Raw genomic sequence first — 144,179 nt, 5'->3', positions numbered from 1 at the left:
CCATATGGTTTTCATTTTGTTATTAGATTTATCAAATTCCTCCTTTATATACATACTTTTGGGTTTTTTATCACCTTCCTTAATACCTTTACAGTACACTTTATATTGCTTCATGATTTCAGAGTTGTTTGACAGTCCGTTTGATGCATAAAATTCCCTTCTTGCTTTATATGAAATTTTTATACCCTGAGTAATCGATGGATTAAATGTGCTGTTATACTGTTTTACTCTAACACTTCTCTTTGGAAACACTTCCTCAAAAAGACTTATAGCTTGATTAATAAATACATTAAATTTTAAGTTAACATCCACTGCATTATATACTTTTGAACAATCTTCTAGCTGTAGCTTCTGCCTGTAAGGGATTATTTATTAACATAGTTTTCCAGACAGGTTTCATTGTTAAATTACCATTGAACTGAGGGATAGTAAGAATTACAGCATCATGGTCCGAAAGCCCATTTAGAATTTGATTGAGAGTGATGCTGCTGTGTCTGACTTATCAATAAAAACATTATCAATTAAAGTAGGTCTGCTAGAATGGTCAGTTACTCTAGTGAATTCTTAGGTGCACTTAGTTTGTAGATTTAGCACAGCCGTTGACGTGATTGTTATGGAAGGATGTGAAATTTGAGTGGACATAAGAATGTCAGAAAGCGTTTGACAGACTGAAAGAAGTGTTAACATCAAGTCTGCTTCTTGTGTTTCCAGATATTGAAAAGGAGTTGATACTAGCATGTGATGCATCGAATCAAGAATTAGGGTGTGTTCTTATTCAGGAAATTAATGGGAAAGAACACCCTGTAGCCTATGTGTCTAGGCAGTTGAATGCAGCAGAGAAGAATTACTCAACAACAGAGAGCAAGATGCTTAGCATAATCTATAGAATCACATATTTTAAATGTTTTTTATATGGGAGACGATTTTGGATAGTGACAGATCATGCTGCATTGAAGTGCTTGTTGAGGTTGAAGGATCCATCCACTAGACTCGCTAGATGGGCTGTGAGGTGTAGTGAATTCGACTACTAGGTGGTGCACAAGCATGGTAATGTGAATGCACTAAGTATGAAGGTGGCAAAAGTAGAAGTCATAGGTTACGACCTAGCGGTATGGCAAGAATTACAGGACGCAAACAACGATTGTAAATTGTATGGGACACAGCTGCAATTTAATATGTACGAATTTAATATGTACGACGGTCTTCTGTGCAGGAAAACGAAGTTAGGACCAAGGGCAGAAGTGCCAGCAAAGCTGAGGGATGAGGTTTTAAAGGAAGCACATGATCACATGTTATTTTCTTGGAGGGTGTAGAGTGACGAATAGGAGAGTGGCAGAGAGGTATTGGTGCAGAGGTAGGAAAGTAGATGTGGATCAGTATCTCAAGAATTGTATACCATGTGTGCAGAGAGCAGATTTTAGTCAGAAACAGATACAGCTACAATGATTGCTGGAAGCAACATGTCCATTCCCTATGTTGGGGATCGATGTCTTAGGACCTTTCGGGTGAACATCATCGGGGAACAGATTTGTTCTGACAATAATACACCATTTTTCAAGGTATGTGGAGATGGTGGCTGTGCCAAATCAACAGGCAGCAATGGTTGCGCAAGCATTAGTAAATAACTGGATTTTGAAGTTTGGTGTACCGGAGACAATAATTACTGACCAAGGGACCAACTTCATGTCAGATTTAATGAAAGAACTGTGTAAATTGTTGAACGTAAAGAAGTTGAGGGCGAGCGTGTTTTATCCACAGGCAAACGGATGGACAGAATGGGTCCACAGAACAATCAGGAAGATGTTGAGTTTTGATGTGGATTCTCATCACTGTCAGTGGGACGAGTATTTGAAGCATATTGTATGTGCATACAATGCAAAAATCCACACAAATGCCGGTTTGTCTGCATATGAGGTAGTGTACAGGCAAAAAATTCTGTCACTGTTTGATTTAGTGAAGCTACAGAAAGGAAGGACCGTTGAATCTGTACATCAATTCACGAGAACAATTTGGGATATTTGGAAACGTGTACAAAATATGAAGGCTCTGGAAAGGCAGGAAGACACAGGGAAGCGGAAAGGAAGTTTACTGCAGTATAGAGTGGGGCAATGGGTAATGCTGTCCAGCCCCTATACACGAAAAGGGAAAATGAAGAAGTTCCTCACGAGGCATCAAGGGCCATACCAAGTTGTTGAAACCACGTCCCCCGGTAATGTCAAGCTTCAGCTGCCAACTAGAACAACGATAGTACTCATTGGGCGGTTACGGCCATTTAAGAGTTGCCCGGATAAGATTCCAGGCGTGTTACAGGAAGGAAAGAGGAAGAAAGAGAGAGAGAAGAGAGGTGCTAAGCACAGAGAAAACCAGGAAGATAGAGTACAGCACGATGTACCGTATGCTTTGTGATCCAGGAAGTAGTGGAGTATTTGCAGGTTTTTGTTTTTTGTTATGTATCATTGAGTTTGTATAGATTAATTAGGCATTGTATTTTCATATGTTGTATGTGTTTTTGTGTATTGAGAGCCTGCTATGGACAGCAGTTGTTTGGAAGAAGGAGGAAGGGTGGTAGTGATCCCTGTCCTCAAAATGGCTCTGAGCACTATGGGACTCAACATCTTAGGACATAAGTCCCGTAGAACTTAGAACTACTTAAACCTAACTAACCTAAGGACATCACACACACCCATGCCCGAGGCAGGATTCGAACCTGCGACCGTAGCAGTCCCGCGGTTCCGGACTGCAGCGCCAGAACCGCACGGCCACCGCGGCCGGCATCCTGTCCTCAGGTCACTAAAAGGGGGAGTGTTGGCGGTGATTCATCTCTTCATCATTGGGGTGGATGCCTTACGGGTGCAGCACCTGGATGGGTGTGTGCTATACTCAAGGCAGGAAGATGTGGTGGTATCAAATCACCAGTGGGCATTAAGGTTGGTAAGGAACGTATGGGAAATGTGGAATGAAGTAAGGAGGCTTGAGGAAGTGTTCGAAGAGCTTAGGCAATGTGCAGAGGGCAAGGGAATGCTGAAGAAAGTTTCAGGGGAGCATAAGAAACTGCATGAGGCTTATGAGATGCTACAGAAGCAGGTAGGATGGATGGAGGAATCGGTGCCATGGGTAAGACAGAAACAAGGACGGCTGAATGCAGGGGGGAAAATTTTGAAGACAGTTTTTGGAACCACAGACTAAAATAATATAAAAGAACTGAACAACACAGTGGAAGTAGTGAGGCAACTGGCAGAGGAGAGTAGAGCAATGGAAGCTTGGCAAGCAACTCAGACAGGGACATTGGAAGGGGAAGTCCTGAATAACACGTGGTTGCTCCACGCATTAGCAGGGCAGGTAATGGAACATGCTAAGGCGTCGGAAGACGTAATAAATCGTAACCTGGGAACCTTACAGGGGCGTTAGGAAGTCTTAGATAGCAAGGTGGTGTTAATGAGACTTCTGCAAGGAGTAGCTGACAGTGTGTGGGATGTACAGGGAGTAATAACGAATATGCAGAAAGCGCTGTATCACGCATTGCAGGACCAGGTAAGTACCGGTTTGTTATCGCGGACCAATATTTATGCGGGTTGTGCAAGACGCAAGAGGAACTACCGTCAGGGTTATATTTAATAATGGAGCCCAGCGAGCAGAATTTGCCGTTTTTCTACCATGTTGCAACAGTAAGGGTAACAACCGACTGCGCACAAGTGTATATTTTGGTCCAATTCCCGGTTATGGGGAAGAACGCGAGGTTTCAGTGTTACACGGTCCACCCGTATCCAGTGGAGTAGGGAGCGCTGAGCAAGTTTGTGGAAATGAAAACTAAGGAGGTGTTGCTGATTTCAGCAGCTAGCAACCAGTACGCCGAGATGACGTGGGAGGAATTACAAAGCTGCCATAGAGGGAAGGTAACGGCATATCCTGCCAGAAAGGTAAGCACCAATCCGGACACGTGCACGGTGCAATTATTTTTAGCTAGGGGGAAAGGAATAGATTGTCCATGGGACATTGTGAAGCCAAAATTGAACTTGCAATGGGTTGGGATGCACTGAATCGTCTCCACCTACGAGAATTTGGTAGTAGTAGCAAATTGTTTTGAGCAGGGAGTATTTGCAGAAGCGAAACGTGTATGGCTCGAGGTGAGCGGAATTTTAATCGATGGAACTGCATGTAACATAATAGGACCAACCTTCCAACTGCCAGCGTCAATTTCAGGAGTCACGCAATTGAATGTTGCACAATCACAGCTGTACTGGCCAGAAACAAGAGTTTTTGGCAAGGCAGAATCTGACCTTGTTAAATCAAACTCTTGAGATCTGTAAACCAGTTCATTTTAGAGCAACAGGGGCGTATTTCAGCTGAACAACTTGTGAAACATGTCGCTCAGTATAGGGAAAGGCAATGGCAAGTAACAATCATTTTGAGCACCTCTGCGCCAAGTGTCTTTTTAGCCTTAACTTTGTTGCGTGTTGTTCTCATTCTGATCAGGCAGAGAGCCAATTCCAAGAGGAAACCAAGGGTAGTCCAAGTCCGAGTGGATTGGATACTGAGGGCGTGAGATGAGTAGGTAAGGAGTTGATCGCGCAGTGGTCGTCCAGTAAGGGATTTTTACGTTTTATTTCATGTCATGTGTTTTAAGGGGCACTAGACCACATTTAAGTTTTTTAATTAGTAAGGAAATATGTCATAGGTGCCGACCAAAACAAGTTAAGAGTTAGTCAATGGTCGACCCGGGGACGGGTCTTTCTGAAGTGGGGAATAATGTAGTGGCACTACCGTTTGGAATAGGAAAAGTCAGTTGTGGAGCAATATTTCTGAGTGCACAAGTTACAGCCAGGTGCAGGCCAGTGGACAGTAAGTTACTTGACCTATGGCAGCGCCATCTCGCAGGCCAACCATAGCGCCATCTGGTTTCCCCCTTCAAGCTAGACAAGTTTCGTTCTTTATAGTTTTTTCGTTTGACGCTTATTTCGTGAGATATTTGGCCCAGTCACGAACAATGAACCACCCTGTATATACAGTATTATCAACAGGCTGTATGCATGCTGGAAAGTAATCCCATTTGACCCAAATGTCCAGTCTTTGAGGTCTTTGTCCGTGGTTGGCAATTTAAGAGATGGCAGGCCTAATTCTTACAGCTCATGCATGTATGTGAATTATCTGAATCTGCGCTCAACTTCATTTTGGCCTTAAGCTCTTCTTTACCTAATGTGCTTTGCTAGTAGCACGTGAGATGAGTTTCCAAAACTGTTGAGAATTATATTATGTTCATTATGAGTTAAACTTGACTGTCCAGTTTGGCTGTTTTGTTAGTCAAATGTAGTGTAGCTAAAGGTAACTGCTTTTCAGTGTGTATCGATTGCTTGTAGAAACTTGTCAATGTACTTTAACACTGACTTTCCCAACTCCTGGTGCACACACACACACACACACACACACACACACACACACACACACACACGCGCGCGCACACACACACACAACTTATGCCACAGCACCTAACAAGCTGCTTTGCAACTCTACATGTCTTGTACTTGGTGTGGATGGCATCCTCACATCTCTCAGGCTTTCTGCAAACTGATATTAAATTGACACATCTGTGTCTACATCTACATCTACATTTACACTCCGCAAGCCACCCAACGGTGTGTCGCGGAGGGCACTTTACGTGCCACTGTCATTACCTCCCTTTCCTGTTCCAGTCGCGTATGGTTCGCGGGAAGAACGACTGTCTGAAAGCCTCCGTGCGCGCTCTAATCTCTCTAATTTTACATTCGTGATCTCCTCGGGAGGTATAAGTAGGGGGAAGCAATATATTCGATACCTCATCCAGAAACGCACCCTCTCGAAACCTGGCGAGCAAGCTACACTGCGACGCAGAGCGCCTCTCTTGCAGAGTCTGCCACTTGAGTTTGCTAAACATCTCCGTAACGCTATCACGGTTACCAAATAACCCTGTGACGAAACGCGCCACTCTTCTTTGGATCTTCTCTATCTCCTCCGTCAACCCGATCTGGTACGGATCCCACACTGATGAGCAATACTCAAGTATAGGTCGTACGAGTGTTTTGTAAGCCACCTCCTTTGTTGATGGACTACATTTTCTAAGGACTCTCCCAATGAATCTCAACCTGGTACTCGCTTTACCAACAATTAATTTTATATGATCGTTCGACTTCAAATCGTTCCGCACGCATACTCCCAGATATTTTACAGAAGTAACTGCTACCAGTGTTTGTTCCGCTATCATATAATCATACAATAAAGGATCCTTCTTTCTATGTATTCGCAATATATTACATTTGTCTATGTTAAGGATCAGTTGCCACTCCCTGCACCAAGTGCCTATCCTCTGCAGATCTTCCTGCATTTCACTACAATTTTCTAATGCTGCAACTTCTCTGTATAGTACAGCATCATCCGCGAAAAGCCGCATGGGACTTCCGACACTATCTACTAGGTCATTTATATATATTGTGAAAAGCAATGGTCCCATAACACTCCCCTGTGGCACGCCAGAGGTTACTTTAACGTCTTTAGACGTCTCTCCATTGATAACAACATGCTGTGTTCTGTTTGCTAAAAACTCTTCAATCCAGCCACACAGCTGGTCTGATATTCCGCAGGCTCTTACTTTGTTTATCGGGCGACAGTGCGAAACTGTATCGAACGCCTTCCGGAAGTCAAGAAAAATAGCATCTACCTGGGAGCCTGTATCTAATATTTTCTGGATCTCATGAACAAATAAAGCGAGTTGGGTCTCACACGATCGCTGTTTCCGGAATCCATGTTGATTCCTACATAGTAGATTCTGGGTTTCCAAAAACGATATGATACTCGAGCAAAAAACATGTTCTAAAATTCTACAACAGATCGACGTCAGAGATATAGGTCTATAGTTTTGCGCATCTGCTCGACGACCCTTCTTGAAGACTGGGACTACCTGTGCTCTTTTCCAATCATTTGGAACCTTCCGTTCCTCTAGAGACTTGCGGTACACGGCTGTTAGAAGGGGGGCAAGTTCTTTCGCGTACTCTGTGTAGAATCGAATTGGTATCCCGTCAGGTCCAGTGGACTTTCCTCTGTTGAGTGATTACAGTTGCTTTTCTATTCCTTGGACGCTTATTTCGATGTCAGCCACTTTTTCGTTTGTGCGAGGATTTAGAGAAGGAACTGCAGTGCGGACTTCCTCTGTGAAAAAGCTTTGGAAAAAGGTGTTTAGTATTTCAGCTTTACGCGTGTCATCCTCTGTTTCAATGCCATCATCATCCCGGAGTGTCTGGATATGCTGTTTCGAGCCACTTACTGATTTAACGTAAGACCAGAACTTCCTAGGATTTTCTGTCAAGTCGGTACATAGAATTTTACTTTCGAATTCACTGAACGCTTCACGCATAGCCCTCCTTACGCTAACTTTGACATCGTTTAGCTTCTGTTTGTCTGAGAGGTTTTGGCTGCGTTTAAACTTAGAGTGAAACTCTCTTTGCTTTTGCAGTAGTTTCCTAACTTTGCTGTTGTACCACGGTGGGTTTTTCCCGTCCCTCACAGTTTTACACGGCACGTACCTGTCTAAAACGCATTTTACGATTGCCTTGAACTTTTTCCATAAACACTCAACATTGTCAGTGTCAGAACAGAAATTTTCGTTTTGATCTGTTAGGTAGTCTGAAATCTGCCTTCTATTACTCTTGCTAAACAGATAAACCTTCCTCCCTTTTTTTATATTCCTACTAACTTCCATATTCAGGGATGCTGCAACGGCCTTATGATCACTGATTCCCTGTTCTGTACATACAGAGTCGAAAAGTTCGGGTCTGTTTGTTATCAGTAGGTCCAAGATGTTATCTCCACGAGTCGGTTCTCTGTTTAATTGCTCGAGGTAATTTTCGGATAGTGCACTCAGTATAATGTCACTCGATGCTCTGTCCCTGCCACCCGTCCTAAACATCTGAGTGTCCCAGTCTATATCTGGTAAGTTGAAATCTCCACCTAAGACTATAACATGCTGAGAAAATTTATGTGAAATGTATTCCAAATTTTCTCTCAGTTGTTCTGCCACTAATGCTGCTGAGTCGGGAGGTCGGTAAAAGGAGCCAATTATTAACCTAGCTCGGTTGTTGAGTGTAACCTCCACCGATAATAATTCACAGGAACTATCCACTTCTATTTCACTACAGGATAAACTACTACTAACAGCGACGAACACTCCACCACCGGTTGCATGCAATCTATCCTTTCTAAACACCGTCTGTACCTTTGTAAAAATTTCGGCAGAATTTATCTCTAGCTTCAACCAGCTTTCTGTACCTATAACGATTTCGGCTTCGGTGCTTTCTATCAGCGCTTGAAGTTCCGGTACTTTACCAACGCTGCTTCGACAGTTTACAATTACAATACCGATTGCTGCTAGGTCCCCGCATGTCCTGACTTTGCCCTTCACCCGTGTGTGTGTGGAAAGAGCATGATTTGGCTTTTTGGAAGGGCTGTAGGGGCATTACTTCCTTCTGATTTATTGGCAGTTTGGCAGTTTTGTCAGTAAAATGTAGTGTAGCTAAAGGTATCTGCTTTTATGAACACAAATTCAAAATTTGCAGCATAAAAAGGTAGAAGGGAGAGATTATAAGCTATATATTAAAATTACTTGTCACTAAAATGACCTTCATTTTTCTACTGGTTCATTAATAATCAATTACACTTCATTATTAATAAAAAATGGAAGTTTCTTGTTTCTCTTACCAAAAATTGTTAACAAAATATATTTTTCTTCTTTAACCACTTGTATCAACAAATGGCTTCTCTGAAAAATTTTTTTCATGTTTTTGTAGAGTTGATAGGTCTGGGGTGGTGACAAGTTGAAATCCCATTTGGGATGGCAAACTACCTCCTATTTCACTGGTGAAGAACCAGACATGGAATGGATACTGAGTAGAAGCAAGTACTACTCGTATCTCAAATACCAGGTGTTTCAGAAATAAGTAAAGAATTTTTGTGGGATGATAGGCTGGATATAGGCAATCATTTTAAGTATAAGAACATAGGGTGCTGATGTATATTTATGATGGTAATTGACATCAAAAAGTCACCAATCCACCTGGTTGTCCAATAACCGGTGGTACATTTCCGTAAGTTTGGATGTCTGGTGTCATTTGTTTTCATTGGTACCCAAGCCCTAACAGCAATACTCCGCACTAGTTCCCTTTGTCCTGTAGTGGCGACTTCTGACACCAATGTGACAGCAACACCAAATGTAGCGGGAGGGTAGAAGGCACCGTACTAAGACTCATCCGAGCTTTCCAAGTGATTTATTGTTTCCAAATACAGTGCCATGTTAACCTCAGTCTGTGTCACCGGGTCCCACAAAGCCGAGGACACCACTTCGCTGACTGCGAAACAGTTTGGCGTGGAATGGCTGCCTCGGCGACCCGTGCAACGCCCTGCTGTGTGTCGGCCTTGTATGGCCGCGACGTCAGGATGTACCGACAGTCGACTCAGTGGTCTTCACCCCTGCTGCCTCAGCACCGCTGGCCAGGAGCCGCAGGTGGCACGCTCCACACTTCTTCACCGTCACGGTTCAGATCGCGGGCGACAAAAAGCGCCTGCGATCCGACGTCCGAATCTGAAGCCCTCACCCTGGATGTCTCCAGTGCATGTTGGGAGCCAAGACGACTGCCTGCAGTAGCGAGCCATGGAGTGGCCCATCGCTGGCTCACTATGAACCGTGTGCCGGCCTCAGAGGGCCAAACAAGCGACCCGCTGTGGACTGGAACGGTGGCGCCCCAGCTGCTGCTACTGGTGTGACACGGCCTGCCGTCCAGGAGATCAACAGCAGGCCTTGTCAGAAAACCAGCACCTACTTATATGCGGCTGTGCGCCTCTGTTTTGCTAACATGCTGCTCCAAGTCACGGACTCACAACATCTAGGTTGTGCCAGTGGGCCCCTTCTGCCTGTCACTTGCACCATGCAAACCGTTGCGTTTACTCTTTTCAGTGGTTCGACGGCCCTGTGGCCTCCATCGCATCCCATGGCTGAACACTTCCTGTTTCCTTAAATAACGTAACTATCTGGCGAACCGTCTGGACACTTGGATGATGTCGTCCATCATTCCGAGTAGCATATATAGCACACACCTGCTGGGCATTTTGATCACAATAGCCATACATCAACACGATATCGACCTTTTCCGCAATTGGTAAACAGTCCATTTTAACACGGGTAATGTATCACGAAGCAAATAACGTCTGCACTGGCTGAATGTTACGTGATACCACGTACTTATATGTTTGTGACTGTTACAGCACCATCTATCACAAAGCGAAAAAAGTGGTCACACTAAAACATTCATATTTCTTTGCGTACTACACGAATATGTAATAAAAAATGGGGGTTTCTATTTTTAAAAAACGCAATTGACATCCGTTTGACCTATGGCAGCACCAACTAGCGGGCCAACCATAGCGCCATCTGGTTTCCCCCTTCAAGCTAGACAAGTTTCGTTCTTTATAGTTTTTTCGTTTGACGCTTATTTCGTGAGATATTTGGCCCAGTCACGATCAATGGACCACCCTGTATATATAATTGACAGCCTGTATGCATGCTGGAAAGTAATCCCATTTGATCCTAATGTCCAGTCTTTGAGATCTTTGTCCGTGGTTGCAATTTAAGAGATGGCAGGCCTAATTCTTACAGCTCATGCATGTATGTGAATTATCTGAATCTGTGCTCAACTTCATTTTGGCCTTAAGCTCTTCTTTGCCTTATGTGCTTCGCTAGTAGCACATGAGAGGAGTTTCTAAAACTGTTGAGAATTATATTATGTTCATTATGAGTTAAGCTTGACTGTCCAGTTTGGCAGTTTCGTCAAATGGTTCAAATGGCTCTGAGCACTATGGGACTTAACTTCTATGGTGCAGTTTCGTCAGTCAAATATAGTGTAGCTAAAGGTATCTGCTTTTATGAACACAAATTCAAAATTTGCAGCATAAAAAGGTAGAAGGAACATATATGTATATAAAACGGCAAAGTGATCTGATATACATTCCATGATTTTGCAGTGTGTATCGATTGCTTGTAGAAACTTGTCAACGTACTTTAACACTGACTTTCCCAACTCTTGGTGCACACACACACACACACACACACACACACACACACACACACACACACACACACACAAACACAACTTATGCCACAGCACCTAACAAGCTTTGCACCTCTATATGTCTTTTACTTGGTGTGGATGGCATCCTGACACTTCTCAGGCTTTCTGCAAACTGATATTGAATTGACACGTCTGTGTCTCGTGTGTGTGTGTGTGTGTGTGTGTGTGTGTGTGGAAAGAGCATGATTTGGCTTTTTGGAAGAGCTGTAGGGGCATTACTTCCTTCTGATTTATTGAGTATCCAGGTTACTGGAGACTAAGGCAATTGTGTCATGGTTGTGTAGAAATCTAAATGAATGTGAATCTGGAATGGATTATCAGATTCTCCAGGAGAGATAATAAAGTTGCTATCAAAACTGTAAAAATGTTCTGGTTTGGACGCAAGATGTAGATTACAAATATGCACACAATACTTGCCATTTTCAGTTTCTCATTACTTTGCAAACATCGGCATGTTCATAGTTACTGAGTTCAAAGAATTGGTTGTTGGTAGCTCTTGGTGAATTTTGTGGATGAACATACCCACACATTGTAAAGTGCCAGAAACAGAGTTGCTTACCACATTGGGTGAACTTCATGAATGCCTGTAAGAGGCAATATTTCAAGCCACATTACTTTTCAGAGTTAAAAGTGTATTCAAGTGGTGTTTCAAACTTCGATGGTCTGTAATCATCAGTTCCAGTTAAAGATCAGAAGTGCTGAGCAAAGTCTGATAAGACTGAGTTACAGAAATAATGGTGTAGAATACTCATCAACAACGAAATTAAAATTCTTGATGATGGGATAAACTGATAGCTGTTAAGAATAGAATCTACCGTAGCGCCACCTTGAACTGTCGAGAAAATATGTCACATGGTGGAAGGTAAACTGTGCATTCAGAAAGGAATGACCTTGATAGTATACATCATGTTTTGAAGTCGGATAGTACCAATATGAGTTTTACCATGATATATCCCGAGGTAACATACCAGAAAAAGATACTCCTTCATGGCAGATGGGAAGTAGATGTCTTGAAGTAACTGGCCCAGGTTTTGTTCCATGATTTGGCCAGGATATGAGGCAACTTGAACTAGATTTTGTGATTTCAGCGCGTGTCGCCTCATTCACACTGTAAATTGACCTGTTGGTTCCTGGTAAATTACCAGCAACTTTGGGAACACCCATCCATTTACTTATATAACAGGTTGTATGGTATAAGAATGAGCTATTGCACAGTGTAACACTTTACACTTGATATTGGTCAATTCACTTTGTAACTGGATTTGATCTTGAGCACAAAATCACAAGTTAGTGGGAATTATAACTTTTGGTTGATATTTTTACGCTGTAGTTTATTGTGCATTTAAAATTAGTTGCGACTTTTGATAGTTCCGCATAGGGTGAGTAGGGGAAAGTGTAGTTGCCAGCGCTTCAGTGGCTGGCAATAAAGCCACGCCTGCCTTCCGTTGAGAACGTTAGCGGCTGCCATGCAAACATTCTGTGGCAGTAAAGAAACAACAATAATGAACAGAACAGTTAAATCAATGATCTTTTATACCTACTCACAGTTATGGCGTAAATGGAGCGACCCCAAGGGAAGAATCGTCACTGTCCTCTTCTTCGGAACTGGTACTGGCGCCGACTGCATTACCAGCTCTTCAATCTGTTCTTCCAGCAGTTCTTCATCGAATCCACGTCTCCTCAGCTACCTTCTTCGTGTGGCTGACAACTCGAAACCAATCATGAGGGGTAACACTTGCAATGGATTCTTTTGTCAACGTTTCAACCTCGCTGAGCGTAAATTTCTTACTGTTTTTTGCCACACTACCTTTCACCTGCGCCCATATGTTCTCAATAGGATTTAAATGTGCGTGATACGGAGGAAGCCTGATTACTTTATGCCCTTTATTGGTCGCCAGTTCGTCGACCTGATAGCTTGGAGTTTTTGGCTTGTAAAGTGCTACAAGTTCCATTAACTCTGCCTTTTTCATGCCAGGTTCAACTTTATCCGATGAAACATGTCCTTGCACACAGAGCAAAATATCCGCTTTCCTCCACTGCATTGTCGGAGCTTTATCTATCACAACGGAGTGGTATGGCGCATTGTCCATTACTACTGCAGTATTTGGAGGAATATTCTGCAGCAGAACATCAGAAAACCACTCCATGAAAACTTCGGCATTCATTTCCTCGTGATAGTCGCCTTGCTTCCTGAAATGGAGCAGCAATAAACAGTTTGGACTGAAACCACGAGCAAAGCATGGAGGACGATTATCCTGTCACCCTTTCCTATCGGTGCTTTCGTCGTTCCTTGTGCTGTGCAATCCGTCCACCCCTTTGTCAACCTGTGACACTCATTAACCCACGTCTCGTCCATCCACACAATGACTTCGAATGGAACATTCCTCACTGCACGCAGACATCTACCTCTCCACGCCACTATGTCGCTTCTCTCCACGATAAATGTCTGAGATGAAAACTTTTCGTGTCGGAAACCAAGCTCGTGTAAACAGTTTCGAAGTGACGACCTACTCCCATTGAACAGCCCTGCTTCTTTGAGGCTGGAAAGAAGTTTATTTAAGATAGGATATTCTTTGTTCTGAGCGCCCATCTTTGTTAACAGTCTGTCATAACATCGTTTCTTGCCTGGAGTTTCTAATAAAGAATGATCTGGTGTTGCATCTTCACTCACGTCTTCCTTTCTTTCCTTCTCCTTGCCAATTCTCAGCGCCGTTGATCGATGAATGTTAAGTGCAGCAGCTGTTCTGTCCACCACTCTTGCAACATCTAAATTTGGATCACCGTTATTACACTCGAATTCAAAATAACTGTGCACAGAGCACACAAATTCACGACCTTGGTCACGGATCGGAATTCTCTTTCCACAGCTCTCTATCTTCGCAGCCGGTGAACGTATCCTTGGATGACCTCTCTTACTGCGAATCTCGCGTTCAGTCATGTTGTACCGTTATTAACAACGCAACGCCAACACAAAAACACTCGTTCACAACGCCTGAGCACTGCAGAACACTTCAAGCACAAAAAATAACACTTTACAAAGAGAGCTAACGAACACAGAAGCAACTGAAGCGCAACACCACGTGGTACTCTTTACCCTCGGCATGGCAACAGGGGCACTTTACCAATCAAACTCCTGACAGCTAGGTAGGGACAGCCGGCTCGCCATTGGTGTTACCTGGGCAACGGCATCATGTCCCCCCTGGCGAGCCAAACATCAAAAGTCGCAACTAATTTTAAACACACTACAATGAACAACACTTGTGATTGGAATAACAGCCTTATACATCCCCATCCATGATATCTATTGATACTTTGGTTGATATATTGTTATTGATACTTTGATAGGTTCAAAATGGTTCAAATGGCTCTGAGCACTATGGGGCTTAACTTCTGAGGTCAACAGTCCTCTAGAACTTAGAACTACTTAAACCTAACTAACCTAAGAACATCACACACATCCATGCCCGAGGCAGGATTCGAACCAACGACCGTGGTGCTTTGATAGATCTATTGATATATAGCTAGACCCTCCATTTACCAGATCATAGGCATTTGCATGCATGTCCAAGTGTAGTATTGGGCTGAGTGCTTTAGCTGACCCTCTCACTTCCGCCTCAGAAAACCGGGCCAGTATAGCACTTAAGGTCGATTTAGGAAACCACTTGGTAATTGACGTGCTCCTCATTATCACGCCATTTTCCCCCTATAGATAATGAAGACTTGTCTTTTCAGTGCCAGAGAGTACACATTGGGGGCACCGCGGCGCACCGCACTGCATTTAATGGCGGGATACCACGCATCATTGACTACTTTGGGGAGCTCCGTTTCCACAGCAGGAGGCCACGCCCTTAGAAATCCGACACTTTGCGGTACCCTCCTGCTGTATTCTCGATCCTTGTGAACAAGACTCGCTCTTCAAAGGCGTCTGCAATCACTGAGTATTGTAACTGCAGTATGGTGTCACTGACCTGTTGTCCTTCAGTAAAAGGACAGGAGAGGGAACTGACGCTTGACACAGGGTCATCTCTATTACTAATAATGCTACTACTACAACTACAGGGTGACGACGTCCATCCTGGCGATGATGAAGTCGGCGATGTGTGCAGGGGTATGTGCAAAGGTACACATACCTTCCGTTGGCGGCGACGATTCTGACGAGGCTGAGAGGGAGAAGAGGCAGCACTACGACATCAGGCCAGTGGGAGCAGCCTGGCCGTGGCGACGGTTCCTGATGCTGCTGCTGTAGACCTGACCCAGTAGCCTGACGGATGGTAGTTCCTTGCTTGACACAAAGACGTGGTACTGGGGTGGCTATGGCAGTGGCCCGGCGTTGGGGGGGGGGGGGGGAGGTGGAGGGGGGGCGGACGGCGGCAGCTACCCGCGCGGCGACTAGCGGCGCCCTTGCTGGCGTCCTTCTCAAAGTTATTTCGCTGCTCCCTGTTACCCGAGTCACTCCGTATTGTGTTAATTGTCCCCCTGACGCACCTGCTGTAGAATAAAAAAAAAGTTAAGTACAGCGTTCTAGAGACATTACTTGCTGCTGCTGCTGCTGCAAAGAAAGAAGGAACACTGATTATTTGTTTATGGAATGAGTAATTACCTTTCACGCTCCGGGTGCATGGCGTGAACATTTCATTGACACTGCCAGGTATCTCTACTACCCCTTCAGGAAGCTCATCCTCTAATAGGGTGAGGTCATGCTGCCTTTGCAGCCCTTCATCTATGGCCCATTCAGGAAGAAGAAAAACCTTCTATACTACGGACACAAACAAACAAACAAAGAAAATTAGAATTATTTTCTTTTCACTTGCAGGACAGCTCTGCTGTATTGTAGTATTGTTGTTATACCAAGACGAAACAATTTTTTTTAAATTTTTTTTTTATGATTGCGTGGAGTCTGTTTCTTCGAAAGAAGAGACACAAGCGAATCATGCAGCTGTGAAACACTGTGTGTAAATGGAAGGGGAATCACTGCTATTAGTTGCAATGGGACATTAAGCAAAATCAGTGGCTGGGCGATAGATCTTTCATCATTGCGGATGCGCAAAAGCCATCCGACCTGTGGGAATCTCTGAGTAGCGAATGGGAGTATAATGGACAGTGACTATGGGTAGGTGACGCTCGTTGGGAATGTGGATTAGCTGTGAGGCGTACTGACATAGTCTGTGCAGTTGCGATAATGCTGTGTCCCGGATAGTACAGTCATTACCGCATTTGCTTAGCAAGCAAGAAATCCTCGGTTCAAATCCCAGCCCGCTACACATTTTCGCTCGTTGCCACTGATTCTGCCTAATTATACTGTTGCAGCTGATGGCAGTAATCCCTCTTCCATTTAGATAATTTTTTTGAATTACGTATCTACTACTACATAGATATGTCTTTTTTTCTATTCTGTTGGAGCTGTGTATTCGCCGGTGGAGGCTATTCCACAGTGTGTGGCTGCTGTATTTTTTCAGCCTCCAGCATTGCCTCCAGCTCGAGCTTAATTTTCACCATGTGAGCTATAACAAGTACAAGTATGAAATAAGAAATAAACCAACGATACAAAAAAAATTACACAATTACTTCTACGAGATTATTTTTTTAATAGTCACGTGGCAGCTCTAGTTTCACGCTTTCCACAGGAGACTGGGCCTCGACAGGGAGAGTTTTCTGTGGCCAAGCCTCCTGCTCCTCCTGGAATTTCGCTGTAAAACAAGAAAAAGAAACGAGAATTTTTTAAGATACTAATTTTTCCCCAATTTCAACAACATAACCACATATTTACAAAACCAAGTTAATTACTTACGTGGCAGTTCATATTCTTCTACTTCTACAAGTCTATGTCATTTGTGGCTAACGTTGTGGAGAAGGCGAACCCGTCCTTCAGTGTATAAAGCAATGGACAATATTGTTATTGAGACCAAGAACTTTGTAAGTGCATAAGTTATCCTGCATGGTCCACCATTCCACCACATTGGAGTGCTTGATGGCAACGTTGATGCTGGGCAAGACACTTCATCTTAAACAACAAACGGATTCACGCACAACTAAAAGAACGACCACACTGGCAAACTGACGCTGGCAGAATGAGACTGGGAGTAGAGGGGAGAGGGTTTATATAGACACACTAATTTGACAGGAACCAATGAGGAGGGGCGGTTGATGGGAAGTCGTGAACAGCATTTTCAGGAGCCAATAGGAGTGTAGCAATCCATCCCCACCTACCGATGAATGCTGTTATGAGCAAACAGGACAAGTTGGTGCTGTCTGCCTCGTGGATTTGGCGGGAGAACCCCGCTTTTGGTCGGCTCTTCACTCTGTGGCGAGTTGTGGCCACTGACAGATGCACCGTCCCTTTGCGGGTTCCGAGTTACGACTGTGTCTCATGTAGCAAACTACTGTGATAGTCGAATAAACAATATTTATTGCGTGATGTAGGATCGTCTTCAGAGTTTCGATGTAGTGTATTTGCGCTCATTTACTTTAGTTTCAATTTACAAACAATATTCCCGCCCGATTTTTATTTGGAGTGTATTTTGTCGTAATATATTTCCATTCCACATGCGCGTGGGAAGACAGTGCAGAGTTTCGTGTGCGAGTATATTTGAAACAAATTTTTTAAAACAATATTTGCAAATGTATTCAGGCGTTAAACGCTTTACGTAATTTGTTTATACACGCAATTATTCCAGGGTAAGGGAGAACGACTGAGAGGTTTCAAAACTGTACCATAATCTTTTTTTAGAATCGGTGTTCAAGCGTGGCAGTACACACCACAAAATTGAAGCAAACATTTGAATGTGTATTTACAGACATATTCAATACGATTTACTACCTCCTGAAGCAGCTCGTGCTCAAAGACAAGGTTATTTCTTACCAAAGCGCGCGAAGTGTGTCAGGGATGGTTTCACAAGTGTGCCACGATCCCTTTTTCAGAGTCTGTGTTCAAGTGTAGTGGTACATATCACAGAATTGAAGCAAAATACTGTGCAACGATCTTTTGAAAGTGTATTTAGAGACATATTCAGTTGGATTTAGTAATTCCTGAAGCAGCTTGTGCTCAAAGATAAGGGTATCTCCCACAAAAGCGCACGAAGTGTCTCAGGGACACTTTCGTAAATGTGCCGCGATCTTTTTAGAGTCTATATTCAAGTGTGGCGATGCTGGTATTCCTCAGAATAAAACGTGTAATTACATCACAAATTGTTTACATATTTTAGCGTCATCTGCAAAGCTCTCTCTCTCTCCCTTTGTGCAGTGGTACACTTAGTTCCCGTGACATCTTCAAGTTATATATGTGACAGCATTCCGTGCATTGCTTGAACACTAGATGTAAAAACTCCCGAAGCAGTTCGTGTTCAACGACAAGGGGTATGCATGCGCTGGGGATGGGTACGAGCCTGCGGGTATTTTCAGTGCGACAGGAAGTATGTCACGACACCTGCAGCTACCGCATGGCGGTATCGTGAATCCATTGCACTGCCTCTCTTCCAGTGGGGCATGGAGACTCTGGGGTGAACGCCTTGCCACTTGTGCTTTGGAATACTGACTGGACTTTTATCGAATGACCTACAGTTACTTCACACGCATTTATCAGCATGAGTTGCGATGTGTAACTTAGCCCCATCCTGCTGCATCTTCGTTATTTGATGAAGCGTATTCATCTTTACCAAATATCATTGCTTTCCAAACATCGTTCAGATGGCTATCGACATAATCCTCACCTGCATGATTACAGCTGATATATCCCTTAGCTCCTCAACGGACATCTCATCCATTGAACACAGTAAAAAATTACTTCTGTCCTCCCAGTCCAGCAGCTAGACACAGACTAAGACCTTTTCCCCGCCATTTTTTCCACAGACCTACACCTTGGATTACTTCACAGGACAGAGGAGAGGGAGGACCAACAGCGCCTCTGGTGGTGGCGTTGTGAACTAGGTCAGTTGGACTCCTGACTTCATGGTGAACACACCGGATGGTGCTACTGTCTATGACAACTGAAATTGTTTAAATAAACAATGCACACACAATAAAGACTTACATCCATCCTATCCAGCAACACAGTACAGATTTAGTACTTTTCCCGCAATTTCCAGATGGGGGATGGGAGAGGAGGTTGGGGAGGGGAGGAGGAGGTGGGAAGGGAAGGGGTGGGGTTAGGTTAGTCGAGGTACCCAAATTGACCAATTTCCTCGCCAAAATTTGAACTTCCTGCGATGACGTCACTGCAACACTGCCACATCTATGGCCACCATCGTGGATCCGCCATCTTGAATAAATTTAGCATCAGTGCAGAGTGGGGCCATGCCCACTTTGCACTACTACTCAGAGCCCCCAAGCCTATTATGATTTCCACTCATCTCTATTATTTCTTTCTTTTTATTTCCACTACCTCCTGTGCATTTTGCTCCCACTGCCTCTATCTGCATCCATATCTGCATCTTTCTCTTTCACTGCTACTGTCGTATTTTAAAAATGTTATTGGAAATATTTTACTGAATTTGTAGTCTTACTTGCCTTATATACTTATGGGTATTCATTTTAAGTACTTTTCAGAATTAACATTAAGACATTTTTTAGCCCATACCTTGTCACTGGAGTACCACTCTGGGCATATTTGTATAGGCATGATGTGCCCATTACAAAGAGGCAGCACGTCATAAAGTTTTATTGGTGAAAAAATGTTGACTAAAAACATAGTTTGGTGATCTCAGAAACTTTGCAGAGATCCTGCAATCCTTGCCCTGTGTTCACTACCTCAGTTAAAGTTACATTTACGCCTCAGATCACCATTCAGGTGCTTATTTTACGTGCATCCATCTTTGAGCCTCTGGATCTCGGTAACGGATAATGGTATCGGAAAAAGTTTCGAGGTCCTCCGAGAACATCATTTCAAGAACATGTGGTAAACATTTCAGCGATTTGCCATGAATATAAATTATAGAAGTGGCCATCCTCACAAATGGTATTTTTGGTGCTCAAAAATCATGGTTTTTCATGTGTATCTTGATAAATGATACAGATCTTCGAAAACGGAAAAATGAAGTTTCTACGGGAATGTCTGACGAATATACAGTTAAAATTTGAGCTCTTTGCAATGACTGTTTATTTAGATAAATGCGGCCCACAGCGCAAAAACGGCTAAAAACAGGTTTTTGTAGTTTCCTGCTTAACTACAGTAACTTTGAACATCTGGATCTCAGTAACGGATAATGATATCGGGGAAAGTTTCGAAGTTCCCAGAGAATACCATCTTATGAACGTATGGTAAAAATTTAGACAATCTGCCATGAATAAAAATTGTAGAAGTGGCCATTCACACACTAGGACTTCTGGTTTTTGGGGTTATCTTACGAACTACCCACGAGCATAGTCACTCCATGTCTACCCTAGACCACACGTAATGCAAAAGATCCAATCGATTTGCTCAATTAGCGCGGGTTGGAGGAAGTGTGTAAATTTTGATCCTATAGTGTAGGATAGGTGTACAAATGGTAGCTTGTACAAGAGCATCTGTAACTGTTGATTTGCTATATCTGTCAGCAATAGCACCAGAGATATGACCCCTCGAAAAATTTCTCGGACGCAGTTTCTGTGTTTTGTCGTGCACGGATCGATAGTTATCATTAATTTTCTAGGTTATCTTTGGTTTGTGGAAATCAGTGCAGTTACGTGTACTACTTTCTTAAACTGCTATGCACTGTTCTCCAATGGTCTACAGAGAGCAGCTTATAAATGCTAATTTTGTCTCTGTATGTGATGATTGTGTATTCAGAAAACACTCAAATTCTGAGAAGTAATTTTGCAACTTCGTTTGCACAATTCTAAGTAAAAATGCGGTGAAGAAATAAAATACCGCAAGTTTTGTCACTGAAAATGTAATTGAAACAAAACTGTTTGGGAATTTTCTTTGCAACTGCTTGAAAGCATTTTTCCAACTGCTTGACCATAGCCTGAAATGAGACAGTAAGATTATAGCAATTCCATAATAAATAAATTGTTTCTTTTTGTAATCTCTGATCAGAGATCCTACGAATTCTTCCAAGTTTCGGCTGACAGCAACAACAAAATTTGCTAGTGACAATTTCTTGCATACCAGGGACTCTGGCAAAATGTCATGCAAATGTTCGCATTTCAGGTACTGTAAACAGATACTTATGGGTGTTCTTTCTTTGACTGTTCCTTTAACAACAGCTAGTAACACTGTATACCGCTCGCTAGAAATTTTCTTTGTTAGACTTGTTTTTCAGTGTATTAAAAAACTGTTCCCTCTGAAATGCATAACAGTCACTTGCTAAATTTAAGTGCAGTGATAAACGTACACGGTATGTTGCATGGTTTATTAATGTCTTCGTGTCTTTTCTCAGGTGACTGAAGTTACTTGTTGTGTTATGAAGGATTTTGTCGGTACTATAACAATCCAAAGAGATCCACTGTTTAAATTTCTCACTCGCATTGATGTCTCAGGGACGATGGAAATCAATTTCTCAGTGGTATGGATATCGTTATGGGGAACTGTAAGACATCTTCTGTAGTTTTGTGGCTCTAGACCGAAAGTATTATTATTCCCTATATACTAGGCGGTGAAGTTTAGTTTCTGTTGTTTACTTGTTCAGTTGTCGTAACTGTGATTCTCGCTTTGATGTGGAACGAGTGCAACAGAAACAGAAGTAACATCAGATGCGTCATATGGAGCCAATAGAGGGACCAGAAATGTTTCCCATAATATTTATCAGATACGACCAGCAGTATTTTAAGACTGTTCGCTGCCGAACCTCTAATCTTTAGGAGAGGATTTCCACTAGACAATGAAAGCGTTTTATTGAGAATTTCAACTTGGTGTGCTCACTGGCAGCAGTCTTTAAACGCGAATGAAAGCAAGGTGATATCCATAAAAAAAAGGAGAAACAAGCTGTTAGTATCTGACCAGGAAGCCACCGAGAGTCGAACTCCCATATGTAAAACAACTTCTAACTTCTGATCACTTCACAAATGAGATAATGTGTTAAAACATTTCACGTTGCCGCGCGGGATTAGCCGAGCGGTCTCAGGTGCTGCAGTCATGGACTGTGCGGCTGGTCCCGGCGGATGTTCGAGTCCTCCCTCGGGCATGGGTGTGTGTGTTTGCCCTTAGGATAATTTAGGATAAGTAGTGTGTAAGTTTAGGGACTGATGATCTTAGCAGTTAAGTCCCATAAGATTTCGCACACATTTTGGACATTTGACGTTAAGCATGTAAGGGATATAAGGTTTAGAAAAGAACTGAAACTATGTATAAAGTTTGTTGGCAGTCGCTAAGTGTTCTCATTCTTAAATACTGGATGAGTATAGTGTGGGTAGTTTGCCATCTGTTTGAAGCAGAATCTAATTTTTCATGCATCTCAGTGTTTATGATGTAATGTCTTCCGATCGAAGTGTCGTACAGTGATATAATTTCGCTGGAATATTCAGTTATACATGTGCGGATGTTGTCGGGAAAACGTGTTGCGAAAAGAGTTAGTAACAAAGAAGTAATAAATTAAAATATTTTAAACTTTCATTCTTTCTTTATTTTATAGGGGGTGTCAGCGAGGAAAAGTTTCGTAATGGCTTTAAATTATGTGTAAAGTTTGGTGGGAGTCACTAAGTGCTCTCATTTTCAAATACTGTATGAATAAAGCCCAGGTATTTGGGCGCCGTCAGCTACAACTGCGGCAAGACATACAAGCAGTTTCTAACTGTAATACTTGCGTTACTATGTTAAGTCTTTAACATAATATTACATCTCTTGAAGAGTAGAATAGGAAAGCAAATTAATTTTTTAATTAGGTCAAAAATTTTATAAAATATTGAAAATCAAAATTTTGTTTGCCCTGAAAATCGTTAATCTGCAACGGGGACTGTGTGCCATGAAACAGGTTACCCGTTTACTAATATAGATTGTAAGACGAATTATTGTTAACTTTAGGTGAAATCTTAAAAAGCGGTGTAAAGTGGAAGGAACATGTGAAATTAATAGTAGGAAACGCTGATGGAAGACAGATTTGTTGGAGGATTCTGCAAATATGCAGTGCAGATGCACCCCGTACGAGAAGCTACTGCGACCTATTCTAGTGTTCTGTTCCAGCAAATACAGTCCTTATCAAGTAGTCATAGCAGCAAACATCGAAGGAATTAAGAGTTGCGCTGCTGTTATTGTAACAGGTCCGTACAACGTATGAAAGTGTACAGTGGTGGCTACGGGCTACGAATATAAAAGAGAATTTTTGGAAGAAACACTGTTGAGTAAACTTAGAGAAGCGGTATTCACTGTAGAATGTGCCATGGTAAGTGAAAATCTAATAGGCACGCCAGTCCTCGCTGACACGATGCCATTGGCCAGATTCCCAGGACGACACAGGAGTGACAAGTTTTTTGCTAACCAGTCGTGGCGAATGTCACTTCTAGGAAAATTATGCTTTTTGGCTCTGGTGCATAAATATATGAGTGTCGTTTAATTTGTTTTTCTTGAAATTTTCGCGGCTCAGTGAGTATTCCATTTCGGGCTTGCAGCCGGATGACTTCGACATCTTGCCACGATATTTCGTCTGATAACCACAGACTGTCTTAAGGCTGAATGGCTGCCAGCCGAAGTATCGTGGCAAGATGTTGACGTCAACCAGCTGCAAGCAAGAAACCTCGTATAATATTGTTTTATTTGATCAATCTGATCGTGTTAATAGCAACAGAGTAGAGAAATAAAACGAGACTATCAAAATAGCGGAATGTAACACACGTTACGATGTTAGGCAGGAGAATTTAGTCTGAGATTACGCAGCTTCCCAGTTATCCTGTTTATACATCGACCCTTTGGAAAGATAAGGAGTCAACTGACACTTGATTCGTTTCGCGTAAATTGATGTCAAAGCTTCACTAGCTCATTATTCACTTGTCTCTCCACTGACTATTGATTTTTAGGCTTCTGTGCCCCTACCGGGAAAAATAGAACCGTTATAAAATCGCTTTGCTGTTCGTTTGCCTGTCTGTCCGACTGCTAAGAACCATTTTTTTCAGGAACAGGCAGATTTATCAAGTTGAAATTTGTGTCAAATACTAAGGTCTACGATCTTTGACGTTGTGAAATATTTATGCCAGGAAGTCAATGCAATAAAAAGATACGACCATGAATGTCACAAATTTTGATACTCTCAAACTCACTCATCAAAATCTGTAGAATACTTCCCATTGACCTAGAATCATGAAATTTGGCAAGAAGCAAGGTTTCACAGTGAAAGTAAAGGAAGAAATCCGAGTATGGTCAATTTGTAATTATACCACACGATAAAAGTATTTCCTTCATCGATTGTTATCCGACTTTCTGTCTGTCCATCGGTTAAGGCCACTTTTGATCAGGAACGGGAAGACGTATCAAATTGGAGTTTATGTTACATATTGAAGTCTATGGTTCCTTGGCGGTGTAAAAACTTTAAGCTTCGAAAAAAATGTAACTAAAAGACAGGGATATTTATGACACATATTTTGATACTCGCAAAGTCTCTTATCAAAACATATATGGTACATCCCGTTGATCTAGAATCCTGAAATTTGGCAAGAAGCAAGGTTAATCAGTACAAGTGAGGTAAAGACATCCGAAAATTGTTAAATTATAACTGTGTTACATAATAATATATTTTTAGCATTAGAACATACACTGCATTCATAATCCGTCAAGAGAATAGCAGAAAAATATTCCTGCATGCAAACATAAAGTGTAAGCTGTAGTCATGTTTCACTAAGCAAATAAAAACATTTTTAAAAATCTTTTATATCTACATGTATAAACTGAGGTCCCCTGCTCGCTGTCCGGGTTAGTCTCAGGGACTACCACAGAGATTGTGATAGGGCTTGGAATTACCGGGACCGATATGTTGCCAGTATCGATATCGATAATAGGCTAAAATCGTCGAGATTCTCGATTCCCGGGACAGATGAACTGTCTATATTAGTAATTAAATTTTTACGATGCCTCAGTGCCCGAGGGCTACTTGCACTTGGCCCATTATAGATTCGTGATAGTTAACGCATGTCACAATGAACTGTCAAGAACATTTTAAAAAACAACGTAATGGAAGTGCAACACAACTGCGTTACTTTTCCCCCTACCTCATTCTTTGTAAAACTGCTGCTTCAAACAACTTCAGAAAACTACAAGAAATTTGTGTCTGGTCACAGTATTCGAGCTCTCATACATTTTCACGTGTCACTTACCTCTATACTTGTTTCTTCAGTCAATTTATAAAGTAAATTTCCTTTTTCTTGTTTATTTTTCTCCAAAAATTAACTATTTACATGGTAGGTATCTCCCTCCGTTTAAATCCTAATGTTTGTTAGGACGATAAGATCTGATTAATGAAAACTTATAATTATAGAAATATTCAAGTTTATTTATTATTACTTACAAGAAAAATAATTCAGTAATAAAAGTATTACGGTCCATCTGTCAAACAGAACCGTGTTTGTCCAACGAATCGAACAAAGTGGTATCAATTGTAACTTTGGAGTTCTTTTAACTTGGCTATTTCTTCACAGTCTGCAGCATCAGTACGTTCTACTTGTAACAGAAGTCAAATAGAACCTTGTCACACTAACAAGTCATTTTCTTCGATTTTGTCAGTTGGAACCTTGTCTTTCTAAAGGGTTAATATGTTGTATGGATATCTACGTCCTCCCGTTCAAGAAAATTACACGTATTCCGTTCATTTTTTGTAACCTAGAATATTTATGATCAATATCCTCTTTCCCATTAACTTTTTGCACTTCGACATCCTTTCTCCTTGCAAAGTGCCAAGAATATTCTTAAATTCCACACTGCAGTCATCCACTTAGGTAATGGAGATGTCAGACTTCGTTCAGCAATCACAGTGATCGAAACGTATCCAGAATGAATTTTCACTCAGCTGTGAAGTATGTGTTGAGTTGAAACTTACTGGCAGATTAAGACTTAGCGCCTGGCAGGGAATATATTTTTTTCGTGGCGGATTTTTTGTCGAGTAAGCTATTTAGGTGCGACTCACGATCCAGCCTCACAACTTTACTGCCTCCAGTATCTCTCTTCCATATTCAAAACTTCACACAAGTTCTCTTGTTATCGATTCAGTCATGATCTGCTATTTCTTTTGCATTCGGCTGTTTGATCTTTCAGATTGTTAATGTTTTTTATTTTATTTCATTGTAACTGAACACGTTTTGTTGCAAGCGTAACATGAATGATTTCTTAATTGGTGCCTACTTTGTCACACAGCTGTCTGAAATTCGCCCATCCGTGACTGTGGTACAGTTCTGTTGCCTGCACCATGTATGCCCGTTAGGGACCATGTGAACAAGAAAAAGAAATTCGGTCGCGTATGGAATCACACAAAGCCTTTCACGGCGGGATTACTGAAGAATGGGATACAAACAGTCGGCTTTGATTAGTGACGTCAGAAGTTACCACAGAAGATGTATTGCACAGATCTAACAACAAAGACGAATGTACAAAGGAACGCAGGACAGAGAAGGCAGATGATAGACATATATATTTCGAAGATAATGTTGAGTACAGGGTGATTATAATTAAAGTTAAACTTTTAAACCGCTGTAGAAATAACACCACTGGTCAGAATGACCTCAAATTGCAACGGAATATTATCGAAGAAGGGGGAAAACGTATCGCAGAGGAAAAATAAATAGTTACAAAAAGTAGCAATAGATGACTCTTTAAGCATCATAATTTAGTAGTGGTCGACTACAAATGACAAATGAAACAGGCATCGATACCCAAGGTGCACGGTTGATGTTAAACAAACTGTACTATTCAGTGTGCATGGGTGTACAGGTGTGATACTGTTAGTTACGTAAGTCCATCCACCATGGCAAGGTCACATCACATCAGATGGGGAAAATCGGTTTTTAACTGTCCCGAGGCCACAAAACGCAAAAAAAAATCACATCGGTATTTAATTGTCCTGATGCCAAAAACCGCATAAAAGGCATCAATCACATCGGTTTTTAATTGTGCTGAGGCCAAAAACCGCATAAAAAGCATCAATCACATCGGTTTTTAATTGTCCTGAGGCCAAAAACAGCATAAAAAGCCTCAATCAAAATCAAATGGGATTATTAATTTCCGTGTGACAAAACATATTCAATATGCTGTCCACCGTTTTCTGCAACAAGTAGAAATCGAGAAACAGCATGTTCCACAACTGATAGAAGTGTCTTCGGGGTCATGTTCAGAATGTGTTGCGCAATGCGTGCCTTCAATGCAGCTAAGTTTGCAGTCGGAACACTGAACACAACATCTTTCAGATAGCCCCACAACCAGAAGTCACACGGATTAAGATCTTCTGATCAGGACGGCCAGGCTGTAGGGAAATGGCTGCTGATAATTCTAGCATTTCCGAAATGGCGCTTCAGCAGCTGCTTAACTGGATTTGCAACGTGCGGAGGTGCGCCATCTTGCATAAAAATGATCCCATCCACACATTCACGCTGTTGGTGAGCTGGAATGACGTGGTTGCGCAAAAGACACTCGTAGCGCTTGCCAGTGACGGTACAGGTAGCAGGACCGGAAGCACCTATCTCTTCGAAAAAATATGGCCCTATGACAAATGATGCAGTAAACCCGTACCACACAGTGACCTTATCAGGATGAAGTGGTACGGGTTGATTTACGTGTGGATTTTCCGTTGCCAATATTCGACAATTCTGTTTATTGACGTATCCTGTCAGATGGAAATGGGCTTCCTGTGTCCACAAAATCTTCCACGGCCAATAACTGTCCATTACCATGCGAGCAAGAACTTCTAAATCAGAGGTCTCTCCTGCTGGCAGGTCAACAGGAAGCAACTCGTGCACATTGGTAATTTTGAATGGATGGCAAAGAAGGATGTTTCATAGGATTTTACTCACCGTGCTCACGGGTATGTCTAATGTTCGGGCAATTCTCCACGCACTACACGTTTCCACACCACCAATCGTCTCCTCCTGCATTGCTGTGGCCATTGCTTCCACTGACGTTGTATTATTTCGTTTTCTCCTTCTACCAGGTTGCACACCAAAAGAACCCGTCTTTTCGGATTTGTTGAATCATTTTCTCCAGACCCGCAGCAGTCATCGGACCATCCCTTTTTTTCAAACCCTCCAGTGTCCGGAAATTCTGCAGAGCGACGTGTGCACACTCATAATTCTTGTAATACAGCTTTGCCAGCAGAGCGCGGTCCTGCATTGAGACAGTCATGCCGAACGTCGCAGACGCGAAAAGAGGAAAAGCCGTGTACCCGCCGTGTTAATACCAACTTCAGTGGGTCGTGCGCATAAGAGGTGTTTTCATTAGCGTATTGTGACATATAAAGCCCCATCAGTTGATCAATTTTCACATTCCGATAATATTCTGTTGCAATTTGACGTCATTCTGACCAGTGACGATATTTCCATAGCGTTTTCAAAGTTTAACTTTAATTGTAATCAACGAGGCTTATTCAGCAAACACTAACAAACACCCGATCACAAATTAAATTTTTAGGAGAACTGTCAGAGCCCTTTGAAATCAAAACAAGTTTGAGACAAGGAGACAGTCTCTCTCCTATCTTGTTCAACTGCGTTTTAGAAAAAATTATCAGGGAATGGCAAAAAGAAATGAGTTAGTTCAACTTTCCAAATGCAATCAGGTTAGGCCGCAAACAGTCTGGGCTTACATTAGAATGCCTCGCGTTTGCAAATGATATGGCGTTTTTTGCAGAGCATCTTCAAATTGCAACTAAATACACTCCTGGAAATGGAAAAAAGAACACATTGACACCGGTGTGTCAGACCCACCATACTTGCTCCGGACACTGCGAGAGGGCTGTACAAGCAATGATCACACGCACGGCACAGCGGACACACCAGGAACCGCGGTGTTGGCCGTCGAATGGCGCTAGCTGCGCAGCATTTGTGCACCGCCGCCGTCAGTGTCAGCCAGTTTGCCGTGGCATACGGAGCTCCATCGCAGTCTTTTACACTGGTAGCATGCCGCGACAGCGTGGACGTGAACCGTATGTGCAGTTGACGGACTTTGAGCGAGGGCGTATAGTGGGCATGCGGGAGGCCGGGTGGACGTACCGCCGAATTGCTCAACACGTGGGGCGTGAGGTCTCCACAGTACATCGATGTTGTCGCCAGTGGTCGGCGGAAGGTGCACGTGCCCGTCGACCTGGGACCGGACCGCAGCGACGCACGGATGCACGCCAAGACCGTAGGATCCTACGCAGTGCCGTAGGGGACCGCACCGCCACTTCCCAGCAAATTAGGGACACTGTTGCTCCTGGGGTATCGGCGAGGACCATTCGCAACCGTCTCCATGAAGCTGGGCTACGGTCCCGCACACCGTTAGGCCGTCTTCCGCTCACGCCCCAACATCGTGCAGCCCGCCTCCAGTGGTGTCGTGACAGGCGTGAATGGAGGGACGAATGGAGACGTGTCGTCTTCAGCGATGAGAGTCGCTTCTGCCTTGGTGCCAATGATGGTCGTATGCGTGTTTGGCGCCGTGCAGGTGAGCGCCATAATCAGGACTGCATACGACCGAGGCACACAGGGCCAACACCCGGCATCATGGTGTGGGGAGCGATCTCCTACACTGGCCGTACACCACTGGTGATCGTCGAGGGGACACTGAATAGTGCACGGTACATCCAAACCGTCATCGAACCCATCGTTCTACCATTCCTAGACCGGCAAGGGAACTTGCTGTTCCAACAGGACAATGCACGTCCGCATGTATCCCGTGCCACCCAACGTGCTCTAGAAGGTGTAAGTCAACTACCCTGGCCAGCAAGATCTCCGGATCTGTCCCCCATTGAGCATGTTTGGGACTGGATGAAGCGTCGTCTCACGCGGTCTGCACGTCCAGCACGAACGCTGGTCCAACTGAGGCGCCAGGTGGAAATGGCATGGCAAGCCGTTCCACAGGACTACATCCAGCATCTCTACGATCGTCTCCATGGGAGAATAGCAGCCTGCATTGCTGCGAAAGGTGGATATACACTGTACTAGTGCCGACATTGTGCATGCTCTGTTGCCTGTGTCTATGTGCCTGTGGTTCTGTCAGTGTCATCATGTGATGTATCTGACCCCAGGAATGTGTCAATAAAGTTTCCCCTTCCTGGGACAATGAATTCACGGTGTTCTTATTTCAATTTCCAGGAGTGTAGATTGAAGTCCTCAAAGAAACAGCAGTGAAAGCAGTATTGCAAATATCTTTTGAGAAGACACAATGTATGAACATAAATGTCACTGATACAGTCTGGACAATGAGGACCAAGTGTGGCGACATCAAAAGAGCTCAGAAGGCCAAGTACGTAGGAGAGATTTTGATTCCAAACAACAATGAAAAGACGGTAATTGAAGAAGGGGCAAGAAAAATGGCAATAGCATTCAGATTGTGTCAGAACACATACAGATCTAAATAACTCTCATACCAGGTCAAATTCCAATACTACAGCACAGTCGTCAAACCTGAATGTTTATATGCATCGGAGACAATAGCCAGGACGGCACTTTCAGACTTGGAAAAGAAATAAAGGAAATTCCTATGAAAGATTCTTGGGTCCAGAAAAATAGCTAATGAATTTACGTTCCGCCTAAGATCAGATCAAGAACTTTATCAACGATTTGAAAATATCACCACCACGATCAAGAAAAGAAGGCTGTCTTTCTATGGAATATTAAAAGAATCGAAGCAGAGAGGGTCGCCAACAAGATTCTTCTCTACCAGGAGAACAGGAAGACACAAGTTCCATGGGTGAAAAAAGTGCACTGGGATCTAGAGAAATCCGTGATCACAGCAGAGGAAATCGTGAACAGGCAGATCTTTAGAAAAAATGTTATGGAGGTGAAGGATTTCTTCGAGGAGGAAATGAGGAAGAACAGAGTATTCTCGGCAGAAGAACGTGTACGAGTGAGCCAACGGATGAAGGAGTACTGGCCAAAGAGGAAGGAAGAGAACTTTAGAAAGTGAGGGAAGTTGTGTAAACGTAGCCCATAGATGGCTGAACGAAAATAAATAAAGAAATAAATATAAACACCCTGTTCATCACTTCTTTGAGTCCTAGTATCCTATTCTTCAATTGATCTACATATATAGTTCAACTGAGGAATGGTGTACTAGTGCAAAATAGAAAAAAAAATGGGACAGAAGTAAAGTTACTGTGAGATACCTCAGTTGACATACGGTATATGAGTTGTATCCCGAAATTCAGCCGATCTGTATAGGTTAACTGCAGAGCGGGATACAAATTTAACGTATGTCTACATCTACGCCGGACCCAGAACTAAGCCGCCCCACGGATTAACATCGAGGACTGGTGTGCCGGTCAGCCTGCACGTGGTTTATGGACTGTTTCCCACATCCGATTAGGTGATTACGGGGTTGGTACCCACGTTCCGCCTCAGTTACACGATTCGAGGTGTATCCGGCCACCTTGTACTACTAACATTACTAAATCCAAAAATGAGCATGCAGATCGCATGAAGATGTGGGTAAATGTAGAGACTCGTTTTCTCCACATGCGACTGGAATTCAGTGGAAAAGTCTAATAGCAGTAAAATTCAGGTAACGATGATGGAGGTGGATAGCGGTCATGCACTCTTCTCTCCAAAAGCAGACCACAAAATCTTAGTAACAATGAGATCTGGTGACTGTGGTGGTCAGGGGAGGCTGATACTGAAAAATGCGAGCTGTATGAACAGGGCCCTGCGCTCTAGGAACCCAGCGTCACAATTGCGGGACAAACATTGTGCCACGAGACGGAACTCATCAATCAAAATGGTAACGTAATCCTTGACAGCAATGCGACTCTGTGTAGTAGCCATGGGGCCCGTGGAATACCACGAAGCTGCGCGGGATTAGCCGAGCGGTCTGAGGCGCTGCAGACATGTACTGTGCGGCTGGTCCCGGCGGAGGTTCGAGTCCTCCCTCGGGCATGGGTGTGTGTGTTTGTCCTTAGGATAATTTAGGTTAAGTAGTGTGTAAGCTTAGGGACTGATGACCTTAGCAGTTAAGTCCCATAAGATTTCACACATATTTGAACATTTTTGAATATCACGATACGGTTGCTCATATCATCACCGAATCCCCACCATGTTTCACTCTTGGTACATGAACTCGACCAGAAGTTGGAAACAGTGTGCAACAAGACTCATCCGACGAAATGATTTTCTTTCATTCCTCCATAGTCCAAGTTCAGCACCTCGTTTTTCTGTTACGGGCATTTCCATAATTCATGAGTAGTTTTGAAATTAGAGCTAGTCCTGCAGTTCCCTGTTTATAGTGCTCTCTTCGTGTTGTTTTGTTGCTGACAGGGTTCTAGAGTGCGACATTCAGTTCAACAGTGACTTTTGCAACTGTCGTCCTCTTACGTTTTGTTACAACACTCTTCGATGGCCGTCAGTCACGATCACTCAACACACTCTTTCATCCGCGTTGTGACTTAGGGATTATGCTTTCCTGCTTTACCTGTATGCGCTATAAAGCTTCGATCCGATGCCTCTTGAAACACCAAACACTTCGGCTGCCTTGGTTACAGAAGAACTCACCATACGAATACCAACAATTGGCCCACATTCGAATTCACTTAGCTCCGACATAATGCATTCACAATTACACAGAACACTGTACTGACCACGACTAACTCTTGCAAGGTATAGAGAACTTTCCACAGGTGCCGTTCGTGGTCAAATACAACAGCGCAACCTGCTGGCTTAGCTAGCATCCGCATTTATGTTCGAGCACGCATTTGTAGCGGTGTTTCTACATTTTGCCCAATCCCAGTATCATCATGATACTTCCTGGAAGATTAAAACTGTGTGCCGGACCAAGACTCGAACTCGGGACCTTTGCCTTTTGCGGGCAAGTGCTCTACCAACTGAGCTACCCAAGCACGACGCACGCCCCGTCCTCACAGCTTTAATTCTGCCAGTATCTCGTCTCCTATCTTCCAAACTTTACAGCAGCTCTCCTGCGAACCTTGCAGAACTAACACACATTTTTAATCTGCCAGGAAGTTTCATATCAGCGCACACTCCACTTCAGAGTGAAAAATCTCACTCTGGAAACATCCCCTAGGCTGTTGCTAAGCCATGTCTACGCAATATCCTTTTTTTTTTTTTTTTCAGGAGTGCTAGTTCTGCAAGGTTCGCAGGAGAGCTTGTGTAAAGTTTGGAAGGTAGGAGACGAGATACTGGCAGAAGTAAAGCTGTGAGGACGGGGCGTGAGTCGTGCTTGGGTAGCTCAGTTGGTAGAGCACTTACCCGCAAAAGGCAAAGGTCCCGAGTTCGATTCTCGGTCCGGCACACAGTTTTAATCTGCCAGGAAGTTTCATATCAGCGCACACTCCGCTACAGAGTGAAAATCTCATTCTAGTATCATCATGTCTGCGCTATACTTAGGTAAATGGAAATGTCGTGTGGCTAGGGCCTCCCGTCGGGTAGACCGTTCGCCTGGTGCAGGTCTTTCGATTTGACGCCACTTCGGCGACCTGCGCGTCGATGGGTATGAAATGAGCGGAGAAAATTTCCGACCCAGCCGGGAATCGAACCCGGGCCCTTAGGATTGACAGTCTGCCACGCTGACCACTCAGCTACCGGGGCGGACCTATACTTAGGTGAAATCGTTTTACAGGACTGTGCGGCATATCGTGTCGGTGGATACGACGCCGTACCTTGACCAGAACCCGGGCACCAGTGGACTCCGAAGACCGACGCTGATATATCGCCAGAAAAACTACGCCGAGAACTATATAGAATGCATCCTGAAGGTCCTCGGCGACACTGTGGTTGGGAGTACTATAGTCGTGGGAGGTGACGGTAGGTACCTCTGCGAAGAGGTGGCCCAGAAGGTGATCAGGCAGTGTGCGGCGAATGGAGTGTACAAGGTGATCGCGGCACACAACGCGCTGATGACGACGCCGGCGATCTCTGCGGTGATCCGCAAATACGGCGCGCTGGGCGGCTTCGTACTCACAGCCAGTCACAATCCTGCCGGCCTGCTTGGCGACTTCGGCATCAAGTTCAACGGCTCCAACGGCGGTCCGGCGCCGCTTCCCTTCACGAAAACTGTTCACATCACCTCGCGGCACATCGAGAGCTACAAGACCCTGAGCAACCTGACTGTCGATCTCTCGGACATTGCGACCCACTGGTTCAACGTCGAGGGGCGAGAATTCCTAGTGCAGGTGATCGACTCGGTGGATGACTACGTGCAGCTGGTAAAGGACATATTTGATTTTCCGCATCTGAGCCGGCTGCTAACGGAAGGTCTTGGAGGAGAGCCTTTCCGCCTGCTCGTGGATTGCATGCACGGATCTAGTGGACCGTACGCGCGCAGAATATTCTGCGATGAAATGGGCGCGCCACCTGAGGTAAGTTGTACCTTCCGTAATTTCTTGTAAATTAGTATAACTGACTTTCCTGACGCGAACAACCACTCAGTGATCAGTTAATAGTCGAAACCAAATTAAGAAATCCTGAATCTTTCTTCCGTATGTCGATCTGCTGCCACGACAGATTGTATGAAATGCGTACTCTTGTAATGATAGTCCACCACAGCTGCTTTTTAATCATCTTTTTATTTACTGCTATCGAGTTTGAGCATGGCTCATTTTCAAGCTGCACCTGGATATAATCAAGCTATTAGCAGTACACATACAGTAGCTATATAATTTGTTTACTTACACTGTAAGATCATAAATACTTTTCGATTACAGTGACGGAAAAATATCACAACACCCAAAAATAATTAATGTAGTGGAACGAACTTTCGGGTATACATTTGTCTAGGTTGTTGTTGTTGTTGTTGTGGTCTTCAGTCCTGAGACTGGTTGGATGCAGCTCTCCGTGCTACTCTATCCTGTGCAAGCTTCTTCATCACCCAGTACCTACTGCAACCTACATCCTTCTGAATCTGCTTAGTGTATTCATCTCTTGGTCTCCCTCTACGATTTTTTCCCTCCACACTGCCCTCCAATGCTAAATTTGTGATCCCTTGATGCCTCAAAACATGTCCTACCAACCGATCCCTTCTTCCAGTCAAGTTGTGCCACAAACTTCTCTTCTCCCCAATCCTATTCAATACCTCCTCATTAGTTACGTGATCTACCCACCTTATCTTCAGCATTCTTCTGTAGCACCACATTTCGAAAGCTTCTATTCTCTTCTTGTCCACACTAGTTATCGTCCATGTTTCACTTCCATACATGGCTACACTCCATACAAATACTTTCAGAAACGACTTCCTGACACTTAAATCTATACTCGATGTTAACAAATTTCTCTTCTTGAGAAACGCTTTACTTGCCATTGCCAGACTACTTTTTATATCCTCTCTACTTCGACCATCATCGGTTATTTTACTCCCTAAATAGCAAAACTCCTTTACTACTTTAAGTGTCTCATGTCCTAATCTAATTCCCTCAGCATCACCCGACTTAATTGGACTACATTCCATTATCCTCGTTTTGCTTTTGTTGATGTTCATCTTATATCCTCCTTTCAAGACACTGTCCATTCCGTTCAACTGCTCTTCCAAGTCCTTTGCTGTCTCTGACAGAATTACAATGTCATCGGCGAACCTCAAAGTTTTTACTTCTTCTCCATGAATTTTAATACCTACTCCGAATTTTTCTTTTGTTTCCATTACTGCTTGCTCAATATACAGATTGAATAACATCGGGGAGAGGCTACAACCCTGTCTCACTCCTTTCCCAACCACTGCTTCCCTTTCATGCCCCTCGACTCTTTTAACTGCCATCTGGTTTCTGTACAAATTGTAAATAGGTCTAGGTAAGATATTTAAATGATTTACATTGCAAGGTCACAGGTTAGTGTAAGCGCGAGATAAACAATTGAAAATCTGAAATGCTGGTACATTAATAACCGGTGTAATTACCAGGAAGTTGACTGAAAGCGTGCAAATGTGCGTGCATTGTGTTGTACAGTTATAGGATATCAGTTTGTGGGATGGAGTTCCACACCTGTTTCAATAAGTCAGTCAATACAGGGACGGTTAATGCTGGTTGTGGACGACGATGAAGGTGTCGTCTGATGATGTCTCAAATGAGCTCTATTGGCAACAGATCTTGTGATCCAGCAGGTCAAGGCAACATGGTGACACTCTGTAGAGCATGTTGAGTTACAGCAAAGGTAAGTGAGCGAACGTTATCCTGTTGAAAAATACAATTCTCTTCATGAACGGCAGCATAACATATCGAATAACTAGACTGGCGTACAAATTTGCGGTCGGGGTGTGTGGGATGACCACGAGAGTTCTGCTGTCATACGAAGTTGCACCCCAGATCATAACATCAAGTATATGTCCAGAGCGTCTAGCACGCACACAAGTTGGTCGCAGGCCGTCAATTGGCCTCCTTCTAACCAACACACGGCCATCACTGACACCGAGGCAGAATCAACTTTCACCAGAAAACACAATAGACCTCCACCCTGCGCTCCAATGAGCTCTCGCTTGACACCACTGAAGTCTCAAACAGCGGTGGTTCGAGGTCAATGGAAAGCACGCTGCAGGACGTCTCGCTCGGAGCTGTCCTTGAAGTAACCGATCTGTAACAGTTCGTTGAGTCACTGTGATGCCAACTGCTGCTCACATTGATGCTGCAGATGCAGTACGGTGCGCCAGAACCATACACTGAATACAACAGTCTGACCTCTCGGTAGTGCCACGTGGTCGTCCGGAGCCCAACCTTCTTGCAACCGTACAGTCTCGTGACCATCGCTGTCAGTAAACATGTACAATGGCTACATTCCTGCCAAGTATTCCTGCAGTATCGCAAAAGGAACATCTAGCTTCTCTTAGCGCTGTTACACGAACTCGTTCAAACGCATTGAGGTGTTGATAATGGCGGTTTTGTCGCCTTAAAGGTAATCTTGACTAACATCCACTCACCACGCTCAACCTCAAAGGTAATTAACGCTCATGACCATTACAACATGTTTTTAATGCAAACTTGATTTGCTTCCTCATAGAGACGCTACAAGCGCCACTCTTCTGCGACTGGCGCGAAATTTGACTAGACAGCATATTTCAGGTGTAGAAATACGTCTAGCAACTTTCGCTTATGTCGCACATCTTCTTCTTAGTGCTGCGATTTTTTTTATCAGTGTATTTATGTGTAACAGGTATGGTTTGCTGCGAGTTTGCTCATGGAGGTAAAAATAAGGGGAGATGGCGCTGCAGACTTACGCTGTACGTTGTTTTCAAGCCGGTGCCATCCTGTTAGATTCCCCAAAACTTTAGCAGACTATTGTTTACAAGTAGACTACGACTGCTTTTTGTTCGTAGTTTCTGTCGTGTACACGCGACGGTTGTTTTAAATAGTAAATATTACAATGCTTACGTTAATAATGTAGTGTCAGGACAGCATTTCAAAACTTTTTTTAGTCTTAAATGTGTATTAGATCAACTAATACGACGCATTTGCCATAGTAAATGTAATTTTTTTTCATTATACCGTTCAGATAACTAAGAAGAGAAGTATGTGATCTGAAAAGTATGCCTTCGTAATCCCTTTAAATACTCTTTTACTGTATTTGCTACTGAAGCTCCTCCGAAAGCAATGCTTGTTAGCTTACTAGTACTGATCCTTATTCATTACACTTTCAACTTTCAAATCATACGCACAACATTTTTATATGCATTTACATCCCATTACTTCACGGTAAGATGTCACATATCAGTAACACATAGGTGGAGGGAGAGAACTGCTTAGGGAAGAAGCTGCATTTAGCCAGGTGGACAAAAAGACCAAGGAAATGACTGCACTGTCGAAGAGCTAATCTGACACAATTTAAACTCACTTGTGTTTTTTGACTTTCTTTTCACTAGAACATGGCCTGCAAATAAAAATTTCTACAAATGCATATGTATGTGAAACTCATATCAGAGAATCATAGAATTTTCTGAAATCTTCCAAAAATAAATGCGTAGTATATAATCAAATATCAGTTCTTCAGTATGTTATTCAGCACCAGAAATAATGCCTGTTACCTTGACATAAATATTTTATATCGCAATTTTAAAGGAGCTGAATTAAAAATTAATATTCAATATGTTACGTACCTTCTCTATGTGATACGCAGAAAAAATGAATGGCGCAGCACTTCCCCTAATACGGACTGAGGAAACTGATGTTTGGTCTGTATCCACTTCTCTAAAATGAGGAGAACATAATTTACTTTGTTTTCTCGGTTTCCAATCTTCTCTTCTCACAGAGAGCTTCGCGAGTTGCACTGACAGGAAAGTTGCACAGGTCACACAAGAAAGGAAATCGCAGTAATCCGCAGAATTAAGGACCCATATCACCGACGACGTTTAGCAGTAGGATTTTGAAATACAAATTGTGTTCTAGAATATTGACACACTGATGCAGAAAATATCGTGCTTGTGAAACACAACTAGCTCTTCATTCACACGAAGTAATTAGTGATATCGACAGGGGATCTGAAATTGATGCACATTTATAGATTCACGAAAGGCTTTTGACACCGTTCCTCTCAAGTGACAATTGAGCGCTTATGGAGCATTTTCTCAGTTGTGCGACTGGTTCGTGATTTCCTGTCAGGAATGTGGCACTTCGTAGTAATTGACGTAAAATCATCATGTGACATCTTGAGTTCCCCAAGGAAGTTTTATGTGCTCTTTGTTGTTCCTAATCTATATAAACTATTTAGGATGCAGTCTGAGCGGTCCTCTGATTGTGTGAGGGTGATGCTTTTGTTTACAGTCTAGTAAAGTCATCAGAAGACCAAACCCAATTGCAAAATGGTTTAGACAAGATGTCTCTATGGTGTGAAAAAAGAAAATTGGTTCCAAGCAATAAAAAGTGTGAGGTCATCTTCATGAGAGCTAAAACGAATCCGTTAAATAACGTTTACACCATAGATCACACAAATCTGCAGGTTTTCAATTTTTAGCACCTCAGGGTTATTATTACGAATAACTTCAACTGTAACAGTCACACAGAAAACGTTATGGGAGATGCGATGGGCGGCGCTCCAGAGCCAGGTCTTGAAATTAAATCGTTGATACATCAGTGAAAGCATTTTCGGATTCGCCATCAGAAACAATAGAATAGTCACAGATGGAAGCCACTGAGTCCTCTGTTAGAGAAAAGCTGAGTCAAGTTTCGACCTAAAAGCTTAGGAGGAAAATTTCTGCAAGTAATAACGATGGGGGGCGAGACGATGCAGACAAAGAGTCCACAACGCCTTCCGGTAGTAATCAACGGAAAGTGAGATTGAAGATATAGCAATATCTGACTCAGAAGCGATCTCCTATGCCGAACATCAATTGCGTACGGACAACAGTAAGAGAGGCAAGAAAGTACAGGAACTGCGGATTATGGAGTCAAGTAGAACAAAGCGGGAATATAGGGAAAGAGAGGCGAATCTTAATCTCAGTCCAAAATTACATCAATTACAAAATCAGGAACAACAAATGAGACACTGGAACTGAGAAAAAGTAATATACAGCAACAAAAGACATTTATTTTTCTATTCCGCCTGGATAGGCGGCGCATGGGTCTGCTCCAGTGAACTGCTTCTGTAATATAGGCCGAAAGTGAAGGAAACGAGTAGGAGCAGGAGAGGTGAAGCTCTTCGGTACTGCATATAACTTTAACACTTTTAATAGAGTCAAAAACACAAGCAAATATGAAATGCATACATAACTTTGGCTAGGATGAGCACGTAGATGTGAAGCCATAGTCCATGTCTAATCCTGTGAAGCTAGGATGACTGTTCTGTAAAATCTCAAAACTAACAATTACTCGTTGCTGTCCAAACTTTAACTGAACGCACCTAATACAAAGTCTCAATAGCAAGCTAGCCCACTCGGTAGTAGAAGCGATATTTCCAGGCCGTCTGCTCTTGATGAAATGGGCCGAAATCAAGACGGCACTCTCTGAGCTCCACAGCATTGGCCAGAGGGCGCTGTCGTCGGCGTAGTTCGTCTTCTCTCGTAGTGCCAACTAACGAGAGTGTGCACCTACGTTGTGGCATCGTAACTATCGACGCCACATTTATGACCTATCAAAATTGTAAAATTTTTAATTTAAATATCAACAGAGTTTCATCCGAGTTCAAAGTGACCTGTATCCAACGGTTCTCACACGCGGCTGAAGTCGATATAGCAGTATTGCAGGAAGTAGAAACCAACAATCCAGATGAAATTGCAAGGCACAACGTAATTCCCGACAGTTCTGAAAGTGCAAGAACGGGGATATTAACAAAAGACGGAAATCAATTGCTGGATACCATGAGGCTGTCAAGTGATAGAGGAATATCAGCACAAATACAATATAGACTGTGGTGATAAAAGTCAAGAGATACCACTTAATACTGTCTCGGACCTCCTTTCGCAGGGCTTTGTGCAGCAGCTCGACTTGGGTTGGACTCAACAAGTCGTTGGAAGTTCCCTGCAGAAATAATGAGCCATGCAGACTCAGTAGTCAACCATAAATGCGAAAGTGTTACCGGTGCAGGATTTTGTGCCTGTACTGAGCTGTCAGTTATGTCCCATAAATATTCGACGAGACTCATGTATGGCGATCTGGGTGGCAAAATCGTTCGTTCGAATTGTCCAGAATGTTCTTCAAACCAATCGCGAACAACTGTGGGACGGTGACATGGCACACTGTCATCCGTAAAAATCCCGAAGTTATTTGAGAACATTAAGTCCATGAAGTAGCCGATCATAATCATTTCCAGTCAATGATCGGTTCAATTGGACCAGAGAATCCAGTCCACTCCATGTAAATACTGTTCATACCGTTATGGTGCCACCACCAGCTTGCAGAATCCCTTGTTGACAAGATGGGTCTTTGGCTTCGGGGGGGGGGGGGGGAGGGGGGGGGGGGCATCACACTCGAACCCTACCATCAGCTCTTACGAAATGAAATCGGGACTCATCTGACCAGACCACGATTTTCCAGTCATATAGGTTCCAACTGATATGGTCATGAGCCCAGGAGAGGGGCTGCAGGCGATGTCGTGCTGTTAGCAAAGGCACTCGCGTCGGTCGTCTGTTGCAGTAACCCATTTACTCCAAATACCGCCGAACTGTCCTAACGGATACTTTCGTCGTACGTCTCACATTGATTTCACGCAGTGTTGCTTGTCTGTTAGCAGTGACGACTTTTCGCAAATGACGCTGCTCTCGATCGTCAAGTGAAGGCCGTCGGCCACTGCGTTGTCTGTGGTGAGAGATAATACATGGATTTGGTATTCCCAGCACACTGTTGATCTCGGAATATTGAAGTCTCTAACGATTTCCGAAATGGAACGTCCAGGGCGTCTAGCACCAACTATCATGCCGCGTGCAAAGACTGTTAATTCCGCTCGTGCGGCCATAATCACGTCGGAAACCTTTTCACATGAATCACCTGAATACAAATGACAGCTCCGCCAATGCATTGTCTTCTATAGCTTGTGTACGCGATACTACCGCTGTCTTTATATATGGAGATCACTATATCCCATCACTTTTGTCACCACAGTTTACAATCTTTGTAAACGTGCGTATTCCGTCTGGAAGCAGTTGTGAAGAGGTGACGCCCGAGTTTTGCAAACAGGTACTTACATCTGTTTTATCAGCAACATGAAGCAGAGCAATATTTTGTGGTGGTTTTAACTCTGTTGTTAAGAAAAAAGACCAAAAGCCAAACTGCAACAGATGCGTGGAATTTGACTACATGGTTAGAAATTTAAATATGGTTGACATGTGGGAGGCAACAAAGCAGAATGACCGGATAGCATGTAACGTCAGTACGTCAGAAATCTTCTTCTTTCTTCTTCAGAAATCTGGCTTATAAATTTCTCCGATCATTGTGCTTATATTACCAGAATCAATTTATAGAGGCAAATGGAGAAGAATACTGGAAATTAAATACTACCTGACTGAGACACGCGGAATTAAGAATTATGGCTCTGGAAACATGGAACGTCTGCGTCACTAACACAAGGAAATACCCCAACAGATTAAATTGCTGGATGCAGCATGAGAAACCCAAACTACTGAGATTGCTTAAACAGTGTGGTTACAGCAAAAGTGAGAGGGAAAAAAGTACAAAGAAATTTTGTGTCATGTGTCCCCGTCAATTGTTCCAAAGTATAAGAAGCATAACCGCATATAGGACAAAAGTCAAATTAATCGAGAAATTCAAGGTAGGAAACGAGACAATACAACAGCAGACTCTTATGAAAGGCGGAGTGCTATGCTGCATGCGGCAGTAGACGTAGACGAGAACCTCGAATCTGTTTCCGTGGATCATATCGACATTGTGCTGACAGAAGCAGACAACAGTTCCCTCAGCAAAATTTACTGAACAGGAAATACATGAATCTCTATTGTGAAGCATGAAAGTTACCAGGAATAGACGGCTTGCCAACCGGATTTTACCGCACTTGTTGGGATGTATTGAAAGAAGAGTTAATTAACGTATTCAGTGACGCATGGAATGTCCAACAGCTCCCTACAAGCTTCCACGAGGGGCTCATCGTATTGGTACCCACGAATTACCCGCCAACAAACATCGGCTCCCTTAGGCCGATAACCTTGGTTAACGCCGACTGCAAGGTAATAGCTCGAGTAGTAATCGCAAGATTACGGAACGTAATGAAAAACGTGATAGTAGATAACCAAACGTACGCTGACCATGAACGTAATATAACAGGCATCTTCAATGACTACCGTGACATAATATTCATCAAGGAGCTCTGTAATATCTATCAATTTTTCGAAAGCTTTCAACCGGATCTCCAGAGTTTTCTACTAAAAGCTATAGGAAATTTGGTACCTGCAACAAATCTTCCAACTTGTCAGTCATTTCGCAAGGAACCCATTCCAAAGTCATGATCAGTGGACAACTAACTGGATCATTCGATACAAAACGATCAGTCCTCAGGGTAGCCTGCTTTCGATGGCCCTAAACGCGGTTGCGGTCGAACCTCTCTTAAGTAAACTTAACAACTCGGTCCAACGGTTGATCTTAGCACCATAGAAAATAGCATGCCGATTTGCAGATGATCTGAGAATGTTTGCGTCGGCACAAGACCCGATACCACATGCATAACATTTACTGAACATATATTGTGCAGCGACAGGACCCATGGTCAACTGTATCGTCCAAGATAATGAACTCTGCGAAAGGTTTACTGCTGGAGGAACATGGTGTAAGATCTACAAAGGATGCAGACTACCAACTGGCGCTCAATGTCGCCAGCGTACATCTACATTCCCAGTGAAGTCTCGATATAATTCGAAAGTAAAACTAGGGAACGAGTACATCTTATCAAAAGTGTATTACATAGCGTCCATTTTGCCAGTACCAGGGCCAATACCCAAATTCTTTCTATTAGCAATTTCGTATACCGTGGAAACATTTTCAAGATAATGTAATCCATACTAACATTACTCTTTGAAGAAGATGGGATCGGATAAATATATAATGCAAAGCATAACTAGTACACAGAGACCGCAGAAGATCAAAATTCGGCCCTACCAGTCACGCAAGCATACTTCTTCAAGCTGTTCAAGGACAGAGCTAAGTAGTACCTGTTAGTATTGGCAAAAACATTCAAAGCTTGGCTTCCTCAGGACGGCTACGTAACCCGGGAAGACAAAATGAGCAATGCAATGAAATGGTACCACGATACTAAGAAACGTTCAGGTCCTAACAGAATGGACGCTAAATAACCTCATGTCACTTGTCTTAGCTGTGGAAGAACATTCATAATAAACAGCTTACGTCTGGCTTTAGGACAGAATGGAATAAAGTCGTCATTGAAATAATTTCAGTGCGCACAAAGCTATACTCTATTCATCCTGCGGATTCACGGAACTGTGAAAAATGTAATGAAGCAGATACACTTATACACCGGTTCACATGCCATCACGCACACGGAATCTGGGAATGGAGTCAGGATAAATTTGCATCACTACTGCGTGCTTCACTGCAGTATGTCAGGAATCAAGAATCCCATAAGATACAAAAGGTTGCGTGTGACACTAGACCAAAAGCGATAACTCGGTCAGAAAAACAATATGATAATCTGGCTGTTGGGTCGATTCGTACACTACGTGATAGCACCAGAAACGCCGAATTGAATGAAATTTAAGTTTAAACTGACAACATTACTCCATAACTGCGGAACAAACTAAATTATCGAAACAGTTTTGCAAACTACACAAGAGCATGGTATCCCCACATCTGAGATGTTAAGACCAGTGTATAGATCGCCGAATCGGAGATTTCGCGCATTTCGCTCTATTCATTTTGTCCGCTTTTTACCGTAGATCACGTACGGGATTGTGAGGCCCAGGAATATTCCACTATGTTCTACAACAAATTCCGCATTTTCCAATCGAAGTTGCCCAAGAAATAATATGTTGCATTACTTATTGAACGGCCGTCGTAGTTGCCTTACTGTGCTAAACCTGTAACAGAATAGTATATCTCTTACTGAGCAGATTATGAGAGCATTTCAAATTTTTAAGTTGTTTTCATGATGATAATATAATATTTGAAAATAAAATTGCGTTTGGTCCTCGAAGCCGTTAGACATGCAACCTGTAACTGGGACCGAGTTACCATACCCTCTGCCAGTCGCTTAGCAATATCGACGTTGTGACTCTTCAAGCTTTCCCGGCGGACGTGTTGTAAGTAGTCTTCACAGGTTTGCCGCCGGATCAAGTTGTGCAAATTCCACAGTATTTCATCGGAACAACTGTCCAACATCTTCAGGTGGTTCAACCTTGCTGATGGCTTCGTACGACTGACGGTATCCGCACGTCGGCGCCCCGCGAGAGCTGCTCTGCGTTTTTCGGCAGAGGGAGTTTAAATATGGCAAATCATTGCGCATGCGCGATTTTCGGGGCTGCGCAATCTTCGCGTGCGTGTTCTATAAACGGGGCGTCGACGTGTGGATACCGATCCTCTATGACCTCATTTCTTTCCCCCATCTGCTCCTGTTCCTCGAACATATCCGCATGCTCTACACCTCCCGCGGCCTTGATCCCCCTCAACCCCTGGTTGCTCCTCTCCTCTCCCGTCCCCGCCCCCTGCCACGCCTTCACTGTTGTGTTCCCCCTACCCTCCATCTCTGCACCCTTCATCTCCTTTCCCAAGGTGGCTTCCATCAACTCCCCCTCCCGGATGATGCCCTCTCTCCCTCCATCTATCCCTCCTATCAACTCTGATCCCCACCCCCCTCCTTTCCTCTGTCCTTTCCCTGGGCTCCCTCTTCCCCCCCTTCCATCCTGTTTACTCCCCACCAAACCACTCCCTACCTCCCGTCTCTCTCCCCCCCCCCCATCAAGTCCTTTTGTATTCCCCTCCTCCGCCTTCCCCACTCCCTGTCGCGTCTGCCCAGCACCCCCCACCCCTCTTATGGATCCTCATCCTCCATCAGCTCCTTTCCTGCCTCCCCCTCCCTGCGCTTTTCCTCTCCTTCCCCCCTTTTTTATTTTCCCATCATCTGTCCAGTTTCCTCCCACCTGCTCTCGACTGTGGTATGTCACATTTGCCAACTTTTTAGTGCAGTGTTCCAGTGACTGTTCAGTGTTGTTCGTCTTTCTCGTGTTGTGAATTTTATGTCTTTTGCGAACAGAAACCAGACTGTCGCCGTGTTTTTTAATTGTCTGTCTGTTGGTTTACCTGTCTGCTTCGTATGTATTTTATTAGCATCATCATCCGTCTGTTCTATGTTTTAATTTCCACGATTTTTTTTTCGTCATGTTACTCTTTAAGTCTCCGATTTTATCGCTTGTTTTTTATTATTTATTCTCTTCATCTTTTTAACAAAGTCTGTAGGCTGAAGAGCGGCATACTAAGCTGCTGCCAGCCCGCCCCCTTCGGAGGGAGTCGAAATTCAATAAAGGAAAAAAAAAAGCGGATACCATGTGTCGTATCTAGCCGCCAGCAAGGTTGAACCACCTGAAGATGTCGGACAGTTGCTCCGAGGAAATATTGTGGAATTTGCACAACGTGATCCGGCGGCAAACCCGTGAAGACTATATACGACATCGACGTTATTCAGCGCTAGCGCTCGAGGCTGTCGTTTGTTGCGGGGCCGCTGCAGACGGTGATGAACGCGAAGCCGGTGGAGGACTTCGGTAACCACCCGGCGGACCCGAACATGACGCGCGCCAGCCAGCTGCTGCAGCGCGCGCGGGCCGGCGCCTGCGACCTGGGCGCCGCGCTGGACGGCGACGGCGACCGCTGCCTGCTCGTGGGCCGCGGCGGGCTCTTCGTGCCGCCCGCCGACTCGCTGGCCGTGCTGGCCGCGCACCTCTGCTGCATCCCCTACTTCTACAGCCGCACCACGCCAGGCTTCGCCAGGAGCATGCCCACCGCCGCCGCCGTCGACCGCGTCGCCAAGGAGCTCGGCCTCGAGTGCTACGAGGTGCGTCTCTCATCTGAAATGTCATTTTAACGCTAGTACCGCAGGAAGCGGTCAAATGTTTTGAAATTTCGCCTGTCCCTAACGTCTATATTTTAACACGTTTTTATCAGATCATTCTCTTCTCTGTTTTCTCGGTGCAAATTTTGCAATTGATTTTTACACTAATGGCCATTGAAATTGCAACACCAAGAAGAAATGCAGATGATAAACGGGTATTCACTGGACAAATATATTATACTAGCACTGACATGCGATTACATTTTCACGCAATTTGGGTGCATATGTCCTGAAAAATCAGTACCCAGAACAACCTCCTCTGGCCGTAATAACGGCCTTGATACGCCTGGGCATTTAGTCAAACAGAGCTTGGACGGCTGCCCATGCAGCTTCAACACGATACCGCAGTTCATCAAGAGTAGTTACTGGCGTATTGTGACGAGACAGTTGCTCGGCCGCCATTGACCAGACGTTTTCAATTGGTGAAAGATCTGGAGAATGTGCTGGCCAGGGCAGCAGTCGAACATTTTGTGTATCCAGGAAGGTCCGTACAGGACCTGCAACATGCGGTCGTGCGTTATCCTGCTGAAATGTAGGGTTTCGCAGGGATAGAATGAAGGGTAGAGCCACGGGTCGTAACACATCTGAAATGTAACATCCACTGTTCAAAGTGCCGTCAATGTGAACAAGAGGTGACCGAGACGTGTAACCAATGGCACCCCATACCATCACGCCGGGTGATACGCCAGTATGGCGGTGACGAGTACACACTTCCAATGTGTGTTCACCGCGATGTCGCCAAACACGGATGCGACCATCATGATGCTGTGAACAGAACCTGGATTCATCCGAAAAAAATGACGTTTTGCCATTCGTGCACCCAGGTTAGTCGTCGAGTACACCATCGCAGGAGCTCCTGTCTGTGATGCAGCGTCAAGGGTAACCGCAGCCATGGTCTCCGAGCTGATAGTCGATGCTGCTGCTAACGTCTTCGAACTGTTCGTGCAGATGGTTGTTGTCTTGCAAACGTCCCCATCTGTTGACTCAGGGATCGAGACGTGGCTGCACGATCCGTTACAGCCATGCGGATAAGATGCCTGTCATCTCGACTGATAGTGATACGAGGCCGTTGGGATCCAGCACGGCGTTTCGTATTACGCTCCTGAACCCACCGATTCCATACTCTGCTAACAGTCATTGGATCTCGGCCAACGCGAGCAGCAATGTCGCGACACGATAAACCGCAATCGCGATAGGCCACAATCCGACCTTTATCAAAGTCGGAAACATGATGGTACGCATTTCTCCTCCTTACAGGAGGCATCACAACGTTTCACCAGGCAACACTGGTCAACTGCTGTTTGTGTATGAGAAATCGTTTGGAAACTTTTCTCATGTAAGCCACTGGCGCCAACCTTGTGTGAATCCTCTGAAAAGCTAATCATTTGCATATCACAGCATCTTCTTCCTGTCGGTTACATTTCGCGTCTGTAGCGCGTCATCTTCGTGGTGTAGCAATTTTAATGACCAGTAGTGTAACTAACTTCCCGATGAACTAGAGAACGTAGCTCAGAATGGGATGACAATGCAGTATTACATGAATGCTTGGCGCTTGTACCTTAGGTCATATCCGATAGAACGGACACCACGCATTCATATCACTGAGTCACCTCGATGGGCTCTGAAACCACAACCTTCAGTGCAAATGCACGATCACGTTCGACCTCTTGTGGGAATCTTAAACTATCGAACAAGAGGTACGTGGCTGGGGACTGCGGATATATGGCGCTAGGGGGAATGTGGGCCAGCCGAGGAGGTAGCGAGATGGTGCATATAACTGCGATAAGCACTATGTCCGGCTGGCGCTGTGGTTAGGGCAACTACCTAGTAAGCAGGAGCCCCAGGCTCGAATCCCGAGCTGACCGGTGTGGCCGAGCGGTTCTAGGCGCTTGTCTGGAACCGACCGACCGCTACGGTCGCAGGTTCGATTCCTGCCTCGGGCATGGATGTGTGTGATGTCCTTAGATTAGTTAGGTTTAAGTTGTTCTAAGTTCTAGGGGACTGATGACCTCAGATGTTAAGTCCCATAGTGCTCAGACCCATTTGAAGCAATTTTCGAATTGCGATCCGGCACACAATTTCACTCACTCCAACTGACTGTGCCGAAAGTCCCAACGCAGCTGACGTGCTGAATACCTTCGGTTTCCTTTTCTTTCTCCTCCCCTCCACCTTCAATTTGCATAAAATGCGGTAAACTCAGTTTCTTGTGCCGTGTGTGTACCAATGCCGTTACCTCCTTTTCCTGTTCCAATCACGAATGTTTCGTGGCAATAACGTTTGCTGGTATGCCTCTGCATAATTCTGTATAATATTTGGATTCATCACCTTTTTGAGAGATGACACAGGAGGAAGGAATAGGATTCACCTGCCCCTCTCGCCCACTGCGTGCGAACTATTATGCTGTAAAAATGTAGAAAATTTAACATACTTAAATTTTGTACTGGGATAAGTTATTGATAGAGGTCACGGTTTTCGAGTTATTCAAGATAGATGCATTAAAGGTCACCTTTGTATGTTTTCTTCCATAATTCGAAAACTATGGCCTCTAGCAGAGAAGCATCCTGGTACAAAGTTTAGCTACATTAAATACCCGGTTAATTTTTTTTTTTTTTTTTTTTTTTTGTAGGTCTGATGATACACACATAGCAAGCGAGAGAATATGAAAATCTTGTGCATAGTATTTGAAAGTGTTGCAGGTTGCATAAAACCCAGCCGTAGCAGCATGTGAATCACACTGTATTGGTTGTCTCCGGTGAAGAGAAGCTGAAATAAACCAGAAACTTACCATATGCATCTGTTCTAATCTCGTCAAAATGTTTGAAATCGATTGAAAAATTTCACACACAGAAAACTAAAAAGCAGAACGTAGTTATTTCAATAAAAATTTTTAATAAAATACTTTCTCTAACGGGCTGAAAGGTATAAAATAATTTCTCCTAGTCGCATACTGATCCCCAACCTCATATCAATAATCATGAAAATGTATGCCTGTGAATTTTTAATTGCTATGACAATACTAGTAAAATTTAAAAAAAAATGCATTTCAATAGATAATAGTAAGGAGTGTAGACAGTAGCGATCGTTGAGAACAAATCACACGAGTTCCTCTCATTTACAGTGAAATTAAACTGTTAGGGACTTACGTGGGCCACTCATGCATCAGTTAGTTATCTATTGACTGCGCCCCACGTCTCTCGTGTTAAATTTTCAAGTTTTGTGATAGTAACTAAAACTTCACAAGTGCAAATTTTCAGGTCTGTCTGTGTGGGCTTAGGAATCAGTATGAGGCATTTTATACTCTTTAGTCCGTTTTAAAAACGTCTAACATTAAAAAGGTTATCTTTTAAATAATGATTTTTTCGTAAACCTTGGAAGTTTTATGCCTTTGATTTCTTTCCAAACAAGATTGCGCTGCAGAAAGTATCTAGATGTTGCTATGATCACAGCTTTTTGGTCACTTCTTATATACCTAGAACTGTCCACACCAGTAGCTCAGAGGTGAGCGTCTCTGGCTGCTAAGCGCTAAGTGGAGCACTCTGGTTCGATTTCCGGTACTGCCAGCGATTTTTTCTTTCTAGGACTGGCACATGTGCACTAACCCTCATGATGACAATTGAAGCACTACTCGACCGATTAGTGGCGGCTCCAAGGCCAAGAAAGCCGACACTGTAGGGACAGCGGTGTGCTGACTCCATGATCCTCCATACTGCATCCATTGGCAGAGGAGGTAGGGAGGACGGATTGGCCCATCAGGGATAGGACACGGAGCTTTGGCATTGATTGGACATAATTAGAGTCACAGCAGCAGTCATTTTGACCAATTACGAGGGCTGTTTGGAAAGCAAGTTCTGATTGGTTGTAAAATGCAAACCACAGTGCAAATAAAAAATGTTTTATTTGACACAGTTACAACTTCCAGCTGCTTCTCTACATAGTCACGGCTCCGACTTAGACGTTTGTTGTAGCGCAGTAGCAACTTCCCAATACCCTCGTCATAGAAGGCAGCCGCGTGCTCTTTCTACCACTTCTCTACGTTGGTCTGCAGTTCGTCTTCTGTGGCAGAATGTTGTCTTGATAGCTGTCGGTTCATGTGTGCAGAGATGAACATCAGAGACAGCCAAGTTCGGGCTGCATAGTGGGTAATCAAACACATTCCATCGGAAACGCTGCAGGGGCGTCCGCATTGCCCCTGCAATGTGCGGCTGAAAATTATCGTGCATCTTTATGTGCTCACTGCGTTCTCAGAGCTGAAAAGAGCGACGTAAGAAGATCGACAGGCATACTATAGACACTGCCCAACCACCTCCGTGCCGCGCTTCATCAGTTTTTCACTGTTTCCATTTAGTGACTTATCGGACCTTACCTTGCCAATAGCCCTCTATAGCCACCTATGTTGCCTGAGAGCACAAAAATGCTACGTTGCGTAGCCAGTCAGTACAGTGGATGCTAAAGCTTGTAATGTTTATTGCTTCGCGATATACTTAAAGTGTCAAGTTTTGTGTCAAGTCGTGATACAAACAGGGTGCTTCAGTTGAGCTGTTCATCTCAAATATTTCCGGAATCAGTTAACATATTATAATTATGTTTCACTCAAATAAATTATTAAAAAATCCTCAGTAAACGACGTATACCCTCTCTTCATATCTACATTAATTACAGAAACAGAGGAAAGTGGGGTAATGTGACAAGACTGGAAAAAGTGGTCACTGCATATTTTTGGTCTGAACGGTGCTAGTGTCTGCATAGAATTGGTCAGCCTAATTCTAATATACACTATCAGTGTTGTCAGTGAGTCTGGAAAAGAAGGCTTCTTCCGTTAACTGTTCTGATTTTCAGTCTTCTGATGCTAAGTAAGCCATTAATTTTGTATCTAACGTATAGTTGTAATATTTTCTTTAACAATATCAATCTTTAAACAACGCCTTTTGACTTACAAATGTAGTTAGTTGTTGTTTCTTTCGGGTGATAGTTGCACTTGCGAACCACAAACGCCGACATGGATTTTGACAGGGAGAAGTGAGCAACCTATTAGTCGAGAAAAGTGGCCAACGTATTTACCACAATAAGACTTATTTACTTCCACCTATCACGCTTAATACTACACATTAGATTGACTTCTAAACCATTTCATAGACGAAGCTATCATCCGTCATTCTATCCCTTTGTGACGATTTTGAATTGATAGATTTATTTTATTTAAAGAAGTCTCTGTACTGTTATGTTCGGCCTAAGATTTATTTTATTTAAAACCGTCTCTGTACTGTTATGTACGGCCTAATACAAAAATCCGTTTGAAAACGTTCTGCTCAAGTCGTTAGGCATTGTTTCAAATACTGGAGCATCTAGATGCCTAGAAAATTTATCTGTGAATCAGAACAACAAACATGGGATCCTGTCGCGATGCCTCTGGCCATATCACCCTCTATAAGTAGGGAACCCCCCCCCAATGAACCATAGACCTTGCCCTTGCCGTTGGTGGGGGGGGGGGGGGGCTTGCGTGCCTCGGCAACACAGATAGCCGTACCGTAGGTGCAACCACAACGGAGGGGTATCTGTTGAGAGGCCAGACAAACGTGTGGTTCCTGAAGAGCGGCAGCAGCCTTTTCAGTAGTTGCAGGGGCAACAGTCTGGATGATTGACTGATCTGGCCTTGTAACACTAACCAAAACGGCCTTGCTGTGCTGGTACTGCGAACGGCTGAAAGCAAGGGGCAACTACGGCCGTAATTTTTCCCGAGGGCATGCAGCTTTACTGTATGGATAAATGATGACGGCGTCCTCTTGGGTAAAATATTCCGGGGGTAAAATAGTCCCCCATTCGGATCTCCGGGCGGGGACTACTCAGGAGGACGTCGTTATCAGGACAAAGAAAACTGGCGTTCTACGGATCGGAGCGTGGAATGTCAGATCCCTTAATCGGGCAGGTAGGTTAGAAAATTTAAAAAGGGAAATGGATAGGTTAAAGTTGGATATAGTGGGAATTAGTGAAGTTCCGTGGCAGGAAGAACAAGACTTTTGGTCAGGTGAATACACGGTTACAAATACAAAATCAAATAGGGGTAATGCAGGAGTAGGTTTAATAATGAATAAAACAATAGGAATGCGGGTAAGCTACTACAAACAGCACAGCGAACGCATTGTTGTGGCCAAGATAGGCACGACGCCCACGCCTACCACAGTAGTACAAGTCTATATGCCAACTAGCTCTGTAGATGACGAAGGAATTGAAGAAATGTATGATGAAATAAAAGAAATTATTCAGATAGTGAAAGGAAGACGAAAATTTAATAGTCATGGGTGACTGGAATTCAGTAGTAGGAAAAGGGAAAGAAGGAAACGTAGTAGGTGAATATGGATTGGGGATAAGAAATGAAAGAGGAAGCCACCTGGTGGAATCTTGCACAGAGCACAACTTAATCATAGCTAACACTTGGTTCAAGAATCATAAAATAAGGTTGTATACATGGAAGAAGCCTGGAGATACTGACAGGTTTCAGATAGATTATATAATGGTAGGACAGAGATTTAGGAACCAGGTTTTAAATTGTAAGACATTTCCAGGGGCAGATTTAGACTCTGACCACAATCTATTGGTTATGAACTGTAGATTAAAACTGAAGAAACCGCAAAAAGGTGGGAATTTACGGAGATGGGACCTGGATAAACTGTATAGAGCAGAGGTTGTACAGAGTTTCAGGGAGAGCATATTGGAACTATTGACAAGAATGGGAGAAAGAAATACGGTAGAAGAAGAATGGGTAGCTTTGAGGGATGAAGTAGTGAAGGCAGCGGAGGATCAAGTAGGTAAAAAGACGAGGGCTAGTGAACTCCTTGGGTAACAGAAGAAATATTGAATTTAATTGATGAAAGGAGAAAATATAAAAATGCAGTAAATTAAGCAGGCAAAAAGGAATACAAACGTCTCAAAAATGAGATCGACAGGAAGTGCAAAATGGCTAAGCAGGCATGGCTAGAGGACAAATGTAAGGATGTAAAGGCTTATCTCACTAGGGATAAGATAGATACTGCCTACAGGAAAATTGAAGAGACCTTTGGAGAAAAGAGAACCACTTGCATGAATATCAAGAGCTCAGATGGAAACCCAGTTCTAAGCAAAGAAGGGAAAGCAGAAAGGTGGAAGGAGTATATAGAGGGTCTCTACAAGGGAGATGTACTTGAGGGCAATAGAAATGGAAGAGGATGTAGATGAAGATGAAATGGAGATATGATACTGCGTGAAGAGTTTGATAGAGCACTGAAAGACCTAAGTCGAAACAAGGCCCCGGGAGTAGACAACATTCCATTAGAACTACTGACGGCCTTGGGAGAGCCAGTCCAGACAAAACTCTACCATCTGGTGAGCAAAATGTATGAGACAGGCGAAATACCCTCAGACTTCAAGAAGAAATTAATAATTCCAATCCCAAAGAAAGCAGGCGTTGACAGATGTAAAAATTACCGAACTATCAGTTTAATAAGTCACGGCTGCAAAATACTAACGCGAATTCTTTACAGACGAGTGGAAAAACTGGTAGAAGCTGACCTTGAGGAAGATCAGTTTGGATTCCGTAGAAATATGGGAACATGTGAGGCAATACCGACCCTGCGACTTATTTTAGACGCTAGATTAAGAAAAGGCAAACCTACGTTTCTAGCATTTGTAGACTTAGAGAAAGCTTTTGACAGTGTTAACTGGAATACTCTCTTTCAAATTCTGAAGGTGGCAGGGGTAAAATACAGGGAGCGAAAGGCTATTTACAATTTGTACAGAAACCAGATGGCAGTTATGAGAGTCGAGGGACATGAAAGGGAAGCAGTGGTTGGGAAGGGTGTGAGACAGGGTTGTAGCCTCTCCCCGATGTTGTTCAATCTGTATATTGAGCAAGCAGTAAAGGAAACAAAAGAAAAATTCGGAGTAGGTATTAAAATCCATGGAGAAGAAATAAAAACTTTAAGGTTCACCGATGTCATTGTAATTCTCTCAGAGACAGCAAAGGACTTGGAAGAGCAGCTGAACGGCATGGACATTCTCTTGAAAGGAGGATATAAGATGAACATCAACTAAAGCAAAACGAGGATAATGGAATGTAGTCAAATTACGTCCGGTGATGCTGCGGGAATTAGATTAGGAAATGAGACATTTAAAGTAGTAAAGGAGTTTTGCTATTTGGGGAGTAAAATAACTGATGATGGTAGAAGTAGAGAGGATATAAAATGTAGACTGGCAATGGCAAGGAAAGCGTTTCTGAAGAAGAGAAATTTGTTAACATCGAGTATAGATTTAAGTGTCAGGAAGTTGTTTCTGAAAGTATTTGTATGGAGTGTAGCCATGTATGAAAGTGAAACATGGACGATAACAAGTTTGGACAAGAAGAGAATAAAAGCTTTCGAAATGTGGTGCTATAGAAGAATGTTGAAGATTAGATGGGTAGATCACATAACTAATGAGGAGGTACTGAATAGGGTTGGGTAGAAGAGGAGTTTGTGGCACAACTTGACTAGAAGTTGGTAGCACATGTTTTGAGGCGTCAAGGGATCACCAGTTTAGTATTGGAGGGCAGCGTGGATGGTAAAAATCGTAGAGGGAGACCAAGAGATGAATACACTAAGCAAATTCAGAGGGATGTAGGCTGCAGTAGGTACTGGGAGATGAAGAAGCTTGCACAGGATAGAGTAGCGTGGAGAGCTGCATCAAACCAGTCTCAGGACTGAAGACCACAACAACAACAAGTGGGGAAAAGAAGTCACTATGTAAGCCTTCAGGATAGTGCATACAGGTTTTGTATCATATTTTTATTTTCCACTAGAAAATATTTGGTGTGATATTTTATAATACATAGATACAAAACGTGTTAGTGGAAAGCTTCTACCAATTTCCATGGTTTTATGAAATTTTCCCTTATGGAGTACACCTCATCCAACCCCCCCCTCCCCCCCAGCTGTCTCAACTTCGCTTTTTCAAATGGAACTCTAGTAATTTCTGTTGTTTGTGTCGTGGTTCTAAAACAAACAAAACCCGACTAGTAGTTTCGAAATTATTACAATATTCAGCACTTAGGTGACACTTAAGTTAGAATGAACAGCCAAAATCGCAATAAATTTGTTTATTAGCCGGTTTCAGCTTATGTAAAAGCCATCTTCAGAATTTTTGGCCCCCTGTGACTGGAGCTGGCGGCTCCTCGGTTGTCTCGTGGTACCACGATCGTACACTGAGTCAGTGTATGATCGTGGTATCACGAGACGACCGAGGACTCGCCACCACCGGCCATAGGGAGCCAAAAATTTTGAAGATGGCTTTTACATATGCCAGACCCGGTTAACAAACGAATGTTGTTGCGATTTTGGCTGTTCATAGTAGCTTAAATATAGCATCAGGTCGCTGTTTCTCCATTGACTTTGTTGTCTAAATTTATTAGGTGTCATCTGTTTTGAACATGCAGCCACTTACTGTCTTATTGGGAAGTTCATGCTGTTATATGGGACTGTTACGTCAGGTGCTTGGAGTGTGCCAGCCTGACAAATCTGAGAGTATCTGCTTACGAAAGCAGAATGGTGGAGAAATGTTTAATTTACAATTGATATTTAGCGCACTTGGCTGCGTGTAGTTGGATCGACAAACCAAGGCATTTTCTTGATTACTACTACAGTTTAGAATATTTGTTTTTATCACGCTTCCACTTTCTACTTCCCGTTGACCCTTAACTCGCGTTTATAATCTCAATATTCAATTCAGAGCTATTCATAACTACCACCGGGGTTTCAAAACACACTGCACAAAAACTGCATTAGGTAAGAAAGATACACATCCATATACCATCTCACTAAGCTTATCGATCCATAATACGCGCTGTGATATAATAATACTAAGGGGAAGGTGTTACCACAAGTAGACGAATAAACCGCTCCATATTGCCACATCGAATTGTGCTGAAGTGGCAAAACTGATGAGATACCTCCTAATATCGTATCGGACATCCTTTTTCCCGGCGTAGTGCAGCAACTCGACATGACATGGTCCCAACAATGCGTTGGTGGTCACTGCAGACATATTATGCCATGCTATCTCTATAGCTGTCCACAACTGCTTAGGTATTGCCAATGCAGGAGTTTGTGCACGAACTGACTGTTCGAGTATTCTCCATAACCTTTCAGGGGGATTCATGTCGGGCGTCCTAGGTGGCCAAATCATTCGCTCAAATTGTCCAGAATGTTCTTCAAACCAATAGCGGACAATTGTGGCCCAGTGGCATGGCGCATTGTCATCTATAAAAATTCATCATTGTTGGGATGTGAAAATCCATGAATGGCTGCAAAAGGGTTCCAAGTTGTGGAGCATAACCATTTCCAGTCAATGATCGGTTCAGCTCGACCAGTGGACCCAGTTCACTCCATATAAGCACTTCCCTCACTATTATGGAGCCGCCACCAGCTTGCATAGAGTCTTGTTGACAACTATGGTCTATGACTTAGTGGCGCCAGCGCCGCACTCAAACCCTATCAGCTGTTACGAACTGAAATCGGGACTCATCTCACCAGGCCACGATTTTCCAGTCGTCTAGGGCCAACCAATAAGGTCGCGAGGTCACGTGAGGCACTGCAGGCGATGTCGCGCTGTTTGTAAAGACTTTCGTCAGTCGTCTGCTGCCATAGCCCATTAACGCCAAAGTTCGCCGCACTTTCCAATCGGATACGTTCGTCGTACGTTCCACACTGATTTCTGCGGTTTTTTCACGTAGTGTTGCATGTCTGTTAGCACTGACAACTCTACGCAAACGCCGCTGTTCTCGGTCGTTTAGTGAAAGCCGTCGGCCATTGCGTTGTCTGTGGTGAGAGGTAATGTATCAGTTTTGGTATTCTCAGCACTCTCTCGACACTGTGGGTCTCGGAATATTGAATTCCCCAACGGTTTCCGAAGCAAAATGTCCCATGCGTATAGCTCCAACTAGCATTCCGCGTTCAAAGTCTATGTATTCCCATCGTGCAGCCATAATCACGTCGATACGTTTTCACAAGAATCACCTGAGTTACAATGACAGCTCCGCCGATGCACTGTCGTTTATACCTTGTGTACGCGATACTACCGTCATCTCTATATGTGCATTTCGCTATTCCATGACTGTAATCCCCTTTGTGTATGACAGTGCCCCCCCTTACGGTTGATTGCAGAAAACGTAAGGGGGGGCACTGTCACAAGTGGTAAAATACCAAGGTCACAGGTGTCAGAGGAATGCCTTTTTTAGGATAGGGAAGGGAGAAAGAAAACGAGTTTTAAGAGAGTTTGGCAGACACACTCAGTTTGAGAAAACAGATGAACAGGAGTCAGATTTTAGCATACAGATTCCATTTAAACAATGTTTAGCAGAAAGTAATCAGAAACTGCCAGTTCATCTTCGACAAAGCAGTTATAATCCCATTAGTATGCAGTATCAGTTATCTTTATTACACCAGAACATTCCAGGACTCAGAAATAAAATTGATGAACTACTCATTTGTATTGATGAAATGAATTCATCTAACCAAATTGACATAATCTGCCTCTCTGAACATCAAGTGACCACTGGCATAGATATGTTAGACATTTCAGGATTTAAGCTAGCTTCTTACTTCTGCAGAGTAGATATGGATGGAGGAGGAGTTGCCACATTTATTAAAAACTGCCATAAATTCAAGAACATTGACATTAATAAATTCTGTTTAGACCAGCATCTAGAAGCATGTGGAACAGAAGTAGAGTTGCATAACAGATCCTATATAATAGTAACTATTTACCTAGCACCTGCAGGAAATTATAATCTATTCATAAATCATCTAGAAGCTCTTTTGGGTTATTTAACAGGAAGAAACAAAGAAATTTTGATTGCTGGTGACTTTAATACAGATTTTCTAATGCAATCTTCCAGTAAACATTTACTGCAGTTAGTAATGTTGTCTTTCAATCTAACTCACACTGTAAACTTTCCAACTAGGATTACTAAATCCTCAAGGACAGCCATTGATAACATTTTTATAGACAAATCAAAGGAACAAAATCATATCATAAAACCTGTAATAAATGGACTATCATCATGACATGCAGCTCCTTGTTTTAGATGTAAATTCTGAGCAGATTATCAAGACTGCTAAGTCTGAGTACAGGAGAGTAGTCAGTTAACCAAAAATTGAGTGTTTTAGAAAAATGCTCAACAATATGAACTGGAAAGATGTTTATAGTACCCATGACATGAATGAAAAATATAATACGTTCATGAACAATGTCAGTACCATGTTTGAAAACTGTATTCCTCTAAAAGTTACTCAAATTAAACAGAAGTCTATAATAAAACCATGGATTACACAAGGAATAGAGATTTTCAGTAAGACAAAAAGGAAAATTTATCTGTCGACCAAGAATAGCTCCAATACTGATGATTTAGCTAAATACAAGGAATACTGTAAAATGTTAAAAAAGTAATTCAGACATCTAAACAAATGCACTACGAGAAGAAGATAGCAATGTCAGGGAACAAAATAAAAACAGTATGAGATATAGTGAAAGAGGAGACTGGTAGAACCAGAAAGGAACAGGAGCAAATAGCATTAAGGGTAGATGACACATTAGTAACCGATGGGCATAGTGTGGCAAATCTATTTAACAAGTACTTTATATCTGTTACTGATAGAATGGGATTGTCAGGATCAGTAAATAATGCCCTTGAATATCTGAAACTAGCCTTTACAAATAGCTTCAGCTACATGAATATGTCACTCACTTCACCAAAAGAAATAACTTCCATAATAAAATCTTTGAAAACAAAGCATTCTAGTGGTTACGATGAAATATCAACGAAGTTAATTAAGGCATGTTCTTGTGAGTTTAGTGCAATTCTAAGTTACTTGTGTAACCAGTCAATTATAACTGGGACATTTCCTGACTGGCTAAAATATGCAGATGTTAAGCATCTATTTAAGAAAGGGGATAAAGAGATACCATCAAACTACAGACCGATTTCACTTTTGCCAGCATTCTCAAAAATTTTAGAAAAAGTAATGTACAGGCAGCTTCTCAACCATCTGACCACAAATAACATATTATCAAGAACACAGTTTGGATTTCTGAAGGGTTCTGATATCGAGAAGGCTATTTACATCTACAGTGAAAATGTATTTAATTAATTAAAAAGCAAATTACAAGCAGCAGGTATTTTTTGTGATTTGTCAAGGGCATTTGATTGTGTGAACCACAACATCCTTTTAAATAAATTAGAATTCTATGGTGTCACGGTCAGTGCTGCAAAATGGTTCAAGTCATACCTAGCTAACAGGAAACAAAGGGTATCAGTACAAGGGACTAGTGAATTAAGTCATCAGTCATCATCAGAATGGGAAGAAATTACATGTTGTGTCCCACAAGGATCCATCTTAGGGCCATTGCTTTTTCTTGTGTACATTAATGATCTCTCATCAGTTGCACTGCCAGAAGCAGAGTTCGTTTTGTTTGCAGATGACACAAGTATTGCAACAAATAGTGTGTCGAGTGTAGTTCTAGAAAGATCTGCTAATGATATTTTCATGGATATTAATAAATGGTTTGAAGCTAACTCATTGACATTAAACTTTGTAAAGACTCACTACATGCAATTCAGAACCTGTAAGAGGTTCCCACCCAGCATATGCATAAAGTATGAAGAAGAGCAGATAGAAGAGGTTGACAGTCTTAAATTCCTGGGATTACAACTTGATAATAAATTCAGTTGGACGGGGCACACCACAGAACTGCAGAAACGCCTTAACAAATCTGTATTTGCAATTCGAGTGTTAGCAGACACAGGCAACATAAAAATGAAAAAGCTTGCAAACTTTGCCTACTTTCATTGCATAATGTCATATGATATAATATTTTGGGGTAACCCTTCAAGTCAAACAAAAGTTTTCAGAGTCAAAAAACGTGTAATACGTATTATTTGTGGAGTAAATTCACGGACGTCATGTAGAAACCTCTTCAAAGAACTTGGTATACTAACCACTGCCTCTCAGTATATTTACTCCTTAATGAAATTTGTCCTAAATAATATATCTCTTTTTCCAAGAAACAGCTCAGTTCATACATACAATACCAGGAACAAAAATGATCTGCACAAGGACTTAAAAGCCCTTACTTTAGTTCAAAAAGGGATCCACTACTCAGGAACACTCATCTTCAATAATTTGCCAGCAGACATAAAAAATTTAGTTACAAATAAAGATCAATTTAAAAGGAGCCTGAAAGACTTACTAGTGGCCAACTCCTTCTACTCCATTGACGAATTTTTTAATAGAAACAAATGATATGTTGTATATATTCATACTATTAGTATTTCAGCTAAAAAAAAAGGGTTGACATGTTCCACATCCACGAGGATCTCCTCAGCATGGATCTATGGAACGAAAAACTAATCTAATTTCAGCATTCAATACAGGGTTATTCAGAAGTACCTCAGGGGTTTGAAAAGACACTGCACGAAAACTGCAAGTGAACAGAAACATGACATACATCAGTGGATACAGCTTGTCTCCAAATTTCAATTCATAATACGCGTCGTGGATTAGTTGCACCAAGGGGCAGGTGTGTCAGAACATGTGCCGAATCAACCGCTCCATATTCTGTTATCAAATTAATTTATGCCCACAGATAGGCAACCGAGAAAATAGATTTCCAAAGTAGTCTGCTACTGCTCCTTCCCAGACATTCGTATTAGCCACTTCTACATCTACATAGATACCCTGCAATCCATCTTACGACGCACGGTGGAGTGTACCCCGTACCACTGCTAGTCATTTCCTTTCCTTTTCCACTCACAAAAAGAACGAGAGAAAGACGCCGATCTGTATACCTCCGTATGAGCCCTAATTTGTCGTATCTTATCTTCGTAGTTCTTACACGCAGTGTATGTTGGAGGCAACAGAATAGTTCTGCAGTCAGCTTCAAATGCCAACTGTGCTCCTCGGAAAGAATGTTGCCTTCCCTCCACGTGTTGCCATTTAAGTTCTTGAAGCATCTCCGTAGCTCTTCCGTGCTGTTCGAACCTACCAGTAACGAATCTAGTGGCCACCCCTCTGAATTGCTTTAATCCGACCTGGTACGGATTCCAAACACTGAGCAGTACTCAAAAATAGGTGTCCTTCATGCGGTCTCCTTTATAGATAAAGCATACATTTTTGGAATTCTCCCAATGTACTGATGTCCACCATTCGCCTTTCCCAACACAATCCTCAAAATCTCGTTCGGTTTCATATAGCTTTGCAACGTTAAGCCCAGATATTTAAACGATGTGACTATGTAAAACAAGACACTACCAAATTTATATCCGAACGTTATAGGTTTGTTTCTCCTACTCATCCGCATTAATTTACATTTTTCTACATTTAGCTACCATTCATCACATCAAGTAGAAATTTTGGCCACTCACATATCTGTGAACCTATACCATATGCTCGTACCTTTTTTAACAGCCTGCAATGGGGCACCGTGCCAAACACTATCCGGAAATCTAGAAATACGGAATCTACCTGTTGTCCTTCATCCGCAGTTCGCAGTATATCATGTGAGAAAAGGGCGATCTGAGTTTCCTAAGTGATGCTTTCTAAAACCATGCTGATTCGTGGACATAAGCTTCTCAGTCTCAAGAAAATTTATTATATTCGAACTGAGAACATGTTCAAGAATTCCGTAGGTAACCAATGTTAGCGATATTGGGCTGTAATTTTGCGGTCAGTGCTTTTTCCCATCTAATACGTACACTTTCTTCCGGTCGCTTGGGACTTTGCGCTGGGCGAGAGATTCGCGATAAAGCTATGCAATGGGCTAATGCCGCAGAGCAATCTTGGAAAAACCGAATTGGGGTTCCATCAGGACCTGCTGACTCATTTGTTTTCAACTCCTTCAGTTGTTTCTCTATGACAGGGACTTCAATTAATTGTGTGCACATACTGATGTTTTTCAGTTCGGAAACGGTGCCCATATTCAGCACCTGTAATGTGAGTTGAAATTTGGAGAAATGGTCTATTCATTGATAAGCGTCTATTTTCTGTAAGTCTTGCAGTTTTTGCATAGTAGTCTTCTGAAACCCTGGAACTACGGTACTTGTGAATAACCTATGTAACTTTGTGTCCCTCGAGGTTATCTCTACCTGCTCACAGGCTACCCGCTCTCGACTCTCGGCTGCTATACTCTGTTCATCGTTAAGTTTAATAAGGAGCTAAGCATTGTGCTAAGTATTCCTCCGCGTTTGTTTGTATCTCGTTGGAGTCTCCTTCCTATGTGTTTAGTACAGGTGCGTTCGCTTGTCAGTGGACGTTTGAGATTGAAAATAAAGAAGATGATTAATGTTTGACGTCCTGTTGGCGTTGAAGTCACTAGAGACGGAGCACAAGCTCAGGTTACGGAAGAATTTGGAAGGAAATCGATCGCATTCATTGAAAGGAACTATCCCGGGATTTGCCTTAAGCGTTTCGTGAAAAAACTAAATGAAGATGGCTAGATGCTGATATGGGCCGTCGTCCTTCCGAATGCGAGTGCACTGTGCGTATCACTGCGCCATCAGGCTAAACCTTTCTGCTGCAGCGTCACACATCGCCGTATTGGCTGATGTGTTTAAGGGTGTAATCCAGGTTAAAAAAAAAGAAACAATTTTAAAAAAAACCCCAAATAGTTATTTGCACATTTAGCTTCACTGACGTGAAGAAGTCAACACAAAATCTTCATTGGTTGTAGAGTTATAGTGGAATATGTCCACGTGTGACATCTGAACATTCCACTCCTGCTTTATTCATTCGTTCCTAATCGTTAGTTTTCTGATTGCCGTTTTTACTTTCACATGTATTTCTCATAATTCTGTCTCACAGAATGACACTGCAAATTTCTCATACTTGTTAGGCATTGTTCAGTTCTTCAGCGGTACGCCTTAGAACTGTTAGTTGCTTGAATTGTGTTTTATTACTGCCCATTCAGACTACTTTCTGTAGCTGTTTTAGTGCGATTTTTGAGGTTATTGTTTCTGATTTAGAAAGGGGAAAGCTCAAAGAAAACTTACAAAATGAAAAAGGCTTGCTTTCGTGGATAAAGGCACAGTAATTTTCAGGGGAATACTAATAATCGTAACCACGCAAAGAGTTCTTCGATTAAAATGGCGAAAAATCTGTTTCGGTCCTGTGGAATCAACAGCAAATGGTGCAAATATGATTTGCAATATACACTTAATATTTAAGGAAATAAAAATATGTGTGGATGGATTCGCACAAAAAGCTAATGACATTCCATTCCAAAATTTGGAAAACATTTCCAAAGATAGGCTTTTTTGGAATAAGAATAGTTCAGAGTAGTGAGGCTAGGAGAGAACGAGTCCATTTTGTTAGTGCAGGTTGCCTATATCAGGGGCCGGTATGCACTCAGGGGCAAGCCTATTGTTCTCCTTTGATTGACAGGTACTTAACCTATTGTTCTGCTAAGTGCTTTTCCATGTCACCCCCATTTCCTTTTGATTGACAGGCACAAACCTACTGTCCCTCCTGCCCCCTCTTCCTCCCCCAACCTCCTCCCCCATCGCTGCTACAGGTACACTTTCAGGTCTCAGTTATTGGAATAGGCCCCCTTCTCACTCTTACCAAGTTGATTGACTACTTAATTAAATTGATCAATTAGTTAAATTCTCTGCTAGGAAAGTGCCACACCCCCCTGCCACACTCCCCAGTGGGAAGTTCAAATTCTATCAGGACAATGCAACATCTACTAACCTAAGAAAATGGTGGGAAGATAATTTAGGTCACATTGACTACTAAATTAAATTGATAAATTAATTAACCTCTCTGGTGGGAAAGTGCCATGCCCTCCTGCCACACCCCCCTGGTGGGAAGTTCAAATTCCATCAGGACAATGCAACCTCTACCAACCTAAGAAAATAGTGGGAAAATAGGGCACCTCCTCTAACCTAAGTCATCCGACCACCACCTCTTCCTAGGAATTGGCGGGAAAAAGACTCAGTTGATCGATCGTTTGGAGGGTATTCGATTGTAGTGTATGCAATATTGTTTAAACAATTTAGAAATTGTGAGGAATATTGCTTAATTAAACAATTTAGGGGATTCAAAGCATTGTATGGAAGATATGGAAATTGGTGGGGAGGAAGGATCTCATAACAGGGAATTTAAGGGTATATTGTGTATTTATAAAAAAAATTAGTTTGTGGGGGTTGGATTTCTCTTGCTCATCATTCCCTGCTTTCTGGAAACTCGTTCATCTTGTAAGAAATAATAACATGGAGCAAACATGATGCATAACATTATGTTCAGCACTGTACTCTGGGTGTCTTAACCTAATGTTTGGGCCTTTGTTGGCACTTAACCTATTGTTCTGTTAAGTGGTTTTCCATGTCACCCCCATTTCCTTAAAATATTCTACCGCCATTGATACCAAATTAAGCAATTAGTAATGCCCTCCCATCATTTTCTTGTACACTTTTCGAATTTCACATACTTTTGAACGCCATTTCTGGCGCATTCATCTTTGCCACGCACCCCCTTAAACTTTTGTACTGCGTTTTACATAAAAATTATGAAAATTAACCTAGTGTTCTGCACTTAACTTGCTGTTCTGCTCCATGTCACCCACCCACACCCTCCCTCCCATTAACTACTATACCGCTAACACCACACTGATATAAAAAACATTTTGCAAATAAATTAAATTGGTGTTCTTCACATGTATGGAGTAGTTTTCTTAATTTACAGCATCCCATTGGTCTGTGAAATCTATGGAATATAGCTTAAACAAAAGATTGCTAATAGAAAACACATCCCACGACTTGACGCCCAATGCCACAGCTGCCTACGCTGCAGCCGCCACTGCCGCAAGCCATCACCGGACCCAAGCCAGCCCAAGCCATCGCTCTCACAATGCTGCAGGTGAAAGTTGGGTCTATTTTCGTGTATACAGTTAGAATTCTTCGAGTGTTATACTGACATCACAGAACTCCAAGGCGCGCTCATGCTGGCCCCATACGCAATGATGCATAGCTGTGGTACAGTCCAGCACCGGGAGGGATGTTACAATGCTTCCCAGAATAGCACAGGGTGCATTGTTCCTCGCACAATCTGAGAGATGTGCCTAACTGTGCTTAACTGCCCATTGAGACTGATGCAATGCCGTAAAGCGCGCGCGTGCAGCTACAAATCCTCACAAGCACATCTAACAAGGTTCTCAATCTTATACTGATGTCACATGACTATGTAAAAATAAGAATTGAGTCCACCTAGGGGAAATTATATAGTGTCCCAGAAATAGTTTAACGCTTGCTTTCTTGATGTCTCAGATTATGGACAGAACTTATTGCCCTAACAGAAACTGTTAATGAAAATAGCGTAAAATGACGTCGAATGCAGTCTTCCTCGCAGACCTAATGAGGTACCCTGTCCATCATGTGTTACCCTTCCTGCTTTCAACACACACAAACGCCCCCTCTGCTACGTAGAGGCTCCTATGTCCCAGTACAAAGGATGTGAATGAATCGAGCATTATGATTGGCTCTTATCGAAATGTACCTGCCGAACTACTGATGCTGCCAGTATCAAAGCACCATCCAACTTTTATTTCTTTCTGCAGAGGAGACTCTCAGCGATTATTTTTCACAGATCGCCATACTGCACTGGCAATTAAATCTTGGAGACTACCATACCTATCGTCGAATATGGAAAGACTCCTACCCAATTACACTGCTCTCCCACTGAGGACAGGAGCTTGAATATTAGTGCATAAAACCGATCTCCAACCCAGCAATATATCCCCGTGTACCATGTCGATGTAGTAAAGATACTATTCATATCCTGTGCCAAACAAAATCATCCCTTTTACATCATTCATTCATATATCACGAAGACGGGCAGTACCATATATATATTCCTCTCAGCATTAGATATTTTCCTGCAGCCGATGATCACAAGTCATCCACCCCCAACACGTGACCAGAGCACCCACAGTAGACCGAAGTCACTCTCAGAACTGTTCTACAAATTCAGGATCCTTTCCCCTTGGCACAAACACGTTACTGTTTCTGCTCCAAACCTGCTTTCTTGGTTGCTCGCTTTTCTACAGACATCTTCAGACTTTGGTGTTACAAGGTCACTTGTATTTTTTTGCATGGTTCGTCATAATACTATACCATTTTTGCTGTACTTCTCTTATCAAGCACTAGGCAGCATCCAACCGATCGCTAGCACAACATAATTCCCAAGGTATAGACTGGAAATTAGTCCTCAACAAACCCGAAACTTTAGTTGGGTGGGGTGTGCTGTAAACCACAGACAAACTAGAAACTTGTCATGTCCACGAAGAAATTTACTCGGCAACTCGAAACAAATAGAGGAAATTGATATTTCCACTCTTGGATACCGATGTCGGTGATGTAGTAGATTCCAAATCACCCCCATAATTTACAAGGTCAACTAAAGTGTTTCTCATATCTAGAGAACCGGCAAACATGTATTCCACAAGCTAGGTGCACACGCCCCAATCGGTATTGTCTCAACTAAATAAAGGCGCGAAATTACATGGGCGGTAATAACGATCCAGCACAATTGCACCTCCATGTTCAATTTTCTCAGATTTCCATGCAATCACGAAAGCTAACCAACACATACTAAGTGTTTGTTCGCTACTTGGTCGTCTAGAGGGCAACATGGTTAATTCATCTAAATTCCTACACTCCAACAGGCATCTCCAATCTGACTGCTCCTACCATTAATGGGAAACGTGAATCACCCCCATACACGTCACCGGCGCTGCAGGCCGAGCACGTACAGATAGAATCAATCATTCTAAGAAATCAGTCACATATACATTTTATCCCTGTATTTACAACTAAATGTTACGATCGTGGCCTCAGTTGAATGACATTCAACAATGAGCAAAGTATCGGAAATACACTCTGTTGATGGCTGTGGCTCTGGAAATAGAAATATCAGTACCATTCTTATGACTCGACATACTCTTCCCATACTTTCACAAGTACTCCACGTCAGATGCATACTTCCTTACGATTGGACATGGCCACTTCCTTTACACATGTCAGAACACAAACGCATACATTATAAGCCTGATGCTCAAATGCGAACACATCACACCCCCCCTACTACTAAGTATAATACTTCGTCAATAACTGATCACTGGCGATACGAAATAATACTGAGAGAAAATCAACCATGGGTGGACATGTCTCATAAGTTTTTCTTGCGAGTGCTACCACTGTGTCCTAGAAAGAGAGATGTAATGGGCCAGATGTTAAAAAAACTCGACCCCAACAACTACTGCAAGTTACTGTCACAAGCGGTCATGGCTCTACGGGTGCACACAAGTATCCATGTTAAAAGCTATACAGGCTTTATAAATCGAGGTACGACATTACCTCTGAATGAGCTGGTTTTTCTTACTGGACAAATAATGAGATGGTGATCGCTGGAGTGTATATTATCAGACCAGCATTCCAGTTACACGTAGCCCATGATGCAACCTCGTTATAAAATCGCTGAATTTTGAAAGTGATTCAGCCAAGGGACGCGGTATGTAAGCAGTACTTGCGACTCCCTCACACCGCCCCAGATTGATATTTCTATAGTACTTGTAACGTATTCTGACTCGATACGATATCAGAGGTTCTGCGATATATCCACTGAGCTATAGGCGATGACTGATTGACAAGGAACACAAACAGCAGTAGTAAATGAGGTGCTGATTGAGTTCATAAGAAAATGTGCACAAGTTGTTCAGATCTCTAGTGTTACACTATGTGCTAGAAATAATGTCCAGTATTTGGAATCAAGTCTTTCCATTCAACCCCATACCTGCATCAGATCACATCCTATCATATTTCTGGCACTCTCATATCTCGAATCGAGACACCTTTCTCGAATATGTTTGCTACAGTAAAATTCCAACATGGTTTTAGTCACATATTTCAACTGCGCCCATTTCTACAGATTAGCGCATGTGATCGTTCGAATTTAAGTCGGAACTGAGCAGAAGTCGGAGAAAGACATATCCACCAGCTTCTGCAACCCATGTAGAATCAGAACGACCTGAGTTAGTGCAACAGGACCGTGTTTTAACCATTCGGTGGAAATGCGCACAATGTGGTATGCCTCCGAACTAGATACAGATACTACAGACCGAACCTGATTCGCATCCCTTCAAATCTATCAGCCGAACATGCTATCATCGTTATTCTACACCATCCAAAAGAGAAAAGTTACGAACTATAAAAGCTCCACTAATGTCAACCGATATAGAACTCACCTAGGCACCATTGCTCACGAGATGATGCATAGATGGGATGTGGATCTGGTGCAGAGAGAGAGTTGTCACAATGCTTCCCAGAATAGCATTCCTCCTAGCATTCCTAACGGGTTAGCCAGTCACTCATTGAATTTACCTGTCAAACTGCTACTGCTGTCTATGCGGGACAATCCTATTAAATATACAGCTTTTGATCCATTGCAAAGATCAGTTTAAGGTTCCATCGCCCGTAATGTAGGATGATGACCGTATCCCACAGACTATACTGTAACTCGAAAGAGGCACACCCTTTGACCCTGAGGCATTGTTTGAAACATTGTTTTCTAACATGCTTTGTAAACTGCCATACATTTGTTTTTCTGCCGCGACTTTGAGGTATGTCTCAGGCCCTAAACTGACATTAAGACGCTCTGATCCACGGCCTCTCACACAAAACTAGACATCGTACAGTGTAAATCATTTTGTTACTGCAACTACCATAACACGCGACGCACGGTGGATGATTTTAAATAAAAGACAGTTACAACATAAGGAAAGTAGAAGAGCGCTGCGTTCTGGAGAGTTTCCAAACTGATGTCCGAAAATAATTGATGAACTCTGCATTTTAACTCATCTGTCACAGTGACGGAATAGCTGATGGCTCTGCGTTCCCTTTCGACTGATTCCTCATATTGCATTCATGTACGCGATCACTGTTTCGCTGCTAGCAACCCTCAGAAGGTGTCACCACACCACAAAACTCATTCCCCAACTCAAACAAGCGTTGTCAGTCAATCATTATGTGGTAACCAACAGCGCACCAGTGCACGGATGGGGTGGAAAAGACGCCGCCAATGTACTGTAATAATAAGCAACACAGTTGATAGCGCGAACAATTTTAGCAATTTTACAGTAACTTCAACACTGGCCAACGATGTGACAGCATGTTTCCCCAGTTTCAGTGTCATAGCTAAACCGCCCCTTCTCTACTTTGCGAGTGTCATTGCGAATGTAGATGAATGACTGCTCAGTACATCTATTCAGTGTTAATTCTCGAACACATAAATCGTCAAAGTATACCAGACAGCGCTCTGCATATTTCTAATACCTTGGGCATAGTGCTTAATTTACGATCTATCTCTCTGTGTATGAGAGTCACAGAGCATTCTCGCTGTCTTAGGGTAAAATTAGAGTGAAACACCCTCCTCACACTGTCATTGACCAACCTACCATGCAGCACCGTTACCGAATTAATCTGCAACCGATGAGAAGAAGACTGCTACGCTCCACGTCTCGTGAATGAATGGAGCTTTCTGAGTCCTAACCCATCCAAGTGCACGAGATTTGTCGAGATGCGCCCATGTCGAGGAGCTTAGCACTCCTTATCGATGTATAGTAACAGATTTCAAAGTGTCGTGATGTAATAGCAGACTGTTAAGAAGAACAAGAAACGAGTGATTTTTATGCGCAATGGGGCTCCAGACGGATGGAGTTCGAAGCATTTTTACGCAAATCAACCAAGCTATCAACTCTAAAGTATTGTTCTAGAGTCTAGGATCGGTACTTGGAAGGTACTGGTTAGAGAGAACATAAACACAAGCACTCCTAAGGCTACAACGTTCTGCACTTAAAATGGGCCATAATGTTAGATCGCCTGCGTTACCAACCTATCAGTCATATGGAATGTAGTGCTGTTAATATTCCAATGTGAGTAATATATTTCAAGTACATGACATACATCCTCCTTCCAGGTTTGTCTACGATAAACTATGTTATCGAACTGTAAAACGAAAAAACTACTTCCGTAAAACATTTGCTCTGTATAATACGAGCACAATATAGCTTTCCAGAGACGTATAGTGTCCAACGTTCTCATCCGATCACTGTTCAGAAATTATACGATGCTTGCATCAGGTCTACATAAAAATGATCGTTAGTAGTGGGGGATACCTCCTACAAGGAAACAGATAATCACATAGCAGCAGCATCCGACATGTAAAAATTACAAGTCATTCTGTCACTAACTCTGTAACAGCACATCTGTCAGGCAAATGTGTACACAGGGATTGCAGCGCCTCATAAGCACCTATCGCTAAGTTAGTTATGACGCCGAAGTCTCGATTTTACACCCAATATGCGACAGAGGGGATGGATTACATCGCATAAATCAAAGTTCGTTTGGAGGAATGTGTCAAGTTTCATCACACACGAGATGGAAGTCTTCTGATGACCGACAGGTTTACGGTTAACAGTCGCAGGTAGACAGTGCTCTAAACCACATACAGAACACACGGCTGTATACAGGTAGAATGCAGGCTATACCACGCGACTGTTGCATCCGGGCAGAACAGTGAAAAAATTGACCTGCAGCAACTTCTCCTTCTCTATAATCCATTACTCAACCATTAAATCGTACCTCATTACAGCTCCATCTCAATCGATCACCCCGTACACTCTCTGTTATCCTTTAACGGAGATGCAAGTAAGTTTAGAGATGAATGGGCCTCTGTCATCCTGAAAAGCATCAAATACAGTAGTCAACTCGCGTCTATCACTGGTACCTCAATAGACATATAATATAATGCTGCCTCGACGGAAAAAAATTGACTGCCTCCCTGATTCCCTTCGTTTCGATGTCGACGATTTCTCGGATTCCTCTTGTTGCTGCATACTTGTTCCTATGTACAAACTGTTCGGCGCGAACCAGAAGATACTCAAGTACTTCCGCAGTTCCCCCTCATTTCGGTGTATATTCGGTCAATTTATACCTATTCCCTCGTCATTTTTTCGCAATTCTATCGATTTTATGTCAGATCTATCCACGCGATCATGACATAACCTCTCGTTCCGTGTTTTAAAATTGACTGTAATTGTAGCACAGCTGCCAACACCTAGCCAAAATGCACTGATCGGGAAGCCTGATATAGCACTGTACTCGACTGTATCCAGTCACCCAAACATTTGGAGAGCGATTGCTCTGTTTTCTGTATGTCTGTGTATCTATTCTGATAAAACTTCGTTCAAGTAATGCTGCAGAGATATTATATTTGCTCGCTGTTTAATGCCTTCAATCAATGATTCTGGACGGCAAAAGCGAGAAGAGTCTGTTATTTGTTACAGAATTACAGGGCCTCTACAACCCACACCTATGGATTTTTTGGGAAGTCTTAAGAGTCATCGTTTTACAGAGGTTTTGGTACAGTTCTTAGCCGATTATTGTGAGAATGACAATTTGGCAACAATAATGCAAACTAAGGAAGTCTTTATGTCTGTTGGAGGTCAGTGATACTGTTATCAGATAAGTGAAAATCATGTCGTAAAGACTGAAGAGATTGATTATGAATATCAGCTTGAAGAATCGGATATGCGGATTATGTTTCACGTTAGCGAAGTGCCACCATTTCAAAAAGTTTAGTGAAACCCTGTGATACTGATGTATTAATAATTTTGCTGGCCAATAGGCATAAAGTTTTTCTATCTGAAATCTGGTTGGCAGGTTCATCAACTAAGACTGTATCAACTGCACAGAATTAGCATCGAAGTTGGGATACTCATTATGTCTAAGTCTCCCAGTATTCCACGCACTTACAGGCTGCGATTTCACGGGTGCTTTCTACAATAAGGGGAAAAGTTAGAGAGTTTCAAATTTTCGCAAATTCTAAATCTACAAAAAAACTTTTGCATCGTTAATAAATGACGCTGACGGTTTCATTGACGAAAAATCTGAAGTGGTTCAATAGTCTACTGCTCTTATGTGTGGCATAAAGCAGTGCAAAAGTATTTATGAGGTGAAATTTTGTGTTTTCCAAACGAACTATTCAGCCGAAAAGATAATGAAAAGTTTTTTTGAAAAAACTAAAAACTTCAACGCAAATATGATTCCACCATTCTGGAAAAAAATTATGCGGCTTAATGCTACCGGCCCTTATTGTGTAAAACTTCAGCCTGAATCTTGTGGGTGGTACATGAATGGCTGTTCAAAGCCACCCCTTGGGGACCCAACACCTTTACAAGTTGACGAAATCTTATGAGTTACAGACAGAGATAATAATAATGACATTGCCTCAGAATTTCGCTTCGGTATTTCAACTTTCGGTGCATCGGATTCTGAACTATTAGTATTTGAAGACTTTGTGTTTTAAGTTGTACAATAAATTGCATTGTTTGTGTTGCAACAAATGCGTTAATCGTTTTTTAAAATGTTGATTTATTTCCCTCGCTTATTAACCCTATTTTATAAGTAAAGGAATGTGTAATTTGAGAGGTAAGTGAATATCCCTTACTATTACTACACTTCTATGTCTGCATCTATACTCTGCAAACGACGGTGAGGTGTATGGCAGAGGGTACGTGCCATTGTACCAGTTATTATGGTTTCTTCCCGTTCTGTTCACGTGGCAACGGGAAGAATGTATTTTGAATGCCTCTTTGCGTGCAGTAATATTTCTGGTCTTATTCTCATGATCTCTATGTAAGCAATACGTAGGTGATTATAGTGTATTCCTAGAGTCATCATTCAAAGCCGGTTCTTCAAACTTTGTTAATAGACTTCCTCGTTATAGTTTATATCTATCTTCAAGAGTCTTCCAGTTCAGTTCCTTCAGTATCTCTTGCGACACTCTTCCACGGATTGGACGAACCAGTGACCATTCGTGCTGCCTTCTCTGTATTTGCGCAATTATACAGTGGAAATTATTACATGCTTCAAAACGCGAAATACAGGTTGTAGACTTGCCCTTTGAGAGTGCTTCTACACTCCATATAATCGCATACAATACACAATCATGTCGCATTGCTTTCATGCCAGTCGCTTGGCAGCGCTGCAGCAGAAAACTTTGCGAGTTTCGCGACTTATTATCTTGGAGTCTGGTTGCATGGAGAAATGAGCATGCTCAGTCTCAATTACACGACGACTGTCTCACAAGCAGCCGTTGTTCTGTGTCTTTCTACATCCCACAGGATTGTACAGAGTGGGGCAAATAAAAGTGGCCCGCACGAGAGGATACGATTGGACGTGAATGTATGCATATACCACACATCGTGACGCACACACCACGTGTACGGCCGTCCCGTGATCCACATCGGTTCTGAGCGTAGTCGAATCAAAAAAATGGTTCAAATGGCTCTGAGCACTATGGGACTTAACATCTGAGGTCATCAGTCCCCTAGAACTTAGAACTACTTAAACCTAACTAACCTAAGGACATCACACACATCCATGCCCGAGGCAGGATTCGAACCTGCGACTGTAGTGGTCGCGCGGTTCCAGACTCAAGAGCCTAGAACCGCTAGGCCACTCTGGCCGGCGTAGTGCGGTCAGTTTCAGTGTGAGTGGAGCAGTGCAGAGGGGACGATGGTACTCACAGTGGAGCTGTTCGTTATGCAGAGTTACGTGGAAACTGTGTGGTCAGTTGTTTGCTGAGAAGCTTAATGGTGTCAAAGTGCCAGCAAAGGATGCCATGCAACGCTTAGCCCGAAAATGGTGTCGGACAGGATTTGATTTGAACAAATAAAAAAAAAAACATTCCGAAACGTGCCCGCACTCCAGATAATGTGCCTGTAGTTCACGTGAAAATGCTTCAGAGTCTTACCAAATCAACTCGACGCCTGTCGCAAGAGACCAGCATATCATGTCGATAATGCGGACGAATATTTCAACTGGACCCGCACATGCATTCCTACCGAGAGTCTGTTATTCATGCATTAAAATAGAAGATACTCCTCAGCGCCTCCAGTTTTGTGAGTGGCTGCTCACTGAGATAACAATGAATAACTTGACCCTGGATCTGTTCTTTATGTATGATGAGCCTGGTTCTTCTGGGTAGTTAAGTCAGCTTACAGAATCACAGGTTCTGGGCAGCGGAGAATCCGTATAACTTCCACGAAACACCATTACATGATCAGAAGGTTGGGGTTTGATGCACAGTGCCTGCAAGTCGCATTATTTGTCCCATCTTCTTTCATCAGGTGCTGACTTAGGTGTGTTACGTTGTCAACATTTTGAAAACATTTGTGTCAGCATTAACGGAGGAGGAAAAGACTTACAGTTACTTCCAACAGGATGGAACAAGTGCCCATACAGCCGGCCGAACCTTGGAACATTTACACAATCTTCACGCCCGACAGAGTCGTTAGCAGAGGTCAATCTGTTCGTCACGTCACCCGATCTGTCAGTGTGCGATTACTTTGTGTGGGGAGCCCTCGAGTCTCAGGTGTATCGCAGCAACCCCCATAGTCTTCAAGAACTGCAGCAGGACATTTCGGATGAGACGAGACTGCAACAATCCTAGCAGTCCAACTTCGATTCACCTTAGAGACTTACTGACAAGTGCCCAAAAGTGCCAAGAGGTGAATCGTGCTCACTTTCAGCATCTACTATAGTCAGGTTAGTAGGTTAGTGCTGGATCTCCATTCCTTTGCTCTGTTTTTTTGTTTCTTGGAACCCTGTCCTCCGGGCCACTTTTATTTGCCCCACCCTACACATTCAGTGTTTCTTCGTTGCGTCACGATCTCGTACTAAGTTATTGACTCTTAAAGCCGCGATAACCTTAAGATTGGCCCACTTCTGCTAAGGCAATCCTATACCATCGTCTCTGCAAAAAAATTATGTACACTTTATGTATGATTGCATAAGGAAACCCGATGAGGGTACTTTATTCCTACATGCTTATATCTACACCAGGCAAACTTACATTATTGCCTGGGAAAAGATAGGCAACCTTACTTTGGCGTTTTATTGTCATCTTTTACACTTGATTGCTGCTATCTTTTTTAGAAACTGCATGAGGGCTATCAACTAAAAAAAATTAACTAAACAATTTTTAATTAGAAATAGCTGTGCAGGGATTTGGGGCGGCAACCCTAGCACATTTTCTTTATTCATACAGTATAATGTATGAAGTATAAATTTTATTGGGAAACTCGATGTGGGAATGTCGATCTAAGTCGCGATCTTAGACTAGTAGATTTAGATTGCCTGTGTTGGCAGCCTGATGTCGACTTACTTCCAACGGCTAACTTAAGAGTCCTTGCTCAGGACGTTGTGAGCTAACTATATGTATAGTCTCTGACTCTTGAGAACTTATGTGCAGTCAGCTCAAAAATCTCGTATTGTCCAGAGGACAATGTCCAACGACTGTCTGTCTCCACAAGAATTTGTCACCACGGTATATATGGTACCCTTACACCATACACTTTCTAAGCCCAGCTTCTTCTTCGTCAAAGAGAATGTTTGAGTACCTCACCTATGCAGAAGACCTGTAAGACATCATGAAGGCTTTTGGTTTTGCAGCCATGTGAATTCGCGGAAATGGCAGGACGTTTCCATGACTGTCACTCTAATTACCTTCTGACGAAGAGAGAAGACAGAGGATGATGAGGGTGACAGTCGTCGAAACGTCTCTCTGCTCAGACGAATCCATTCGGCTATTTTTTTATTGCTATTTCATCCCTCTTGCCCCATATGGGCGTGGAGTGGGCTGTCAGAGGCACCATCAACCGCCAATCAGACATAGGCAACAGTAAGTTGAAAGGTGAAATAATTAGAAAAATTTAGACATTTGTAAAAAGATTAATTTAATAAAGGTTTTTTATGTAAAAGAAGCCCCCCATGAACCATGTACCTTGCCGTTGGTGGGCAGGCTTGCATGCCTCTGCGATACAGATGGCCGTACGGTAGGTGCAACTACAACGGAGGGGTATCTGTTGAGAGGCCAGACAAACATGTGGTTCCTGAAAAGGGGCATCAGCCTTTTCAGTTGGTGCAGGGGCAACAGTCTGGGTGATTGACTGAGCTGGCCTTGTAACACTAACCAAAACGGCCTTGCTATGCTGGTACTCCGAACGGCTGAAAGCAAGGGGAAACTACAGCCGTAATTTTTCCCAAGGGCATGCAGCTTTACTGTATGGTTAAATGATGATGGCGTCCTCTTGGGTAAAATATTCAGGGGGTAAAATAGCCCCCATTCGGATCTCCGGGCGGGGACTACTCAAGAGGACGTCGTTATCAGGAGAAAGAAAACTGGCGTTCTACGGATCGAAGCGTGGAACGTCAGATCTCTTAATCGGGCAGGTAGGTTAGAAAATTTAAAAAGGGAAATGGATAGGTTAAAGTTAGATATAGTGGGAATTAGTGAAGTTCGGTGGCAGGAGGAACAAGACTTTTGACCAGGTAAATACAGGGTTATAAATACAAAATCAAATGGGGGTAATGCAGGAGTAGGTTTAATAATGAATAAAAAAATAGGAGTGCGGGTAAGCTACTACAAACAGCATAGTGAATGCATTATTGTGGCCAAGATAGACACGAAGCCCACGCCTACCACAGTAGTACAAGTTTATATGCCAACTAGCTCTGTAAATGACGAAGAAATTGATGAAATGAGATAAAAGAAATTATTCAGGTAGCGAACAGAGACGAAAATTTAATAGTCATGGGTGACTGGAATTCGAGAGTAGGAAAAGGGAGAGAAGGAAACATAGTAGGTGAATATGGATTGGGGGTAAGAAATGAAAGAGGAAGCCGTATGGTAGAATTTTGCACAGAGCATAACTTAATCATAGCTAACACATGGTTCAAGAATCGTAAAAGAAGGTTGTACACATGGAAGAATCCTGGAAATACTAGAAGGTATCAGATAGATTATATAATGGTAAGACAGAGATTTAGGAACCAGGTATTAAACTGTAAGCCATTTCCAGGGGCAGATGAGGACTCTGACCACAATCTATTGGTTATGAACTGCAGATTAAAACTGAAGAAACTGCAAAAAGGCGGTAATTTAAGGAGATCGGACCTGGATTAATTCAAGAACCAAAGATTGTAGCGAGTTTCAGGGAGAGAATAAGGGAACAATTGTCACAAATGGGGGAAAGAAATACAGTAGAAGAAGAAGAATGGGTAGCTCTGAGGGATGAAGTCGTGAAGGCAGCAGAGGATCAAGTAGGTAAAAAGACGAGGGCTAGTAGAAATCTTTGGGTAACAAAAGGAATACTGAATTTAATTGATGAAAGGAGAAAATATAAAAATGCAGTAAATGGAGGAGGCAAAAAGGAATACAAACGTCTCAAAAATGAGATCGACAAGAAGTGCAAAATGGCTAAGCAGGGTTGGCTAGAGGACAAATGTAATGATGTACAGGCTTATCTCACTAGGGGTAAGATAGATACAGCCTACAGGAAAATTAAAGAGACCTTTGGAGAAAAGAGAACCACTTGCATGAATATCAAGAGCTCAGATGGAAACCCAGTTCTAAGCAAAGAAGGGAAAGCAGAAAGGTGGAAGGAGTATGTAGAGGGTCTATACAGGGGCGATGTTCTTGAGGACAGTATTATGGAAATGGAAGAGGAGGTAGATGAAGATGAAATGGGAGATACGATACTGCGTGAAGAGTCTGACAGAGCACTGAAAGACCTGGGTCGAAACAAGGTCCCGGGAGTGGACAACTGACACCTTAGGAGAGCCAGTCCTGACAAAACTCTACCATCTGGTGAGCAAAATGTATGAGACAGGCGAAATACCCTCAGACGTCAAGAAGAAATTAATAATTGCAATCTCAAAGAAAGCAGGCGTTGACAGATTTAAAAATTACCGAACTATCAGTTTAATAAGTCACGGCTGCAAAATACAAACGCGAATTCTTTACAGACGAATGGAAAAACTGGTAGAAGCTGACCTTGGGGAAGATCAGTTTGGATTCCGTAGAAATATGGGAACACGTGAGGCAATACTGACCCTACGACTTATTTTAGAAGCTAGATTCAGAAAAAGCAAACCTACGTTTCTAGCATTTGTAGACTTAGAGAAAGCTTTTGACAATGTTGACTGGAATACTCTCTTTCAAATTCTGAAGGTGGCAGGGGTAAAATACAGGGAGGGAAGGGCTATTTACAATTTGTGCAGAAACCAGATGGCAGGTATAAGAGTCGAGGGGCATGAAAGGGAAGCAGTGGTTGGGAAGGGTGTGAGACAGGGTTGTAGCCTCTCCCCGATGTTATTCAATCTGTATATTGAGCAAGCAGTGAAGGAAACAAAAGAAAAATTCTGAGTATGTATTAAAATCCATGGAGAAGAAATAAAAACTTTAAGGTTCGCCGATTATTATTATTATTCTGGATTTACAATGTGAGTACATTTTTCCAGCACCTATTCTAGATTACAGTAAGTCACTAATTATTGTTCTCCACTCTTCTCTATTTGTCCATAAATCTTCAGGAATGTTGTTCTTCCTCATTACTGAGTGAACTCCCTGTTTCCATGTATCAGGTGGTCGTCCCCTTTTTCTTCTTCCAATTGGTACCCAGTCGATTATGCATTTTGGTAGCCTTTCCTGTTCCATTCGTCTGATGTGTCCATACCATTTAAGTTGTTTGTGCTCGATGAAATCAATAATTGAATTTTTACATTTCATCTTGTCTCTGATTACTTCATTTCTTATTCTTTCTCGTCTTGATATTCTTGCTGAACGTCTCCAGAAATCCATTTCTGTGGCTAATAATTTTGATTTCAGTTGCCATTTTGTTGTCCACACTTCTGAACCATATGTAATAATGCTCCTAACTATTGTTTTAAAAATCCTTATTTTGTTGTCAGTTGTTATGTGTTTGTCCCAGAGAATTCCATTCAATAAAGAGATTGTCGTCTTTCCAGAATTTATTCTTGATCTAATTTCTTTGTCCTGTTTCCCATCATTTGTAATTTTCACACCAAAATATTTATATTCCTCAGTAGCTGTTATTGTTCCCATCCCTTCTTCTAATATTAAGTCTCCATTCACTCCACCAATTACCATGTACTTTGTTTTATTCATGTTTACATTTAGACCTGATTTTTTATATTCTTGAATCAATTTTCTGGTCATATACTCTATGTCCTCATAGTCTTGGGCTATAATCAGTTGGTCATCTGCAAATTGTAACGAGTATATTGTTCTATCATTTATTGGTATTCCCATAGGGTGACATTTTTTCTTCCAATTCTGTAAAGTTACTTCTGTATATATTTTATACAATGTAGGTGAGATGCTACATCCTTGACGGAATCCTTCTGTGACTTGGAATCCATGTGATAGATATTTACCAATTTTTATTTTTGAAATAGAATTTTTATATAAATTTTGAATTGCTTTAATTATTCTTGGATTTATTCCTATTGATATTAAAGCTTTCCATAAACTGGATAAAGGCACACTATCATAGGCTTTTTCTATATCTATGAATACTAAATGTATAGGTTGTGCCCGAACCATTTTTTTTTCAATAATTTGTTGTAGGCAAAAGATATGATCAAGTGTTGATCTTCCAGCTCTAAAACCTGCTTGTTCTTCAGCCTCCTTTTCTTTGTATTCTTGTTCTAACAAATATTTAATAATTCTTCCATATAATCTACTGAAGGTATTGGTCACTGTTATTCCCCTATAATTTTTACACTCATCTTTCGCTCCTTTTTTATGTATCACTGAAATATATCCTACTTTCAAATAATTTGGGACATCTTCCCCATTTAAACATCTTTCGAAAAGGTTTCTTAACAATTCCATTAATTTCTTTGTTCCTAATTTTAATAATTCTGCAGGAATACCTCCAATGCCTGTAGCCCTTCCATTCTTTAAAGATTTTATTGCAGTTTTTACTGTCTCTATTTCCAAACGGATGTAATTCTCTGCTTGTAGATCTATCATTTCATTATATTCAGGGTTTCCCGATGACATTGTAATTCTGTCAGAGGCAGCAAAGGACTTGGAAAAGCAGTCGAAGGGAATGGACAGTGTCTTGAAAGGAGGATATAAGATGAACATCAACAAAAGCAAAACGAGGATAATGGAATGTAGTCAAATCACGTCCGGTGACGCTGCGGGAATTAGATTAGGAAATGAGACATTTAAAGTAGTAAAGGAGTTTTGCTATTTGGGGAGCAAAATAACTGATGATGGTCGAAGTAGAGAGGATATAAAATGTAGACTGGCAATGGCAAGGAAAGTGTTTCTGAAGAAGAGAAATTTGTTAACATCGAGTATAGATTTAAGTGTCAGGAAGTCGATTCTGAAAGTATTTGTATGGAGTGTAGCCATCTATGGAAGTGAAACATGGACGATAAATAATTTGGACAAGAAGAGAATAGAAGCTTTCGAAATGTGGTGCTACAGAAGAATGCTGAAGAGTAAATGGGTAGATGACATAACTAATGAGGAGGTATTGAATAGAATTGGGGAGAAGAGGAGTTTATGGCACAACTCGACAAGAAGAAGGGACCGGTTGGTAGGACATGTTCTGAGGCATCAAGGCATCACAAATTTAGCGTTGGAGGGCAGCGTGTAGGGTAAAAATCATAGAGGGAGACCAAGAGATGAATACACTAAGCAGATTCAGAAGGATGTAGGTTGCAGTAGATACTGGGAGATGAAGAAGCTTGCACAGGATAGAGTAGCATGGAGAGCTGCCTCAAACCAGTCTCAGGACTGAAGAGCACAACAACAACATGTGGAAGAAACGAGTTCCTTCACTTAAAGAAATTAAAATAGGAAGAAGTAAAATGTAAAAATAAAAGCAAAAAACACATGTTTCAAACATGTAGTAGAAATGGTATTCTTAAAAAAAAAAAGGGTAGCACAGCACTTTCAGTAAAGTTGAAGGACCTCCACTGTGAAAAATGTCTGTTTTTGCAGGGAAAAAACGTTAGGTGTTTAGTAGGGTAGTAGAGGGTGGGTATAAGTGCAGAGAGCTGATGAGTAGTATCTATGGAGAGGATGTTGGAGTGGTGTTTGGGAAGACAGGAAGGGTGTAGTAGTTTGGGGTGTGGGTAGGACCATAATATGAAAGAGAAAAGTGGTGGGGAGAGATGGTGATGGACGAGGAAAAGGGATAGGGAAAATGGGGAGGAAAGGAGAAACGGTGGAGCCATGAGGAGGTGGGGTAGGTGTGAAGGAGCTGCAGTTGATGGAATGAATAAATATCAGGTGGTATTTCATTGTCTAGGAGAGGGAGACAGGACCTGCATGAAAACTAGAGAGTTATACAGGGTGTTTCGAAGTCTTTGCATCAAACAACTAGGCGTGATAGGAAACATGGGGAACAACTTTCATGAGAGAGGGTATCATCAATAGTGTCCCAGGGAAGTGTGATAGGACCACTGTTGTTTTCTCTATACATAATTGATTTAGCTGACAGGATGGGCAGCAATCTGCAATTGTTGCAGATTGGTGCCGTGGTGTACGGTGAGGTATCGAAGTCGAGTGACTGTAGGAAGATACAAGAAGACTTAGACAAAATTTCCAATTGATGTGATGAATGGCAGCTAGCCCTAAATGTGGAAAAATGTAAGTTAACGCGGATGAATAGGAAGATCAAACCTGTAATGTTCAGGTACAGTTTTACTAGTGTCCTGCTTGACACAGTCCAGTCCTTTAAATATCTAGGCGTAGCGTTGCAAAGCGATATGACGTCGAACGAGAATGTGAAAACTGTGGTAAGAAAGGCGAATCGTCTACTTCGGTTTATTGGGAGAATTCACTTGTAAAGGAGACCGCATATAGGGCGCTGATGCGACCTATTCTTGAGTGCTGGTCGAGTGCTTGTGATCTGTACCAGGTTGAATTGAAGGAAGACATCTTCAGCTCGAAGTCGGGTTCAATGTAGCTCTCCACGATAGTCTTGAAAGGGTTCTAACAACGCGGAAGTGTTATTGAGATGCTTCGGGAACTCACATGGGAATCCGTGAAGGGAAGGAAACATTCTTTTCGAAAAACCTATTGAGAAAACTTAGAGAGCCGACATTTGAAGCTCACTGCCGAACTATTCTACTGCCGCCAAAATACAAGGAGCGTAAGGACCACGAAGATAAGATACGACAAATTAGGGCTCATACAGAGGCATACAGACAGTCGTTTTTTTTCTCGCTGTAATTGCGAGTGGAACAGGAAAGGCAATGTCAAGTAGTGGTAGAGGGTACCCTCTGCCACACACCGTACGGTGGCTTGCGGAGTATGTATGTAGATGTAGATGTAGATGTAAATGTAGAACTTTTGTTAGAGACAAAATGTTCACTGAGGCTTCTGGCGGCAGTAGTTGTCCTTTTGTATCGGTTATGCCCCTGAGAGGCTGCAGGGGATAGGCACCTGGCTGCGTGCTTATGAAATGCGCGTTGCGTATAATGCAGACATCGGCTCCACGAAAGATGCTGGGCTGAGAGAAATTAAAGTTATTCATTAGATTTTGAAACATCTTTCTTCGCGTAGAGATACTCATTCTTAAAATATTCTTGTTGAAAATCTCTCTATTAGTTTTCTGGAGTAAGTGGTATGCAGCACACCTGCTTAGTAGACCTGACTTACAGGACCGGCGAACAGTAAAGGAGGCCTTGCGTCTCCGGAAAGTGTCAGTGAATGTTTTGTCTCTAACAAACGGTATTCCTCATGGCGTGATCTGTCAGCTCTAGACGTTTGATGGAAAGACTTTGAAATACCCCGTATATTAGTCGAACTCGTGGAGAAAAACAACGAGATAATATCCGTAATAGATGTTCCTCTAATCTTAAGGTTTTACTTGCTGTTGGTGGCATCTGTGGCTCGTCCGTCTAACAGAGAGGTGGTGGACAGGTGCCGACAGGCTGGAAGTACTTCGGGAACCTGATGGACGCGGGCCTGGTGTGCCTGTGCGGCGAGGAGAGCTTCGGCACGGGCTCGGACCACATCCGCGAGAAGGACGCGCTCTGGGCCGTGCTGGCGTGGCTCTCCGTGGTGGCCGACCTGCGCCTGCACGTCCACCAGATACTCGCCGACCACTGGAAGCACTTCGGCCGCCACTACTTCCAGAGGTGCGCTCGCCTGCAAGCGTCGAGGAACCCCTACATACTGCTGTGTTGCTGCCGTATTCAGTCCGAAGACGGTTTCGATGTAGCTCTCCAAGCATGTCTTGAAAGGCGTCAACCAATCCGCCTCTCGTTTTATTTTGTGGTTTTGCTTTATCAAGTTTGAGAAAGTGTCGTTTTCTCTGACTGCGTTTGCTCATATGTTACATGTTCACACTGTTCGTGCCAGGGAGGTAGATCACGCTGGGAAACTAAATTTAATGAAAGTGATAACTAATTGAAACCCTCAGCTGCCGACAATTGTTGTTGATATACCTCGATGGGAACAGCTGAAAACGTGTGCCCCGACCGGGACTCGAACCCGGGATCTCCTGCTTACATGCCAGACGCTCTATCCATCTGAGCCACCGAGGACACAGATGAATAGCGCGACTGCAGGGACTTATCCCTTGCACGCTTCCCGTGAGACCCGCATTCCCAACTGTCCACAATCTACATACGTAATGCACCTAATAGATATTTGCCCATCCACTGATTACTTATGCACACTAACGTGACGATTCCCGTAAGAGTTCAGGCAACCTGTGCCCATTCGCACAGACGAAGGTCAATGGCTGGATAGCCTTTAACTATATATTAAGATAGTAACTGCTCTCGAAAGAACAGATACCACTGATGACCGTGCAGCTTCTCTAGAATAAATGATAATTTGAAGCCCTCTGCTGCCGACAGGTTCGAGTCCCGGCCAGGGCACACTTTTCAGCTGTCCCCATCGAGGTATATCAACAACACCTGTTGGCAGCTGAGAGTTTCAATTAATTATCATTTATTCTAGAGAAGCTGTACGGTCATCAATGGTACCTGTTCTTTCGAGAGCAGTTACTATCTTAATGTGTAAATTTAATGTGTTTATTCTCATCTTAATTACAATTGATAGCACAATATGTACCTATAACCACCAGGCACAAACAATGATTATCACTAATTTGAATGAATGTGGGTGTAATTACAAACGTATGAAACTAGGCAAATTCAGGCGAGAGTTCTTGGTTTAGCTTTGCTGTAGCAACCTGGTAAGCCAGTTAATCTCCGAAGCCAGCTTCGGTGGCGACTGTCTACCACGACACTGTGTCATCAGACTCGGCTGTGCGTCCCTAGATGTGAACCCAATCGATTGGGCCTTCAGAATCGAAGAGTAGGTATGCCGTCTTCAAAATTTCAGCAGCTCAATGCAGTTTAAAATCTTATAAAACCTTTACCAACTCGTAGCGAGGTTTGTACAGCAACTAGTAATATACAACGAAGAAACAATCAGTCTTGGTTGCAAGGTTGTAATTATTATTTATTTATCAATGGTGTGTATGGTTTGATTCGGTCACATTCAGGTAGGCTGATATTACATTGTGTTAGGCAAACAGTATACTAAGCATACAAAACATCCCAGCAAATAATTGCCCTCGTCAATTATTTGGAAACATTGGGCGGTATCCTTGGCGAGACACGCGCTGTAGTCCAACAAATGTCGGATCAGGCCTTCATGGATCTGTCACCACGCCTGATCCTTTATTCGTTGGACTACGGTGCATGTCTCACCAAGGATGAGGGCAGTTATCTGTTCGGACATTTTGTGTGCTCGGTATCTCATGTGCCTGACACCATCTGATACCAGCCAGTCTGAAGATGTCTGAATCAGGCGAAACGCGTCATAGGTAAATAAGTAATAATTACAGCCCTGCAACCAAGACTGTTTGTTTCTTTATGGAAAATTTTACGCTGAAAGAACAAGGTGTTGCTTCTCCCGCCTTCTGATTGCATGAGACACCTGCTCTTACTGGCAAACTCATCTTGTTAATTGGTCAGTGCGCCCTCACCTGTACACGGAGGCGAGGCAATTTACATTTTTGCACAGGGAAATTACTGAGAAACGGAAGAGTCGAGTCGCGAAGCTTGAGTCGCTATTCAGTGGTCACGTGAGTACGACATTTGTTTCTGTACACTTGTAAACAGTGGTTTTTGAGTGGGAGTTCAGCTCTGAGCTAGGATTCATAAGGATTAAACTTCATTGTTGGGAGCAGTGCGGTATTCTCGCAAGTGATCGTTCCAGTATCATCATCGTCATCATCATGAACCTGAACAGTTTCCAGCTCCAGGGTGGGTCTATTCGGAGCATAAGCCTCGCCGTCTAGTCTTGTTTTCCCACCATCTTACTGCATTCACTCTGGTCCAGTCTTCACCTCTTTTTTCAGCACACTCTTCCACACCTCTCAGCTGTCTGTCCTTGGTCTTCCTTTTGTTCGTTTCCTTCGCATCTCCATTTCGTGTATCTTCTTGGGAATCCTCTTGTTTTCCACTTTCCATAATGCCCATATCATCTTAGCCTTGATGTTTCTATCCTTCTCTGCAAGGGTTCCGCTTTCACTATTTTCCTTGCCGTTTCATTCCTCATCCACTCTCTTCTTCTTGTTACTCCTGTCCTACTTCTGAGGAACTTCATCTCACATGCCTGTAATCTGCTTACATCTCTTTTCTTCATTACCCATGTTACAGATGCAATGGTCCATATGCAGCATCGTTTTACGTAAATTCAAATGGAACTGAACTCGGTACTTAATTGCTCACGATTCATTTCAAGTACTGTGTGCTCAATTAACTTTCATGGTTCTACTCGCTGAGTGTCACGAGCCACCTTTTACAGTTCATTTATTATTGGGAAGTGGTGACTTTCGTTTACTCGATGAGTTTGAATCTTTGTGTGCGACCAGTCGGGTGCTCATCTTGCGTTCCCTTAGTTCACAAATCATTGGTGACTAGTAATGATTGGTGCGTTTTTCTCGTTTGCTCGCATGGAACCATAGGATTAGTATTTTAATGTGTGTTCCACGTAAATGTAATTTCAGGAGTACACTACATCTTTAAATAATTGCTCATTGTGCAATTCTGTAGTTCGTTAAACTTCGTCGCAACGTGCATACAGGCATGCCTTTCCTCCTCCTGTAATCCATAACCTCATATACTCTGTGACAGAAAATTACTTGAAGTGTTTAATTAAGAGCAAACCCTGATCGGTCGTTCTGGACTTCACTAATTAAATTTCCGTTGCACATCGTTCTTCTTAGCACAGAGGATATGACTAATAATCAATATTCGTGGAACTTCAGACGATTCGGCACTCAGGGCCAAGTAGATTTTTTGGAACACAACCTACGACCAGCTTAGAGACAGAAGTGATGACACTTTCTGCAGGGTCTGGCCATCATTTTGCAGGACAGTGCTCAAGCACTTACAGTGCAAGCTGTAACTTATTTGTTTGACTGATGGGGCTGCTAAGTGTTATACCACCTAGTGCACTCCCCTGACGTAAGCCCTCGTGAGTTCAACTCTATTTCTAAACTGAAGGAAACACTTCAAGCATTCGCTTCAGAACTGCTACAAATTCGTTGGGCAATAGACCGCGTCGCTCGAACTGTCAACACAACTGGCACTGCTAAGAGTATCCTACGACTTCCACATCGCTGGCAACGGGTTATACACAATACTGGTGGCTACTTTGAAGGCCAGTAAGACTTTGAAACACGTATCTATTTTGTTCGAGCTGTAAATGAATAGCTGCCACTATTAAAGTTCCATCCCTCGTAGATTTAAGTAGTAGGAAGTCTTTCCTGACTTTCCTGAATATATTTCTCTGGAGTGTAACTATGTATGGAAGTGAAACACGGACGATAAACAGTTGGGAAAGAAAGAGAATAGAACCTTTTGAAGTGTGGTGCTACAGAAGAATGCTGAAGATTAGATGGGTAGATCACATATATAATGAGAAGGGACTTAACAGAATTGGGGAGACAAGAAATTTGTGGCGTAGCTTGACTAAAAAAAAGGGATCGGTTGATAGGACACATTCTGAGACAACAGGGGATCACCACTTTAGTACTGGAGGGAAGCATGGATTGTAAAAATCATAGAGGGAGACCAAGAGATGAATATACTAAGCAGATTCAGGAGGATGTATGTTGCAGTAGTTATTTGTTGATGAAGAGTCTTGCACAGAATAGAGTAGCATGGAGAGCTGCATCAAACTAGTCTGCGGAGAGGAAGACCATAACAACAACCACCTCCCCATTACATATCCGATCTACCATAATCTAATCCTTAGTGCACCACTGTAGCACCACATTTCAAAAGCTACTTTTCTCGTCTTGTTGGAATTGTTTATCGACCACGTTTAACTTCCTTATAAGGTTACAGTCCGGACAAACGACTTCAAAGAAGTCTTCCTAACAACTAAATGTGTATTTAACGTCAACAAATTTCTGTCTTTCCGAAACGTTTCTCTTTGTATTGCTTGTCTGCATTAATATCTTCACTTCTTCGGCCATCTCCTGTTATTTTGCGCCCTAACAAAACTCGTCTACTTTTAGTGCCTCATTTCGTAATCTAATCCCTTCAACGTCCCTGATTTAACTCAGCTGCATTCATTTAGTCTTATTTTATTTTTGTAGATCACTTATAACTTCTTTTCAAGACACTGTCCATTCCTCAACAGCTCTTCCACGTCCTTTGCCCTGTCTGATAAAATTACAATGTCCTCATCAAATCACAAAGTTATTATTTCTTCTCCTGAAGATTAAACCCCTTCTTTAATTTCTCCTTGTTTTTCTTAATAGATTGCTCAGTCTAAAGACTGAATACAATTGTGGATAGGCAACATACATGTCTCACTATTTTCGTAACTACTGCTTTACTTTCGTGTCCTTTGACTCGTATGACTGCAGTCTGATTTCTGTACAAGTTGTAGATAACTTTTCGATTAGATTAGATTAGATTCAATTTTCGTTCCTTAGACCTAAAAAATTAGATGATTCTCGTAGTTGTGGAACATGTCATAAGGTATAACATAAAAAACATAAAGCATTTGAAAACAATACTTACCATCCTCATCATTTGTCAGGAGATTGTCAAAATAGACGAATACGTTGCAGTAAGCTGGAAATGCTAATATTTACAGAATTAATACACTGTCAGAATGAAAAACAGTTATGCACTTTTAATAAATTTATCATACACAAAATACCTAATCTTGGCTGTTATGACCAAGTGCTGTCGAAACTGAAATCTAACAGACATTTTTGCTTAAGATATTCGTCTACAGAGTAGAAGGAGTTGCCTATCAAAAAGTCTTTCAAACTATGTTCATACGATGCTTTATCTGAAACCAAGTTTTTAATGGTTCTGGCAATTTATTGAAAATGTGTGTTCCTGAATATTGGACCGTTTTTGGATGTGAATTGTTCTTATTCCTAATACTGATACTATGTATTGAGCTACTGGTTGGAAATAGAGATATATTACTTGCAACAAATTTCATTAAGGAATAAATATACTGAGGAGCAGTGGTTAGAATTTGAAGTTCCTTGAACAGGTTTCTACATGATGTTCTTGAATTTACACCACAAATGATTCTTATTACACACTTTTGCTCTGTTTGATGAGTTACCCCAGAATATGATCCCGTATGATATAATAGAATGAAAGTAAGTTATGGCACAGACAAGACTTGGCCAAAAGTATGCAAGTTTTTTATATTTACATCTCCAGCATCTTACATCATTCTAAGTGCAAATACAGACTTGTTTAGGCGCCTAAGCAATTCTGTGGTATGCTCTTCCCAACTGTGTTTCACCCGTGCTACCCTAAAACTTTCAAAGAGTATTTCAATTAACGCTATCAAAGGCTTCTCTAAATCTACAAATGCTGTAAACGTAGGTTTCCATTTCCTGAGTGTATCTTCTTTTTTTTAACAAGGGGACCGCACCTACTCGTCATCACCGATTTCGTCCAGCATTATGGCATAGACAAGACTTGGCCAGAAACGAAAGTGACGGAAGTTGGAGCTCCAGATGGCCAAGCATTTAAGGAAAGTAGAATTTTTGCGCGGGTCGGGCGAGGCATGGAACATTTATGTTCGCGTAGTTTCCATGCAGGGATTGGCACTGCGTAAAGAATACAGAACGGTAATCCGAGGATAGTGGGGTCGAGTCCCTCTGCGGAAACGTTTTTCAATTTTTATCTTACTTATGCTGCAAATAAACCGAAATAATGTTTAGTATTTTGTATTTATTAATGTTTTCGTGAAAACATGAAAAGAAAAGTCTAAGGAAAAATTTGGAGTTGCAAATAAAACTAAAGGGCGAGATTATAAGCCGTACACGAGAACTTGGTACATAAAATTATATATCTGTATTATTTTACAGTTGTTGTTTTTCATTTGCTGAGGTAATATTCGTCGTATGGATAGTAACTTTCTCGACATATTGCACACTTTATAACTGCTGAATTTTTACAATTACATGGTTGTTTTAAAATTTCTGTAGAAAAACAAATTTGGTGTACGTTCATAAAAGCTTCCCTCTCATTGCGTTGTTCGACAGCAAACCACGCGTCACGCATCATTTCGCCAAATTTTGGCGACGTTAGCTGGAATGCATTTTAATCCAGTCTTCTCGGGACGTGATTTCTTTTTCTTTCTCGATGAGATAAGAGCGGTTTCTAAACTTTTTTGTTCAAATTATTTACCTGAGGATAAAAACATACATCCCAGGGTTGCACTGGAGGAGTGCTTTTGAAGAAAATCACTTTAATACTGCACGATGGCAGTCCATCTTGGTCTTGAAAAAATCTGGTCCTATAATTGTAGATTTGTTCATCTTCCTCGCGAGTAAATTAGGAGGAAGTCGGGATTCATCACATCACTCACAAATTATTTGTGTAAGTCTGTTTTCAGTCCTCCAGACTAGATTTTGACAAGTATTGACGACATTCCTATATTTTGATGCATACTCATCCACCGTTATTTCATCCCTCGGTAAAAAAGAACTAGTGCTCTCTTGTAGTCATACGTAGACTGTTGGCATGAATTTTCCAGGAAGGGTTATAGCATATTGAGCCGCATAAGAGTGAATTTCTGTGTTCACATTTCGGATTATTTGCACTGTAAGTTACGTAAAAGTTACAAATAAAAAAAGTTTCTGGAAGGGGAATCAACCCCACAACGCCCGGATAATCGTTCTGTACTCTTTCCGCAGCGCCTACCGCTGCTTGGAAACTACGCTAACATACAGAGTGACAATTATTGAACTATTTGAAAAAAAAACGTAAGTTAGTTACAAACTACGGTGTGCACACACTTTATTCGGCATGTAAATGTCATTACAGAAATCTCGATTTGCGTTACGATATGTTCGATATGCCTGCCATCATTGACAGACGAATAGCGAAATTCTGCATGACCCGCTGAAGTGTCGGAACACCGATGCTGTGGATGACCTCCTGAATGGCTGTTTTCAGCTCAGCAGTGGTTTTTCGTTATTGTTGTACTCCTTGTCTTTAATATAGCCCCACAAAAAGGAGTCACATGTGTTGAGATCTGGAGAGTATGGCGGCCAATCGAGGCCCATGTCAGTGGCCTCTGGGTAGCCCAGAGCCAGAATGCGGTCCCCAAAGAGCTCTCCTACTTCGATGGGGTCGAGCTCCGTCGTGCATGAACCACATCTTGTCGAAATCAGAATCACTTTGGATAATGGGGATGAAATCATCTACCAAAACCTTCACGTACCGTTCGGTAGTTACTGTACCATCGCGGAATATCGCACCGATTATTCCGTGATTGTACATCGCACACCACACTGTCACCCGTTGAGGGCGAAGAGACTTTTCGATCGCGGAATGCGGATTCTCAGTCCCCCAAGTGCGCCAATTTTGCTTATTGACGAACACATCCAAATGAAAGTGGGCTTCGTCGTTAAACCAAACCGTACTAATTCCCATCATGCACCGCGGCCAACCGTGTAGTTTGAACGTCTTAGCGCAAACCGTTCAGAAGATATGACGATTTTAATTCTTACAGTTCAATAATTGTAACCCTGTTACAGGTCGCACCAGACATAGGCAAAAACTTTTTTTTTGTTTTTCTTTTTTGTTTTCTAAACGCTTGGTCATCTGGTGCTCCCACTTCTGCCATTTTCATTTCTGGCCAAGCCCTGCGTGTAAGTTACCATAAACCTGGACGATATTGGTAATGATGAGTAGACGCGGTGCCATTTAAAGAAAATTATTGCCTCAACTCCTAGTAATAAAATTACATGTTGCACATTGACCAACTATCAGTTTAAGCTACGGTTGTAACACGTTGACACGAATTATTTGCAGAAGAATAGAAAAATTGGTTGAAGTCGAGCTGGTGGAAGGTCAGTTTGGCTTACAGAGAAATGTGGGGTCACGCGAGGCAATACTGACTCTACGATTTGCCGCTGGAGATAGATTGAAAACATGCAAACACATTCATAGTATTTGTCAATTTAAAACTTTTGACAATAAGGAATAAAATACAGGGAGCGAAAATTTATCCCCAATTTTTATAGGAAACAGACGGTAGGCCGAAGAGCGAAGTATGTACATCAAAGCTAGGTGATATTTCAATGAGAGAGATGGGTTGGCTAAGGAAATTAGGTTAGGAAACGAAACAATAAAAATAGTAGATTAACTGACTGTGGGGGAATCAAAGAGAATATAAAATGCAGATTGACAACAACAAGAAAAATGTTTCTGGAAAAGAAGATTATTTTAATATATAATATGAATTTAAATGTTTGAACGTCTTGTCTGAAATGTCCGGAGTGTAGCATTACATATATGTGAAACGTGAACAATAAACATTATCGACAGGAAGAGAACTTTTGAAACATGGTGCTTCAGAAAGATATTATAGGTTATTTGGATAAAGCAGATACCTAACGAAAAGGTACTTATTTGAATCAGGGAGAAAAAAATGGGACAACTTGACTAAAAGAAAGTATTGGCTGAAAGAACACATCCAGGGACATCAAGGAATAGTTAATTTGGTAATCAAGGGAAGTGTATGCAAAGGCTTAACTGTAGCAAGCAGAAGATATACAGATATGAAGAGACTTCCTCAGGTTTGACTTACTTGAACAACTGTACCAAACTATTTTCGGACTGAACACTACAGCAGCAACAACAACTGCATTACATTTTCGCAGAATGTATCCTTCACTCTGCAGTGGAGTTCGCGCAGTTTTGGAACGTCCTGGCACGTTAAAATTGTGCTGCGGACTGGGACGCGAACTCAAAACCTTGTCATTTGGCGGCAATGCGAGGGAGGTACTAGTGGAAGGAAAGCTGCCGGGCTGAGTCGTGAGTCGTGGCGGATAGCTCAGTTGGTAAGAGTATCTGCAACTGAAAGCAAGGTTGCACGTTTGAATTCCAGTATCCATACAGTTTTAATCTGCCAGGAAGTTTGAACATATTTTCAGTTTCCATTTTCTTTCACTTAACTAAATGTAAGTTTTGTTCTCTACGCTACACAGTAATTTGAGACAACGGCTAGAAAAAATCGTAGGACGATATTGTGAAGTGTTTTAAGGGGAAAATGACCGAGCGTCTCCAACTTCTAGAATAAAAATTATACCGAAGATAAACGAAATAATGGTTGAAAATCAATATTTAAAGGGGCACGGAGCCTTAAATGGCCAATGAACTTGAGACAAGTGTTTGTAAATTACACTTCCTGAAATAAGAAAAGTAAAGCTCCCGGAAGAGGAGGATGAGACGAAGAGACATTTTGCGGCTTGGGAGGGAATGTGACGTTTCAGTGATTACAACATCGAGCCAGATTTACAAAGAAATTGTTAATACGAGTTTACTTATGAGTATGACCTTGCACCTCCTCTGGGCTGGATGTTTCGCATAAAATTATTGTATACTCTCTTGATACAACCTGGTCGACGATGTTGTAAAAGGTCCTTGATTTCCTGAACACTGGCTCTGGAATAGATTTGACGTCCGGACTTGTCCCACACATGTTCTATGGGGGACAGACCTGGGGACTTTGCTGACCACAGGTGTATCTCGGTGCCATGCAGACGGTTAACCGAGACACCTGTTATGTGTGGATGAGCATTGCCTTGTTGAAAAATGGCATCACGATACTATCACATGGTAGGTAAGAATTGAGGACCCAGGATGTACGTGACGTACCGTTGTGCCGTACGAGATTCTTCAATCACTACCAACCACGATCTGAAGTCATATCCAATCACTTCCCACATCAAAAAACCAGGAGTTACATGGCCGTGCCTCTCCAATACATGGGAAGGATGAGACTTCTCCTCAGTTCACCACCGTAATCGCTGATGATGGGTGTCAAGGGTATTTCAGAATCGCGATTCACCGGTGAACATAATGCGGCGCCATTCATCGGCAAAAAATGGTTAAAATGACTCTGGTCACTATGTGACTTAAGATCTGAGGTCATCAGTCCCCTAGACTTAGAACTACTTAAACCTAACCAACGTAAGGACATCACACACATCCATGCCCGAGGCAGGATTCGAACCTGCGACCGTAGCAGCAGCGCGGTTCGGGACTGAAGCGCCTAGAACCGCTCGGTCACAACGGCCGGCCATTCATAAGCATTCCACGCTTCTCGGACACGGCACCATTCCAAAATCGGCCTTTTATGTTTTGGTGTTAACGGCAGCCTACGCATGAGACGGTAATTCCCCAGTCCAGCTGCTGCTAGCTTCCGACCATTGGTGCAGGATGTCAGAGAAACTTGCAGGAAATCCATTACTTGTTTCCAGCTGGTAGATGCTTAAGTGGAGGGGTTATGGTGTGCTAGGTCCGCAATAAGGCGGTCATCGATTATGGTGATCAGACGTGTTCGACCAGAATCTTGACGACGAGTATACCTGCCTTCATTTTCCCAGGCAGTCCAAAATCAGACCACTATCACATTTGAATGCCCACAGATCTGGGTATTGCACGGGTCAGTTAGCTGGCTAAATGGAGACTCACAATGTGGCCCCTTCAAAACTCTGTCAGGTGCTGATAACGCCGTCTCACGTCTCCATGGCCACCGCAGTCACCACGCAATATCTGGCTCTGTTCATGCTCAATATATATCCTACCAAGTCTGGTAACAACACTAACTAGGAACAGCGCTATTGTACTCTGGCAGTCGTTCCACCTGGCACAGAGAATTACAGCTCCAATCACTTATACACACGCCGACTCTGGCAGCCGTTCCACTTGGCACAGAGAATTACAGCTCCAATCACTTATATACACGCCGATGGTGTGTACGCGTACTAAGTGACATTGATATCTGATACTGTCTTCTGCATGCTTAATTATTTTGTCAGGCTGTGATACAAACAAGTGGATGCCACTTCGAGATTGTTGAAACTACTTTGATAAATAATACCAATCGTCTTGATGTCTCCACGACGGAGTTAAGAACTATGTAAGCCTGCAGGGTTTCGTGGCCGTTGTCATTGAAGTTAAAATCTTCTGGGTTATTAGGCTGGGTCATGTTTCTTCTAAAATGATCGACGTTTCGACCCCTCTGCTGGGATCTTCCTCAGGATCTTCTGGTGTCCACTACTGATAGAACAGCAGTAGTGAACACCAGAAGATCCTGAGGAAGATCCCAGCAGAGGGGTCGAAACGTCGATCATTTTAGAAGAAACATGACGCGGCATAATAACCCAGAAGATTTTAACTTCAGAGTTACAAACTGTTCGTATTTCGTGACCTGTTGTCGAAAATGGAGCGTTACTCATCATAGGAACTTGCAGGGATGAATTTTATGGTGAGGCGTGATGTACTGGCCGGATGCCGAACGAATATGTAGAGAAACGTTTCCAAATCAGTGTGATTGAAACGAGAAGGAATTCATTGCCGTGGGCACAAACTTATGAGAAACTGAGTCGTTCCAGCGGTAAGGAGCTGGACGAGATTCTCGACTAATAACTGTTCACACACTCGAATTAAAGAAGATGATGTTGAATCGTGTGCGGCAAGATTCAACAAGCGTGCGTCAACATCTCTGTGAAATGCCCACATCGTATAATTTACTATTGGAATAGCAGTTACGCTCTTACCATAAGCAAAGCGTGTAAGGGACGTCGGAAATGTTTTTGAAGCCAGAGTTCACTTCTGTCAATGTATTACGTACCGCATGACTGCAGGGTAGAGATTCGCACAGTTTGTTTTGCTCGTGGATGAAACCTTGTTCAGCCATGGTGTTGTTTTCAACTCTGCATTAGCAATGTGTGGAGCATTGAAAATCCATAGGCCACGCTCAAATCACCAGCAACGTTTCTCTATACACTTAGAAATATAGAAGATAAGTTACCTGGACGCTGTTTACTGCCATCCCGCTTGAAAGGTGAACAACGGCAGAAGACTGTGCTTCTTATTCTCCACAAGAGGCTATGGTTTCATGCCGACGGTGCATCATCCCACTTGAGAATCACTACCCGTGAGTGTCTCAACAACAAGTGTACCCATCGGTAGATTGGAAGGGCTAAATCGTTGTTCAACAGAGTACAGAAATATTTGAGAGAGTGTGTCCGGACTGTTGTTATGCATACACTGACACTGATGGTCTAAACTTTGGACAGTTGCTACGATCTTTAAATGCCGCTATAAACAGTATATTCTTACGTTATTAAAAATCTAGATGTTAGTTTCCAACATTAGTTACTTATAGTATTCCGTTTATGGGTTTCTACAATTTTTGTAGTTTTGACCCTAAGGTTTGGGACACTATGTGTATACCTCCTCCATATGGAAATGTTATCATACAAGGAGTATCCACAAATTATCTTCCGATAACAAATGAAAAGAACACAAAATGTATTGTAACGAAAAGCACAAGCTTTGCAAACGTAAAATGGGATGAAAATTAGACGGGGACCAGTCAGAGCTGTAGCGGAGAAGGTAAAATGTTTCACAACTAGAGTCTTTAGCTAATCATTTGTTTAATTATTTATTTGTATTTTCTGCTGCCAGTCAGTTTTATTTATTTTATGTTTAATCTAACATATTTCAATGCGTTTCAAACATGTTATGCCCATTTTCAGGCATTTGTGCATACGGAAATTTGTTACTTGAAAACAGCCTTAATCTAAATTAATATAGAGCTTCCTGTTAACTGTTCGCTCTTGGATTGGCTGTTGGGGCGGAGAAGGAAGGGGAGGGTTCGCTCTTGGATTGGCTGTTGGGGCGGTGAAGGAAGGGGAGGGAGGGGGGTTAGTGATTGGCCAGAAATTGATGTCCGCTGCTCCCGCCTTCCAAATGCCCCAACAGTTACTCCAAAAGCGAACAGTAAACAGAAAGTTCTACGTTAATTTAGTTTTAAGACAAGTCAGTTTTAACTAACAATTTTCTGTACACATGAACGCCTGAAGACTGGCATAATATGCTGGAAACGCGTTGCAGTGTGTTAACTTAAACATAAAACAAATAAAGGCGTTTGGTGGCAGAAAATAAAAATAAATAATATCTTTAGGCTGTCACAGTTCCTAAACGTAACCAGTATGGCCACAATCAATAGTCATTTGGTAGCTGTCAACGTATGGCGACGAGCTTTATAATTGGAAGATTCCTTAGGAAACGTAGTCCATCAACAAGAGAAGTAGCTTACAAAGCACTCCTTCTGCCAATACTTGAATATAGCTCGTCAGCCTGGGTTCCGTACCAGATGCGATAGAGGAAATAGAGAAGATCCAGAGAATAGCAATCGTTTCGTTACATGTTTCTTTAGTAAGGGCGACAGCGTCACGTAGATAGCTAGTCAACACCAATGGCAGATGCTGCAAGAGAGGCTTGTTGCATCAAGGTGTGGTCTACTGCTCACATTCCGAGAGCGCGCGTTCCTGGAAGAGTCAACCAATATATTGCTTCTCCCAAGTACATCTCGTGGGTAGGTCATTCCATGTTCCTTCAGATCGATGCCAGGGGTAATCAATCGTCGTGGCTGGCGAATGATGGCGTCCCAGTCTCCCAGCAACCCTTGATCAGACGACTTCAGCAGGTGAGAGATCAGCAGAACGTTCTGGCCAAGACAATAGTTGAGCAAGAAAATATTACTCAGGCTCATGTGATTCTTTTAGTATAACTTGGAAACATTTCACTATATCAGTAAATATGAAAAATATATATATTCGACCCCAAAAATGAGAATATGAAAAGAGAACAATTTAAAATAAGGACATAGCTTCCCAGGCCCTACATATGCATTCATGTGTGTTTTCAACACCATGCAGCCTACGATTAAAAGATGACAGTATGAGAGCGACACTTGCGAAAAGGGCAGAAGAGGCAATGGGTTCTCCCCGAACATAAAGGACAGATTAGGAATAAAACACTCTCCCCCAAGCTGGGAAATGCGCATATCCCAAGCGGACATGATGTATACGCAACACATTTACGTCTGATGAACATTCGTTCGGGCCACGAACGAGATAGGTCAGGAAATCACGGGCAGCATGCAGTCTTATGTTATCTTGTTGAAAGACTTTCATTTCATTTCATTTATTGATTATTTAAAGACCTGTTATGTTGCATTTTAAATCTGGCGACCATGTTACAGCATTAATGTTTTCCCTATTACAAGGAAATATTGTTTTCGGCGAAGGAATATCAAAGTGATAGTAATGATTTACAAAGACAATTCAGCAAGAGAAACTGCAAATTAGTAAAAGAAAACAGAGAGTATTAAGTATAAATATTAGTAGATTATAAGAGGGTAAAAGAAGGTTAGGAAAGGACATAAGTTGGTTGTCTGGCTGGTACAAATGGCTCTGAGCGGTATGGGATTTAACATCTGAGGTCATCAGTCCCCTCGAACTTAGAACTATTTAAGCCTAACCAACCTAAGGACAGCACACACATCCATGCCCGAGGCAGGATTCGAACCTGCGACCGTAGCAGTCGCGCGGTTCCGGACTGAAGCGCCTAGAACCTCTCGGCCACCGCGGCCGGCTTGTTGGTTGTCTGCCGCTATCAATGATCGGGAGCGAAAGCCTCGTAATTGCATCGAATCTTTTGCTTTCGATTTGAGGTTACGAGTTTTATGATCTAAATCTACTCAGTACTCCGCCATTCACTTGACGGTGTGTGGCAGAGAGTACTTCTGATACAACCAACCGATCCCCCATCTCCCTTCCACTCACGACTAGCACGAGCGAAGAATCATTGTTGGGAAGCATTTATATTAGCTCTAATTTCTCGACTTTTCCCGCTGTGGTCATTTTGCGAGATGTATGTGGAAGAAAGTAATATGTTGTCTGACTCTTCGCGGAAAGTACTCTGTCGAAATTTCGATAGAAAGTCTCTCCGTGATGCACAATGGCTCTCTTGGAGCATCTACCAATACAGTTTATTGAATATTTCGGTAACGCTTTCGCGCTGACTGTACATTGATGGTTAGTTTCATAAATTAGTTACACTTGTTAAACGACCCTACAGTAACTGGTCACTGTTTACCGTCTTTTACGAAATACACCTAAAAAAGAATTATTGTACTAGTTATTACTGTCAGTACTTTTCTTTCGTAACTTTCTACTTAGTTATGTTTGTATATATTTCTGATTCTAATATTGTTCTATGTACTTACGTAGTTTTCTAGCTACGGTTGTGTTACGTGTTATCTTGCCTTTGTGTGCGTCTGCTTTATCTCCTGATGTTGTAGTACTATGTGATGTTTCATTTTCTCTACCATCACTACAGTCGTTTAATGTTATATACTGCCTGTCTCTTTAGAATTCTTCTTTCAACATTCATGAAATAGCATCCGCTGTTCTTTCTAGGCCTGCCCTTTGGTGTTGATTCTTGAGGGAGTTGTATATGCTATCGCGTGTCTTCCTTTGCCGGCTGGCCTGTGTGTGCGAGGTGTAGTGTAGTATTACATGTTCGGGGATGCCAGTTTCCACACATGCGCATTCGTGGCCCGAACGAATGTTCATCAGACGTAAATGTGTTGCGTATACATCATGTCCGCTTGGGATATGCACATTTCCCGGCTTGAGGGAGAGTGTTTTATTCCTAATCTGTCCTTTATGTTCGGGGAGAACCCATAGCCTCTTCTGCCCTTTTCGCAAGTGTCGCTCTCATACTGTCATCTTTTAATCGTAGGCTGCATGGTGTTGAAAACACACATGAATGCATATGTAGGGCCTGGGAAGCTATGTCCTTATTTTAAATTGTTCTCTTTTCATATTCTCATTTTTGGGGTCGAATATATATATTTTTCATATTTATTGATATAGTGAAATGTTTCTAAGTTATACTAAAAGAATCACATGAGCCTGAGTAATATTTTCTTCTCCTTCTTCTTTCGACTGGGCCAGCTAAGGAGCACGATATTCAACTTTTGAGCCTGGAGAGGGACTTGATGTTTGCTCAGTAATGCTGCATTCTCTGGCTATTTTTCTCCTTTCTCTCCTTTGTCCAGAGGGCGTCGGTCTTTTTACGGGGCGATCTGTCCTGAAACCTCTTTTCTGTTAGTGTCTTTCTGAGAAGTTTCTAATGTCACTTTCAGTTATATTCAGTTCCTAGATGTCTTTCTTGACTTCTGTCAGCCATGGTGTCACTGTCTTCCTGCTCTTCCAGTAGTTGAGAAGTCGGTTGGTCAGTCTTGTTTGGTCCATCCTTGTATTATGTTCGTAGAAAGCGAGAAGTCTCTTCCTGGCTACATCTGTGATTTTCTCAGTATGATTGTATAGCTTCTGGATTGATTGTCTTCTGTACTCACCATGTGTTTTGATCGGTCCCAGAATTTTTCTCAGGATCTTCCTCTCCTGAATCTCTAGTTCATCTGTCAATCCTTTCCCGTTCAGATTCAAGCATTCTGAGGCACATAGTGTTTCAGAGCGGATAACTGTTTGGTAGTGTTTTAGTTTGGAATTGCGAGATAGGCATTTCTTATTATAGTTGTTCTTGGTTAATCGATATGCTAATTTTAACTTATTAATCTGAATTGTCAGTGCTGTTCCAACTGATAGATTATGTTCCAGCCATTCTTCTAGATACTAGAATCTGTCAACTTTCTCAATCTGACCTTGTTCCAACTGCAGTTCACTGGGAGTATCACTGATGTTGGTGAGGTATTTTGTCTGGTCTAGTGACAGTTGAAGTCCTACCTTGGTAGCCTGGAGTTTGAACATATTGAGCTGCTTTACTGCTACTTCCACAGAGCCTGCTTTAAGTGTCAGATCATCTGTGAAAGCTAAACAGTCTACTACGAGTCTCTTCCGTTTGTGTTCCAGGTAAATACCGCTCTGTATATTTTGTACTTCTATTTCTTTTCGCCATTCACTGATCACCTTGTCCAGTGCACAGTTGAAGACAAGAGGTGAAAGTCTATCTCCCTGTCTAACTCTTGTCTTTATCTCAAAGCTTTCTGAAAGTGTTCCCCTGAACTTTACTTGGGTTCTAGTGTTACTCAAGATCTTTTGGATAAGGCTGTGGGTTTTCTGGTCCAGGCAAATTTCCTGCAAAATTCTCATAAGAGTATGTCTGTCGATTGAATGGCATGCTTTCTTTAAGTCAACAAAAGTAACTACGTACTGTTTATTCGCTAGTTTAATTTGACTTAATACTGACTTCAAGTTAAGGATATGTTCAGCACATGAACGTCCTTTTCTAAAGCTACCCTGATAATCTCCAAGTTTGGGTCCAGTTGAGGTATGGATCTGTTCAATAATGCCTTATATAATGTCTTATAGGTGACTGGTATGAATGAGATTCCTCTATAATTCTTGATGTCAGTTAAATCACCCTTCTTGTGTAAGGGGTGGATCAGAGCAGATGTCCAGTCATCTGGTAACTTCTCAGTATCCCAAATGTTCTGTAGGATCGCAGGTACTTGTCCACCACTGATGTTTCTTCTGTTTCTTTAGTGGGGCAACTTCTGTTGCAACTTTTACTAATTTGTCCCTTAGTTGTTCTCAGGTGTTGCATTCATGACCTGGTGTTTGCATTCTCTTTGTAAGCATATTGCAGGTTTTCAGTTTTTCCAAGTCAAACTTGGTTGGTAAGTTTGGGAGTTTGAGACTTTCTTGTATTCCTAGGTGGAAATAGGAACTTTATTTTTGGGAGGTAGTGGTCTGAATCCAAATTCGCCCCTCTTAACACTCTCACATTCTGGACTTCTCTACAGGACTTTCTTCAAATGGCCACATGATCTATTTGAAACTCTCCTAGGAGTTTATTGGGTGAAGTCCATGTCTTTTGTTTTCTTGGTAGATGCTTAAAGGCCGTTGATTTTATCACTAGGTTAAATGCTTTGCAGAGTCCCATTCTCCACTTCTGTTAGTGCGCATCTGAGCTGGGTATTGCCCCACTATATATCTATATTTCCGCTCTTTCCCTAACTAGGCGTTAAAATCACCCAATAATATGACTGTACTCCGCTCTGAGATCTTGCCGATAGTGTCCTCGAGTTCTTCCCAAAATTGGTCTGTGCCTTCAGGGCTTTTCTTGTTATCCTGGTTAATAGGTGCATGTACATTCACAGTGGTGTGGATCTTATTGGGGCATCGAAATATTAATAGTGACACTCGACTATTAGGTGAATGGAAGTCGAGATAACTGAATCAAGTATTTTATTACTGACAATGAATCCAGTTACCAGGTGAGGGACGTTCTTCATCTTCCTACGTCCCACTTTGCCCTTGAAGGTTCGATAACTCTGAGATTCAAAGGCTTGTTCATCTGTATACCTGGTCTCCTGTACCGCTGTGATAAGAATCTTGTGTTGTGTCGGAGTGTCTGCCAGATGCTTCGAGTTGCCCATCTTGAGCAAGGAGTTAACATTCAGCGTGGCGAAGTAGTGGCATTGTTTATGCCGTATCTTGTTTCTAGAGGTTTCAGGATGCTCCGACTTCTCCTTGTAGCATTTTATTAATTTTGTAAAAAACTCTATGAGTTTATTTTTATCATTTACAAATCTTATATACAACATATGCAAGTAATTATATTAATCAATTATAAGTATCAATTCTATATGTTATAAGTGTTATTAAGATCAGTTCCCTGAATTGCAATATCCTTATTATTCACAATAGTAGGAATTATAAGCTATATTTCGACAAACAATTGTTATGCATTTTTCAGAGTGTATTGCATTTTTGCTTAGTTCTACAACATTTGACAAGAAGCGCAAAGAATGGCACTTTGTTCTTTACAGATGTTGTTTTTTACACTTTGTACATATCACGGCACATTTCCTCTTTGTTGTATGAACAGTATTTGCACCTTTTTCTTTTTCCTGATACAGCTAATTGGTTCAGCAATGAGACATCTTTATGCGCATATACACTCCTGGAAATTGAAATAAGAACACCGTGAATTCATTGTCCCAGGACGGGGAAACTTTATTGACACATTCCTGGGGTCAGATACATCACATGATCACACTGACAGAACCACAGGCACATAGACACAGGCAACAGAGCATGTACAATGTCGGCACTAGTACAGTGTATATCCACCTTTCGCAGCAATGCAGGCTGCTATTCTCCCATGGAGACGATCGTAGAGATGCTGGATGTAGTCCTGTGGAACGGCTTGCCATGCCATTTCCACCTGGCGCCTCAGTTGGACCAGCGTTCGTGCTGGACGTGCAGACCGCGTGAGACGACGCTTCATCCAGTCCCAAACATGCTCAATGGGGGACAGATCCTGAGATCTTGCTGGCCAGGGTAGTTGACTTACACCTTCTAGAGCACGTTGGGTGGCACGGGATACATGCGGACGTGCATTGTCCTGTTGGAACAGCAAGTTCCCTTGCCGGTCTAGGAATGGTAGAACAATGGGTTCGATGACGGTTTGGATGTACCGTGCACTATTCAGTGTTTCCTCGACGATCACCAGTGGTGTACGGCCAGTGTAGGAGTCGCTCCCCACACCCAGATGCCGGGTGTTGGCCCTGTGTGCCTCGGTCGTATGCAGTCCTGATTGTGGCGCTCACCTGCACGGCGCCAAACACGCATACGACCATCATTGGCACCAAGGCAGAAGCGACTCTCATCGCTGAAGACGACACGTCTCCATTCGTCCCTCCATTCACGCCTGTCGCGACACCACTGGAGGCGGGCTGCACGATGTTGGGGCGTGAGCGGAAGACGGCCTAACGGTGTGCGGGACCGTAGCCCAGCTTCATGGAGACGGTTGCGAATGGTCCTCGCCGATACCCCAGGAGCAACAGTGTCCCTAATTTGCTGGGAAGTGGCGGTGCGGTCCCCTACGGCACTGCGTAGGATCCTACGGTCTTGGCGTGCATCCGTGCGTCGCTGCGGTCCGGTCCCAGGTCGACGGGCACGTGCACCTTCCGCCGACCACTGGCGACAACATCGATGTACTGTGGAGACCTCACGCCCCACGTGTTGAGCAATTCGGCGGTACGTCCACCCGGCCTCCCGCATGCCCACTATACGCCCTCGCTCAAAGTCCGTCAACTGCACATACGGTTCACGTCCACGCTGTCGCGGCATGCTACCAGTGTTAAAGACTGCGATGGAGCTCCGTATGCCACGGCAAGCTGGCTGACACTGACGGCGGCGGTGCACAAATGCTGCGCAGCTAGCGCCATTCGACGGCCAACACCGCGGTTCCTGGTGTGTCCGCTGTGCCGTGCGTGTGATCATTGCTTGTACAGCCCTCTCGCAGTGTCTGGAGCAAGTATGGTGGGTCTGACACAACGGTGTCAATGTGTTCTTTTTTCCATTTCCAGGAGTGTATATGCGTGGCATCAGCTGTTTTCTTTGGGAGATTAGGGATCTGTATTCGAAGCTTCTTTAGTGGTCTTACCATTTTCTGTTCTAAATCTCTTACGAACAAACTCCTTCTATCGGTTTTTCCACTATGGTATATCAAGTGTGTGATAGAAAATAAAATTTCACTGTTCATTGCTGCAACGCCCTGCATATTCACACATAATGCAAATGGCCATCTCCTTATTTGTCTCTTGCAGGTGTAATGTCGAATCTTCTGGTCCATTTGATCTACTCCACCCTTCGTGGAGCTATAGAACTTTATTATATCTGGTTTCTTTTTTGCGTTAGTTTGATAGATGACTTTGACGTGACGCGTTATCCTAATGAGAACTACTGATTTCTTCTTTTTTAAGATCATAACTCACCATCGCAACTTCACCTCAAAAGGCAAATAACGAGGAATGTATTGCTCTTGAGGCGGACTTTTCATCTCATTGGGGATTACTGGGTTTTTTTTTGTTTGATCGTCCCAGCAGTGAGATTACCTCTGAAGCTTCTCCCAGCTGAATACCAGTGAAGAAGTTGTCAACAGTAATATTTCTGGATTATTCTTCAGTACTTTCAGCAAGATCTTTCACCACATTGAATCCAAAATTTTTCTGAATAGGTTGATACGACTTCGTTCCCGTGCACACAATTCCTTCTAAAGCATATGCACATACAGCATCACATAAAAAAAATCTTTATGCTTTACTTGGTGGGTGTAGTGGTCATATATTGGATAAAGCCGCATCTTCAGGGAATGGGAGTAAGTGTTCGCTAACATGAATCACTAGGACTCATTCTGTTTCCGCTCTTGTCAAGAAACAGTTCCCACAAATAGCAAGCAGCTGCAAGTTTGTTATCTGCAGATCGAGCTTCAAATGTGTGCTTCCCATCGAATATTATTATTTTCCTTATATTCTCGAATCTGTTTATTGAAATTGCGGCCTTAAATGTGGGATTTGCCTTTCCGTTCAAGGCCAATTCTCTTACAGGATATCCCAACTCTTCTCAACACCAGCAAGCAGAAACATTCCAGGGAGACCTGTATTTGTGCAGTTGATGACTTCATCTAGTATTTTTTTGGAAATGAAATATCTCAGGCATCCTTAGGCTTACACGTTTATAGTCCACAAGCCGGACTGGGTGATGTCTTTCTGATATTGTGAACAGGCATATCAGAAGTTGCAAGAAGAGCTAAGTTTCGAATTGTTCTTTTACGACTAATGTATGCGCTGACATTTCTTAGTTGTTGATGTAGAACTCTCTGATGAAATAAAACTATTTGAAGTACTGTTATCTTTCAGAACATGGGTGTCAGCAGGTTCAAAGTTTGATTATTCACTACTTCAATCTTAAAAAATATGTCCATATTCGTATGAATTAGCTTCTTCAAACCAATGAGTGACAACGCTTTCAAAATTAGCTGCGGTTGCACGTACTGACTCTCTCGTTTCTCTTGATGGAACCATAACAAAATACATGTCACTCGAACAACAGTTGAGGCAAAACAAACAAGTCACAATGGTATCAATACCGGGAATGAGACAACAAAAATCTACACTAACTATGGTGGTAGCAACAGCAGCGCAGAACAACAGTACTGTCCAACAATAAAGTATGTGATTGGAATATGCTCAAAGATACACAGTCATCTATAATAAAGAAAGGTGATTTCTATATTTTTTCTCTTATACTAGTGTTACATTTGCTGCTACTATTTCTACTAGTAGTAGTACAGTGGTTAGCACACCGGACTCGCATTCTGGAGGAGGACGGTTCATACCCTCGTCCGGCCATCCTGGTTTAAGTAGTAGTAGTACTGCAGCTACTAATATCACCACTGATTCTACAACAGTTATTGCTGAATTAATAACTACTCCTAAACAAACAGGATGTCCCACATAAAACCATTATGCATCATGCCCGAGACTCAAGTAACAATGGACTAACTAAAAAAGAATAGATAACGGCCACGTTAAATAGCATGTAACTACCTGTTTATAAGATATGCTGGAAGTGGTGGCCATGGGCATCGAGGCATCGCTGACTGCGTATGATGATGTTACCAACAACATGAAGAAATCCGTGATGTTAATTTCCCTAGTAACGTTCCGTTTAAGATCGTCTATTCTGCGAGGATTGTCAGTATACTCTTTACTTTTTAATGTGACCTTAAATAAAAATCACACGATGTTAAGTCGAGGGACCTTGGCAGTCAGACCTCTACTGCCAAGTGTGTCTTCAGGGAACACGTTGCTGATGTGGGCCACACTTTGGTTGGATGTGTGCCTGGTTGATCCATTTTTTAGAATACTACATACAGTTTGTCTGCATCCGTTAACTGCCCATAAAAAGAGTCAAAAATCTCTAGCTATCTGACGCTGTTTAAGATGTAACTGAAAAATATGGGTCCAATAATGTGCATGCCGGACCATGCAACCAAACAGTTATCTTCTCTGAAGAGAGGTTCTTCATCCGGAATATGTGGGCTGTCCTGCGACCAATGTCTGCAATTCTGGAGGTTTACATAACCTTGCAAATGAAACCAGCCTTTATCTACTGATTCTCCAATTTCAGCTTTTGCACCACCCTCAAACGGTATGCGTTTAATTTCATATCTTTTAGCACACGTTGATGCGATGTACGGGATACGCCAACCTGCTGTGATAACCTCCTTACCGACTTGCGGGGAATTCTCGTAATGTCCATGCAAATTCTGTCTACAGTTTCAGGCGTTCTCACCGCCGGTCGCCTATTCCTCTGCACATTCTGAACGGATCCTATAGCCCTCCACATCTCGTATAGATCTTCAATAGTGCTGGTCGTCGGACAAGGATAACTCGCTTGAAACATTTATTTACATTCCTTGATGGAGCCTGTCATTACGTAACTCTCCAAAATATCAATTCACTGTTCTGATGCAAACTACCCCAACTCAACGATATGAGCTTCTCACAACAGTTGACACACGAACATACGGTTACACTCAACCTTCCGATAAGATACAGTGTACCCAACTTTCGAGAGAGTGTTGCCACTTCATAAGCAATTCGAGATGATCAACCAGTTGGTGAGGCGTTCCGGTTTTATGTGGGTCACCCTGTATAACTGTAAGGGAGCATCTGAAGTCCTGTATATGCATTAATGGTGTTTCGGATAATATTTTGAATTATGTAAAAAAAGCTGAAAATCAGTTTAGCTCAAACATTATAAGAGGGATAAGAAGGGTAAGCGGAAACATACTGGAAAGGAGTTGAAAGTCAAATAAAGAGTACCATAAAAATTTAAAAAGTAAGACCTTCAAGGGCCTCTGAGGCCCTGTATTTGCATTATAGTGTTATGGTGGCGTTTATCAGTGACATTTTCTATTGTGATTGTTCTTTTTTGTTCCTGGAGCCCATCTTAACCCATATGTCAAAACGACGGCGTAGTGCCCCCCCCCCCCCCCCCACACCCACACCCACCCCTGTGTTCTTGGTTGTGCTGAGTGCACGAGTCAGCTTGACTCTTTTCTGCTACCGTTTTCATGGAAGTCGCAACAATGAACGCAGTGCTAACAATCTGTGGTCCTCAAGGTTCATTTCCACTGGCCGTGTGGGCAGTTGCCTTGCTGCCAACAAGCCCATTTCCTGACTGAGTATGTGGCATGGCTGTACAATTCTGCACGGCTGGGCGAAAAAAGTGGTTGTCCTCTCAGCCGCTGATCGCTTGGATATGGTGAGATCATGTATGGCAGGGCTTCCCAACCTTTTCTGCTGGCGGACCCCTTCTTCAGTCGGAATTCCATGGCGGACCCCTAGTCAAATGGTTCAAATGACTCTGAGCACTATGGGACTCAACTGCTGAGGTCATCAGTCCCCTAGAACTTAGAACTGCTTAAACCCAACTAACCTAAGGACATCACACACATCCATACCCGAAGCAGGATTCGAACCTGCGACCGTAGCGGTCGCGCGGTTCCGGACTGTAGCGCCTAGAACCGCTAGGCCAGGACCCCTTGTCAGTCAAGAGCACAGTAACATTAAATTTCAGAGCGAAACCCATGGGAACTGAAAGCTTCTTAATGCAAGTGCCATGTTCCCAAACCGCCCCCCCCTCCCCCTCCAAATTATCAATAGTCTTTGGTTTAGAGATGAATGAAAACAACTTGAAATTAACGATCCATTTTGAATTCCCACTGTATCCAGACACTTACTAGTGGATTTACTCCCTTTGTTCAACACACTATAGCCTGATTAAAAGTGCTTGGTAATTGACGTTTCACAAGCTGGAGCTGGCTTCCTCCAAGAGCAATCAACGTCACGTCCAAACTGTTCGCTGTTGACAAGCTGCTGCTTGTGGTCTGTTCACTTCCACTGTTTGGCTACTGTTGTGTAAGGAGCATGCATATTTCGTGACAGTCGTGTGTGTGTGTGGGGGGGGGGGGGGGCGCTTTTCGTGAAATCCGAAGAAAAATGTTCAAATGTATGTAAAGTCTATGGGACTTAACTGCTGAGGTCATCAGTCCCTAGTCTTACACACTATTAACCTAAGTTTAACTTCCGCTAAGGACAACACACACACACACACACACACACACACACATACACACACACACACACACACACACATGCCCGATGGAGGACTCGAACCTCTGGCAGGAGCGGCCGCGCAATCCACGGCGACATGGCGCCTTAGGCTGTGCGGCCATTCCACGCAGCTGTGAAGAAAAGAGGCAGGCCCATGATTCTGGATACAAACACATCACGAAAGAAAAGAGGCCAAGGAATTACTTTTAAAGGATTATTGTGACATCTGTTGTGCAATGTGTGGGAATACATTCACCCAGTTTACATGCGTTTCCAAAACCGGATTTTGTAAGCCGATGTCCCAGTTCCGCTTTTGGTTGGACAGGTAAACACTTCAAAATCGATTCTGGAAATCTGCTTTTATAAAGCCGTTTTCCAGTTCCACACTCGATTATCGTGCCCATGTAAACAGCTAGAAAAGTCTAGTTACTTTTACATCTTTGTGTATCTACCGAACGTGAGCAGTCAGTCTATAGCCAGCAGCTTGCAGGCGGTGTTGCAACAGTGTAGTGTCAGTTGGTAGCTGGCAATTGGCAGGCGGCGTGGCAACAGTTTAGCCACAGCTGACAACTTCAACTACTACTTGGACACTATATCGTGGCAGTCAGCCTCAACTGTAAACAAATTAGCAAAACAAACAGACTCTCTTATTTCTATATAAGAAGACAAAGCATTTCACAGAACGTAAGACTTTTTTTCTCAAAGGAAACAATTCTCCAAAGGAGGTTCCTTTTACAAGGTAGCACGTGAAAAGTCCTCATTTGTTTACGCTCGCAGCCAGTTGCCACAATATAGTGTCAGAGTAGTAGCAAGTAATTGTAATTGAAGTATAGGCAGGCCATATTTTTAACTGAGAGGACGGAATATATTATAAAGAAAAGAAATTAGCTTTAGAGGTCATTTTAATTTTTGTAACAAAAATATCAGTGCCAACAGAATTCAATTAATAATTGTTTTGTAAATGATAGAAGACAGAAACAAAATTCCTACAGAGTTACAGTTCAGGTACGTTCACTGAGCACCTACGAAGAAAATTGCTTTCATGTTTACTATAGATGAGTATGTAGGAATAATAATGGAGTCCTACCTAATGTGATGGTTGAGGGTGCTTCTGCTGACACAATTTTGAAAAGTTGGGTTCAGTTGTTGACAACTGGAGACGGATGTCTGGTTCCACGTCTAGACAGCTTCAGTACTTAGTTTTGTGGGCAGCATAGATCGAGAATCCAGATTTACACATGTATGTTGTGGCAAAAAAAAGTACACGTTTTGCCTTTTCAACAAGGGGGTAGTATTTCTTGTTATCCAAACGGATCCAAAAGTGTGAGTAACAGTCAGTGTCAAAACTTGATTTCAAGGTAGGGTCTGTGGCATTTTGTATCAACAACTCATATTCATTTGATGATTGAATGTTCGGCTTTTTGGATACAGTGAATGGGTTGACCACCCATTCGTATTTCTGCAGTTTCTCATCTTCAGATGTTGGGAAATAATGCTCCAACAATGACATCAAGCTTCGGAGATGTTCCAGGATTTGATGAAACAAATTCTTCTCAAGCGCCAATGTTTTGTTTTTCAAAAACTCCTTGAAAAGAGGAAAACAGTCGACCTCCCCCTTCTCGACACTGTCTGCCCAAAAATTGATTTTTCCTCTTGAATGCTCGAACTTTGTCGATTGCAGCGACCTTTGTTTCACTTTGCCCTTGGAGTGAAATATTCATTTCGTTCATTTTGGAGAAAATACCTGACAAGTAGGCAAGTATACACTGCCAATTTTCGTCATTAATAAGGTCTGCTAGTTTGGTGTTATGCTTCAAAAGGAAAGCTAAGACTTCCAATCTTAATTTTTACAACCGAGAGAGTGCATTCCCACGTGAGAGCTACCTCACTCCTGTGTGGAGAAACAGGAAACGATGAAGGCATCCCATATCTTCACACAGTATTGTGAAAAGTCTTGACTTCAACGGCCTTGATTTTACGTAGTTAATGATTTGAATGGATTCGTCTAAAACATTCTTGAACGAAACAGGCATTTGTTTCGTAGCTAAAGCGTATCTGTGGAGAGCACAATGACTACTGCTGCAATTCTTGGCGTTTTCTTTTATTTTCGTTACTGCTCCGACTGTAGGACCCGTCATAGCATTAGCACCATCTGTGCTCACATCTATGCAATTAGACCATGAAACTTCGTTAGTCCTTAAAAAATCATCAAATAGAAAAATATTTCAGCACCTTTTGTGTTGGCAGGTAGTGGTCTGCACAATAAGAGGTCCTCCTCAAAACATCCAGAATATTCATAACGGATAAAAGCCAATAAAAGCGCTAATCCTGCAACATCAGTGGATTCATCTATCTGCAGAGAAAATGAATTGTGTTGGATGCGAGGAACAAGAGTGTCTTTCACATCACTTGACATGTCAACAATGCGTCTCTTGACAGTATTATTTGATAATGGCACCGAAGATACAAGCTTTACTGCCTTTTCATCTAGCATGCAAAAAACAATATCATTAACATACGGCTTTATGAGATTTTCTGCAATGTTATGAGCTTTGCCTGTTTTTGACACTCGGTAACTAACCAAGAAAGAAACTTTTAATGAATTTTCATTAAATGTTTTGGAAATGGTTTTCATGCAATGCTGAGAAACAGCTACTTCGGCACTCTTCCATTTGAAAAAATCGATGTCTTTAGCCTGGAAATGCGGGTGAGTACCTTCAAAATGACGGCGCAATTAACTGGAACCATTGAACTGTTCAGAAGGACCCGCGCACAAAGTACACACTGAGCTTTAGCCTCCTTTGTCTCCATAAAGCCCATTTCTAAATAGCTTTCGTTGTACTTACGCTTTTTAGTTATTTCATTTCCACAGGATATTGCAACCAATGGAGTACTTGCAGCGTTTTCACATAATAAATCCGGCTGTGGAGCTTCTTGTGATTGTTCTTCCTTTGGTCGTCCTCCCTCCTCATTCATTTCAGCTGGAAACTTCCCTTGTTGTGAAGGCGATGGAGAAACTGCAGCCTTCTTCAATGATCCTGACTTCAGCCACCGATCCATGTTAGAAGTAATAAACTGATCAAAAATCGACTTATGAAATGGTAGTGCACTGATGCCTGGGGCCGCATACGTGCCAGCGAGCGCTGTGATTGGTCGACAAAGCTCGCTCCGCGCGTGCGTAAAAGATTTCAGCGCATCTAGCGCCGTGAGCCGGCGCACATACGACCCCCGTATTGTTGCGAAACAGTCGATCAGAGAAGCCGCATTTTCCAGCACCAAACTGTGTATGTGTTCTCACTTAGGAACCGCAAAGGCTGCTTGGGAATACGACCTGAAGTAAAAGTACACATGTTTTTCACACGAAAAAAAAGTGATGAATTTGAGTTTCACATTTTTATTCAATAATTTTACTCATAACTTTTGGTGAAAGGTGGGCGCGGAACCCCTAGAAAGAGCCGGTGGACGTTGGGAAGCCCTGCTGTGAAGTAATGATACACAATCTCACTAAAAGTGTCAATGATGCTCTAAGCAGAAACAAATGTAGCAGGCAATTAAAGAAACTGGGGACAACATAGAATATTTTTCTGTACAATCTTTTTAATTTGTTAACTCACTGCAACTGTGGAGAAGTGTCTGCTGTTAATCAATAAGTGGCAAAATAAATACAATTTTCTAACACAGTCACTATACTTTCCACAATAAAATTAATTTTGTAGCTAGCAAGATAATACTGAACATACAAAGTGAAAAAATGTCAATGACAGGTGTAAATAATGTATTACACTACTTCAAATATTGTGAGGTGTAAATGTATTATACTAATTTACAAATAACGGAACGTGTAGTTTTTCAATAAATTACCGTGTAAATACTAAATAGATTTCTCTTAAAAAAGTAATTCATTTCCTCTTGTCCCTTGCGATAAGTTTTTAACTCAAATTTTGATCAAGTGTGTGATAAGGAAAGACAGAAGATTCCACTTTAAGTATTGTATGTTTGGCTTGTATAGTTTTTGGGGGTAGGTCGTTTATTATTTGGAGCTGAACACTGCAGTTCCTCAGTGTATAAGTGAAATTTAGTGATGAGACAGAATGTGAAGTAAAATGTTTCACATTAAATATGCCATAGTGAGATATAAAACAAAAAAACGTTTATAACCATGTACATATAATACATTACTTTTGTACTGTTATCTAACACGTGTGTGTGTGTGTGTGTGAGAGAGAGAGAGAGAGAGAGAGAGAGAGAGAGAGAGAGAGAGAGAGAGAGAGAGAGAGAGAGAAGAGAGAGAGGAGAAGACTTACTGGAAACGAATAGGGCCTATTGTATGTAAATACTAGATACATTTTTCTCAATCTTTCGGCGCCCACCCCTTCCATTTGCTACAATCATTTAACAGTAGATTTTGAAGAATCTGCTAAAGAAAGAAAAGAGGTTTCAATTTAAGATCGTGTGTGTACATGTGTTTGATCTGCAGAGTTTTTGGGTATTCTTCATAGAGAGGGGGGGGGGGAGGGGGGGGGAGACTGAATTTGAAGTACGATGATTGACTTAAAACAGGCTTTACTAAAGTAGAAAACGTTGTTTACAAATAGCTGCGTGTGATGCTACTTGATAAACAAAATGCAGTAGCGAAGTGTAATTAAAACAATTATTCATGAGTATCATTGTCAGTGTCACACCTTTTCTTTTTATAAAAAGTCGAAACAGCATAGTGTGTTGCTAAACTGTATTAATCAAGCTGTTTGGAGCCCAAGGGTTTGAAGTAATTTAAAGACAATAGTATTACTAATAGTAGAATTCTTTTAGTATCAAGAGTAAACAATCATCAACGATGAGTAACATCATTTGTAATTATGCGAAGCACAAATGGAAAATAGGCGAGAGTCGGTGCACGCTGAGCTGGGTAACAAGAGGGCTGTGTTCCGGTCATATCACTAACAAAGCTGACTTCATCAAAGCGCCAGTATATTTCGTCAGCCGTGGAGTGAAGGGTATGACGTATGCCTGGCTATAGAAAATATCTCCGAGTGTTGGCTGCGGAAAAAATAAGTAAAATCGCTTCTCCGGGGAAGTGTGACCATGTCGCAGTCTGGAGGAGAACATTTCTCGCCGTCCAGCGCTGGGGGCAAACTACATCTCATTGGGAGTCGGGGATTAGTAGTAGGAAATGTGCAGAGTGCTTCTTAACTGGGCTGTCCTTCGCCGTTTTCAAAGGTTTTTGCCTGGCTGTAATACAAAAACCAGACCCTTTCCCAAAAATCCGCTTCAAACACATTTCCAATTGAGAGACTTAGGAATCCCTTTCCGCTTGTGTCATTCATGAACACTAAAAAAGGAAAGACATAAACCACAATAATATTCTTGAACCACATGGCCGTGAAGGGCATCCTCGACAAATTCTCCTACAGCTCGCCCTCCTCTCTAAGAGAAGGGGATGAAACGTTTTTTTTTTAAATAAAAAAAAAACTGTCCTGAAGCACAGCCAGGGATGGATCGAGCGATAGATTCTGGGGTGGTCACAGTTCCTCAATGTCTATCCCGCCCCCTCCCTCCCCAACACCAAATATAATTTGTTATTACCGCTACAATCAACGTGCCACACATGCTAGGATTTTAGTAATAATAGCAATAAAACTGTAAAATGTTTTGGTATATTCGTAATAACTTGTTTACATTACTGGTTAGTACAGTGCTTTTGTTTTTGGAGGGGGATGACTCCTAAGCCCCTGTCCACACCCGCTCCCCCCTCCCCCTCCCTTCTGCCTTCGATCCACACCTGAGCGCAGCACAGTAGTTAGAACATCGGTGGAGTGTCGAAGTGCCAAGGCAGCAGGAGCCGCGATCACCAGCATAGGCCGGCACTATGATCCCTGGAAAATACTCTCCAGACAACAATAACGAAACGCCTCCTGAAGAACAACCTTTCCTTGTGCATATAATGTTGACGGAGTGCTGTCTGCTTTCTTTATGCAGATACGACTTCGAGAAGTGCAACCGGGATAGCTGCAAGCGAATGATGTTCGCTCTGGAGCAGTTGGTGGCCAGTGGGACCATGGTTGGCGAATGCTTCGGGGACGCCGACTTGATAGTCGAGGCCGCTGAGAAGTACCGCTACGTCGACCCTATCGATGGAACTGTAACCAAAGACCAGGTGAGCAAATCGTTCATTCTTTTCATCTGAATGAGAAAAGCATGTACTTAATGAAGTAACGAAATTTCTGAGTAATAAATACGAGGAAGTGTACCAGGAAGGGGCAACTATAAGGGCGTACTCAGAGCTCGCCCCCCTCCTCGCTCCCCCCCCCCCCCCTTCGCTTCCGTCACCCCCGAATAAAACCGAACTCGCACGCAGTCGGTCCCGCCATGCAGACGTGCCAATTCCGTATCAGTCTGAAGAAAGCCAGAACATGAAATGGGTACGGACTAGTGGCAAGTGTACCAAGAATCATTTGCCGTGAACTCTCAAAACTAATTCGTCATTCGCGTGAAATTAACTTGAGTCTATCTCTATGAATGCTGTTTATGCTTTGTTTCAGCCGGGTCGGAGATATTTTTCGCTCGGGAAGTGGGTGTTTGTGTTGTTCTAATCATTTCATCTCGTCTTAATCGACGCGCGAGTCGCCAAAGTAGCGTCAGATAGAAAAACTTGACCAGGCTTCCAAACGATGCTGTACGTGGTCTTCCGACCAAAAATACTATATACGATCATTTCGTTTCACTTTTCCGGGACGTCTTGGCGTTTATGGGAGGACCGAGAAACAAAAGTCTTTCAGCCCGTTGCATCCATAACAATCAAACGCCTAAATACCTATCAATATATTACGAGAGGTTATGCTAACGTCAGGCTAGACTCAGACAACGCCTTACTTACAATGGAGGACATTTGCCAGACGTACTCCGTCTTCAGGCCACGAGTGGCCTACCGGGACTATCCGACCGCCGTGTCATCCTCAGAGGAGGATGCGGATAGCAGGGGCGTGGCGTCAGCACACCGCTCTCCCGGTCGTTATGATGGTATTCTTGACCGAAACCGCTACTATTTGCTCGAGGCTGAGTGCACCCCGAAAAATGGCTACAGCGCATGGCGGCTGGATGGTCACCCATCCAAGTGCCGGCCACGCCCAACAGCGCTTAGCTTCAGTGATCTGAAGGGAACCGGTGTATCCACTGCATTTGCCAGACGTAGTGTTCAGAATATAGTTTTCGGAGTACTGTAGCGCTAAGGGTATTTGTGTACTCTCAATTTACAGCGTATCTATTAAAACATTTAAAATTTAATTCTTCAACAAGCAATTACTTCTCATTTCACTGTGTAAAATGTGCAATATTCTTTTTTTTTATAAAGTAGGCCTGCTTGGACGTGGCATTTATCCGGTTTCCCACATCCCAGTAGGTTCTGCACTTAGCAATGCATGGAAACGTGCACTTGATAGAGAAAAAGCACAGATGAAGTCTTCTCACAGTTTACCAGCTTATGCGAGGGATGACACTGCAAGTAGCCATAGACAGAGCGCGCAAACTAAATCTATGGAAGCAGTGGGCGCCACCTCTGTACGCACCATTTCCGTGTTGTCGTGACGTAATACAGCCAAGATGCTGTCCTATGGGCATAAAAGTGGGAGCCTCACCAGTTCACGGGAGCTTGTTTTAGCATTGACGATGTTAATGGAGGCAGCCATCAAAAACTTGGAATTTTATCAGAATTTGAAGCGACAAGTAAACTGAGACCTTTCAATGCAAGAATGTTACTGCAATGGATCCTTAACCCATTATTAACCCATGTCCCTTTTTGGGTTGCCAATATTTTATTTATTTCTACATAAGCAACGAAACTTCTAGCTTCGATTGTTGTACTAAAGGTTGAACTGACTGCTGCAATGTCTACAAATTGAAAAGAAACAATTTTTCTCTAATTGGTTTATTTTAGGAAATGAATTAATTTGCTAATTTTCTGTTTTCGTACTTGGCTGTACTATATGCCTGATGGTAGTTCCTGTACAATAATGAATTGTGATTTAGTTGTCTGAGTTTGTTTGTTATAAAAATATATTTGTTATGAATGTACGTTCAGTATATTTAAGATTTCCTGTAGTAAGTGCAATACTTCCCAATCAAGGGGCAATTGCATGTTACATTATAACTCCTTTGGAGATGTGCATATTTGTACAAATATCATATGCAAAAATTATTATTTAAATTACTGAGATCTGCTTTACATTATATGAGTTTTTCTCCAGGGTTTGTTAGTAGAATGAAATATTCCTATTCACATATTACTATTCCAATTGGATAAAAGCATGCCACGTGAACTTAAAACTGAAGAAGTTTTAGCAGAACTGGAGAGCTATGAAGTGAGTGAAGACGATGCTGATGGCTTAAGATTGGTGATAATTCCACCCGATGTTGATGAAATGACAGATGAAGAAGACATTGAACACAATTCACTGAACAATGACTATATTGTACAAGATGTAGCCGGCACTGTAGAACTTATAACCACAAGGGATGAAGCTAATGTTACTGATTTACCGCCAGAAGCTAAGCGAAGAAAAGCGTTAGGACATGGACTGGAAAACGCAAAAGAAAAAACGCAGAACGTAAGTATAAGTGGTACAAATGTGAACCAACGTACAGAAACACTAGTTAACCTGGTAAGAGCAATGAAAATTATGTTGCAGAATGTCTAGTAAATGAGACAGAGCACAAGGTGTTTGAGGAACTAGTGAATAATATTACAGACCAAAATAAAATCTATGCTTGTCCACAGAACAACATAAATTTGCTTCTAGCCAAAGAAGGACTATAGTCCTTTATAGGCACACTATTTGGGAATGGGTATCATAAGCTTCCTCGTGACAGCATGTATTGGTAGCAGGCATAGATCTCCTGAGCAAGCAGATATTATATTATAGATCAATGAAGTGATGGTGGCCATTATTTACCCATGTGATTGATACCTACACAGTAAACACTTGGAGCGTGCATCGAATTGCTAACCTAAATGAGAAGCGCTCACTTTTGGATGTCCAAAGGAGAATAATAACGCACCTTTCAAAGAAAACTAGATCAACACTGAAATACAGAGGACCACTTGTTAGCAAAGTGATGGGAGGACGGATGAGCGAAGGTGTATGACTAGCTCCACGAAACCACTTTATCGTGTCAAGTAAAACACAGTTGACTGCAAAAGGGGGAGGGGGGGGGGGAGAAACGAGAAAAATGTGTGACAGGTGCAATACTGGTATACATGACGATTGTTTTGTTTCATTTCATGCTGAATGGACACTCAATAATTCATGTCGAACTTTGACTCAATAAATAAATATTCTTAAACACACACCTGCTTCGCATTTGCAAACATAATTGTCCTATAACTGATCCTCATCATGCGCCACTGTGAAAGTTGTAAGATTTTACAGAACATGTGGACTTGGGTAAATTCCATTTCAGAGAAAATTAGTATTCTGGTATTACAAACAATGTTTTTATTTTGTTCACCACGTTTCTTATAGTTTTCTGCATTGACATTAATACTGTGCGTTTTGACAGCTAATTTGGCCAATGTTCTAAAAATGGGATGGTCTTTAGTTATTGTACTAATGTATTGAACTTTTTTAAAACAGCTTTTTCTTTCATTTATCAATCAGGGTATCACATTAATGTCGAAAAAATGCTTAGAAAGTAAAAGAATAAGGTTCTGGCACGTGGGAGAAAGGAGGGTAAAGTGTGCAGGTTGAGAAAAGTGGCCACTGTTTATTTGACGACGTTAACAGTGTTGCTTCCTATCAAGAAGTGGCCATATTAGCTGTAATCGACATCATTAGTGTTGTCAGTGACGCTGAAAAAAGAAGCTTTCTCCTTTACCTTTCTGTGAAAACATTTAGGTTTTTCGATCGTTTCATGTTAGTTGTTTTTATGTAGATCAATAGGTTTTTGCGACATCACGTGTTACGCAATGCCTTTTGATTTATAAAGATAAGTCACTGTTGTTTCCCTCGGCTGTCTTGTTTTCGCGTGTGAGCCACTGATACTGACATGGCGTTCGGTCGGGAAAACAGGCCACGCTACACATCGGGAAAAGTGGCCAAGGTGGCAACGTTTCCCGACAGATGGCCACTATTCTCAACAATTCATTTTCAGTCTGTTTGCCCCAATGAGAATTAGCTATTTCCATATTTTATGCATAGTATAACAGTTGAAATTAAAACATTAGAAATCGTTTTATACGCAAAACTAATATCCGTTATGCTGCTCTTCTGCAAGGGTTTGCAAGAGCTTCAAAATGCCAAGAAAATACATCCAGAAAACAGAGCAACAGACGTGGGACCCTGTTACGAGGCAAAAGGTAACTGAAACAATAGAGAAAGATAACATGTCTTTTTCAGCAGCAGCAAAACAATTCCATATTCCAGGTAATATACGCTAAAACGAAGAGTTCCCTGGAAATATAGAGGTGTCGTTGGCAGTAAAAAGGTTATGGGCAACTTAAGAGCAGTGTTTATTGAAGAACAAGAGCTATAAATCCTTAATTATGTTTAGATGAGTAATTTTATGCAATTACGTTGAATGACCTGCGGTGATCAGCATTCCCGTTGGCAGAGCACGACAAAATACCACATCGTTTCAACAAAGAGTCTGAAATGGCAGGGTAAGACTGGGTGGAGATAAGATTTCGGAACTGTAAACGCTGGTCTCATGAAATGTGCGCTGGATATGGTGAAGACGATGACAGCTTCACAAGCTAATTTTGTACATATCTTAATATTGTTTCTGAGTGGGTAAATTGTGAATAAATTAGACTGAAATGGTAACCCATAATTAATCCTTTATTTCTCTATTTATATCATTAGGAATTGTTGACTTTTATGCCAACAATGAATTGCAACAAGTTCCTTTCTCATTTGTATTATTGTTCTTCTAATAATAATCAAAGGTGAAATAAAAACTATAAGCCTATCCATTTAAGAAAACTGAACAATCTTTTTGGGAATGGTGGGAAACGTCTCGCCACTTTATCCCATTAGTTACGGAAAAGTGGCCACTAAGTAAGCATTTAGAAAAACATTTATATATCCTATAAAATAACTCTTACATTAGCTATAAATATTTGGTGTGATACTTTAAAGTATGTAGATTCGAGGTGAATACACCACAAGCTTCAGTTAATAGCCATTGTTTCATGAAAATTCAATTTTACTTTGAGTGGCTACTTTACCGCACCTTCCCCTAATGGGGCGATGTTAGAAGCAATCTATTTAGAGTCAGTGGGGCGATTGCTTGGCAGAGTACAATTTTCTTTCTATCTGTCTTTCGTTGTGCAAGTCATTGGATTTGGAGTTAACGGTATAAACACTTGCTGTCTACCGTTTCGACCCAGTAAAGTCATCGTTAGAGCATTGCCTTCGTGTAAGCATATTGTATTTTATGGACTATAAAACCCTATGGACTGTAAGACGCTCCTTAATGTTTAGGTATTTAAAAAAACATTTTTACCATTTTTATCATTAGACTGCAAAGTTAGACTAAAAAAATTCTTATTTTATAAAACAGAACTGACCTTTAAAATCCCTGACAATCATCATCTGAAGTTTCTTCGCCTTCTTCTGCTTCTTCTTCCTCTTCATTTTCATCGTTGTCCTCTTCGTATATGGTCTTCACTGTCATCGAGAGCGTTACTTATGCCGCACTGTTTAAAAGGTGTAACAATAATGTCTTCTCTCACTCTAGACCACGACTGTTTTATCCACTGACACACATATCTGATTGTAGGTTTTTTAAGCTCCCTTCAGGGTGAATTCGTGATGCATTTCATACTCCATCGATTTGTTTCATTCCCCTCTCATATAAATTTAAAATGGTTTATTTGTTAAGGTTGCAGTTGCGAAGTAAGTCCTCCGGAATAACAGCAAGCTCTGTATTTCCCTGACACAATTTCTCTTTCACAGAATTTTTCCAATGGCTACTAAACTGATCTAGCACAAGAAGAGAACTCTTCTTCAAAGAAGCACCTTTCCTTCTCTCCCACACTCCGTTAATCCATGATTTCATACCAGCCTCGTCCGTACAAGCCTTGTCATGTACGCGAACGACAACACCTGGCGGTATTTCAGAAGGTTTTGGCATAATTTTGCGCCTGAAAATGATCGTTGGATTAAGTTTAGTACAGTTAGCGCAACATGAAAGGACAACAGTGTAGTGAATTTTTTCATGTCCACAGTTCTAGCATCTCTCATGGCTACAGTTCTGTTATACGGTGTATCAGATGTCAGAAATTTCGTCCTAACTCGCTATTTGGCATAGTAACACACTGGTTTTCGTTCGATGTTGAATAATAATGCGCTGGGAAGATAATGTTTTCTCTTCATGATCTTTCGTATTTTCTAATATATTTTGGTCTGGTTCGCATGTTAAGTCCATGACGCATCACGAACCTGTAGAACCTACCAACTCCATTCTTGAAGTCTGCGGTCTAGGGCGTCTTGCCACGGTTCGCGCGGAACCCCCGTCGGAGGTTCGAGTCCTCCCTCGGTCATGGGTGTGTGTGTTGTCCTTAGCGTAAGTTAGATTAAGTAGTAGGGACAGATGACCTTAGCAGTTTGGTCCCATGGGAACTTGCCACAAATTCCCAAATATTTGCTAAGTTCCACTGTAGCGCTAGATTAAGAGGGCGTAATTGAATCATTTTTGTACTAATTACAGTGGTATTTTGACGGTGTTCTCGAATCCATTTCGATACGTCATCTCCTAGTGTCCATCATTTTGATTTGCAGCTACTTGTATTGGCCGTGTTCCCAGTTAAAATTGTTGGGTACTGAGAAAAACGGTGTTTTGCATAACTGGCGGACCTCACATCTGACAACGTCATTGTTGTGTCTGGACAAGACAGCCTAGACACAATGAGAGGAAGCCGAAAGGCACGCACTAAGCCAAAGCAGGGTGCGTGAGGTCTGAAACAGGATACGTAATGACTGCTATAAAGAAAAGTACGTAGCTGCTGGAATACTTAACTTTAATCCATCCTTGTGGTACATCTGGAGATTGTGGCGATACAAGTGAGACTCTTTAGATACATGCAATGTTTCTAATGGCGCCTTGCTAGGTCGTAGCCATTGACTTAGCTGAAGGCTGTTCTAACTATCTGCTCTGCAAATGAGCGAGGCTTCGTCAGTATAGTCGCTAGCTACGTCGTCCGTACAACTGGGGCGAGTGCTATTCCGTATCTCGAGACCTGCCTTGTGGTGGCGCTCGGTCTGCGATCACACAGTGGCGACACGCGGGTCCGACATGTACTAATGGACCGCGGCCGATTTAAAACTACCATCTAGCAAGTGTGGTGTCTGGCGGTGACACCACAGTCATCTCCTAGTTTTGGCCATTTTGTACTCAGTCCTCTATTTGCACATTTAGTCTTCCTCTTTTTTTCAGTTTTGCTTTACTAGCCCGCCAGTTGCGAATGTTTTTTTTTCTGTTGATGGAGGGACGAAACACCGCTCAGCTGCTGTTTCCATGTTCTTCTGCATATATGATCACTTCCAATTTATGGCCCACATCATGTAACACCTTTTTTCCATTACGAAACTAACTATTAATAGAAATTTTGTACTGTTACCGATAATTCAAATCACTTTCAGTTCAAGCTCACTGGCGATGTAGACTGCAATGACGCATCATAGGCTAGACAGTGTTTCGGGTTTGTTGGCGAAGCGGCAGGGAATCCTCGCAACTGAAGTTCGTCGCACCGGTGAACTGCTGCTACCAGTTGAATCCATTATTGCCGGATATAAATGGGTTTCCCGTTGCATAGAATATACGGTGTTTTTAAGACTGACGGGAATTTTGAATCAAACATGGGAATTTTTATATTAATTTCGAGTATAAGACGCATCTGTATTTTGGAGGCAATTTTTGGAAGAATGGCTCTGAGCACTATGCAACTTAACTGCTGAGTTCATCATTCACCTAGAACTTAGAACTAATTAAACCTAACTAACCCAAGGACATCACACACATCCATGCCCAAGGCAGGATTCGAACCTGCGACCGTAGCGGTCACGCGGTTCCAGACTGGAGCGCCTAGAACCGCTCGGCCGCAACGTCCGGCATTTTTGGAAGAAAAAAAAAGTCTTGTAGTTCGCAACATACGGATGTGACAGTGATGCGTCTACTGCGGGCAGGAAGCTAGCGAGTAGCGAGGGAGGCGCCTTGTTGCAGGGCATCTGGGTGCGCTTCGAGGGTGACAGCCGGCTGGTGTTCCGCCTGGGCGGCACCGACAGCTCGGGCAGCACGGTGCGCATCTACTGCGAGCGCTACGAGCCCGACCCCGAGCGCACCGACCTGGACCCGGCGGAGGTGGTGCAGCCGCTCTACAGGGCCGCCCTCGACGTACTCCGCCTGGAGGAGTTCACCGGCAGGACCGAGCCCGACGTCGTCACCTAACTCTCTCTACTTCTCTTTTCTCTGTCCGGCAAAGACATTTGTTTTTCCATTAATAGAATCTTTCTCTTGAATCTACGGTAGTAATTTGCTTCTGAGCCCGGAGTCGCGTACCATCCGTCATTGTGATAAACCAAAAATTTACATCGTTTATCTGTTTTCGACTAATACACTGAAAAGTCAAAGAAACTGGTACACCTGCCTAATATCGTGTAGCAAGCAGAAGTGCCGCAACACGACGTGGCATGGACTCGGCTAACGTCTGAAGCAGTGCTCGAAGGAACTAACACCAAGAATCCTGCAGGGCTGTCCATAAATCCGTAAGAGTACGAGGGGGTGGAGATCTCTTCTGAACAGCACATTGCGAGGCATCCCTGATATGCTCAATAATGTTCATGTCTAGGGAGTTTGGTGGCCATCGGAAGTGTTTAAACTCAGAAGAGTGTTCCTGGAGCCACTCTGTAGCAATTCTGGACGTATGAGGTGTCGCACTGTTCTGCTGGAGTTGACCAAGTCCGTCGTAATGCACAATGGGTATGAATGGATGTAGGTGATCAGACGGGACGCTTACAGGTCCCACACCCATTACAAAGCTTCCACCAGTTTGAATAGTCCCCTGGTGACATGCAGTGTCCATGTATTCATGAGGTTGTCTCCACATCCCTAAACGTCCATCCGCTCGGTACAATTTGAAACGAGATTCGTCCGTCCAGGCAACATGTTTCCAGTGATCAACAGTACAACGTCGGCGTTGACGGGCCCAGGCGAGACGTAAAGCTTTGTGTCGTGCAGTCATCAAGGGTACACGAGTGGACCTTCGGCTCCGAAAGCCCATATCGAAGATGTTCGTTCAATGGTTCGCACGCTGACACTTGTTGATGGCCTAGCACTGAAATCTGCAGCAATTTGCCTAAGGGTTGCACTTCTGTCACGTTGAACGATTTTCTTCAGTCGTCGTTGGTCCCGTTCTTGCAGGATCATTCTCCGATTGCAGATATGTCGGAGATTTGATGTTTTACTGGATTCCTGATATTCACGGTACACCCGTGAAATGGTCATACGGGAAAATCCCACTTCCTCGCTGCCTCGAAGACGCTCTGTCCCGTCGCCCGTGCGCCGACTGCAACACCACGTTGAAACTCACTTATATATTGATAACATGCCATTGTAGCAGCAGTAACCGATCTAACAACTGCGCCTAACACTTGTTGTCTTATATAGGCGTTGCCGAATGCAACGCCGTATTCTGCCTGTTTACCTGTCTCTGTATTTGGATACGCATGTCTACACCAGTTTCTTTGGCACTTCAGTGTATTATACTTGGAAATCGACTCGAACGGTATAGAGCTGCAGTTCCGATTCTTATTCTGGGGACGAGAATTTAAAATCCCCGTCAGCCCATCTGTGGTCTCCGCAAGTCGCTTCAGTTGACTTTCAGAAGGATTCCTCTGATCAGCACACTGGTAAAATCCTTCCTTCCGTCCAGCAAACTACACTTCTTCGAAGTAATGTCATTTCGGTCGCGATGGAGACATCAATCGTTGCTCAGTTATTGTTAAAAAATACACTTCTCAGAAGAATTACAGGAGCATGACTCTGGGCATCTGCCATACTCCATTCAGCAATAATTGAGGAAATGTCTGACAGGTGAGGAAGAAAAAGTGGAAACAATCATTTATCTCGTCATCTTGGGTGCTTTCATTGGACTTTAAGAGCTTCAGTAACGTATACGTCCTTCGCGATCGTTTATCATATACGTGGCATCCTCTTTATAAGTCTGCGGAGGAGGTCCTGTGGTATCTACTCCCATTCATCAGTGAGAGCTCTTGAGAATTGTCGGAGAGCCTGTGATACAACGCTCGATGGGTTTTACTTGAGGACTCAGGCTTCACAAGATATCCACGATGAAGCCCGCCACATGGACCCTGTGAGAATGATGCATGAGGAGGAATTCAGAACCACCACCATATGCAGCAGACACGACATGGTCCGACTGGTTCTGTCAAATGTACTGCCTAGCAATAAGGCGACGACGGACAGAGACAAGCTGCGAACGGCTGTCAACAGTGATGCCTCCCCACACCGTCAGGGAACCCTGGCCAAGTCTCACGATTTTCTGGATTATAATTGGCATCTGCCGCTCACCATGGCGTCTCCACACACCAACACGACCATCGTCTTGCGTCCACGGATATCTGGACTCGCCTGGGAGTAACACGTTTCGCCAGAGACGAAGCTGCAAGTTGACATGGGAATGCAGAACTGAACGCGAGCTGTGAGATGTTGCCGTGTCAAGCGAAGCACTTGAACAGAACGTCTGGGACATAAGGTCCTTTCTTGTAACGTGTTCCTTACAGTCTGACCGGATTCAGGGGCTCCAGTGGGCCCTCTGAGATCATCTTGCATTGTTCTGGTGTTACCCATACTAGGCTGCAAAGCAGAAACAGCCAGATATCGGTCTTCACCTGGGGCTGTAACGCGTCGGCAACGTTGTGCAACTCGGCTTATGTACTGACCCGTCTCCCTCTGGCGTGCCGACAATCTGTGGATGACAGATAGCGAGACATTGGCATCTGCGGAAACACAATGGGAAGTCCATCCTTCTTGGATCAAACAGACTGCAACTTGCACTGCATTAATATGTCGCATTGCATGTGCTTGGTTGAATACAACGTCCATAATCGACGACTGCCATCTGTGTACCTCACTATAGAACGCTGGGACATCGGTACTGCCTTCATTTGGAGGGGGTACGCAATAATGGAATCCATACACAACCGACAGATGGCGAATGACTTTAGTTGCTCCATACATTGAAAGTGAAGATCTCAAGTTGTGCAACAAGACCACATTTACTGCCTGTATCAAAACATATATAACATACCAGTCATTGATAACGAGTTCCACTAATTCTTTTGAGCAGTCAAGTTTGTTTAGCCAGTCCGGTTAGCCGAGCGGTCTAACGCACGGCTTTCTGGAGTTGGAAGGAACGCCTGGTCCCCGGCACGAATCCGCCCGGCGGGCTTGTGTCGAGGTCTGGTGAGTCAGCCAGTCTGTGGATGGTTTTTAGGCGGTTTTCCATCTGCCTCAGCGAATGCGGGCTGGCTACACTATGTCGGCGATTGCTGCGCAAACAAGTTCTCCACGTAGGCGCATACCACCATTACTCTACCACGCAAACATAGGGATTACACTCGTCTGGTGTGAGACGTTCCCTGGGGGGGGGGGGGGGGGGGGTCCTCCGGGGCTGAACCACACAATATCCCTGGGTTCAGTGTGGGGCGGCGGAGGGGTGAAGTGGACTGCGGTGGTCGTCGTGGGGTTGTGGACCACTGCGGCTGCGGCGGGGTCGGAGCCTCTCCGTCGTTTCTAGGTTCCCGGTTAACATACAATACAATACAAGTTTATTTTCCAACACGAAATTGCCAGTATCAGCCGTCACAGTTATCTGTAGACCAACCTGAACAAAGTTTAAAAGCTAAAACTGGAGCTATACGGTTTACGATAGAATTAAACTGCGTAAAATACAGTGCTGTCATACCATAAGAAGGAAGCAGTAGTGCACTCCCCAACACTGAGAAAATCACATTGTCGATGGATATAATTGAGGAACGTTATGTACCCGGTCCCGTCGTAATAATGTGACCACTTGTCAGAAACCTGATTAACAACTTTTAGCGGGGTGGACCACTGCGAGAAGTGCAAGAAGAGAGTCGAGAGATTCTGGAAGGTTTCGATAGGGATGTGGAGCCATACCGACTCTAGTGCCTGGGCCATCTCGTTTGAGGCTCTATTGCGCGAACAGCCCAGTGGAGTTGGTGCCACAGGTTCTCGAATGGGTTTAAATTCTGGCAGTTTGGTGGCCAGGGGAGTAAGATAAACTCATGTTGGCGTCCTTCCAACCACGCACGAACTGCGAGCTGTATGACACGTCGTATTACCCTGCTGGTAGATGCCATCGTGCCGAGGAAAAAGAAACTGCATGTTAGAGTTGTCATGGTCTCAAAGAACAGATGCATACGTGTGTTGATCGATTGTGCCTACCAGAATGACGAAATCACCCAGGGAATGTCACGAAAACATATCCCAGGCCATAACTCTCCAACGATTGTGCCAGGGTGTTTGCTTTCAGACGTTTCATGATGTACACGCCAACGACCGTCTGTCCGATGGAGCATAAAACGTGATTCACCTCAAAAGGCTACCTGTCGCCACTCACTGGACGTCGAGTAGCGGTACTGGCGTGAAACTTCCAGACTTCGTTGCTGGTGAACAGCAGTCGGCATGGGTGCACGAACCAGGTGCCTGCTGCGGACGATCGTATGCAACAATGCTCGCTGAGTAGACATTGTTGGGAACGCCTTAGTTCATCTGCACATTTAGTTGCTCAACACTTGCTCGTCTATTCACCCGTACACATCTCTGCAGTCGTCGTTCACCTGTGTCATCTGTGGCCAATGATGCACCACAATGGCCTCGGCACCAGTTTTGGAAAGCACCATTTCGTCATGCATGGTATACTTTAACCATGGCGACATGCGAACGGTTTACAAACTTAGTCGTTTCGAAAATGCTTCCCTTGTCCCGAAAGCCAGTGATCATGCCCTTCTGGACTTCAGGTAATAGCTCCGACAACAATTACACGTTTTTCGGGCCATCGCCCCCCCCCCCCCCCAAACACCATTTATATTCTCTACACTGATAGCGCTGCCATCTGTGTGAGTTATTGCACTTTGACTTCGAAGACAGGCGTTGGTCACATTAATGTTTCCTCTGTCTCTCCCATCTGATGTGGATCCCACACTGTACAGCAGTTCTCCAGAAGAGCACGGACATGCTTAATGTAAGCAGTTTCTTTAGTAGACCTGTTACATTTTCTAAGTGCTCTGCCAATAAATCGCAGTCTTTTGGTTGCTTTCCCGACAATACTTTCTGTGTGATCGTTCCAATTTAAGTTACTCTTAACTGTAATCCATAGGTATTAAGTCAGCCATGCGTATACGACCTGTACCCGTAACCTGCGACCGCCGGCCGCGGTGGCCGTGCGGTTCTGGCGCTGCAGTCCGGAACCGCGGGACTGCTACGGTCGCAGGTTCGAATCCTGCCTCGGGCATGGGTGTGTGTGATGTCCTTAGGTTAGTTAGGTTTAAGTAGTTCTAAGTTCTAGGGGACTTATGACCTAAGATGTTGAGTCCCATAGTGCTCAGAGCCATTTGAACCATTTTTTGAACCTGCGACCGTAGCGGTCGCTCGGTTCCAGACTGTAGCACCTAGAACCACTCGGCCACCCCAGCCAGCTGTACTCGTACATCAATTATGTATTTACGCGTACAAGTCAGACGTTGTACTTGAAGATTAACACGTTATTGCAGTGCCTGTGTTATTCGGATACAGTATGTGCTGCGGCGACCACAGCCGTTACGAAACACATTAAATGAATTCGCACTTGCAAATAAGGACTACCATCAGCGATAGGCGGGAAATCTGGTTTCGAGTACTGGTGCGCCGTAAATTTCCATTGTCGTGAGTCCATTCTACAGTTAATGGTAGTCCTCATTCGCAATTGTGAATTCATTTGATGTGCATATGCGACACTCATCGGTGAAAAGAACGTGATGCCAATCCTGAGCGGTCCATTCGCCATGTTGTTGGGCCCATCTGTACCGCGCTGCATTGTGCCGTGGTTGCAAAGATGGACCTCACCATGGACGTCGGGAGTGAAGTTGCGCATCATGCAGCCTACTGCGCACAGTTTGACTCATAGTAAGACATACTGTGGCTGTACGAAAAGCATTACTCAACATGGTGGCGTTGCTGTCAGGGTTCCTCCGGGCCATAATCCATAGGTAGCGGTCATCCACTGCAGTAGTAGCCCTATGGCGGCCTGAGTGAGGCATGTCGTCGACAGTTCCTGTCTCTCTGTATCTCCTCCATGTCCAAACAACATCGCTTTGGTTCACTCCGAGACGCCTGGACGCTTCCCTTGTTGAGAGTCCTTCCTGGCACAAAGTAACAATGCGGACGCGATCGAACCGCGGTATTGACCGTCTAGGCATGGTTGAATTACAGACAACACGAGTCATGTACCTCCTTCCTGGTGGAATGACTGGAACTGATCGGCTGACGGACCTCCTCCGTCTAATAGGGGCTGCTCATGCATGTTTGTTTACATCTTTGGGCTGGTTTAGTGACATCTCTGAACAGGCAAAGGGACTGTGTCTGTGGTACAATATCCACTGTCAACGTCTATCTTCAAGAATTCTGGAAAGCAGGGTGATGCAAAACTTTTTGATGTGTGTGATAATACTTACATTCGTATATGACAGTCTTCATATGATATTTATTATGCCTGGAGCTGGTGGCTGATCTCTGATGACACTTCATGATATTGATGGACCAACATATAGAGCATGAATGCTAAGCCCATCTCATGATGATGACTGCCATTCCCAGATAAGTAGTGGACGTTGTTGTTGTTGTTGTTGTGGTCTTCAGTCCTGAGACTGGTTTGATGCAGCTCTCCATGCTACTCTATCCTGTGCAAGCTTCTTCATCTCCTGTACCTACTGCAGCCTATATCCTTCTGAATCTGCTTAGTGTACTCATCTCTTGGTCTCCCTCTACGATTTTTACCCTCCACGCTGCCCTCCAGTACTAAATTGGTGATCCCTTGATGCCTCAGAACATGTCCTACCAACCGATCCCTTCTTCTAGTCAAGTTGTGCCACAGAGGTAAGCCACAACTTATACTGGTAGTGGTGGTGGTTACACCAATTGGGTAACTTCCAGCCATTTCTACCTCATCCAAATAATTAAGCTTATCCATTACGGATATTTTAGAAACCATGACTGTTAATGGAATGTAAATACATAAAACTGCAACCAGTCCCTTTTTTGAATAGTTGTTTATTATTCTATGAACTGCTTTTCGAACCTTTCCCGGTTCATCTTCAGATGGTTTTCCGGAAGTTACATCACTATTTCTGGCATTACCAGCAACCAGCATCGATAATTATTCCAAAAAGTGACTGATTGCAATTTTATGTATTTACGTCATCCAACTGACTGAGAAGAGTGGGAGGAAACTTGAAGGTAGCCGTTTTGAATCATAAATTATGGTACCTAATAAAACTATAAAAACTACTGACAACCGTATTTAGCGGTCATCATTTGGACTTTTGTAAACACAACTTAACAGCACAAGTAGGTTACTCTGAGAAAGGGAAAGTGGCGACTGGGGTGGAGTCCTAAATACGGCCTTAAATAAATATCCGATAAGATCACAAGTGAGTGGTTTGTTTATTTAAGGAGACTAGGCTAAAGTGACCAATCTGTTTATGTAGCAGAACAAGGAGAGGAAGAGGGGGAGACCTTGAAAGTTACAAGTGAAGGTTTGTTTCTCAAGGGTCATATGCTGTTCCGCATACAGTGACATATTTCAACAAAATTTAAAATTTCACATATACATATTTTAGCGACGATAGTCTATGTAGTTTCATTAAAAATTCTGAAATTAGCAAATTTTATGAAACAAATGTTATGCGTTTGTGACGAGATACCTTACATTAAAATGGTATGGCTGTATGCCAATAATTTTACAAAATTTAAATACTGTTTTCTAAATTATCTTGATTAAGACCAGCACGTTTTATTGGTTGCTAAAGAACATGACTCTCACTGGGTTGTGAACCCATCTATCCTCTACAAGCAACTTTTGTAGTTCCTGTGTGCTGGTCACTTGGACATTATACAAGCGAAAGCTTTAGTGAACTGGCAAGCCTGTAGGCCATCCATTAATAAAGACACTGAACTCCTCATGAGAACTTGCCCAGAATGTATATCACAATAACCAGCTCTATCAAATGTTTATTCTCCAAGGTCATGAACCTCAGAGCTATTGTACTGGCTGCATATAGATTACGCTGGATCATTCTTGAATTCTATTTGGTTGGCCATAGCTGCATCACAAAGTTTCGATGCAGTCCACATCATCTGGTTCTACCATCACGGCATTGTTTAGCAGTTTCTCATTGAGGGCATTCCTGTAGCAGTAGTGATGGAAAATGGTCCCCAGTTATACCAGCCCTATTTGCGGATTTACGTGCATGCCAGGTCATCCAGCACCTGTTCACCAATCTGTTCCCTCCTCAATCAAATGCGGATGCAGGATGAGTGGGACAGACATTCAAGACCCAAATGAACAAGACAGACAAGCCCCTTCAATGTGAGGAGCTTTCAGACTGTTTCCTAGCATCTTTAGTCCAGAGCCAGTAGCTGGAAAGAGCCCAGCCAGACTGCTACATGGAGCATTGGAGCCTGATTCTTTTCCTGACATAGCGGCCCTATTCAGCGCCATATTTCAGACACCTCTAGCTGCCAGAAGCAATGATATGTGCATAGTTCTTCAGCATTCACCCAGCATCATCACCAAACCTCAGGGGATGTCGTGTATATATATGAGCCAAAACAATATGGCCACCTGCTTAATAGCATGTTGGCCCACTTTAGCAATCCAGTACACTAGTGATTCAGCGTGGAGTGGATTTGGCATATCCTTGACAGGTGTCTGGAGGTATGTGGCATCAGATGTGTATGAAGAGGTCAAGCAATTTCTGTAAATTATGGGCAGGTAGGTTTTGGGGCCAGAGCTGGCGCCCAATAACGTCAGGCGAATTTGGTGGACAAGACATCAACGTGAATTCACAATACTGCTCCCTCATCTTACATCTGTGACACAGATCATGTTTCGAGCAGTCGTTTGCCTGCATGACACTGTACGCAGACATTACCATTGACTTAGCGTAAGGAGAAAGATGATTTATACGACCAGGCCCCACGTTTCCATCTGATACACGGCCTAACCTCGATTACATCGCGCACACAGGACATTTAATAGCGATGTAATTGGGTAAACATGGGAACACGTAGCGGTCATCTGCTGTGGAGCCCCATGTTCAACAAAGTACGCCGAACAGTGTGCTCCACTACCATGTTCCGAACGACGCAATGGCAGGGACCTGGCTGGTCTTATCTCCTAGCTAGCTTTGACGATGGAGAACTGTTCAGTGCAAAACGCCAGTTCTGTGTGCAACTGCCACGAAGAGATACACCATAATGTGTGTTGCATGTAAAGCTATTAGTTCCTGAACTGAGTTCGAAATAATTTTCGAGGAAGTTAAATAATTGCAGATTCGCAAATAAGAAGAGATGTCGTTTATGGAACAGTCTAACTTGGGCAAAAATTGTAACACCACTTACTATAAAAATGTGTTTCTGAAATCAATTTCATACCTTAGATTAGTACATGACGCTATACAAATGGCAAGATACAGAACTATACATGACCTGTAATTTTGAGAATTCAGTACTGTGCTGTGTACCACGTGCTACAATCAGGACCTCTAAACATCGAGAAAGGAATCAAACGTCTCGTTCTGGTTCTAGGAAATATCCTTCTATGCGTGTGGTTTACGACTCCATAAAGCATCAGCGGGGGTTGCTGGACAGTGATGAATAATTACCCACCGTCCATATCTAAAAAATGATAAGAGGGTGACTTGTCATACGAACGTGCATTTTTTAGATTTGGCAGTAAAGGAGGGAGACGGGCGTTCCCGTCAAAGTAGACTTTATGCATTACATGTTGCTTTGCAAAAATGGGGATTTAAGAGATAAAAATCGTCGCAGTGGTTACAATCAAATTACGACATAAATGTTGAGCTAATGGATTTTTTTGTTATTTTTTGGTAGCTATCCAAGAATCTGAAAACAATTATTGCACTGAAGAAGTCTTTGTAATGTTACTTCCGATATCAAACGTGCGAAATGCTGAAAGATAGTGACTAATTTCTACATTAGTCTTCTACATTAATCTCATCTCGCTAGAACTCATTCCGTACGTCTGTACATCTCGTGTCAAGGACAAGCATTCGAATGCGATTGTTCCGAACATCTTATATGACAATTATCTTGAACATAAATTTAGAGAAAAAACTCATGAGGGCAACATTTTAGTTCTAATGGCAACTAACATCGTCGAACTTTGCGATACTGTTAGCGCAATTCTTATAGCAGTATTAACATGAATTATCTAAAGAAGAATGGAACGTCTGGTAGAAGTCGACCCGTGGGAAAAGGTGCGAGGCTGCAGTGACCCCATGACTTGTGTTACAATTGGAAGATAGGTTGAAAAAAGACAAACCCACGTTTATAGCATTTGTAGTTTAAGGAAAACCTTTTGACAATGTTACTAGACTGCACATTTTGAAGTTATGTAATTATCAGCAATCAATTAATATTAATAGTAATAATAATGATAATAATAATAATTGTTTAGTTACAATGAAGTATATAAAATATTTTAATATAAGAATACTAATAATTTATTCATATAAGAGGCAAGTAGTTCAAGAGACAGCATTTAAAAGAAACACAGCAATTGATAAGAAGTCGTTCAAAAATTTGAGAAGCACGTGCTTCATGCAATTGATTGAAGGGCTATCTCAGTAACAACTCTCACAACTTTGAGACCTTCATAATTTAAACAAAACATAAATTACAGTGTGCTAGCTCATTACTCGTATTTCACTTAACACTACGATTTCAACACATATATGCAGTCTATGCCTATGAGAGCACGTAATTTTTTTTCTCTTTACTGGAGGGCTCAAGCACTTCAGTATTGCTTACTCGGCTTGTTGTGCTTTGTCAGTTTTACCTATAGTGCTATGAACCGTGTCGGTGTTATTCTCTGCTAGCAGTCAAGCTGTAAACTCATTCGAGCAAGCAAATGAACACTATGATTTGTCGAGTATAGTTTGTAGTTTCTATAATTCCTTTCCACTCTACAGGATCGTTTTAATTTCCTGCCCCATCTGGGCGAGCTGGCAACAGCATATGCGCTGCTATTCAGCCGAGAGACATTAATTATACAATAGAAGACATTTAAAATAACATAAAGGAGAAAATATAGCGTACATAGATATAAAAAGGGCGAACATTATGGAAGAGAACAGACAAAAAGGGGGCGACTGTAAAATGGAGATAAAAACCGTAAAAAAGTAGTGCACACAAAGAAAACTACATACTAGGACACTTAAAAGAACACAAGGCGAAGTATGGCCAGAGCATGAAAGTATCGATGGATGGCGTAACACATAACAATCACTGACAGTAACACTATGTTCAAGTCCAGCACACAATTAAAATCACAGCTCTTGATGTCATGGGAGAACACCATCAAACACAACACTGACATAGCACACTGATGACGATGAGCGAACTGAGAGGATCTGCCAGGGACATGGAGACGAGGGAGAAGGGAAGAAGGGACGGGGGGGGGGGGGGGAGAAAAGGGGGGGAGATGGGCTGGGGGCGCGCCGAAGAGGGCCAGGGAGGGAAGGACATGGGAGGGAAATAGTCAAGGAGGGTGTGCAGGGACTCAGGGGTGGAAGGAGGAAAATCCACTCTGGGAGAAGGAAGGGTGAGGGAAAGGGGGGCCCTGCGGAGGAGGGGAGGGGGTGAACAAGGCCAAATTACAGTTGGAAGGAAGGGTAGATGTTACGGCAAACTTCAACATCCGGGAGGGGGAGGTGCTGGAAATTGCCCTGATGAAGGAGTTGGGGGGTGTGGAGGTGGAGAGAGAGAGGGATACAGTGATAGAGGTGCAGCAATGGGTGGGGGTAGAGAGGAAGGAGAAAACCAGGGGTTGGGGGGGATCAAGCCTGCAGACAGTGTAAAGAATGCGTAGATGTTGAAGGAAAAGGAGGAGGTGGGGGTAAGGGGATGAGGTCATACAGGAGTCATGTGGGTGAAGGAAGGCAAATATGGAAGGCAACAAGGCAGAGTGCGTCGCATTCTAGGATTTGGAGGGCCTTATAAAAGCGGAAAAGCGGGGAGGGGGGGGCAGAGGGGCAGAGATCCAGACAGCACTAGCATAACAGAGGATAGGACAGACGAGGGATTTGTAGGTGTGGAGGATGGTGGAAGGATGCAATCCCCATGTCCGGCCAGGCAGGAGTTTCAGGAGGTGGAGGCAGGAATGGGCTTTCTGCTGGATGGTCAGGAGATGAGGGGTCCAGGTGAGGTGATGGTCGAGGGTGAGGTCAAGGTATCTCAGGGTGGGGGGTGTGCTGGATGGGATGACCATTAATGGGGAGGTAGAAATCGTGGAGATGGAAGGAGCAGGTGGTGCGGCCTATGATGATTGCCTGGGTTTTGGAGGGGTTGATATGAAGGAACCACTGGTTCCACCAAATGGTGAACTGCTCAAGGTGGGTTTGGATGGTGTGCTGGGACTGTTGAAGGGTAGGATACAGAGCCAGGAAGGCAGTGTCATCAGCTTATTGAAGGAGGTGGACAGGTGGGGTGGTTTGGGGATATCAGTGTCGTACAGGAGATAGAGGAGAGGGGAGAGGACGGAGCCCTGGGGGACACCAGCAGTGGGATAAAAGATATGGGAGTTGGTGTCATGGAGGGTTACATAGGAAGGACGGCGTGAGAGGAAGGATGTGTCCAGACAGACGAAATTGATTGGCAGGGCGTATGTTAGGAATTTGAAGAGGAGACCAGGATGCCACATGCAGTCGTAGGCATTTTGGAGGTCGAGGGAAACAAAAATGGTGAAGCAATGGGAGTTAAGTTGGAGGGAAACAAGGTGGACGAGGTTAAGGAGTTGGTCTTGGCGGAGAAGGAAGGTCGGAAGCCACACTGGGTAAGGGGGAGGAGGTGGTGTTGATGGAGGTGTTGCTGGATATGATGGGACAGGATGGATTTGAAGACCTTACTGAACATGGAGGTGAGGTAGATGGGACGATAGGAAGTGGCAATGGAAGGGGGTGTGTTGGGTTTGAGGAATAAGAGGATGCGGGAAGTCTTCCACAGGTCGGTATAGAAGCTGGTAGCGAGGATGACGTTGCATAAATTGGCAAGGGCAGTCAGGAAGGAGAAGAGGCACTCTCTAAGGTGGCGGTAGGTGACACAGTCGTGACCAGGGGCCGTGTTGCGTTTTGACTGGAGGATAAATTTAATGTCTTGTGCTGTGATTGGAGTGTTCATGTCGGAGGGGGGTAACTGCACCAAGTACTGGAGACTGGGAGCAAGTGGAGAGACCGAGTTATTGGCACGTTCCATGATGGTGGGGAAAAGAGAATGATCAAAGCGGGGATTCAAAGTGGGGATCATCAGGGAGAGAGAAGACCTTGTAAATGTGGGATGCGAAGTGGTTGGCCTTACTGAGGTTGTCGGGAATGGGGTGGTCGTTATGGAGAAGGGGGTAATGCGGTTCAGAATGGGAATCAGTAAGGCGATGAAAGGCTGACCAGTACTTGGAGGAGTTGATAGGAAGGGTGGCGTTGAGTCATGTACAGGTATGGAGCCAGTCCAGGCGTTTCTTTGCTGTTACAGAATCTTAGTTTTCATGCTAATTTATTCTCTTAAAGTTAGTTGAGAACTTTGGAGAGTGATGTACGAAAAAAGATAGTTGCTGTTACCAAAATGGTTTTTTGGGGAATATAGGGGGTGGTCTCACTGCCTTGTGTGCCCCACTTGGCTCCACAGCTGCCGAGAGATAGTTTGCTAGTATATCCTGTAATAAACGGAGAATATCGGAGACTGTGACTGCAGTGTGATGTTGGAGCAACAGATGGTGTTGCTGTACTGTGTGAGTGCATAGAATGGGAAGAAGAGAAACTCTCCGCTCAGGGGATCTGGGCTGTTTCTTCTTCTTCTTTTTTTTCCAACAGAAGTATGGACCAGCATATGCAATATAAATCAGCGAAACTGTACTGAAATATCAATATGACAAAAAGAGAAGATTCGTTTTGTTTCTGATAGACTGATAGCAGTTACAAAAATTCTCAATTTTGCAAGCATATAGCACTACAGTGACTTATCAAATAAAATAACTAAAAGCTATCAGTTTATTTTTGAAGTTTCAGCTGATGTGCCGGCCGCAGTGGCCGAGCAGTTCTAGACGGTTCAGTCTGGAACTGGGCGACCGCTACGGTCGCAGGTTCGAATCCTGCCTCGGACATGGATGTGTGTGATGTTCTTAGGTTAGTCAGGTTTAAGTAGTTCTAAGTTCTAGGGGACTGATGACCTCAGATGTTAAGTCCCATAGTGCTCAGAGCCATTTGAACCATTTTTTCAGCTGATGCGTACGTTTCGATAGCGTTGGTTCTACGAAGATTAAATCTATGAGTACCTTGGAGGCCTGTACAATGGGAGAGAACTGGCTTAATGTTATTGAATAAGGAATGGTTGTTGGTTAGGTGGATACAGGTGACCCATTATTACTGTAGTGTCGGAATTTGACAGAGCTTTGGAAGACCTGCGATTAAACAAAGCAGAAGTACCAGATAGCATTTCTTCGGAATGGTTTAAATCTCTGGGGGAAGTGGTATCGAAACGGTTACATCAAATTCATGAGTACAATCTGTGAGACTGGAAACATACTACAACACCCCTTTACCCTATCACTATAACACCGAGTTAGGGTTGATCTTTTACAGCATTTATTACCGTGATCGTGTTGCCAATGGACTGTAAACTACTGAAATATTGATTTCGTCTCCAAAACACATTATTTTATACAAAGGCGTATAGATTCGAAAGCAGCATTTGCACAAGAATTCGTTTAGCAGTTGTAATTATTTGTAGCCGGAGAAAATACAGTCACCAGTTCAAATCGGATACATCGTTTTGTAATAAGAGTTAATAATTTTAAACTCCAGAGATTCAGCAGATAAAATGGAACCGTCAGACATTTATCTCACATGTGGCTACAGTTGCAAAATCAGTCAATATCGACATGTTCTATGTAACTCTATACAATGAGGTACCAACAGGCCAGCAGATCTCCCCGACACAACAAAGAATTCCATCTGAACTGTCGAACTTTGAAAGAATTTCTTTCTTACTATATCTATTCAAGCAATGGACAAAAGTACTTCTAGAAATTGATTCCATATTTTTAGATTTCCGGAACGCCTTTGGCACATAGTTCCTCACAAGTGACTTCCAATCAAATTGCGTGCCTGCGGAATAACGCAAGTTGATTCGTGATTATTGTCAGAAAGCTCACAGTTCGTAGAAATTGATGGGAAGTCATCGAATATAACAAGTTATATCTAGTGTACCACACTATGTTTGTCCGTCCTCTTCTGGAGTACTGCTATGCAGTGTTGGACCGCATCAGATAGGATTGACAGTGGACGTCGAAAACGTTGAGATAAGGGCAGCTCATTGTATATTATCACGAAATAGGAGAGAGAGTGTCACAGATGTGATAAACGAGTTGGGGCGGCAATCGTTAAAACAAAGGAGTTTTGCGTTGCATCGAGATCCTTTCACAGAATTTCAATCACCAACTTTCTCCTCCAAAAGCGAAAATATTTTGTTGGCGCCAACCTACATATGGGGAAAAGCAATAAAAAACGAGAAATCAGAACTCGCGTGGAAAGCCTTAAGTGTTCATTTTTTCCCTGGCGCTATTCCAGAGTATAACGGTACAGAAATAGCTTGAAGCTGGTTCGATGAACCCTCTGCCATGCACTTAAATATGAATTGGTGAGTAGTCATATAGATGTAGATATAGAAAATGGGGGCCCTGTCAGTACATTAACTCACTGCAATACCTGTTTCGAACTCTCTTAATGCAGAAATGCATCACACAGTACTCAACCTTTATATTAGTTACTTATTAACTAAGGATGGCTTCAGGACAGAATAGAACAGTAAGCTACTTGTTTTCTTCAACAGGAAAATTCCCAGTTTAGATTACGCAGTCTAAAAAGGGCATTCTTACTTAATTTTTCTAGTGTTTTTACTAATATTTTTACCACTACAGTTATTATGATTAACAAAGCCAAGCAGTTTTTTATAGGTATATTCAGCATTACCGACACTCAGACAACTTTTGGGGTTAGGAAAAGAATTCTAGGGCACGTTACGTGACTAAGGCCAAATTCCAAAAACGTATTAAATCACAGTTAAGGAGCTACAGATTCACGCACTTTTTACGTATCTAGTGAAGCAGTACACTGCCTGGGTGTGACGATGCATTGCATTGCGGTGATGATAACGTTGCGCAAGCGTGGTTCAGCGTACAGATTGTTCTAATATAATTCTTCCTCCCATATCCAAAAACAACAGATTATTACAGATACACTATGTGAACAAAAGTATCCGGACACCTGGATGAAAATGACTTACAAGTTCATGGCGCCCTCCATCGGTAATACTGAAATTCAGTATCGTCTCGGCCCACCCTTAGCCTTGATGACAGCTTCCACTGTCGCAGGCATACGTTCAATCAGGTGCTGGACGGTTTTTTGGGGAATTGCAGCCCATTCTTCAAAAAATGGTTCAAATGGCTCTGAGCACTATGGGACTTAACATCTAAGGTCATCAGTCCCCTAGAACTTACAACTACTTAAACCTAACTAACCTAAGGACATCACACACATCCATGCCCGAGGCAGGATTCGAACCTGCGACCATAGCGGTCTCGCGGTTCCAGACTGAAGCGCCTAGAACCGCTCGGGCCCATTCTTCACGGAGTGCTACACTGAGGAGAGGTATCGATGTCGGTCGGCGAGGCCTGGCACGAAGTCGGCGTTCCAAAACATCCCAAAGGTGTTCTATAAGATTCAGGCCAGGAATCTGTGCAGGCCAGTCCATTACACGGATGTTATTGTCATGTAACCACTCCGCCACAGGTCGTGCATTATGAACAGGTGCTCGATCGAATTGAATTTTGCAATCGCCATCTCTGAATAGCTCTTCAACAGTGGGAAGCAAGAAGGTGCTTAAAACATCAATGTAGGCCTGTGCTGTGATAGTACCACACAAAACAACAAGGGGTGCAAGCCCCTTCCATGAAAAACTCGACAACACCATAACACAACCGCCTTCGAATTTTACTGTTGGGACTACACACGCTGGCAGATGATGTTCACCGGGCATTCGCCATACCCACACCCTGCCATCGGATCGCCACATTGTGTACCGTAATTCTTCACTCCACACAACGTTTTTCCACTGTTCAATATTCCAATATTTACGCTCCTTACACCAAGCTAGGCGTCGTTTGGCATTTACCGGCATGATATGTGGCTTATGAGCAGCTGCTCGACCATAAAATCCAAGTATTCTCACCTCCCGCCTAACTGTCATAGTACTTGCAGTGGATCCTGATGCAGTTTGGAGTTCCTGTGTGATGATCTGGAGATATGTCTGCTAATTACACATTACGACTCTCTTCAACTGTCGGCGGTCTCTGTCAGTCAACAGACGTGATCGGCCTGTGCGTTTTTATGCTGTACGTGTCCCTTCACGTTTCCACTTCACTATCACATCGGAAACAGTGGACCTAGGGATGTTTAGGAGTGTGGAAATCTCGCGTAAAGACGTATGACACGAGTGATACCCTATCACCTGACTACGTTGGAAGTCCAAGAGTTTCGCGAAGCCCCCCATTCTGCTCCCTCACGACGTCTAATTATTAGCGAGGTCGCTGATATGAAGTACCTGGCGGTAGGTGGCAGCACAATGCATCTAATATGAAAAACGTTTTTTTGGAGGGTGTCCGGACACTTTTGATCACATAGTGTTCATTCCACTCTTCACTGATCTGGTGACGCGTCAGTCTGAGTCTTACTTCCAGTAAAATTGCTTATAACGTAGCCTCGTGTCTACTAAAACGTGCTGACATTGTAAATGCAAGTGGCTCATATTCTACTTTGGCGCGCATTTTATTCCCTAACAACACTTCAATATCTATAAATCCCTATGTATGAATCAGTAACAGCCCCCTGAGATCTGATGTCCATTATAATGAACACTGATTTTTCTGAACAGTTATCTGCATTTCTGCATTTTTCGTAGTAATACCTGTGGTACATTTGAAAGGAGAACATGGTGTAGCCATATGGAGGGAGAAACGGTCACCAAGCGCATATGGCACGAAGTAGCAGCTTTGCTTACGACGTGTTACCATGGCAAATGAGTACTCCTTCATTCTTGTGTATTTTTCGAAACTTATTTAATGAAAATATTTACCTTTCGTAGACAATTTATATATTGTTGTTGTTATGGTCTTCAGTCCTGAGACTGGTTTGATGCAGCTCTCCATGCTACTCTATCCTGTGCAAGCTTCTTCATCTCCCAATACGTACTGCAGCCTACATCCTTCTGAATCTGTTTAGTGTATTCATCTATTGGTCTCCCTCTACGAGTTTAACCCTCAACGCTGCCCTCCAATACTAAATTGGTGATCCCTTGATGCCTCAGAACATGTCCTACCAACCGATCCCTTCTTCTTATCAAGTTGTGCCACAGAATCCTCTTCTCCCCAATCCTATTCAATACTTCCTCATTAGTTACGTGATCTTCCCATTTAATCTTCAGCATTCTTCTGTAGCGCCACATTTCGAAAGCTTCTATTCTCTTCTTGTCCAAACTATTTATCGTCCATGTTTCACTCCATGTTTCACTTCCATGTTTCACTTGTTTCACTCCCATACACGACAATTTGAAACGGGTTGTTTAAATGGCTTTGCTGTGTAATAAGTTTTGGTAGTGCTGCATGCTTCTTTAATTATGAATGAATTGACACAGCTAGACTATACTGGTCTCATACTTGTATAAGGGGGAATTTGAAGTAGGCTGGGGCGACAGTGAGGCTTTGGATCGAGGAGGGATGCGTGCCAGAGTAATCTGTGTACTTGTCTGAACCACTGCGCCGAGGTACCTTAGTGGCTATTGGCTAGTGGCTAGTGCCTAGTGCCGGGTTCGATGCCCGGCCTTGATACAAATTTTCACTCGCTGCTTCAGTCCTTAAACATAAAATCTTTAGTTACCGTTACAATATAGTAATTTCCACAGTAAAGGACGCTGGGACTTTGTGCCACATTTTCGAGCACTGGTTCCTAGGCACCAGCGGTGATTATCTTCGTTAATTTCCAACACATTTCTTGATGTGATTGTTGGTAAATGACATTATTTGACACATTATTATTATTTTTTGTAAACACAGTATGTAATGTGTTAACCCAATCATTTTCTTAAAGGATACAGATCAAAGTTCAATTCCGAAGAAATTTTATATTCTCTTTTCAATTGAGCCGTTTCAGATATTGAGGTCAGTGAAGAGGAGGAGGAGGGGGAGGAGGAGGAGGATGGCGATATGTATTCATTCCCCAAGTGAACAGAGTAAAGTGGAACTGCAAAAACTATTTTTTACTTCCTAGATATTGGAGCTGCAAATGAGAGTGACCAAATTAAGAATTATGAGCCAATGAGGAGTATCCTGCAGTATCTTGATTTCAAAGTAAGAATTGCAGAGGATTTATTAAGTTTACAAGGGGAACGACATTCTGAAGAAGAGGATGAGGACTCAACTCCAAAAAAACGTGAAGACTATTGCCCTCAGAAACGACTGAGTTGAAAAATATCGTGAGATGTAAGAGCACTGGCTGCACGAAGAAAACCAAAATAAGGGGCTAAGGCTGTTCAGCTCCCCTGTCTAACATTACAGAACAACTATTTCTCTGAGCACCAACAGAAGTAAACTCGCCGTAATTTATGTCTTTCCTGAGTTCATAATCAATGTATGATACAAATGATATCTGCCCAATAATATTGTAATTTGTTAAGTAAACACCGATAAAGTACTTTTTTACATTTTCACTTTCTTCATAATCTTATGTGCCACCAAGACCCAATGTCCATTGTAACGGACATACTGAGAAACATGATTTTTTCATTCAAATTTTTTTGTGATTTCCATTTCATTATCTTCTGTTTAATAGCCACATAAAGCGTTTCGGAGAAATTTATGGCAGTTGCCACCACGTCTTAGGAGGTTAGAACCTACATTTTTTCATAGTTATGTCGCACAAAAAATGTACGTCTTTACTAGAAATAATAAAAGAATATATACAGTCATGAGCAGACAATAATAACACAGCAAAATTTATATTAATAGCACAAAGTACCATATACACAAAGTATCATCCGCACAAACCAGAAGATAGCAAGAACAGAAAAATGCAGGAACTGCAGAAATGTCAGCTTGACACTTTATCCATCCAAGTTAATGACCAGAATAAAAGAAAAAAAGCTGAGATGAAAATTGGCGGTCTGTTAGACGACAGTTTGGAAACAGAGATGCGGTTGTGACATTACGCTTTGTACTGAAAGCAAGACTATAGAAAACTCAAGACAGCTTCATATTATTTGTTGATCTAGGAAAGCGTTTAAAGCAACCAAAGTTGTTTCCAGCTTACCACAAATAATTTGCTATCACAGTCTTAATTTTCCTGGCCTGTTAGGAGATGTAGGACTTACTGGTGATAGATGGATCCGTTCTGGTTTCTTCAAATGCTATGTAAGGCCTACAGTTTGAGTTGATTTGTAGTTCGAGAACTGCACTAAAACACTATTAAGCTTATCATAACTTTTTTGGTATTTACCACTTTTAGAAGCTTTTATGGATACCATTTTTTCTTCTTTATCTACATGCTAAAAATGGACGTAATACCTAAGCGCCATCGTTGTCAAATTTATTACGTGCCGCCTGCTAAAACCAGAACAAAATGACGCAAATTATACTCAGCTAATGAAGACCTCTCAACTAATAAAACGCTGCCAATCAATTGGAAATTACTGCCATATTTTTGTGTAAAACTTCGGAAGAAGAAGGTACTGATTTTTTATGTTTTAGTCACAACTGAATTACAGATTTATTTCAGTATTATGAAAGCTGGGCCCCAGGTCTGGATCAAAGTCGAAAAGCATAAGTGCAATGCCCGTTACAAAATAAATCATTGATCATGTG

The 144,179-nt window shown here is 42.7% G+C and overlaps 1 protein-coding gene across 1 annotated transcript; it reads left to right on the top strand.

The window, feature by feature from the left end:
• Positions 1-30,990: 30,990 nt before the first annotated feature.
• Positions 30,991-123,343, top strand: LOC126474612 (phosphoglucomutase-1-like). The gene is made up of 6 exons (XM_050102089.1): positions 30,991-31,118; positions 33,784-34,522; positions 46,254-46,577; positions 83,486-83,718; positions 114,881-115,058; positions 123,119-123,343. The coding sequence occupies exons 1-6, from the start codon at positions 30,991-30,993 to the stop codon at positions 123,341-123,343; spliced, it is 1,827 nt and encodes a 608-aa protein (XP_049958046.1).
• Positions 123,344-144,179: the final 20,836 nt, after the last annotated feature.

Source organism: Schistocerca serialis, chromosome 4, assembly GCF_023864345.2.
Source record: "Schistocerca serialis cubense isolate TAMUIC-IGC-003099 chromosome 4, iqSchSeri2.2, whole genome shotgun sequence".
NCBI lineage: Eukaryota > Metazoa > Arthropoda > Insecta > Orthoptera > Acrididae > Schistocerca > Schistocerca serialis.
Note: the sequence above shows the minus strand (reverse complement) of the source record. Positions and strands in the feature narration are given on the sequence as shown.

Excerpts from the sequence above, each read along its gene's own strand:
- LOC126474612 (XM_050102089.1), top strand. The coding sequence starts at position 30,991 with ATGGAGGTGAAGGATTTCTTCGAGGAGGAAATGAGGAAGAACAGAGTA. Across the intron at positions 34,523-46,253 it reads AAATGGGCGCGCCACCTGAG|ACGGTGATGAACGCGAAGCC; the intron begins GTAAGTTGTACC and ends GGGCCGCTGCAG. Across the intron at positions 83,719-114,880 it reads GGCCGCCACTACTTCCAGAG|ATACGACTTCGAGAAGTGCA; the intron begins GTGCGCTCGCCT and ends TTCTTTATGCAG.